Raw genomic sequence first — 144,179 nt, 5'->3', positions numbered from 1 at the left:
ATCTGGTTATGGCTTTTTGGGAATATGAGTTTGTTTTTTCAGTGTCCAATCCTTTTCTTTCCCAGGTTAGGTGGTATGATACATTGATGACCTGCTCATCATTTGGGGGTCCGATGTATCTGTCATACCTAGCTTCATTGATTATCTCAATTCTAATGACTATAATATTCGCTTTACTTTTAGGTATCACAAAAAGCAAATTAATTTTTTTGATCTTGACTTGAGTGGAATAGTGGATCAGGTCATTATCACAAAAAAAGCATCATAAATCATTGAGTGGGAATTCCATTTTGCATGCGAATAATGGTCATCCTAAGCCCTCTATTCAGTCTGTCCCCATGGGGGAATTTATCAGAGTGAAGTGTAATTGTAGCAGGGATTTGGACCTTGATCTAGAGATCAACAGAGTGTCTGACAAATTAAGACGCCGCAGCTATCCTTCCTGGACTCTTAATAGAGCGCAGAAAATTCTGACCCATAAGAAACGTGAGGATCTCATTTCGTGCAAGGAGGGAAATTTTTCTGTTGATTTCCGTAATAAATTAACCAAAAGACCTTTCGTCTGTTTTCAATTTAGTCTCCAGTTTAACCAAATAAAGGAAGTTATCAACAGATTTCTCCCAGTTTTGCATGAAGATGAGAGTTTATCCAAAATTCTGAACACAGGTGTCAACATAGTATCGAGAGGAGCTCCCACTATCGGGAACAGGATTTCTCCCAGTATGTATCACACAAAAACGAGGACAGATGAAACGTGGCTTCATTATAATGGTTTTTATAAATCTGGTTCAAATCATTGCAAAACTTGCGCTCATGCTTTCGTTACTAAAATTTTTAATAATTCAGATAATTCGCGGACATTTAATATAAAACAGTATATCAATTGCAACACTACATTTGTAGTGTATAAAATTGATTGTACTGCATGTCAGCTTTCTTATATCGGGTGTACTTTGCGGAAATTGAAGGTTCGCATTACTGAACATTTGTATGATATAGTACATACGGGTAACTCACCCCGCAGTGCATCGGCAGCATCTAAACACTTTATCACGCAGCATGATCGAAGTACCAAGTTTTTTCAGGTTTATGGTATTGTACATGTGAACAGACCCTTGCGGGGTGGTGACGTCAATCGGCGTCTCCACACACGTGGGGTTTTTGGATATATTATTTAAATACACGATCTCCAATGGGATTAAACAAACGTAATGAACTGATGTATTACTATTAATGTTTAATTGTGTGGTTTATCATGTTTTTAATGTTCTGAGTCCTTTTTTTGTTGTTATTCACATTTGTTTTTGATACAGATATTCAGAACCTTCAATATATCATCTGACATGTCATGTGATTGCTTGTAGAAATTTCAATCGTTGTTAGTTTCTATATATATTGTTAATGTGCATTCACATTTGTAGCTTGGATAAAGATCCGTTTGGATCGAAACGCGTCGCTCGTTGTCCTGTGTGCCCGTGGAGAGCTTTACAGCCATCGTTTTTAAACAGGATTTAAATAAAGATATAACGGCTGAATTTTACCATGGAGTTGGAACATGTTTTTTTTTTCCTTTGCATTTGACCTCGTTGATCAGCATGGAGTTCCGTGCACCTGCGGTGGTGGCTTGGTGAGCTGGCTTTTTTCCTCTATTTCTCCTCCCATGTTACACAAGCTGCTCCCTGTGCTCCTCCCATGTTACACAGATTGCTCCCTGTGCTCCTCTCATGTTACACAGACTGCTCCCTGTGCTCCTCCCATGTTACACAGACTGCTCCCTGTGCTCCTCCCATGTTACACAGACTGCTCCCTGTGCTCCTCCCATGTTACACAGACTGCTCCCTGTGGTCCTTCCATGTTACACAGACTGCTCCCTGTGCTCCCCCCATGTTACACACACTGCTCCCTGTGATCCTCCCATGTTACACAGGCTGCTCCCTGTGCTCCTCCCATGTTACACAGACTGCTTCCTGTGCTCCTCCCATGTTACACAGACTGCTCCCTGTGCTCCTCCCATGTTACACAGGCTGCTCCCTGTGCTCCTCCCATGTTACACAGACTGCTTCCTGTGCTCCTCCCATGTTACACAGACTGCTCCCTGTGCTCCTCCCATGTTACACAGACTGCTCCCTGTGCTCCTCCCATGTTACACAGACTGCTCCCTGTGCTCCCCCCATGTTACACACACTGCTCCCTGTGATCCTCCCATGTTACACAGACTGCTCCCTGTGCTCCCCCCATGTTACACAGACTGCTCCCTGTGCTCCTCCCATGTTACACAGACTGCTCCCTGTGCTCCTCCCATGTTACACAGACTGCTCCCTGTGCTCCTCCCATGTTACACAGACTTCTCCATGTGCTCCTCCCATGTTAAACAGACTGCTCCCTGTGCTCCTCCCATGTTACACAGACTGCTCCCTGCGCTCCTCCCATGTTACACACACTGCTCCCTGTGCTCCTCCCATGTTACACACACTGCTCCCTGTGATCCTCCTATATTACACAGACTGCTCCCTGTGCCCCTCCCATGTTACACAGACTGCTCCCTCTACTACAACACTTAATTTATATTGTAAGGATAGTGGAACACATTACATTGTTGCATTTTATTTTTAGTCCATGCTTGAAACACTCATATAGAGTCCTGGTGGCAACTTGTATGACATGTTAGCATGACATGCAAGAGTGAGAAGCTGACACCTGTCCATAGTAGGGTGACAACACATGAGCACTTCGTATTCTGGTTGGAATTGCTTCTCCAGCTATATCTTAGACAATGGTCCCAGCTAACTAGTCTGGATATTTGACATTCATAGAACTCAAACACAGCTTACATAATATATGGCATCAGTAAATTGAGAGGACATTAACCATTATTCCTAATCAACATGGAAGCTGAGTAGTCATTGGTGTAGTGTGCAATATTGTATACCTATATTCACCAGTGTGATCGGAAGTTTTTCCTTTGTTGCAGTTCCTGAGAACTCTAGACAAAGTCTGATTTTGACACTGACAAGTGCCATTTCCAGGAAAATAGTAGGGCATAGTGCCTGGGTTTTATAGGAAATTAGTATTACTCTCTGATGTGAAATTAACATAGTATTGAAGTGTGGTATATGGACAGTCAAGTGATTCATGTCCCCTAGGAGGACTAAATGAATGAAAAGAAAAGATATATTAAAAATAATTTCTGAAACACCTAAAATCTTTACATTTCGAATCAACCCCATTTTCCCATTCTAAATATTGGAATTTTTTTTTCTTATTGTTTTGTTTGTAAAATTCTAAAATATAAAATTATTTATTTGGTAATTAAATAAAATGCCAGAACTATGTTTTGTTGGTCACCTGTCACCACTAACATCCATGTGTTTGCTCAAACTGTCAGAAACAGACTCCATGAGGGTGGTATGAAGGCCTGATGACCACAAGTGGGTGTTGGGCTATAAGCAGAGTGAATTGCCGTAGAACATCAAGATTGGCAAATTCGACATTGGCGCCCTTTGTTCTTCACGGAAGACAGCAGGTTCACACTGAGCACATGTGACAGATGTGACAGAGTCTGGAGACGCCGTGGAGAGCGATCTGCTGCCTGCAACATCCTTCAGCATGACCGGTTTGGCAGTGGGTCAGTAATGGTGTCGGGAGACATTTCTTTGGAGGGCCACACAGCCCTCCATGTGCTCGCCAGAGGTAGCCTGACTGCCACTAGGTACCAGGATGAGATCCTCAGACCCAGTAGCGTAGCTACCAGGGGGCAGAGGGTGCGGTGGCCCCGGACCCAGTGCTCTGAGGGGGCTCACCCGGAGCTACGCTATTGTAACTGTATCGGCATGCGCAGCGCGCTGATACAGTTACTTTCTGCGGCAGAGCAGGGAGAATCGATCTCCCTGCTCTGACGCTATGGGGCCCCTGAGCAGGCAGAGGGGGGCTCGGTGCCAGCAGTGGGCCCCCGCCATCATCGGAAGATCAGCTGGACGGGCATTTAGCCGATACAGCTGATCGCAATGATGGGAGAATGAGCGTTGCACTCCTTCTCCCATCATCCCCCTGTCATCGCTGACATTGACAGCGGGCGCAATGACGTCACTGCCCGGCGCCCGCTGTCAGAAGATCAGCGGGAGCACCGCAGGAACCTGGAAAAAGAGATGTGAGTATTTATTTTTTAATGGGGGCTGCCTTATTACAGGGTCTGCCTATAGGGGTGCTGCCTTATTACAGGGTCTGCCTATAGGGGTGCTGCCTTAATACAGGGTCTGACTATGGGGGCTGCCTTATTACAGGGTCTGACTATAGGGGTGCTGCCTTATTACAGGGTCTGACTATGGGGGTGCTGCCTTATTACAGAGTCTTACTATAGGGGTGCTGCCTTATTACAGGGTCTGACTATGGGGGTGCTGCCTTATTACAGGGTCTGACTATGGGGGTGCTGCCTTATTACAGAGTCTTACTATAGGGGTGCTGCCTTATTACAGGTTCTGACTATGGGGGTGCTGCCTTATTACAGGGTCTGCCTATGGAGGTGCTGCCTTATTACAGGGTCTGCCTATGGGGGTGCTGCCTTATTACAGAGTCTGACTAAGGGGGCTGCCTTAGTACAGGGTCTGACTATGGGGGCTGCCTTATTACAGGGTCTGACTATGGGGGTGCTGCCTTATTACAGGGTCTGACTATGGGGGTGCTGCCTTATTACAGGGTCTGACTAAGGGGGTTGCCTTATTGCAGGGTCTGACTATGGGGGCTGCCTTATTGCAGGGTCTGACTATGGGGGTGCTGCCTTATTACAAGGTCTGACTATATGGGGGCTGCCTTATTACAGGGTCTGCCACCTTATTACAGGGTATGCCTATAGGGGTGCTGCCTTATTACAGGGTCTGACTATGGGAGCTGCCTTATTATAGAGTTTGACTATGGGGTGCTGCCTTATTGCTGGGTCTGCCGCCTTATTACAGGGTCTGCCTATGAGGGTGCTGCCTTAAACTACAGAGTCTGCCTATGAAGGTACTGCCTTATTACAGGGTCTGCCTATGGGGGCTGCCGTATGCTATAGAGTCTGACTATGGGGAGTGCATTATACTATATTGTGGACTATTTGGTGCATTATTCTACTGTATATGGAGGCTATCTAGGGGACCATCATACAGTATGGAGATTACAGTGTGGGGGTCATTATACATTGTTGGAGCCATCAAACAGTTTGGGGGCTACTAAGGAGTCAGTATACTGTGTGGGTGCATTATACTGTGTATAAGAGAGCATGATGCTGTGTATAGGGGAGCTGTACAGGGGGAGACTCGGGACATTATTAAATGTAAAGTGGGCACTTATTGTTATAGGGGAACTCAGGTTACTGTGGCTATCAAAGGGGCACACAGGACAATATTACTTTCTAGGGGCAAAATATGGGCACTGTTTTCTAGGGCACTTGCACCCGGCATTACTATATTATAGAGGCATGCTTTAGAATTTAGAGGGCACAGAGAACCACACAGCAGGTGCAGTAATAGGGTCACATACGGCAGCAGCGGCTCAGTATTGGGGTATCAGGGGCAGTAATAGGGACACATACGGCAGTAGCGGCTCAGTATTGGGGTATCAGGTGCAGTAATAGGGTCACATAGGGCAGCAGCGGCTCAGTATTAGGGTATCAGGGGCAGTAATAGGGACACATACGGCAGCAGCGCCTCAGTATTGGGGTATCAGGTGCAGTAATAGGGACACATACGGCAGCAGCGGCTCAGTATTAGGGTATCAGGTGCAGTAATAGGGTCACATACGGCAGCAGAGGCTCAGTATTGGGGTATCAGGTGCAGTAATAGGGTCACATACGGCAGCAGAGGCTCAGTATTAGGGTATCAGAGGCAGTAATAGGGACACATACGGCAGCAGCGCCTCAGTATTGGGGTATCAGGTACAGTAATGGGGACATATATGACAGCAGCGGCTCAGTATTGGGGTATCAGGGGCAGTAATAGGGACACATACGGCAGCAGCGGCTCAGTATTAGGGTATCAGAGTCAGTAATAGGGACACATACGGCAGCAGCGGCTCAGTATTGGGGTATCAGGGGCAGTAATAAGGACACATAAGGCAGCAGCGGCTCAGTATTGGGGTATCAGGTGCAGTAATAGGGACACATACGGCAGCAGCGGCTCAGTATTGGGGTATCAGGTGCAGTAATAGGGACACATACGGCAGCAGCGGCTCAGTATTGGGGTATCAGGGGCAGTAATAGGGACACATACGGCAGCAGCGGCTCAGTATTGGGGTATCAGGTGCAGTAATAGGGACACATACGGCAGCAGCGGCTCAGTATTGGGGTATCAGGTGCAGTAATAGGGACACATACGGCAGCAGCGGCTCAGTATTGGGGTATCAGGGGCAGTAATAGGGACACATACGGCAGCAGCGGCTCAGTATTGGGGTATCAGGAGCAGTAATAAGGACACATATTGCAGCAGTGGCTCAGCATTGGGGTATCAGGTGCAGTAATAGGGACACATACGGCAGCAGCGGCTCAGTATTGGGATATAAGGTGCAGTATTAGGAACACATACGGCAGCAGCGGCTCAGTATTGGGGTATCAGGTGCAGTATTAGGAACACATACGGCAGCAGCGGCTCGTTATTGGGGTATCAGGTGCAGTAATAGGGTCACATACGGCAGCTCAGTATTGGGGTATCAGCAGGATGAGGAGTTTGTGCAGGTTGGGAATAGATGGTGATGGGGCTGGAATATGAGAAGTGAAATGTGTCTTTGTTGTATTCTCTGCAGACGAGTCGTTACAGGAAGAAGTTGTCATGTCGGTCTGGGCCAGACGGGAAAAGTGAAAAATTCCATCAGAAAGGACGTCAGCGGTAAGACATTATCTGTAACTGTGCTGTGATCTCTTATATGATCTGCAGGGCTGGTATTTACCACTGACCATATGGCAGTAATATCCATATTGGTCTTTATATAGAGATTATCTTCAGTAACAGCGCGGTCATCTGCTGAGGTTCTCCTCCACTTATAGGGTGCCTCACCGAGTTGTAATCAAGGTTACCTGGTTAGGGGCCCACTCAGAAGCTTCGCCCCCTGGATAACCAAAACCCTAGCTACGCCTCTGCTCAGACCAATTGTGGGACCATATGCAGGTGCAGTGGGCCGTGGGTTCCTTCTGATGCATGACAATGCTAGTGTCTGAAGTTTGTCAGCAATTCATGCATGATGAAGGCATTGATGCTATGGACTAGCCTGCCTGTTCCCTAGACCTAAATCCAATTGAGCACATCTAGGACATCATGTCTCGTTCCATCAACCAATGCCACATTGCACCACTGTCCATAAATTGAATGATGCTTTAATCCAGGTCTGGGAGGAGATCCCTTAGGAGAACATCCAGCGCCTCATCAGGAGCATGCCCAGGCGTTGTAGGGAGGTCATACAGGCACATTGAGGCCACACACACACTACTGAGCATCATTTCCATGTCTTCCATGTCTTAAGGCATTTCTACTGAAGTTAGATCAGCCTGTAATCCTGTATTCTACAGGCATCTTGCCTTCGGGCAAGCTGCTGGGGAACTCCTCACTACACAGGAAGTCTTTCTCCTATATCCCCCTGCTGCTCTTCTCTGTGCCCTCCCATCTACTTAACCCCTGTGCTGCCTGTAACTAACACTGTTATCTATCCTATGCTCTATTTCTACTGTGTCCTCCCTATTCTAATTCCCTTATACTAATCTATCCCTAAACTAAAACACAATACAACACATTACAGTACATGACAAATACATTACAGTGCACATTAATAAACGGCAGGAAACCACACATTACATTAGCATTGCTAAAACATCAGAGTGCCACACTAGAAACATGTATAAGAGTCCAAAAGCGGGGAGGTACGTGACGTACCAAGTCACCCCTTTACACTTAGCTGTGATGACAAGTTTAAGGTGAGCGGCGCTGACTCCAGTCACCTCCATGCTCGACTCTTTTTTCGGGATGGGTCCTGTTTATATTGCGCATAACAACCTTTTTAGTGCATGCGCAGTGCAAACTTCAGGGGTGGGGGGAAGATTCACGTACGGTGCTTTTTTCTGCCAGATGCTACAAATGGCCTAGAAAAGCACTGGGTTTTTACATACTTTCCATAAATTTACAGACAGTTTGCAACCATGATTGGTGCCACCAGGAAGTAGTCAAGATGGGTACACCATTAGTCCAATTAGGCAGTGAAAGAGCTCATGAGGCCATTTGTATTCATCCACCACCCATCAATCTTGAATGATAGTTGCGTGAGATTTTAGCAGTAACAGGAAGAAGGGACATAGCGGGTCCACCAATCAGGCTAACTAGGTAGATATTCACCAGTAAGGAGGAGAGAGCTGTCATCTGACTAGGTGAGTAGAGATTCAGCACCATCAGCAGGTAGAAGTGACACTGACGAGCTGTCATCAGACTAGTTCGGAGGAGTTTCATCAGCATAGATAGAGGATCCTGAGGAGCTTTCAAACATAAAATGGTCAAAGGTTGAAATTCAATTAAAGGGTTATTACCATAATAGCAAGATTTACCCTATGCACTGGATACAGTATAACTGGCCGTTTGGTAAAGATTTGTCAACTGGGACCCCTAGAAATCTCGAGAAGAGGGCTCTAGAACCTGACAACAATGTTCTGCAGTCCCATATTGAGTAAAGTGGCAGTGTGCATGTGTAAGAGAAGCGAAGTGATATAATTTGAAAGTACTGTGAAGCATTTGTGTGCAGATGCTGCCATCTACTGATAAGTGGTGATCTGTTTAGGAACCTGGAAGAATAGTGGAACCAAGGGAAATGAGACAGGTTGAATGGAAGGCAGATAGAAGCTTGTTACACAAGAAATATGTGATCTGCTGTGATGAAGCATAAAAATAAAAAAAGGCCACAGTGGTCAGGGCAGGAGTAAGTAGTCGCAAAGGCTTGCAATAAGTCACCTGTAAGATTTAACCTTCTAGAATGTGATCGGAAACACAAGGCCATCATCAGATGTGGATGAAGCAAAGTTTGCAGTGCTTCTATAGTGGATTGAAAATTCTGTTCATCGAGGTTAAGTTAACAGACAGCAGAGACCCAGCTGGAGGATCAGAACCTCAATCAAGTGAGCAGAGACCCGGTTGGAGAATCAGAACTACGATAGTGTGAGTGGAGACCCGGTTGGGAAATGGGTACCTTGATCATGTTAGCGGAGACCCGGTTAGGGAATCAGAACATTCATTGTGTGAGCGTAGACCTGGGTAGAGAATCAGAACCTTCATAGGGTGAGCAGAGACTCGGTTGGGGAATAGGAACTTCGATAGTGTGAGCGGAGACTCAGTTGGGGAATGGGAACCTCGATAATGTGAGCGGACACCTGGTTAGGGAATCGGAACATTATTGTGTGAGCAAAGACCTGGGTAGAGAATCAGAATCGCGATCTTGTTAGCGGAAAGGAACATGAGTAATTTGCCCGGGGATTGAAGGTAGCAGGAGCGAGTGAACGGCAAAAAGGAACTGTCTGCGGCCTACAGCATGAGAATTATGGCCTAGCAGGAGTGTATGGTGTGGCTAATGTTAAGGTCTGAGGAGTGACCGCCATTAACCCCTTCAACCCACAGCCTGTTTTCACTTTCATAACCAGACCAAATTTTACAATTCCCTACCAGTGTCATTTCATATGGTAATAACTCTGGAACGCTTCAACAGATTCTATTGATTCTGAGAATGTTTTTTTTTTTTTCATGAAATATTTTACTTTATGACAGTGGTAAAATTTGTTCAATAAATTTGTGTTTATTTCTGAAAATATCGAAAAGTTTGAAATGTTCGCAATTTTCAAACTTTTGATTTGAATGCCCTTAAACATGTCACACAAAATAGTTAATAAATAACATTTACCACATAAATACTTTACATCTGCATCATTTTGTAAACATATTTTTCGTTAGGAAGTTAGAAGGGTTAAAACTTAAGTTTATTAGAATATCTAATTTTTCCAACAAAATTTACAAAACCATTTTTTTTAGGGTCCACATTACACTTGAAGTGACTTTGGGGGACTATATGACAAAAAATATTCAAAATTGACATAATTCTAAAAACTAAAAGTGCTCAAACCCACATTTAAAATGTTTATTAACCCTTCAGGTGCTTCACAGCAATTAATGGAACATGGAAGGAAAAAATTCTCTTTTACTTTTTTCACAAAAATGTTACTTTAGCCCCAATATTTTATTATTTTTAAAAGCGTAATAGTAGAAAATGGACCCTAAAATTTGTTGTGCGATTACTCCTGAGTACACCAGTACCCCATATGTGGGTGAAAGCTACTGTTTGGATGCACGGCAAGTCTCAGAAGGGAAGGAGCGCTGTATAACATTTTCAACGCAAAATTAACTGTAATCGGGACAAATACCATATACCGTTTGGAGAGCCCCTGATGTGCCTAAACAGTAGAAAAAACACAAGTGACCTCATATTTGAAACTAGACCCCTCACGGAATTTGTTTAGATGTGTAGTGAACACCTTGAACACCCATGTGCTTCACAGATGTTTATAACGTTGACTCATGAAAACAAAAAAAAATCAAATTTTTCCCACAAAAATGTTGTTTTAGCCAAAAAATGTTAAATTTTTTCACAAGGGTAACAGGAGAAAATAGACCCAAAAAACTGTTGTGTAATTTCTCATGAGTACACAGATAGCCCATTTTTGGGAAAACTACTGTTTGGGTGCATGGCAGGACTCGGAAGGGAATGAGTATCATTTGATTTTTCAAATGCAAAATTGGCTGGAATCAAGAGCAGATCCTATATCGCGTTTGGAGAGCCCCATTTCTGTTGGAAAACTACTGTTTGGGTGCACAGTGGGGCTCACAAAAGAAGGAGTGACATTTTGGAACACAAACTTAGATGGAATGGCCTGAGGGCGTCATGTTGTGTTTGAGGAGCACCTTATGTGCCTAAACAGTGGAAACCACCCATAATAGACCCAGTTTTGGAAACTAGACCCCTCAAGGAATTTATCTAGACATGTGGTGAACACCTAGAAGCCAGAGGTGCTTCACAGAATTTTACAACGTTGATTTGTGAAAATGAAAAACAAAATTTTTCCCACAAAAAGTTGTTTTAGTCCCAAACATTTTAACAAGAGAAAATGGACTCCCAAATATTTTGTGCAAGTACACTGATACCCCATATGTGAACAAAACTAGTTTTGAGGTACAACGCAAAGCTCAGTAGGGAAGAAGCACCACATTAGGGTTCAGAGTTTGTTGGAATGGTTTGAGGGTGCCATGTCACATTGGCAGAGCCCCTGAAGTGCCAGAACAAAAGAACGCCACCCTGCCAGACATGACCTCATTTTACAAACTACATGCCCCTGTGAATTAATCTAGGGGTGCACTGAGCATGTTGATACCACATATGCCACACACAATTTTATACAATTGAGCAGGGAAGATAGAATAATTACATTTTTAAAACTAAAATGTTGTTTTAGCCCCAAGGTTTTTATTTTTAAAAGAGCTAATAGGAAAAAAAATGGACATCTCAGTTTGTTTTGCAATTTTTCCTGAGTGCACCAATACCCTACATGTAGTGGGGAACTATTTTCAGCAACAGTGCAAAGCTCAAAAGGGAAAGAGCGCCATAATATAGTGCAGATTTTACTGTTATGGTTTGTGAATGCCATTAACCATTGGAAGAGCCCCTGAGGTGCAAAAATAGCAGAATACCACCATAAGTGACCCCATTTTACAAACTACACCTATCAATGAATTCAACTAGGGGTGCATTGATCATATTGACACCACGGATGTACCATCATTTTACACCATTGGCCAATGAAGGAAAATAATTAAATTGTTACCACAAAAATTTTGTTTTAGGCCCAGATGTTAAATTGTCAAATGGTCAAAAATGGCACCAAAATTTGATTTGCCACCAAATTTCTGCTGAACGTAGAAATACGCCTTACAGTGGCATATAAAAGTTTGGTCACCCCTGGTCAACATTGCTGCTATTGTGAACAGTTAAGCGAGTTGAAGATGAAATGTTCTCTAAAAGGCTTAAAGTTAAAGGGAACCTGTCACCCCCAAAATCGATGGTGAGGTAAGCTCACCGTCATCAGGGGCTTATCTACAGCATTCTGTAATGCTGTAGATAAGCCCCCGATGTTACCTGAAAGAGGAGAAGACCAGAAGAGGACGTCATGGAATGAAGATAGGAGGCGCCGAAGCGGACCTGAGACACCCATTTGACCGGACCGCAGCAGGACCGCCCCTGGGTGAGTATAATCTAATGTCTTTTTCTCGTCTTTCAGGTAACATCGGCGGCTTATCTACAGCATTACAGAATGCTGTAGATAAGCCCCTGATGATGGTGAGCTTACCTCACCATCGATTTTGGGGGTGACAGGTTCCCTTTAAAGATTACATATTTCATTTGTATTTTAGGCTATATATATATATATATATATATATATATATATATATATATATATATATATATATATATAGTAAATTACATAAAGAAAAATGGTCTGATGCAAAACTTTGGACACCCTGTATGGTTAGCACCTAGTAGCACCCGCTTTAGAAAGTATAAGTGCTTGTAAACACTTTAGTAGACAGCCAAGAGTCTTTCAATTCTTGTTTGAAAGATTTTCATCTATTCTTCCTTGAAAAATTATTCCAGTTTTGAGAGATTCCTGGGTCATCTTGCTTGCATTGCTATTTTGAGGTCTAGCCACAGATTTTTAATGATGTTCAGATCAGAGGACTAGGAGGGCCATTGTAAAACCTTCTGCTTGGGCCTTTTGTGAAAATCTATTGTGGATTTTGATGTGTGTTTAGGACCATTATCCATTTGTAGAAGCCATCCTCTTTTCAACTTCAGCTTTTTTACAGATGGTTATGTTATGTATGCATCAAGAATTTGTTGAAATTTCATAGAATTCATTGTTCTCTATGCCACAAAACCCAAAAATAGAATTCATCCACTCCCATGTTTGACAGTTGTCGAGCTGTTCTTCTCCAGAAATTATATGCCCTTTTTTCTCCACATATACCCATGATCATTGTCGTTAAAGAGTTTTATTCTAACTCAGTGATCCACTGGACTTGTTTCAGAAATGCATGATGCTTGTTTAGATGTTCTTTTGCATACTTCTGATGCTGAATTTTATGTTGAAGACGCATGAGAGGGTTTCTTCTGATGACTCTTCCATGAAGGTCATATTTTTGCAGGTGTCTCTGATCTCTTTGAGTTTCTTTTGCAGTCAGGCAGGAGTTCTGATTTGCCTCTCTAGCAATCCTACAAGCAGCTCTCACTGAAATTTTGCTTGGTCTTCCATACCTTATCTTGGTCTCCACTGTTCCTGTTAACTGCAATTTCTACGTTACATTTCAAACTGAGAAAAGGCCAACTTGAATATGCTTTGCTATCCTTTTATAGCCTTCTCCTGCATTGTGAGCCTCTACCATTTTTATTTTCAGAGTACTAGCCAGCTGCTGAGAAGAACCCATGGCTGCTGTTTTTTGGCACAAGGTTAGAGGAGGCTGGGTTTTTAAAAAGCTGGGAAATTTTCATCACCTGGCCTTTCCTAATGATAATAGTAAACAAGTCATAGCCCTAACAGGCTAATAAAGGTCTGAAATCCTGGTCAAAGTAATCTGAGCATTCAAATCTCCAAAGGTGCCCAAACTTTTGCAATGGTACATTTTCCTTTTTGTAATTTCTAAAATGTAAAAAAGGACAATATGTATTTTTTAATTAAAATACAAAGGAAATGTGTCATCTTTAACTCTAGGCCTTTTAGAGATCATTTAATTTTCAACTTGCTTAACTGTTTACAATAACAGTAATTTAAACCAGGGATGCCCAAACATTTACATGCCACTGTATGTGGCTGTACAGTACTGCTTAGCTATGCAGCGAAACTCGGGAGGGACGGAGGAAAATTTGACTCTTGGAGCACATATTTTCTAGAATAGTCTGTGGACTCCATGCACACAGTCCTTAAGTGCTAGAAGAGCAGAATTCCCCCCTCAAGTGACCACATTTTGGAAATTATACCCCTTTGGGAATTTATTTACAGGTGTAGCGATGATTTGACTCCATTAGTGTTTCCAGAAACAAGCAGCAGTGGATGTTGCAGAGTGAAAATTGCAAATCTGTTATTGTTCTGCCCGCACATTGTAGTTCTCGTACATTGTAATACCGTACATTCTAGTGCCCAGTACATTATGCCCAGCGTGTGCTTGCCTCTGGAGACGTGTAAATTAGGTGATATCTCATTGTTACAGAAATGCCAAACATGTGGATGCTAAATGTGGTTTAGGCACACTGTCAGGCTCAGAAGGGAGCCGGCATTTGGTCTTGGGAGCTCAAAATTTGCTGAATTTCTTTTGGGGAGTGAGGAGCCATTTTGCTTTTCCAGAGCCTTTGTACTACCAGTAACCTGGAAGCCCTCTATATTTCCGTTAACAGATGACAGACCTGAGTGAGGACTTATTGTTGTGGAATGATTTGAAGCTTTTATGGGGAACATTTTACATAACATTTTGGATCACATTTATCCTGCGCTCTACGCTGAGCACTTACATCAAGGTTTCAATCTAAATCTCCATGTGACTGGATTCAGATGAAACCTCCAAGGAATCCATTTATCATACTGAGGCAGCAGAGTTATTCGGGACTCCTTCAGATCTTTATTCAGCCTTGTCCTTCTTTTTAGATGTGCACAAAACTGTGGTCGACTGCACTTTTATGTATGTTTTAAATGATGGACACCACCAGATCATAGGTCAGATGGCATACACAGTTGTCTGCCTCATTGTAGGGAATCTTTCACTGGGGGTTCTGTCTGAATCACATATTTGAGATATTTACACAGAAACCCCTTTGTAAGTGCTTAGCACAGCACAAAATAAATATGAGACGAGCCTTACTGTGATCTTTGGAAAACAGAATGAACAAATCAACAGCAGGAGAATTGTTTTAATTTATTTTTTACATTGTTCCTCGTGCAGTATAAGTGATTAGACGACTTTATTGTTCGGGTCAGTGCGATTACAGCGATACCAGATTTATATAGTTTTTTCATGTTTGGCTGCTGTCACACTATAAAAATTTTTTATTTTTTTGCAAAAAAAAGTTTTGCATCACCACATTTGAGAGCTATAAATTTTCTATATTTCTGCCGACAGAGTCATGAGATGGCTTTTTTGTTGGCCTTTTTTATTGGTACAATGTTTGGTCACATGTTTTTTGATCACTTTCTATTGTGATTTTTGGGAGGCAGAATGAACAAAAACAAGCAATTCAAGAATTGTTTTTTTTCCAATCCTTTTCCGCGTGTGGTAAAAATGATAAGACAGCTTTATTGTTCGGGTCAGTATGATTATAGCGATGCCACATTTATAGCTTTTATGCTTTGTGAGCTTTTACACAATAAAAGCTGTTGTGAACTCTTTTTTCGGGCTCCCACTTGTGGTCACAGGTGGTATTGTGTGAGTTTTGTTTTTGGGCTCCCCCTGGTGGCTTTGTTTGTTATCCTGCGGGTCTGTGGCTGGATCAGCTGCCTCGTTATGCACTAGGGAGGTTCCTATTTAGCTCTGCTTCACCTCCACTTGTTGCCGGCTGTCGATGTATTCAGTGCTATTCTGATCTCCCCTGATTATCTTCGTTTTCAGTCTCTTCTGGAGAAGCTAAGTTTCAGTTTGATTATTTTTTGCTCATCAGTCTGCAATATGATTTCTGTGTATGATGAGTTTAGTCCAGCTTGCTAATATGTGAGTTCTGTCTGCTGGTAAGCTCTGGGGTACGGAGTTGCTTCCCCCGCACCGTTAGTTGGTGCGGGGGCTCGAGCAATCTCTGCGTGGATATTTTGCGTAGGGTTTTCTATTGACCGCACAGCTCCCTTCCTATTTTCTGCTATCTAGTGTTAGCGGGCCTCATTTGCTAAATCTATTTCATCTCTGCGTTTGTGCTTTCCCCTTAACTCACCGTTAATATTTGTGGGGGGCTTTTCTATATCTTTGGGGTCATTTCTCTGAGGCAAGTAAGGACTTTACTTTCCCTCTAGGAATAGGTAGTTTCTCAGGCCGTGAAGAGACGTCTAGGATTTCCAGGTAACGTTCCACGGCTACCTATAGTTGTGTGCGGATAGGATCAGCTTGCGGTCAATCCAGATACCACTTCCCCAGAGCTGGTCGTCGGTTTAGTTACTTAGCTAGTCTAACTTGCGATCCTTGCCACTAGGATCATAACAGTACAGCCGGCCTATAAAGTGTTAATTGCATGGCAGAAGCAGGAGAAGAGAAGCCTTGAGAATTTTTTTTTTTTTGCTGCCGTGTTTCTAGCTGCTGTGTGTCTAGCTTCTCTCCTCCTCTTAATCTTGGTGTGGCTCTGAGTTCAGCTGCTGACATGGATATCCAGAGTTTGGCCTCCAGTGTAGATCATCTTGCTGCAAGGGTACAAAGTATTCAGGATTTTGTTGTTCACAGTCCTATGTCAGAGCCTAGAATACCTATTCCGGAGTTGTTTTCTGGAGATAGATCTAGGTTCCTGAATTTTAAGAACAATTGCAAATTGTTTCTTTCTTTGAAACCTCGTTCCTCTGGTGATTCCGTTCAGCAAGTTAAGATTATTATTTCTTTCTTGCGCGGCGACCCTCAAGATTGGGCCTTCGCATTGGCGCCAGGGGATCCTGCATTGCTCAGTGTGGATGCGTTTTTTCTGGCCCTTGGATTGCTCTATGAGGAACCTAATCTTGAGAACCAGGCTGAAAAAGCCTTGCTGGCCCTCTCTCAGGGGCAAGATGAAGCAGAGGTGTATTGCCAGAAATTTCGGAAATGGTCGGTGCTTACTCAATGGAATGAGTGTGCCCTGGCTGCAAATTTCAGAAAAGGTCTTTCTGAAGCCATTAAGAATGTCATGGTGGGGTTCCCTACGCCTGCAGGTCTGAATGAGTCAATGACTCTGGCCATTCAGATCGGCGTTTGCGGGAGCGCAAACCTGCGCACCATTTGGCGGTGTCTTCTGAACAGACACCTGAGTCTATGCAATGTGATAGAATTCTGACCAGAAGTGAACGGCAAAATCATAGAAGGCAAAATGGGTTGTGCTTTTACTGTGGTGATTCAGCTCATGTTATCTCAGCATGCTCTAAGCGCACAAAAAAGATTGATAAATCTGTCACCATCGGTACTTTACAGCCTAAGTTCATTTTGTCTGTTACCCTGATTTGTTCCCTGTCATCTTACCCGGTTATGGCTTTTGTAGATTCAGGTGCTGCCCTGAGCCTGATGGATTTGTCATTTTCCCGGCGCTGTGGTTTTGTTTTGGAGCCTTTAAAATTCCCTATTCCACTAAGGGGAATTGATGCTACACCACTGGCTATGAATAAACCTCAGTACTGGACGCAAGTTACCATGTGCATGACTCCTGTTCATCAGGAGCTGATTGGCTTTCTTGTTCTGCATAATTTGCATGATGTTGTCGTGTTGGGTCTGCCATGGTTGCAGACTCATAATCCAGTCCTGGATTGGAAAGCAATGTCTGTGTCAAGTTGGGGTTGCCAGGGAATTCATGGCGACGCTCCTGTGGTGTGAATTGCTTCATCCACTCCTTCTGAAGTCCCTGCGTTTTTGTCGGACTACCAGGATGTATTTGATGAGCCCAAACTCAGTTCTCTACCTCCTCATAGGGATTGTGATTGTGCTATAAATTTGATTCCTGGTAGTAAGTTTCCTAAGGGACGACTTTTCAATTTGTCAGTGCCGGAGCATGCTGCTATGCGGAGTTATATAAAGGAGTCTTTGGAGAAAGGACTTATTCGCCCCTCCTCCTCCCCTCTTGGTGCGGGATTCTTTTTTGTGGCTAAGAAGGATGGTTCCCTGAGACCTTGTATTGATTATCGCCTTCTAAATAAAATCACGGTCAAATTTCAGTATCCTTTGCCATTGTTATCTGATCTGTTTGCTCGCATTAGGGGGTCTAGTTGGTTCACCAAGATAGATCTTCGTGGTGCGTATAACCTTGTGCGTATTAAGCAGGGTGATGAATGGAAAACTGCATTTAATACGCCCGAAGGCCATTTTGAGTATTTGGTGATGCCTTTTGGACTTTCTAACGCTCCTTCTGTCTTTCAGTCCTTCATGCACGACATCTTCCGCGAGTATCTGGATAAATTTATGATTGTGTATCTGGATGATATTCTGTTTTTTTCTGATGATTGGGAGTCCCATGTTAAGCAGGTCAGGATGGTGTTTCAGGTCCTGTGTGCCAATGCTTTATTTGTGAAGGGCTCAAAATGTCTTTTTGGAGTCCAGAAGGTTTCTTTTTTGGGTTTCATTTTTTCCCCTTCTACTATTGAGATGGACCCAGTCAAGGCTCAGGCTATTCATGACTGGACTCAGCCTACATCTGTTAAGAGTCTTCAGAAGTTCTTGGGTTTTGCTAATTTTTACCGTTGCTTCATCGCTAATTTTTCTGGTGTTGTTAAGCCTTTGACGGATTTGACCAAGAAGGGTTCTGATGTTACTAATTGGTCTCCTGCGGCTGTGGAGGCCTTTCGGGAGCTGAAGCGCCGGTTTTCTTCGGCTCCGGTCTTATGTCAGCCAGATGTCTCTCTTCCTTTCCAGGTCGAGGTTGATGCTTCTGAGATTGGAGCGGGGGCTGTTTTGTCGCAGAGAAGCTCTGATGGCTCTGTGATGAAGCCATGTGCTTTCTTTTCAAGAAAGTTTTTGCCTGCCGAGCGGAATTATGATGTCGGTAATCGGGAGTTGTTGGCTATGAAGTGGGCATTTGAGGAGTGGCGACATTGGCTCGAGGGAGCTAAGCATCGTGTGGTGGTCTTGACTGATCACAAAAATCTGATTTATCTCGAGTCGGCCAAGCGGCTGAATCCTAGACAGGCTCATTGGTCATTGTTTTTCTCTCGTTTTGATTTCGTGGTCTCGTACCTGCCTGGTTCGAAGAATGTGAAGGCTGATGCTCTTTCTAGGAGTTTTGTGCCTGACTCTCCTGGAGATTCTGAGCCGGCTGGTATCCTCAGAGAAGGGGTGATTTTGTCTGCCATCTCCCCAGATTTGCGATGAGTGCTGCAGGAGTTTCAGGCGGATAGACCTGACCGTTGTCCACCGGAGAGACTGTTTGTCCCAGATAGATGGACCAACAGAGTTATTTCCGAGGTTCATTCTTCGGTGTTGGCAGGCCATCCTGGAATATTTGGTACCAGAGATTTGGTGGCCAGGTCCTTTTGGTGGCCTTCCTTGTCGCGGGATGTGCGTTCCTTTGTGCAGTCTTGTGGAATTTGTGCTTGGGCTAAGCCTTGCTGTTCTCATGCCAGTGGTTTGCTGTTACCTTCGCCTGTCCCGAAGAGGCCTTGGACGCACATTTCCATGGATTTTATTTCAAATCTCCCTGTCTCTCAGAGAATGTCTGTCATCTGGGTGGTGTGTGATCGTTTTTCTAAGATGGTCCATTTGGTGCCCTTGCCTAAGTTGCCTTCCTCCTCCGAGTTGGTTCCGCAGTTTTTTCAAAATGTGGTTCGTTTGCACGGGATCCCTGAGAATATTGTTTCCGACAGAGGATCCCAGTTTGTGTCTAGATTTTGGCGGACCTTTTGTGCTAAGATGGGCATTGATTTGTCTTTTTAGTCGGCCTTCCATCCTCAGACGAATGGCCAAACCGAGCGAACTAATCAGACCTTGGAAACCTATTTAAGATGTTTTGTTTCTGCTGATCAGGACGACTGGGTGACTTTTTTGCCATTGGCCGAATTTGCCCTTAATAATCGGGCTAGTTCTGCTACTTTGGTTTTGCCTTTTTTTTGTAATTCGGGGTTTCATCCTCGTTTTTCCTCGGGTCAGATGGAGCCTTCTGACTGTCCTGGAGTGGATATTGTGGTGGATAGGTTGCATCAGATTTGGGATCATGTGGTGGACAATTTGAAGCTGTCACAAGAGAAGGCTCAGCGCTTTGCCAACCGCCGTCGCTGTGTGGGTCCCTGACTTCGCGTTGGGGACTTGGTGTGGTTGTCTTCTCGCTTTGTTCCTATGAAGGTCTCCTCTCCCAAGTTCAAGCCTCGGTTTATCGGTCCTTATAAGATTTTGGAAGTCCTTAACCCTGTGTCATTTCGTTTGGACCTCCCAGCATCGTTTGCTATTCATAATGTGTTCCATCGGTCGTTGTTGCGGAGGTATGTGGTGCCTGTGGTTCCTTCTGTTGAGCCTCCTGCCCCTGTGCTGGTTGAGGGAGAATTGGAATACGTGGTGGAGAAGATCTTGGATTCTCGTATTTCTAGACGGAGGCTTCAGTATTTGGTTAAGTGGAAGGGCTATGGTCAGGAGGATAATTACTGGGTTGTCGCCTCTGATGTTCATGCGGCTGATTTGGTTGGTGCCTTCCATGTGGCTCACCCTGATCGCCCTGGGGGTTTTTGATGAGGGTTCGGTGACCCCTCCTCAAGGGGGGGGTACTGTTGTGAACTCTGTTTTCGGGCTCCCTCTTGTGGTCACAGGTGGTATTGTGTGAGTTTTGTTTTTGGGCTCCCCCTGGTGGCTTTGTTTGTTATCCTGCGGGTCTGTGGCTGGATCAGCTGCCTCGTTATGCACTAGGGAGGTTCCTATTTAGCTCTGCTTCACCTCCACTTGTTGCCCGCTGTCGATGTATTCAGTGCTATTCTGATCTCCCCTGATTATCTTCGTTTTCAGTCTCTTCTGGAGAAGCTAAGTTTCAGTTTGATTATTTTTTGCTCATCAGTCTGCAATATGATTTCTGTGTATGATGAGTTTAGTCCAGCTTGCTAATATGTGAGTTCTTGCTGCTGGTAAGCTCTGGGGTACGGAGTTGCTTCCCCCGCACCGTTAGTTGGTGCGGGGGCTCGAGCAATCTCTGCGTGGATATTTTGCGTAGGATTTTCTATTGACCGCACAGCTCCCTTCCTATTTTCTGCTATCTAGTGTTAGCGGGCCTCATTTGCTAAATCTATTTCATCTCTGCGTTTGTGCTTTCCCCTTAACTCACCGTTAATATTTGTGGGGGGCTTTTCTATATCTTTGGGGTCATTTCTCTGAGGCAAGTGTAAGGTTTCTCTTACTGAGAGTGTTGGGGGACACTCACTTGGCCGCGATATTCAAGCACACGGGCACGGGTTTATAAAACAAAGCAGTCCATGCGGTTTATTAAGCCTCATAAACCGGGTTACGCACAGTTCAAAACATGAAACACAACAGGCACCAACTGGTGATATTAACTTGCATCTTCAAACACTTCAGTGTACGGCTTTGCCTCACGGACACTAACGTGCTGGGCCTCTCACTTCGCCCAGTTGCCAGGGTGTCCGTACGCCGTACACTTCACCAACGTCCCAAGTCACAGACAGCACATGTGACTCCGGGTTGTCGTCTCTAAACACGCTGGTACTCCCTTAACCAGTTCCCAAGGGAGACCACGCAGTTCATAGGGCTTCACAAGCACTACCGGCCTGTATCGTACCTGACGGGAGCTCCGGCTCCACCTGCTGACTCCTTGCCAGTCTGCACCTCCGGGTAAGCTGCCTCACAGGGATCACCAACTTGCCTGGCCGGCACACACCAGTCAGTCCAGAGCCACTGAAGGACTGTAGCTTCCCCAGTTCCACTGTGCACTGCTCCGGGATCCTAGTCATTCCTAGGACGATCCCAGGCCAGCAGGTGCTTTCCAGGAAGCCTCCTCCCAGGCTTCCAACACAGGAACACACCGAGCCCTCAGGAACTCCCTCAGGGATTTTGCCCTTGGACCCTTCAGGTCCAAACACTGGAACCACACAGGAACCTGTGACCCACACTCTGGTCACGTTATGTACCTGTAACCACACCCACAGTAATGGATCACATGGGCTGGTCACGTGATCCTGACATCACTGCAGGTCAATTCTCACGGCCTCAATACAACTCCGTGCACATCCCGGGGAGACCATGCAGCGCCCCCTACCTGTTACAGGGGTTACTGCATCACATATATCACATATCCCCCCCCTCTGTTCACACCTGTAGGGTTGAACACCTGTCATACACGTGGGATCACGGGATATGTCATGCACGTTGCCTTGCCCTACCTGTCGAGAGAACCGTCTCAGTCGGTTTTGAGCATCACACAGACCCATCCAGTTGTTGAGTTTACCCCGCCCCCAGCGGTCAACATGTAGGCCTTGAGCTTTGGCCCTTAAGTTACAGTCTGTCCGTGACACCAAACCTTTAGTCAAGTTTGTCTCTTTACTCGACCTTTCTCTCCAGGGTCGCCACCCACGGTTGGTACGGACATTACTCCCACTTACAGTCGAGACTAGCAACTGATCAGAGTCTGACCCTCCATCACTACGTCTACTACTGTACATGTCCTTTTTGTTTCCTTTTCCTTGGGAAGAAGGCGGCCGCCACCTTATGTTCTGCAGCTGTTTATTGACCTGCCGTCTGTACAGTCTTAGCTGCTCTATTTCTCTCAAGTAGGCCACGCGATACCTCAGGAGCATCCGGATATTCGCTAGACTCTCCTTGGACCCGACAACCAGGAATGACACCATTCCATCTTCACCCACCTGGGTCTCGTCTTCAGCCGGAATCCTCAGTCTCTTCACACCTGACACATCCACCATCTCCTGCATCGCTTTTCCAAATCGGCCAATGAGCTTCGCTACCAGAGCTCTGGGCACTTGGACTGTGTCCTCTACCAAGCCCAGACGACTTTGAGCTTTCCTGGCTTGCTCCAAACAACGAGTGGCCTCACCATTCTCCCACAGGACCCTCTGCTTCGTGCGGAGGCACCGTAGGTGCATGTCCCTCAGGACAGCCACCCTCTTCACTGTGACTTCCTTAGTAGACAGTACCACCAACTGTTTCGTCTCCAGTGCCCAGTGCACACTAGACGCTTCCACTGCCTTTTTAAAGGCCTCATGCACACCCTCGCGGGTACATGCATCTTGCGCCTCTACGGGTACATCTATCATGCACTTGAAGAGCGGAGTCTCACTTCCTTCAAGAACAGATGGCCCCTGCCTTGCCATGGACCTTTCCATCAAGACACCTGTCACAACCGGGTGACCACCTTGTTCTGCTTTTAGCGCCAACTCCTCTTCAGCTTTACTCTCATTACCACTCTGGTACTGGCACGAGAAGTCTGCGACCACCACCTCTTTTCCTTGTAGAGGGCCTTTTAGTGCTTCTCTAAGCACTACAATGTCTTCTTTTAGGGTCTGATACACACTTTGCCACCTGAACAGGTGGCCTCTGAGCTCCGAGACTTCCTTCTCCAGCTCATCCACTCTGCGCTCAGCCGCTTGTTTCAGGACCCTTTCTTGTTCGACATGGTCGTTCACCGTCTCTATAACCAATTCCATCTCGCTTCTCCCATCCTCCGGATTGGTGAAACATCCATCACTTGAGGAGGTATTCACTTCCGGCACCATCTCCTTGGTGGCCTCCTCCACTTCCGCACCCTCCAACTCTGCACTGTCAGGGTCGGCCCTCTCTTGGGTCTCAGCGGTGACGTCATTAGGTTCGTCCCTTTTCCCTGGGACTTCAGAGTTCTTCATACACCCCAGGTCCTCAGCATCTTCCGTCAATTCCCCACACGGAGCAACGGGTTCAGCCCCTTTGGCTCTTTTACGTCTCCGTCGACGGGAGGAAGAATTGCCTGAGTCAACCTTATTACACTCTTTTCCACTGGCGTCACCGTCTGAATGGGAGTCGCCACCAATCGTCACCACAGGTCCTGGACCCCGTCCTCCACCCGTCAGCACAGGTCCTGGACCCCGTCCTCCACCTGTCACCATAGGTCCTGGACCCCGTCCTCCACCCGTCACCACAGGTCCTGGACCCCGTCCTCCACCCGTCACCACAGGTCCTGGACCCCGTCCTCCACCCGTTACCACAGGTCCTGGACCCCGTCCTCCACCTGTCACCAGGGCATACGCGTTTGTTACTGGCCATGACTTGTCACAGTCACCCCCAGAATCTGTGTCACACCCCACAGTCTGATGACCCTGCAAGTCACTCTCTGTCTGGGTGTCAGCTCCACATGTTTTATCCAGCAGACCACTACCAGTCGTATTGTGGCACACTTCAAGTGACGTCAGGTCAGTTAGTTGGGCAGTCGAACCTTTCCCTCTGGTCAGGCCTGCCTTCTCAACATTACTAACTGACATCCACATTATATCCACAAACACTTCAGCCTTTTCCCACAGTGCTACCAAATCTTGTCCTATTACCATAGGATACGGCAAGATCGGGTCTACAACCACCTCATGGTATGTGGAAACCTCCGCTGCGACAATGTAGATAGTGGCTACCTGGAGATATTCAGAATCTCCTGGACGGGTTCTCAGCATAGACGCTTCTCTCCCCGGGTCTATCAACCCTTGCACACACTTTCCATCCAGCCAAAAAGGACACAGTCGTGACACCTCACTGATTGCCGCCCCTTTTTTGGCTCCGCCCCCTTTCTGGGCAAGTGCTCCGCTTTTTGATACCACCCCGGTTCGAGATTCAGCCCCCCTTTGGGATTCCACCCCTTTTTGGGCCATTACCCCTATTCGGGTTACCGCCCCTTTTTGGGTATCCGCCCCCTTTTGGGCAACCATCCCCGTTTGGGCCACCGCTCACTATTAGGGATACTCCCCTCCCTGGGATACACCCGGTGGACTCCCCCACGGCACTCAGGCCCCAGTTCGCACAGTACACCCCTTTGTCTCTGGGCTTGTACTGGCCCTTTAAGAGTCTGCACAAAAAGAGAAAAAAATAGATATATATTTTTTTCCTCTATGTCACTTCACCAGCTCCTGCTGGTACCGCCACAGCTCCCGCTGCAGTCACACACAACCGGCACCTCCAGGTGCTGCCAACCACAAGCCACTACAGCTCCGCCTGCTGTGGAACCTCTCGCTGCAACCACGGCTACTCTCCACACGGCTCTGCCCGGGTCCACCGCTGCCGCTTGTCACCTTCGTGACCCCGCCGAGTCACAGCAGACGCTTGTCACTTTCATAACCCCGCCGAGTTACCGCTAGACGCTTGTCACCTTCGTGGCTCTGCCACAGCAATTAACTCCACGTGTGCTAGCGGGATTGTTGCCAAAATTCTCCACCAATTGTAAGGTTTCTCTTACTGAGAGTGTTGGGGGACACTCACTTGGCCGCGATATTCAAGCACACGGGCACGGGTTTATAAAACAAAGCAGTCCATGCGGTTTATTAAGCCTCACAGACAGCACATGTGACTCCGGGTTGTCGTCTCTAAACACGCTGGTACTCCCTTAACCAGTTCCCAAGGGAGACCACGCAGTTCATAGGGCTTCACAAGCACTACCGGCCTGTATCGTACCTGACGGGAGCTCCGGCTCCACCTGCTGACTCCTTGCCAGTCCGCACCTCCGGGTAAGCTGCCTCACAGGGATCACCAACTTGCCTGGCCGGCACACACCAGTCAGTCCAGAGCCACTGAAGGACTGTAGCTTCCCCAGTTCCACTGTGCACTGCTCCGGGATCCTAGTCATTCCTAGGACGATCCCAGGCCAGCAGGTGCTTTCCAGGAAGCCTCCTCCCAGGCTTCCAACACAGGAACACACCGAGCCCTCAGGAACTCCCTCAGGGATTTTGCCCTTGGACCCTTCAGGTCCAAACACTGGAACCACACAGGAACCTGTGACCCACACTCTGGTCACGTTATGTACCTGTAACCACACCCACAGTAATGGATCACATGGGCTGGTCACGTGATCCTGACATCACTGCAGGTCAATTCTCACGGCCTCAATACAACTCCGTGCACATCCCGGGGAGACCATGCAGCGCCCCCTACCTGTTACAGGGGTTACTGCATCACATATATCACACAAGTAAGGACTTTACTTTCCCTCTAGGAATAGGTAGTTTCTCAGGCCGTGAAGAGACGTCTAGGATTTCCAGGTAACATTCCACGGCTACCTATACTTGTGTGCGGATAGGATCAGGTTGCAGTCAATCCAGATACCACTTCCCCAGAGCTGGTCGTCGGTTTAGTTACTTAGCTAGTCTAACTTGCGATCCTTGCCACTAGGATCATAACAAAAAGCTATGTAATATGAACAAGAATTGATTTTTGCATTGCTTTATTTTGAGAGATATATATCAGGATGAGGCCCAGGATATATTTACAATTATGGTCAATATTGTTCCAGAAAATTAAGTATATCTCCAAGAAAATTATTTCAATTACACATTTTTTGTTATACACATGTTTATTTCCTTTGAGTGTATTGGCCAAAAACTGAGAAAATAAGCACAATGGACATAATTTAAACACAAAACCCCACAAATGGCCTGGAAATAATTGTTGGCCCCATTCCAGAATTGTGAATAAACAACTTTATTTCAAACATGTGATGCTCGTTCAAACTCACCTGTGGCAAGTACAGTGCCTTGCGAAAGTATTCGGCTCCCTTGAATTTTTCAACCTTTTCCCACATATCATGCTTCAAACATACTATTGGACAAAAATGGAGACACAAAGCGCAAAATAGGGTCTTATCCTACAAATAACCATGAGAGCTTTCTTAGAATTGCTCACCTGATTCTATTGAATGGAAATCGCGTAGAGATTTCAGCTGCTGCAGATCCACAAGCCGATCAACGGCCGTATGACATGATAAACTGTGTAGGAAATCTCGCTGCCTTAATAATGAGGTTCCAAAGGATAATGAAATTAGACGGTGGTTTATTCAACGCGTTTCAAGGTCAGTGCCAACCTTTCTTCAGGAAATTCCACATACAACATACAGACACAGTGTACTCACATTGTTTAAATAAGTACAGAGTTCCAAAAACGGCACCAAATAGTCAGATGACGTGTGGTGTCAAAGTTCATGGTTAACAAAAGGTTAATGAATCTTTTTTTTTTTTCCAGTTTAATATTTATTGTATTTTCAAAAAGTGACACATAACAACTGTAGCAGGGCTAAGGGGTGTGTAGTCGACGGGAGGTATGTGCCACATAAATGCCTTGTTGCTGTAATGTAGCCCGGAGTATTTATTTGTTGTATATAACCATGTATATATGTGTGTTCAGTGTCATGAATCCCAATGGCTAGGGATAGCACAGGACAAGCAAAGTACAAATATATTACGGACGAGCTCTAGGGTGATGGAACCTGGGCTGACCGCTGCCCTACGCCTGACAAACGCAACTAGAGATAGCCAGGGAGCGTGCCTACGTTGGTTCTAGACGCCACGCACCAGCCTAAGAGCTAACTAGCACTGCAGAGAAAATAAAGACCACACTTGCCTCCAGCGGAATGAACCCCAAAAGATATAGTTGCCCCCCACATGTATTGACGGTGAAATGAGAGGAAGGCACACACATAGAGATGATATATATAGTTTTAGCAAATTGAGGCCCGCTGTAAACTAGAAAGCAGAACGATACAAAAGGGGACTGAGCGGTCAGCAAAAAACCCTAATCAAAAAAACCATCCTGAGATTACAAGAACCCATGTGCCAACTCATGGCACATGGGGAGAACCTCAGTCCACTAGAGCTACCAGCTAGCATAGAGACATAATAAGCAAGCTGGACAAAAAACCAAACAACTGAAAATCAGCACTTAGCTTATCCTGAAAGATCTGGGAGCAGGTAGGCAGGAACCAAACAGAGCACATCTGAATACATTGATAGCCGGCAAGGGAAATGACAGAAAGGCCAGGTAAAATAGGAAACACCCAGCCACTGATGGACAGGTGGAAACCAAAGGCCGCAACCCACCAAAGTCACCCAGTACCAACAGTAACCACCAGAGGGAGCCCACAAACAGAATCCACAACAGTACCCCCCCCTTGAGGAGGGGTCACCGAACCCTCACGAGAACCCCCAGGGCGATCAGGGTGAGCTCTATGGAAGGCGCGGACCAAATCAGTCGCATGAACATCGGAGGCGACCACCCAGGAATTATCCTCCTGACCATAACCCTTCCACTTAACCAAATACTGGAGTTTGCGTCTGGAAACACGAGAATCCAAGATCTTCTCAACAACATACTCCAATTCTCCCTCCACCAGCACCGGAGCAGGAGGCTCAACCGAAGGAACACCGGGCACCTCATACCTCCGCAACAACGACCGATGGAACACATTATGAATAGCAAACGATGCTGGGAGATCCAAACGAAAAGATACAGGGTTAAGAATCTCCGAGATCCTATAAGGACCGATGAACCGAGGCTTGAACTTAGGAGAAGAGACCTTCATAGGGACAAAACGAGAAGACAACCACACCAAATCCCCAACAAGAAGTCGGGGACCCACGCGGCGACGGCGATTAGCAAACTGCTGAGTCTTCTCCTGAGATAACTTCAAATTGTCCACCACCTGATTCCAAATCTGATGTAGCCTGTCCACCACCACGTCCACTCCAGGACAATCCGAAGGCTCCACCTGACCAGAGGAAAAACGAGGATGAAACCCCGAATTACAAAAAAAAGGAGAGACCAACGTGGCCGAACTAGCCCGATTATTAAGAGCAAATTCGGCCAGTGGCAAAAAAGCAACCCAGTCATCTTGATCAGCAGAAACAAAACACCTCAAATAAGTTTCCAAGGTCTGATTAGTTCGCTCCGTCTGGCCATTCGTCTGAGGATGGAATGCAGACGAGAAAGACAAATCAATGCCCATCTTGGCACAAAACGTCCGCCAAAATCTAGACACAAACTGGGATCCCCTGTCAGAAACGATATTCTCCGGAATCCCATGCAAACGAACCACGTTCTGAAAAAATAAAGGGACCAACTCAGAGGAGGAAGGCAACTTAGGCAAGGGCACCAAATGAACCATCTTAGAAAAGCGGTCACACACAACCCAGATAACGGACATTTTCTGTGAAACCGGGAGATCAGAAATAAAATCCATAGAAATGTGCGTCCAAGGCCTCTTCGGGATGGGCAAGGATAACAACAACCCACTGGCCCGAGAACAGCAAGGCTTAGCTCGAGCACACACTTCACAAGACTGCACAAAGGTACGCACATCCCTAGACAAGGAAGGCCACCAAAAAGACCTGGCCACCAAGTCTCTAGTACCAAATATTCCAGGATGACCAGCCAACACAGAAGAATGGACCTCGGAGATGACTCTACTGGTCCAATCATCCGGAACAAACAGTCTTTCTGGTGGACAACGATCCGGTTTATCCACCTGAAACTCCTGCAATGCATGTCGCAAGTCTGGGGATACGGCGGACAATATTACCCCATCCCTAAGGATACCAGTAGGCCCAGAGTCTCCAGGAGAGTCAGGCACAAAACTCCTGGAAAGAGCATCTGCCTTCACATTCTTTGAACCTGGCAGGTATGAAACCACGAAATTGAAACGAGAAAAAAACAACGACCAACGAGCCTGTCTAGGATTCAAACGCCTGGCAGACTCAAGGTAAATGAGATTCTTGTGATCAGTCAAGACCACCACACGATGTTTAGCACCCTCAAGCCAATGACGCCACTCCTCAAATGCCCACTTCATGGCCAAAAGCTCCCGATTACCCACATCATAACTGCGCTGGGCGGGCGAGAATTTTCTAGAGAAGAATGCACATGGCTTCATCACCGAGCCATTAGAACTTCTCTGTGACAAAACCGCCCCCGCTCCAATCTCGGAAGCATCAACCTCAACCTGAAAAGGAAGTGAAACATCTGGTTGACACAACACAGGAGCAGAAGAAAACCGGCGCTTAAGTTCCTGAAAGGCCTCCACGGCCGCAGGAGACCAATCAGCAACATCAGCACCCTTTTTAGTCAAATCAGTCAAAGGTTTAACAATACTGGAAAAATTAGCAATGAACCGACGATAAAAATTAGCAAACCCCAAGAACTTCTGAAGGCTCTTAACAGATGTAGGTTGTGTCCAGTCACAAATCGCCTGAACCTTGACGGGATCCATCTCAATAGTAGAAGGAGAAAAAATGTACCCCAAAAAAGAAATCTTCTGGACTCCGAAGAGACACTTTGAGCCCTTCACAAACAGAGAATTGGCCCGCAGAACCTGAAACACCTTCCTGACCTGTAGAACATGAGACTCCCAGTCATCAGAAAACACCAAAATATCATCCAAATACACAATCATAAACTTATCCAGATATTCACGGAAAATATTGTGCATAAAGGACTGAAAGACTGACGGAGCATTGGAGAGTCCAAAAGGCATTACCAAATACTCAAAATGGCCCTCAGGCGTATTAAATGCGGTTTTCCACTCATCACCCTGTTTTATCCGCACCAGATTATACGCACCGCGAAGATCTATCTTAGTGAACCACCTAGCCCCCTTAATGCGAGCAAACAAATCAGTCAATAATGGCAATGGATACTGATACTTGACTGTAATCTTATTCAGAAGGCCATAATCTATACAAGGCCTCAGGGAACCATCTTTTTTTGCCACAAAAAAAAAACCTGCTCCCAGAGGGGACGAAGATGGACGAATATGTCCCTTTTCCAAGGACTCCTTAATATAATTCCGCATAGCAGTATACTCTGGCAGTGACAGATTAAATAAACGACCCTTAGGGAACTTACTGCCAGGAATCAATTCTATAGCACAGTCACAATCTCTATGCGGAGGGAGCGAATTGAGCTTAGGCTCCTCAAAAACATCCCTATAGTCAGACAAAAAGGCAGGGATCTCAGAAGGAGTAGATGAAGCGATAGAAATCGGAGGTGCATCATCATGAACCCCCTGACATCCCCAGCTTAACACAGACATTGTTTTCCAGTCCAGGACAGGATTATGAGTTTGTAACCATGGCAGACCAAGCACTAGTACATCATGTAAATTATAAAGTACAAGGAAGCGAATCACCTCCTGATGAACGGGAGTCATGCGCATGGTCACTTGTGTCCAATACTGCGGTTTATTCATAGCCAATGGTGTAGAGTCAATTCCCTTCAGAGGAATAGGAACTTCCAGAGGTTCCAGACTAAAACCGCAGCGTTTAGCAAATGACCAATCCATAAGACTCAGGGCAGCGCCCGAATCCACATAGGCATCGACGGAAATGGAAGACAGTGAAAAAATCAGAGTCACAGACAAAATGAACTTAGGCTGTAGAGTACCAATGGCAAAAGATTTATCAACCCTTTTTGTGCGTTTAGAGCATGCTGATATAACATGAGCTGAATCACCACAATAGAAACACAATCCATTTTTCCGCCTATAATTTTGCCGTTCACTTCTGGACTGAATTCTATCACATTGCATAGTCTCAGGTGCCTGTTCAGAAGACACCGCCAACTGGTGCACGGGTTTGCGCTCCCGTAAACGCCGATCAATCTGAATGGCCATAGCCATAGACTCATTCAGACCTGTAGGCGTAGGGAACCCCACCATAATATCCTTAATGGCCTCAGAAAGACCATTTCTGAAGTTTGCAGCCGCCCTGGCTGAGTAAGCACCGACCATTTCCGAAACTTCTGACAATATATCTCCGCTTCATCATGCCCCTGAGAGAGGGCTAATAAAGCCTTTTCAGCCTGAATCTCCAGGTTAGGTTCCTCATAGAGCAATCCCAATGCCAGAAAAAACGCATCCACACTGAGCAATGCAGGATCCCCTGGTGCCAATGCAAATGCCCAATTCTGAGGGTCGCCCCGCAGGAAAGATATTACAATCTTGACCTGTTGAGCAGGGTCTCCAGAGGAGCGAGATTTTAAAGAAAGAAACAATTTACAATTGTTCCTGAAATTCAGGAAGGTAGATCTATCTCCAGAAAAGAACTCTGGAATAGGAATTCTAGGTTCAGACATGGGAGTGTGAACAACAAAATCCTGTATGTTTTGAACTTTTGCCGCGAGATTACTCAGGCTGGAAGCCAAACTCTGGACATCCATGTTAAACAGCTAAGATCAGAGCCATTCAAGGGTTAAGAGGAGGTAAGAAGCAGCTAGACAGCAATTAAGGGCTAGGCAGCAAAACTCTGAAGGGAAAAAAAAAAAAAAAATTTCCCTTAAACACTTCTCTTTCACCTGCTTCAGCCCAAACAATTAACACTTTGTGGGCCGGCTATACTGTCATGAATCCCAATGGCTAGGGATAGCACAGGACAAGCAAAGTACAAATATATTACGGACGAGCTCTAGGGTGATGGAACCTGGGCTGACCGCTGCCCTACGCCTGACAAACGCAACTAGAGATAGCCAGGGAGCGTGCCTACGTTGGTTCTAGACGCCACGCACCAGCCTAAGAGCTAACTAGCACTGCAGAGAAAATAAAGACCTCACTTGCCTCCAGCGGAATGAACCCCAAAAGATATAGTTGCCCCCCACATGTATTGACGGTGAAATGAGAGGAAGGCACACACATAGAGATGATATATATAGTTTTAGCAAATTGAGGCCCGCTGTAAACTAGAAAGCAGAACGATACAAAAGGGGACTGAGCGGTCAGCAAAAAACCCTAATCAAAAAAACCATCCTGAGATTACAAGAACCCATGTGCCAACTCATGGCACATGGGGAGAACCTCAGTCCACTAGAGCTACCAGCTAGCATAGAGACATAATAAGCAAGCTGGACAAAAAACCAAACAACTGAAAATCAGCACTTAGCTTATCCTGAAAGATCTGGGAGCAGGTAGGCAGGAACCAAACAGAGCACATCTGAATACATTGATAGCCGGCAAGGGAAATGACAGAAAGGCCAGGTAAAATAGGAAACACCCAGCCACTGATGGACAGGTGGAAACCAAAGGCCGCAACCCACCAAAGTCACCCAGTACCAACAGTAACCACCAGAGGGAGCCCACAAACAGAATCCACAACAGTTCAGGACCTGTGGTGATGTCAGACCACATGGCTAATCATGTGATGGGTTACTGGGTGTGGTTAGCCCTATATAAGACAGGCAAATGCTTAACACAGGGGGATATATGTGTGGAGCTGCTAGTCTCCAGTGTGTTAGGCTCCAGCACGGAGCCGGAAGGAACGGACAGTTGTTTTTCCCTTTTGCCTGAGTTAAAGGCTATTTGTTTTCCTGTTTATGCAAAACTGGTTTATGAAGCAATAAACCTTTGAACTTTTGTTGGAACCTGCCTCCTAAGTGTCAGCCATCGCACCTGAGTGAGTGACATCCCTACAATTGGTGGAGAATGCGGGCAGCGTTCCCAGCGGAGACGAAAAGTCTGTTATTGAATGTCCTGGGTCAAGTCTGTGGTAAGCCAGCCGGGGAAAATGGAGGAACTGCTGAAACACTTGGTCCAGTCGAAGAGCCAGCAGGAGCAACGGCAGCAAGAGACCAACAGGCTGTTGATGCAGCAGATACAACAGAGCCAGCAGCAGATACAACAGAGCCAGCAGGAGCAATGGAAGCAGATGCAGCTTCTGGCAACCGCCATCCAGGGCAAGTCGAGTGCCCCAACCCCAGGTTTGGCTGATGACACCCACGTCCGGAAGACGGTAAGACGCGCATTGCAGAAAATGACTCCTGGGGATGATGTTGAGGCCTTCCTGACGGTGTTTGAGAGGGTCGCTGAGAGGGAAAAACTCCCGCCAGAGCAGTGGGCAGAGGTACTGGCGCCATACCTGACGGGAGAACCCCAGAAGGCGTACTATCATTTGACCTTGCAGGATGCCAAGGAGTATGACAAATTGAAAGTCGAGATTCTCGCACGTTTGGGGGTGACACTGACTGTCAGGGTACAGCGAGTTCACAGCTGGGCCTATCACCGGGACAAACCGCCTCGCTCTCAAATGTTTGATCTGTTGCACCTGGTCCAGAAATGGCTGCAGCCAGAGTCGTGTACACCTGCACAGATGGTGGAACGAGTGATGATGGATCGGTTTGTGCATTCCCTCCCGAGGTCCATACAGACTTGGGTTGCCCAGGGTGATCCCCAGAATGCCGACGAACTGATCGGACTGGTCGAGAGATACCAAGGGATGGAAGGCTCCTTTGGGAGGCAGCCCATGCCGTACTGGGGGTCCCAGAAAGCTGCTGAGTCCCAAAAAGGGGTGGCGCATCCAAGGTCACAAAGGGCGGGGGAGGTGGTGCCCAAGGTCCCTACGGGTGATATTATTTGCTGGAAGTGCCACGGGCCAGGACATATAGCTGCCCGTTGTTCCCAGACCACTGAGCAGATGGACTGCAGCATGGGATGCCGTTGTTCATACTATGCGTATCCAGCCTGCAGTGTGAACTCCCCGCCCAACGAGGGACCTCAAGCGTGTCCCGTAAGGGTGAACGGTCGAGCAGCAATGGCGCTGTTAGACTCAGGGAGCTTAGTGACCCTGGTGAGGGCCACTTTCCCTCTCCATCTGCTCCCGGGAAAGAAGGTCGGCGTGCGGTGCATACATGGTGATGCCAAGGACTACCCTTTGGCCAGGGTGGACATTGAAACGGCATGTGGCACTGAGTCCCACATAGTCGACGTCGTGCAGGACTTGTTGCACCCTATAATTATTGGCCGGGATTTCTGTCTGTTTTGGGATTTGTGGGGAAAAGGTTCTGAGCTCCCTAGCAAGAGTAGGGAACCAGTGAACCCTGGAAGGGTGTCACCACACCCAGAGACAGACAGGTTTCCTTTTTGTGTGCTGGTTGGGGATGAGGAGGAAGTATCCCCTGCATCTGACACTATAGAGTTAGAGGTAACCGGTGAAAATTTTGGGACTGCCCAACATAGGGACCCCACTCTGCGGGAAGCCTTTAATAATGTCACAGTTATTGACGGGGTGGTACAGGAGCCGGGGGCAGACACAAGATTTCCCCATTTTCTGATGAGAGGGGAGTTGTTGTACCGGGTCACGAAAATAAGGGAGGAGTTGGTAGAGCAGTTGCTAGTGCCGGGCCCATATAGACGGAAGGTGTTGGACATGGCCCATTCACACATCTTGGGTGGACACCTAGGGGTGGATAAAACGCAGGAACGGGTTGTGCAGAGGTTCTATTGGCCTGGGTGTCACCGGGAAATAGTGAACTACTGCAGGTCCTGCCCTACTTGTCAGCTAACTGCTCCCACTCCTCATTTCCGGAACCCCCTTGTGCCCCTGCCCATTATTGAGGTCCCGTTCGAGAGAATTGCCATGGACTTGGTCGGTCCCTTAGTTAAATCAGCCCGGGGCCATCAGTATATATTAGTCATCCTGGACTATGCCACACGCTATCCTGAGGCAATTCCTCTGAGAAATTCTTCCTCGAAGAGTATAGACCGCGAGTTGGTCCATGTCTTTTCCCGGACAGGTCTGCCGAAGGAGATCCTGACTGACCAGGGGACACCTTTCATGAGCAAAGTGATGAAGGAGTTGTGAAAAGCCCTGAAAATCTCCCAGTTGAGGACCTCGGTGTACCATTCCCAGTCAGATGGCCTTGTTGAGAGATTTAACAAGACACTGAAGAGCATGCTGAGAAAAGCTATAGAGAAAGATGGTAGAGACTGGGATTGTCTCTTACCCTACCTGATGTTTTCCATTCGTGAAGTTCCACAGGCCTCCACAGGATTCTCACCGTTTGAGCTTCTACATGGCCGACATCCGCGAGGACTCCTGGATATAGCCAAGGAAACCTGGGAAGCCGAAGTCACACCCCACAGAAGTGTCATTGAGCATGTGGCGCTGATGCAGCAGAGGATTGTAAAGGTGATGCCTATTGTGAAAGAACACCTACTCCAGGCACAAGAAGCTCAGGCCAGAGTCTACAACCGGTCTGCAAGAGTGAGGCAGTTCAATGCGGGAGACCGAGTTCTTGTGTTAGTTCCAACGGTGGAGAGCAAGTTCTTGGCCAAATGGCAAGGGCCATATGAGGTTGTCGAGAAACTTGGTGAAGTAAACTATAAAATTCACCAACCAGGAAGACGGAAACCATTCCAAGTATACCATGTCAACCTTATCAAGCCGTGGCAAGATAGAGAGCTGACAGTAACTCCATCGTTGTTAAGCAACCCAGAAGGTGAGGTTGGAGCGGTTACTATAGCGGAGACGCTATCAAAGACCCAGAAACAACAGTGCCGGGAGTTACTCCAGAAAAACAGGGACCTGTTTTCAGAATTGCCAGGACAGACGAAGGTCATAGTGCACGAGGTCCTAACAGAGCCACATGTGCGGGTGAACGTGAAGCCCTATCGTATTCCTGAGGCTCGTCGAGAAGTTATCTCCAAGGAAGTGGAGCGTATGTTGAAACTTGGTGTCATTGAAGAATCCAAGAGCGGTTGGTCGAGCCCAATTGTCCTGGTCCCAAAACCTGATGGAGAGTGGAGGTTTTGCAACGACTATCGGAAGTTGAATGAGGTCTCCAAGTTTGACGCTTATCCCATGCCCCGCGTTGATGAGCTCATCGAAAGGCTTGGGCCCGCCAGGTACATAACCACCTTGGATTTGACGAAGGGGTATTGGCAGATCCCCATGGCACAGGAAGCCAAGGAGAAGATGGCGTTTTCTACACCAGATGGATGTTTTCAGTATGTCCGGATGCCGTTTGGCCTACAGGGAGCTCCGGCGACCTTCCAGAGGGCTATGGATAGAGTCCTTGCACCCCATAAGGCATACGCTGCTGCGTACCTGGATGATATCGTCATCTTTAGCCCGGACTGGGAGAGTCATCTGGAAAAGGTCCAAGCGGTGTTTGATGCTATAAGAGAGGCCGGATTTACAATAAACCCGAGGAAGTGTGCCTTGGGTAAAGAAGAAGCTAAGTACCTTGGATACATAGTGGGTCGTGGAGAAATAAAACCCCAAATCAGTAAAGTGGAGGCAATTCAAACATGGCCAAAACCAGTTTCCAAGAAGCAAGTTAAAGCCTTCCTGGGAATCGTGGGATATTACAGGAGGTTCATCCCAAACTTCGCCACGGTGGCTGCGCCTCTGACTGACCTGCTAAAAGGGACAAAATCAGTAATGGTTAAGTGGTCCGAAGAAACAGAGTCAGCCTTCCAAGAAATGAAAGAGGCTTTGTGTAAGCAACCCGTTCTGATGGCCCCAAACTTCAAAAAAGAGTTTATTCTTCAGACAGATGCCTCAGATGTCGGGGTGGGAGCAGTCCTTTCCCAAGAGCTACATGGGGAGGAGCATCCTGTCCTCTATCTGAGTAGGAAGTTGTCCTCATCTGAAAAGAACTATTCAGTCGTTGAGAAAGAGTGTTTGGCCATAAAGTGGGCGGTGCACACGTTACGGTACTATCTGCTGGGTCGTAAATTCAGACTGATATCTGACCATGCCCCACTAAGATGGATGAGGGAAACAAAGGGTAGAAATGCTAGGGTCACCCGTTGGTTCTTAGCCCTGCAGGACTTCAGTTTCCATGTGGAACATAGGGCCGGAAAGCTGCATGGTAATGCGGATGCCCTATCAAGAATCCCTTGTTTAGTGGGGAAAAGTGCCAAGCCCCACAGCTTTAGGCAGAAGGGGGAGGTATGTAGCAGGGCTAAGGGGTGTGTAGTCGACGGGAGGTATGTGCCACATAAATGCCTTGTTGCTGTAATGTAGCCCGGAGTATTTATTTGTTGTATATAACCATGTATATATGTGTGTTCAGGACCTGTGGTGATGTCAGACCACATGGCTAATCATGTGATGGGTTACTGGGTGTGGTTAGCCCTATATAAGACAGGCAAATGCTTAACACAGGGGATATACACTCACCGGCCACTTTATTAGGTACACCATGCTAGTAACGGGTTGGACCCCTTTTGCCTTCAGAACTGCCTCAATTCTTCGTGGCATAGATTCAACAAGGTGCTGGAAGCATTCCTCAGAGATTTTGGTCCATATTGACATGATGGCATCACACAGTTGCCGCAGATTTGTCGGCTGCACATCCCAAAGATGCTCCATACAAGGCAGGATGGATCCATGCTTTCATGTTGTTTACGCCAAATTCTGACCCTACCATCCGAATGTCGCAGCAGAAATCGAGACTCATCAGACCAAGCAACGTTTTTCCAATCTTCTACTGTCCAATTTCGAAGAGCTTGTGCAAATTGTAGCCTCAGTTTCCTGTTCTTAGCTGAAAGGAGTGGTACCCGGTGTGGTCTTCTGCTGCTGTAGCCCATCTGCCTCAAAGTTCGACGCACTGTGCGTTCAGAGATGCTCTTAGGCCTACCTTGGTTGTAACGGGTGGCGATTTGAGTCACTGTTGCCTTTCTATCAGCTCGAACCAGTCTGCCCATTCTCCTCTGACCTCTGGCATCAACAAGGCATTTCCGCCCACAGAACTGCCGCTCACTGGATTTTTTTTCTTTTTCGGACCATTCTCTGTAAACCCTAGAGATGGTTGTGCGTGAAAATCCCAGTAGATCAGCAGTTTCTGAAATACTCAGACCAGCCCTTCTGGCACCAACAACCATGCCACGTTCAAAGGCACTCAAATCACCTTTCTTCCCCATACTGATGCTCGGTTTGAACTGCAGGAGATTGTCTTGACCATGTCTACATGCCTAAATGCACTGAGTTGCCGCCATGTGATTGGCTGATTAGAAATTAAGTGTTAACAAGAAGTTGGACAGGTGTACCTAATAAAGTGGCCAGTGAGTGTATGTGTGGAGCAGCTAGTCTCCAGTGTGTTAGGCTCCAGCACGGAGCCGGAAGGAACGGACAGTTGTTTTTCCCTTTTGCCTGAGTTAAAGGCTATTTGTTTTCCTGTTTATGCAAAACTGGTTTATGAAGCAATAAACCTTTGAACTTTTGTTGGAACCTGCCTCCTAAGTGTCAGCCGTCGCACCTGAGTGAGTGACATCCCTACACAACAAAAACATAAATTATTTCCATTACAAATTATAATTACATAAAAAAAATAAAAAAAAAACAATTTAACAGCTATGTTAAGACAAATAATATTTACTCACAAATGGGACGCGACAGGGCTGCCCCCTGTCCCCCAATAATTTTTGTCCTATGTATGGAACCACTGGCGGAAAGGATTAGGATTTCGCCTTTAATTTCAGGGGTAATGGTAGGAAAGGAAGCTCATAAAATAAGTCTTTATGCGGATGATATTATTATTTCTTGTGTGAACATCAAACAGTCCTTATCGACAGTCTTAGATGAGCTGAAGGAATTCAGTGAGATATCGTTCTATAAATTAAACCTGAATAAATCATCAATTCTCCCGGTGGCAATATCAATAGAGTCCATACAAGATATGAAGAAATTATTTTCATTTCAGTGGTTAAAATAAGGAATTCCGTACCTAGGGATAATGTTGACAACTACAGATCAGATAATAAAAGTAAATTTTACAAATCTACATACACAAATTAAAATTTTACTAGAAGATATGCATAAAATCACCACTTCTTGGATAGCCCGTATTAATGCTTTCAAAATGATAGCCTTACCAAAGATCTTGTATTATTTCAGAACCCTCCCCCTAAATATACCAAAAAAATATATTTATGATCTACAATTATTAGTTAGTAAATACATATGGGCATATAAGAAACCACGCGTAGCAAGGGCGTTACTATATCTACCTATGGAAGAAGGGGGGATGGGAGTTCCGGATCTAATGGCATATCATAGAGCCTCAATATTAGTGGGTTTAAAAGAATGGTGGCAGATGACTGGAAACCACAGATGAATGCAGATAGAAAAATGTTATTCTAGACGGGGTTCCACGCGTCTGGCGCTAGAGACAGAGTTAATTCAAACCGGACCCACCTCCCCCTTATTGCCAACAATGCAGGCGGCAATCCTGTTATGGAGACTGTTATTGCCCTCGCTGCTAGGGATTCCATGTGAAACATTATCAATATATGCCATTGAGCCCCATATTCCTTATCTAAACCTCCAACAATGGCGAGGGGCAGGTATACAAACTTTAGCAGATATAATGGAAATCACTGGAGTTATCCCTTTTGATCAATTGGCTATTAAATATATTGGAATACGAAAATATTTTTATCAGTATTTACAAATTAGGAATTTTCTAAATAAAATTGTAATAGCGAGACACTCTGGTACTACGGGAGAGGGAAAGATGGGAAAACTTATAGTAACAGCAGGTCCAATTATAAAAGGAATATCAGTGTTTTATAGAGCTTTAATTAATCCAGTGGAAGAGATTAAACTGCCCTATATGAAAAAATGGGAACTAGAGTTAGGGGAGGTATTAGAATTAAAACTATGGGGAAATAGCATAAAGGAGGTTAAGAGAGTGTCATCCTGTATAAATCACGTGGAACAATTAAAGAAAACTCAAATGAGATGGTATCTATGCCCAGAGAGAATTGCAAAATTTAATCCGCAATCCTCCCATTTATGTTGGCGAGGATGTGGATTAGTAGGAAACCAGAGACATATCTGGTACTTGTGCCCGAAGCTTTTATCCTTCTGGGGCGGTGTGCTGAAGCTGATTATGGAGATTACGGGGGTAATGGTACAAATTACTCCCTCAATGGCGATTTTACACATCGGTTTGGAAATATTTCCTAAACAAATTAGAGGGTTGATATCACATATATTGATAGCGGCTCGGATACTGTTGGCTAGAAAATGGAAGGAGACCTGTCCTCCAACCTTAAAAGAGCTGACCGAAAAGCTGAATGTGAACTGTAAATATGAATTAATGTTGTCTCAGTCTTGCACTAGGAGAAAAAAGGTAGCAAAGATTTGGCAAAGGTTAATGAATCTTTGTCGGCACAGGGTTTGTATCATTCATTGAAGGATAGTCTTGCATTAATTTACATTTACAGGATATCAAATTAAAAGAAACGGTTATCAATAGGTTTAATTAATAGGTTATATGTCTCTTCAATGAAAAAAAAGAAGAAAAGAAAAAAAAAATCCGACAAGAGCCTATGAGACGAGGTTCTCTAATTACCGAGGTCTGCTGCTTAGTGCACAGGCTACTGAGCCACACAGTTCGTTTCTTAAAAAATGCGTATCAAAGCTATCGGTTATTATGTTGAATTCCACCTTAAACAAAATAGATTATTAATTGAATAAAATAGAAATCTTTTTATTATTTAAAAAACTGCTAAACAATAAAAATATATATATTTCCAAACAGGTTGTCTTTATTTCTTTCTTGGAGTTGTTCGATTTTATAAAGCCGGGATTAAGATAAAGCACTAAGTCTGTTTGCTGCTGTAGACGAGGGAAAAGAGAACCACAGCAAAAATCAGCCGTGTCACAGGATCGCCTCCCAATATAGGTAGATCACCAGCCCGATTGGCGAACATACACTTTTTATATATCAAAGAAATAATTTCATTACAGGGGATTCATTAAGTTATAGAAGTTACAATTCGAACGAATGTTAGTTCAATGAACGTATGGTGCCAATAATCAACATGGGAGAGATTTACTTCAAATCCATATATTTGGAAATCACGCAAGACATGAGACATAAAGTGCATCGTGCTATAAAAAACTTTGACAGATATGTAGTCCTAGATATTTAGAGGAGTTGCTTTCTTAAAAATAGGTGGCAAATGCACAACCCAATCATCTAATTCAGTCTGCGTTACAGGCAAATAAGGTTCTTTTGGGGAGGAATTGTTCAATATTATAAAGATAAGATTATACTGAATGTGAGACAGGGGAATGTATGAGGGCTTCTTAAAAGTAGACTTGTTCTGAAATACAAGCGAACTCTTCTGGGGGGAGGATAAAAGTATTCGCTCGCTGCACAGATGATAAGACAGAAATCTGTTGACTGTGAGAACCACGGCTACGGCACATCAGTGAAACCGAGGAGCCCAAGGAAAACAATTTTACACCTCTGTCAGGCGTGGCAGCACCAGTCTATGGCCGGGATCAAACATGCAAGAAATATGGCCGAGTCTCGCATGTTAATACCCGGCACTGCAGCCTGCATCCTGGAGCAATACATGGAGCTCCCCGCTCCGCTCCGGAGTCGAGGTAATCCATGGGTGAGGAGGCCCTTTTTTATATTATGTCTGTGTGAATTTAACCGTAGATGCAGTGGTTGAATAGTTCTGCCGACATACTGTTTGCCACAAGGGCACTCAATCACGTAAATTACATATTCTGCATTGCAATTCAAAAAAACTAGAGATCATAAATTTGTCTTTGGTGGTGAAAGAAATAATGCTGTCCGTTTTATGTTTAATATTTTGGCAGCATAGACAGTTTTCTGATCCAGATTTATAAATCCCTCTGATTGTGTTGGTAATATAATTATCCCTTGGATTATTCAAGGGTTTCAGGCGACTGGGCGCTTTAAGATTCCTAAAGAAGGGGTCGCACTGACCTTGAAACGCGTTGAATAAACCACATTTTCCTACCAGGGCCGGACTGGCCATCGGGCACTTCCAACAAATGCCAGGAGTGGGCCGCTGCCAGTATCAGCGGCGCCAAGGCCAATTCCTCCCACCAGCGCCGACTCAACCCCCCCGATCGCCCTCCCCGCCCCACATTGAACTATACCAGCATCTATGATGCTGGTACAGTTGAATGCAATGATGGAGGACAGAGCGTCCGCTGTCGCTCCCTCTCCCATCATTCCCCGCTCTGACAGTGCGAGTGCGCAATGATATCATATCATCGCGTACCTGCTGTGTGGCCGGGCAGGATTGGGGTGGCCTGTATTACATTCTATGGGGGCTGGCTGCATTACATTCTATGGAGGCTGGCTGCATTACATTCTAATGTGGCTGGCTGCATTAAATTCTATGGGGCTGGCTGCATTACATTCTATGGGGGCTGGCTGCATTACATTGCTATGGGGGGCTGTATTACATTCTATGGGGGCTGTGCTGTATTATGCTCTATGGGGAAGGGCTGTATTACATTCTATGGGGAAGGGCTGTATTACATTCTATGGGGGCTGTGCTGTGTTACATTCTATTGGTGCTGTGCTGTATTACATTCTATGGTGGCTGGCTGCATTACATTCTATGGGGGCTGTGCTGTATTACATTCTATGGGGGCTGTGCTGTATTACATTCTATTGGGGGGGCTTTATTACATTCTATGGGGGCTGGCTGCATTACATTCTATCATTCTATTGGGGGGCTTTATTACATTCTATGGGGGCTGTGTTGTATTACATTCTATTGGGGGCTGGCTGCATTAGATTCTATGGGGCTGTGCTGTATTACATTCTATGGGGGTTGTACTGTATTACATCCTATGGGGCTACAATATATTCTGTGGGGTGGCTGCATTATACTCTGGAGTGGCATCATTATACTATATGTGGGCTGCATAATACTGTATCGAGGACTATGGGGAATACATTATACTATATGAAGAACTATGGGGTGCATTATACTATGAGAAGTGAATTGTACTACATGGATGACAATGGCGGTGCATTATACTATATGGAGCACTATGAGAAGTGTATTATACTATTTGGAGGACTGTGGCAGTAAATTATACTATATTGAGGACTGAGGAGTGTATTATACTATATGGAGGACTGAGCAGTGTATTTTAATATATGGAGGACTATGAGGAGTATATTATACTATATGGAGGACTGAGGACGGAGTGTATTATAGTATATGGAGGACTGAGGAGTGTATTATACTATATGGAGGACTGAGGAGTGTATTATACTATATGGAAAACTGAGGAGTGTATTATACTATATGGAGGACTGAGGAATGTATTATACTATATGGAGGACTGAGGGCACATTACAATATATGGAGGACTATGGGGTATATTATATTAAACAAGCAAAATGCTGCCTATTCATCGAGTGATTGGATTGTTTATGTGGGAACAGAACTTCTTGTTCTCAGCAGCACATCGCCGATGTAAACTGTAGATGTGCTGCTGATAACATGATACCGTATGGGGACAGACTGATCTAATTGTGATTGTTCTGTTCCCTTCATTCTTTCTCAGTTGGTGTAAAGAGGCCGGGAAACAAGCGAACGACTTCAGTATTGTTGATTACACTCGTTTAGTGGCCTGAGATTAGCGCATGTAAATACAGCAGAAATGCTTCGGAGGGAGATGAAGCAAGGATGATGACAGTTGTAGTTAGCACCCGGCGCCTGGGAATAGCGCTAACTCTACTGCTTTTCTCCACTGCAAGAGCATTTAATTCTGGTATGTGTAATCATTTTTAGGGTTGATGTCAGCTGCATAATGTCAGCTGCTATCAATCCCTGGTGTAAGTAATGGAGAGGTGTCTATCAGACATCCCCACTACTAGCCCAGACCTGGAGAGACCCAGCGACTCTGAAGAGCGGTGACGGTAGTAACATTACCGCTCTTCACAGTTGCCGAGCTCAGCGCAAGACCCGGAATATCTGAAGAGCGGTGATGTTACTGATGTCACCGCTCTTCAGAGTCACCGGGTCTCGTGCTGCGCAGCGGAACCAAAAGTGGCTGTGGGCAAAGTTTATGGAGCATCAGAATGAGGTTCCACAGCCTTTGGGTGTCTCAATCTCTTCATTATCTACGAGATCCAGTTATGTAGGTAAGGTAGCGGTTTTTCTTGGTAGTGCAACTAAAAGCAATAAATAGGACTGAGCTGTAATGCTGGATACAGCTGTGATTATATGTTATATAGTCGTGTTACACTCCCCTCACTTCTTGTAACCTACAAGTATACAAAGATATTATACAAAAAAAAAAAAAAAAAAGTCCACTAAATATCGAAAAGGCCCATAAAGTCTGGGCAACAATTCTTTGAATATTAACTGACAAAATCTTATTCCTTGAGCACCATAATCATTAGATGCCACTGCCAGTGTCACGGACCTCCTGCCCCGACGCGCACGTTTCACCGCCCTGCTTCTTCGGACAAATAAGATATTCAAGTAACAAGCTGACTATAAATCCAATTTTTCCCCCTTTACTTCAGGATGCATAAGTTAGGACTGTTTTATATGGAGGCAGTTGTATACCCTTTAGGGAGCTAGATACCATAAACTATACACAGTTTCTATTTTTTTGAGAACGGAAATAATCTAAAATAGCAACTTTTTGATAGCTGGTAATGATCCTGTCCTTTTCATGTGCCTCCTTATGGCAGTAAATAAATAATGAAAATTTAGATTTTCTGTGACTTAAAATTGATGTGGCAGATGCTATAGCACCATCTAGTGGTAAATTTTGATATTTCATGAAATGTACTGATATGCACTGAGCACTTTATTTCCAACCAAATCTTTGCTGCATTATCTATCTGCCATATTTAACAAATCTGAGTGTATTAATCTGCCAAATTTCATGCCATTTGTGGACCTCTGTTTTTCCAGTGACCTTTTTCTGAAAATTTTTTGTAATATTTTATGTAATAAATTAATAAAATTAATATAATTTTAAAATAAATATTGGTTTGTGATCACGTCTTAAGATTTCTTGAGCCCTATCTAATTATTATGGTGCTCAAGAAATAAGGTTTTGAAGGATATTATACAGTCACCATGTGACAAGTGGGCCAGTGTAACTTCAATTGCGAGGGCTGAATTTTAGTCCCAGTCCGGCAATGTTTCCTACACAGTTTATCACGCTTCAAACATAAAGATACCAAATGTAAATTTTTGGTGAAGAATCAACAACAAGTGGCACACAATTGTGAAGTTGAAAGAAATGTATTGGTTATTTTAAATTTTTGTGGAAATTAAAAAACTGAAAAGTGGGGCGTGCAATAGTATTAGGCCCCTTAACTTTCAGTGCCATAAATGAACCTGCTCTATGATAGTCTCAGGGTTCTGTTTGAAGCACAGAGAACATCATGAAGTCCAAGGAACACAACAGGCAGGTCCGTGATACTGTGGTGGAGAAGCTTAAAGACGGATTTGGATACATAATGATTTCCAAAACTTTAAACATCCCAAGGAGCACTGTGCAAGCGATCGTATTGAAATGGAAGGAGTATCATACCACTGCAAATCTACCAAGACCCGGCCGTGCCTCTAAACTTTCATCTCAAACAAGGAGAAGACTGATCAGAGATGCAGCCAAGAGACCCATGATCACTCTGGATGAACTGCAGAGATCTACAGCTGACGTGGGACAGTCTGTCCATAGGACAACAATCAGTCGTACACTGCACAAATCTGGCCTTTATGGAAGAGTGGCAAGAAGAAAGCCATTTCTCAAAGATATCCATAAAAAGTGTAGTTTAAAGTTTGCACAAGCCACCTGGGAGACACACCAAACGTGTGGATGAAGGTGCTCTGGTCAGATGAAACCAAAATTGAACTTTTTGGCAAAAATGCCAAATGATATGTTTGGCGTAAAGGCAACACAGCTCATCACCCTGAACATACCATCCCCACTGTCAAACATGGTGGTGGCAGCATCATGGTTTGGGCCTGCTTTTCTTCAGAAGGGACAGGGAAGATGGTTAAAATTGATGGGAAGATGGATGGAGCCAAATACAGGACCATTCTTGAAGAAAACCTGTTGGAGTCTGCAAAAGACCTGAGACTGAGACGGAGATTTGTCTTCCAACAAGACAATGATCCCAAACATAAAGCAAAATCTCTAAAGGAATGGTCACAAATAAACGTATCCAGGTGTTAGAATGGCCAAGTCAGAGTCCAGACCTTAATCCAATCGAGAATCTGTGGAAAGAGCTGAAAACTGCTGTTCACAAACGATCTCCATCAAACCTCACTGAGCTCCAGCTGTTTGCCAAGGAAGAATGGGCAAGAATTTCAGTCTCTCGATGTACAAAACTGATAGAGACATACCCCAAGCAACTTGCAGCTGTAATCACAAAAAAAGGTGGCGCAACAAAGTATTAAGTTAAAGGGGCCGAATAATATTGCACGCCCCACTTTTCAGTTTTTGAATTTCAACAAACATTTAAAATAACCAATAAATTTTGTTCAACTTCACATTTGTGTTCCACTTGTTGTTGATTCTTCACCAAAAATTTATATTTGTTATCTTTATTAGTGATGAACGAATGTGCTCGCCACTGCTCGTTACTCGCCCGAGTACCACTATGCTCTGTGTACTCGGTGAGCACCGAGCATTTCCGGGATTATTCGGCGGCAACTGGTGTCTCCACCCAGCGTTTTTGGAGGACTTTAGAGACTCAATCATGGTGCAGGGTTTGTCTGCCAGGCCATGAAACGCCGCAGCCATCTTTGTTGTGGTCGTGCAGTGATTGACTTGGCCGCACAGCATCATAAAAAGACAACATGAAGAGCAAACTCACCAAAACCTTGTCAGATGACAAATGCACTCGCAGGGTGCAGCAGGTCCCTGATAATAAATGCTAAAGCAGCACAGGTGCAAGCTACTGATGAGAGCAACCACCCACTCACCCAAACATTAGAGGGGTTGGCTGCCTAATAGCATCATCCCGAGTATAAGAGACCTGGCGCCGCCCTGCTCGCCGCATTCATCTCCGGATTCAGCGAGAGTAGGGAGAGCTGGTGCCGAGATAGGGTCAGAATCGTGGTTTTAGAGATAGTGTAGGTCTGCAACTCTTAAACCCACAACTCATCAGAAACCAAAAGTCCTTTTTAGGGCTAATTCGTGGGTCCCGATATTGCAACGCTAGGTAGGCAGGGCACAGCATATCCACATCAGTGCAAGGAATGCAGGCACTGTATGTGCGCCCATTGCTCCCACTGCATCCCTCCCAAAGCTCCATAACTGTCTGCTGCTGCAGCTTCTTTACTATATACTTAGTTGCATTTTTTTTCCAAAAATTCACTCCAAAAAAAACAAAAATGTACAGTCTGTTCTATCAGACTGAGGCCTGTTGAAAAATCATAGTTTGTCAGGCATACGTAGCATAGTTGTGTGTGCTAGCCTTGTGCCACTTTTTTTGTGTGTTTTAAATTCACCGAAATAGGCCTCGTATATCTGCGTGCTTCAAATTTTTGCATTTAAGGCTGTTTTTGCTGTCTGTTACTCTAATTATATAAAGCACTATTTGGCATTTAAAAAAAATACAGGCCACATATTTGCCAGTGTGGTATTTCCGTGAGAGCCCTCATATCTATGCGTGCTCCAACTTTGGGCATTGTAGGCTAGAGTACCCCTTTTTTTGCTGTCTGATACTTTAATTCTATACAGCACTATTTAGCTTAAAAAAATATATAAAGGCCACATATTTACCAGTGTGGTATTTCCATGACAGCCCTCATATATCTGCGTGCGTGCTTCAAGTTTGGTCATTGTAGGTCGGGACCCCTTTTTGTGCTGCCTGATACTCTAATTCTATACAGCACTATTTTGCATAAATTTCTTCACAAAAAAGCCCCAAAAAATTGAATACAGTCTGTTATGTCAGGCTGAGGCCTGCCTGGTGTTTGGGTTTTAAAAATCGTAGATTTGCAGGCATAATGACCAGATATTATTTCACTACAAGTAAATATATTTGTGTTGAGCATTAGAAATAGTGCTGTAGTCCATTTAAAGGGAACCTGTCACCTGAATTTGGCGGGACCGGTTTTGGGTCATATGGGCGGGGTTTTCGGGTGTTACGCAGGCGTGTACTATGGAGGACAGAGAATGAACTTGAATCCAATATTGCGGCCAGCATGCAGCCAGCGGGTAAGGAAAGGGTGAATCAAACACCCGAAAACCCCGCCCATATGACCCAAAACTGGTCCCGCCAAATTCAGGTGACAGGTTCCCTTTAAAATGGGCAAGGAAAGGGGCAAGGGACAGGGAAGTGGACGTGATGATGATGGTGCATGCAGAGGATGAGGCTGTGGCCAAGGTGAAAGTGGGCCACAACAAAGACCCACATCTTATCGCTCCACCTTCCTGTCCCAGTTTCTAGGTGACCGCAGCACACCACTATTGAAGCCAGAGCAGTGTGAAATGGTTGTTGGTTGGATAGTGGATAATGCTTCCAGTCACTTAGCCACCACCATCACCACCACCATGTCTTCCACACAGTCAAGTCTGAGTAGCCATGAGTGTGGCCCGGATACTCCTCACCCTGATCCTCCTTCCTCCCACCATGCCGAGTGCCCTGAGACAACTGATCCCACACTTGGACACTCTGAAGAGCTGTTCAGTTTTCCATTTCAACTCTTGGCCAGTCAACTTGAAGTGGGGACAGATGAGATCGCATGTACAGATGCCCAAAGCTTTGACCAGCTACGTTCACGTGAAGGCAATGGTGGGAAAGTGTCAGAAAAGGTGGACGATGATGAGACACAATTGCCAGAAAGTCAGGAGGAGGAACAGGGTGTGGATGTGGAAGACGAGGTGGTGGATGACATAGTGACTGACCCAACCTGGCAGGAGGACATAGAGAGCAAAGGCAGCAGCACACATGGGGAAGGAGGCATATCACCACAACATGCAGGAAGAAGCAGTGTGGTGGCCACAGACAGAAGGCGTGCATCCGTTCTTCGTAACACCAACATGAGAGAAGTTGCCATTACAACTGTTAGATCTTCCCGAGTCTGGTTATTTTTTAAAGTCTCTGCCGATAACCCCAAACAGGGCATTTGCAGCACCTGTCATTCGCGCATCAGCAGGGGTAGCAAAACAACCAGCCTGACCACCACCAGCATGATCAGGCACATGGCAGCAAAGCACCCGACTTTTTGGGCCAAACCCCAGTCTCCAGGACCTCTGCCTGCAGGTCACACCACTGCTTCTTCCACTGTTTTGCAGAGAAGCCAATCCCTAGTGCACCGTGCATGTATATTTTTGCCGCAGTCCCCCCCCCGGGATCCTTTTAAGGTCTAAAAATGTCTGAAAATGATGGAAAAACTGCTCAAACGACACAGGAACATCATGGGGATCGCTCCTGGAAGCATTCCTGACTCCTGGTTCACAGCTTTAATCAATTATTTCTGAGATTCATGCCATTTTTCCTGGTGCCACAAAAAAAACATTAAAACGAAACCAAAATGGGTTTTGCTGGGAAATATGTCAAGGTCCATCCTTTGCAGGTTAATGACTTGCCTGTAAGCCAAATATTTAACCCCAGACTGAAAATTTCCTCTCCCACTTAGGCTTAGTTCAGACGCAGTGTTTTTGAAGCGTTTTTCAACTTTAACATTGCTTTCAACCACTACAAATGCATTCACTGGGAAATGTCATTGTAACATTTAACAACCTTAGCTGGCCATGTGGTGTGTGACACATAAGCAGACCCATCTTGTTTCATTTAGGAAGGAGGGACTCTTATAGTCACAAAGCCTATTTTTAGAGTATGTGGTGCAGTGACCCACGTTACATCCAGGGGGCGCTGTGTGCGTGCTTCAAGATGCGCTTGGAGGCATAAATGTGATAAGACAAAGTCCGGCAGGAGTGTAAATGGCCGGTGTGTGTGTTGCAGAGGAAGACACTCTGCGCTGTCAGTCTGAAGTTAGGTTGGTGTGCTGGGACCTGTAGTCCCACAAGTCATTGTGTAATGCTAATGGGAGACTGGCAGGGCTAGTTATGAGAGATGGGAGGATCAAACTAGCCACACACACCCACACTCCCACCCAGGGGAGTGGTTACACTTAGATAATGTGACCAGGGTGTGGGTCACAGGGTCAGACTGCATGGATCTGTTGGATCCATGTGCAAGGTCCTGGACGGTCGGTGTTGGAGTCTCCTGGTATGGAGAAGTCCTGGAAGCACCTGAGACCGTGGACCTAGTGGACGGTCAGTGTTGGAGTCTCCTGGCATTGGAGATGTCCTGGAAGCACTGAAGAGAGTGAGTCCTGCAATAGCCTGTGTGTTGGATTGTCCTGAAGTGGGCTGGAGTCCTGGAAGCACTGCTGAGGCTATGGACTGAATGCTCGAGGTGTTGGATTGTCCTGCTATGGACTGGAGTCCTGCAAGCGCCTGGTAAGAGTGAGTCCTGCAATAGCCCGTGTGTTGGATTCTTCTGGGATGGACTGGAGTCCTGGAAGCACTGCTGAGGCTATGGACTGAATGCTCAAGGGTGTTGGATTGTCCTGGTATGGACTGGAGTCCTGCAAGCACCTGGTAAGAGTGTGAGTCCTGGAATGGTCAGGGTGTTGGATTATCCTGGGATGGACTGGAGTCCTGCAAGCACCTGGTAAGATCATGGACTGATGGCCTGTGTGTTGGAAGTGCCTGTAATTAGACTTCCTGGAAACGCATGGAAAGGCTGCATGTACAGAGCCTGAGATGGTTTATATGTTGGGGAAGCTACAGTTCCTACTGTGGGTCTGGACTATCCGAGGGCCCTGGGCACAAGGACGGTGATCCCAGTGAGGCAGTTTCCCTGTGAACCAGCACTGGCAGGAGTCAGTGTGTGGAGCCGAAGCTTCTGAGAGGCAACCCCTGGTATGAGAAAAAAAACGGTAATATACGGCAGAGACGTATCTGCCATTGGAACAGACTGCTTGTGGTTAATATGTTCCGTTGATGCATACAATGAACTGTAATGAACTGTGCAGTCACCTGGTGACTGAAGAGATAAGGCGTGACTATTGAATGCTTTGTAAAGCCACACGTGTTAAAGTAACAGACTATGTGTAAGCTGGTGATGTACAACCTGACTTACGGTGCGGTTTATGACGCTTTAATAAACCGGAATGGACTTTATTTGTGTGAGATATCGTGCCTGTATACGTTATTCCCGTGCAAAGCGAGTGTCCCTCAAGACCCGAAGTAAGGGAAATGCTACAAGGGGCATCAGACATCATTATGAAACAGTGGGTCTATGCAGTGAGTGGCTTGGCTGCCAAGAATTACGACGCACCGCAATACCCCTTTCACGAGACGTACAGGAAGTCTTCCTAAAAAAATATTGCATTGAATGCAAGGCCTGCCCTGCTATCAAGTCATATGCACCCCAATAGGCCTTTGAACCCAGGTACTGGATAGCCACAGGAACATCCACTTCACATTATTCATTTTGTACTCCCGTACTCCTTTGTTTTACACATTGGCAGGAAGGCCAGCCCTGCTGCATAGTCATATGCACCCCATTACGCCTTGGAACCCACATACTCGATGGGCCCATGAAAATCCACTAGTATTTTTTAATGGTATGATGGTTCCCTCTTTGCAGAATTATTTACTCCATAATTTGGCAATTTTATTTGCCATGTTTTAAACACTAAGGTTCAGATACGGCCTTAAATAAGGCTAATACTTGCAATCCAACGCAATTTTATTGCAAACTACAAAAGTCAAGGAATAGTATGATTGAGTAGTGTGAGTGCGTACACTTTTGTATATGTTAACATACACAGGTTAATAAGTACATATACAGTAAGGATTAAATACATATAGTGATTACGTGTATATGAAGATTAACTACATACAGTAGTTCACCCTGGTGATCTAGTGGCAATTTAAAGAAGAGACATTGCAGGAGACAGAGTTAAGAAGTAGGCCCAATGTAGTGGTGTGGGTCTCTGAGACTTGTAATGGAGTGCCTAAGCTGCCAAACAATTCCCCAATGGGGGTACCTTTTTTAAAATAGACTAGTGCCATCGCAGCCTCCTTGCCCAAACTTCACCGGCCTATAACAGTACAGAGCACGTTCACCCTGGTGATATAGTTGCAGGTAAAAAACACATTGCAAAAGACAGAATTAAGAAGTAGGCCCAATGTAATGTAATGTCCGATTCCCCAATATGGGGTCCTGTTTTTACTAAATAAAATAGTGCCATCACAGCCCCGGTGCCCAAAATTCACCATACAGACCACGTTCACCCTGGTGATCTAGTGGCAGTTAAAGAAGAGAAAATTGCAGGAGACAGAGGTAAGAAGTAGACCCAATGTAGTGGTGTGGGTTACTGAGAATTGTAATGGAGTGAATGAGCTGCCAAACAATTCTCCAATGGGGTACCTTTTTTAAAAATATACTAGTGCCATCGTAGTCCCCTTGCCTGTACTGCCTGGGTTATGGCATCTTCCAAAGCGTCAGGTGGAGGATGAAGGGCCAGAGCGTCCTGGAGGCTTTCAGACAGGCCTCTGCGGAATACCCTTCGAAGGTCGGCATTATCCCAGTACACCTCTGCAGCCCAACGTCGGAACTCCAAACAGAACCACTCAGCTGAATGTTTGCCCTGCCGAACACTCACTACCACGTCCTCAGCCATACTGACTCTGTCAGGCTCATCATAGATGCGGCCCAGGGCACCAAAAAAAGGCATCAACAGTCATCCTCTCAGGAGAAGAAGGAGAGAGAGAAAAGGCCCAGGCTTGTGGAGCCCCCCGAAGTGGGAAAATAATGACCCCACCCTCTGGAACTCGTCCCCAGAAGAACGAGGCCTCAGGGAGAAAAAAAGTTTACACCCCTCCCTGAAGGCTTTGAACTCATTTTTATCCCCTGAGAAGGGGTCGGGCAGTTTTACTGGAGATTCAGGAGATACCAACGACACATCTCTACCACCAGTAACCAGAGACCCCACAGCGACAGACCCCTGTACGGTATTTACCAACTGCTGCTGGGTCTGAGCCATTGTGCGCTGCTCCACATTTAATTTCTGGAACATTTGCGTCAGGTGTTTCACCTGATCCGCTAATGCCTGCATAGGATCCATGCAGAAAACACTTCTAAATCTCCTTCCTTAAAAAAAAAAACTGTAACGGTCGTTTATAATGTCAGGACCAGCTACCTGACGGGCACTCACCGGTGGCTGCGCAGGGGGTTAGCCTGGACGACTGGTGCTGGGGACAGCCTTGTGACACCAAGGAGCTGTGAGCGAGAGGGGTAGCAGCGGCGCTGCAGGGGCTAGCCGCTCTCCAGAGAAGGCAGACAGGACCTGCAGTCAGGTGACCATGTGTCAGAGGGGGTGGGCGGAGCTTAGCACCGTTGTTTGAGCCTGCAGCGCGGGGCTGCATCGGCTCTGGGAGAAAGTGTAAGAAAGATAGGAACCCCCAAGGATGTTAAAAGGGGTGACAGGAAAAAACATAGTCACACAAGCCAAGGTCATACACAGAGAGGTCGGCGCAGAACACAGGGGCAGTCACAAGAATAGTCAGGACGTAGGAAGAGATCAGTAAACCAGAACGGGCAATAGAAAAACAGAAACGGCAGGCAGGAATCACAACAGGGACGGAACCAGATCAGAAACCAAATAGACAAACAATAGTACATGCACAAAGCCGAGGCACACCAGGGTCAGACACACTCAGCCAAGGGTCAGAGTATAAAGGACAAGAATTGACCTCACAGAGAGGCTATAAAAAGCCTCCGAGGACCCAGAAAGAGGCCATCCCAGTTAACCCTGCATCTACCTGACCCGAGAACCCAGTAAACAATGACACATATGTGCTGGACCAGATCAGGTGACCCTCTGTACGGACTTCCCTGTGCGCCCAACCACGGGGAGATTTGGTGCCACGTAAGAGAGCGGGGCAGACGTGGCCCAGAGACACCACTGAGACCAACGTGACAGGCCTCAGCGGGGAGTCTGTGCTACCCAGGTGTCGGTCACCACCTGGAAAAACGTAATCTGCACTAGTCAAACCTCCATGATCCGACTACGCCTGTCAAGAGCTGAGGCCCAGTTCTCTCTGCCCCGAGCCTGAGAGACTTCCGCCGACGGTCAAGCCGAAAAGAGCCGTGCAACACCTACGACAGGAGAGGCACGCCTGCGAGAGAGGAGGAACTGTGCGAGTGAGCAGGGCCATCACTTCCAGCTATCACCTGCGGTAGCGGGGTCGGCTGGGTCTAGGATTACAGGTTGGAAGGGGGTCGATTGTTGACTCACGTGGAGACTCCCAAGACTGGGCGCACCGCTAACGTTAAGTACTGAGAGACATTCTAGCTTGTTCACAACCTGTTCTGATTCCCTATATTGTTAAATTGCATATTTACTAACCCTAATTGTTTAGAAGTTATTGTTGTATAAAAATACCAATATATCAACCCCTGGCTGTTTCTGCCTCATGATCTCTGTTCATTGTATTCAGACACCTGCATTACACATCTCTGAAGACGAGCATGAGCACTCTGAGGACAAGCATGAGCACCTCTGAAGACTAGCATGTGCGCCTCCAAGAACGAGCATGTGCACCCCCGATAATGACAATGGACACATCTGAGGATGAGCATGTGCACCTCTGATGATGAGCATGTGCGCCTCTGAGGACGAGCATGTGCGCTTCCGAGAACAAGCATGTGCACCTCCGATGAGAGCATGAGCACCTCTGAGGACTATCATTACATTCATTACAATGAAACCCTGCAAAGTGCCCTGGATGAAGCTGCTCCTCCTATACATAGAGCAACTCGACACAGACGGCGACAACCGTGGCACACACTGCAAACACGTTTCCTGCAGCGGTGCTCCAGGTGCGCCAAACATCTGTGGAGAAAATCTAATCTACCCGAAGATTTCATCCATTATAAGTTCATGCTAAAAACATACAACTCTGCCCTTCACCTCTCCAAACAAACCTATTTCAACACCCTCATCACCTCACTGTCCAATAACCCTAAACGTCTCTTCGACACTTTCCAGTCCCTACTCAACCCAAGAGAGCAGGCCCCAACCACAGATCTCCGCGCTGACGATCTTGCCAATTACTTCAAAGAAAAAATTGACCACATTCGACAGGAAATCATCTCCCAATCTCTTCATACCAGGCACTGTCCTCCCTCCCCCACTGCATCTAGTTCACTCTCTGACTTTGAACCAGTTACAGAAGAAGAAGTAAGCAGGCTCCTTGCATCTTCTCGCCCGACCACTTGCACCAGTGACCCCATTCCGTCACATCTCCTCCAGTCCCTTTCCCCGGTTGTCACCTCTCACATAACAAAAATATTCAACCTTTCCCTCACTTCCGGTATTTTTCCCTCCTCATTTAAGCATGCCATCATACATCCATTACTTAAAAAACCCTCCCTCGACCAAAACTGTGCCGCTAATTATAGACCTGTCTCTAATCTTCCCTTCATCTCTAAACTCCTGGAGCGCCTGGTCCACTCCCGTCTTACCCGCTATCTCTCAGATAACTCTCTTCTCGACCCTCTTCAATCTGGCTTTTGCTCTTTACACTCTACTGAAACTGCCCTCACTAAAGTCTCTAATGACCTACTAACAGCTAAATCTAATGGTCACTATTCCATGCTAATTCTCTTGGATCTTTCCGCATTTGACACTGTGGATCATCAGCTCCTCCTCACTATGCTCCGCTCCATCGGCATCAAGGACACCGTTCTCTCTTGGTTCTCCTCCTACCTCTCTGACCGATCCTTCACTGTATGTTTTGCTGGTTCCTCCGCCTCTCCCCTTCCCCTTACTGTTGGGGTTCCTCAAGGATCAGTCCTAGGCCCCCTCCTCTTCTCTTTGTATACTGCCCCTATTGGACAAACAATCAGTAGATTTGGTTTCCAGTACCATCTCTATGCTGACGACACCCAATTATACACCTCTTCTCCGGCTTTCACTCCGACCTTCTTAGAAAACACCAGTGATTGTCTTACCGCTGTCTCTAACATCATGTCCTCCCTCTATCTGAAACTGAACCTGTCAAAAACTGAACTCCTCGTGTTCTCTCCCTCTACTAACCTACCTTTGCCTGACATTGCCATCTCCGTGTGCGGTTCCACCATTACTCCCAAGCAACATGCCCGCTGCCTTGGGGTCATCCTTGATTCCGAGCTTTCATTCACCCCCCACATCTGATCACTGGCTCGCTCTTCTTATCTGCATCTCAAAAATATTTCTAGAATTGGCCCTTTTCTTACTTTCGACTCTGCAAAAACTCTTACTGTTTCTCTTATTCATTCCCGTCTGGACTATTGTAACTCTCTACTAATCGGCCTCCCTCTTACCAAACTCTCCCCGCTCCAATCTGTCCTGAATGCTGCTGCCAGGATCATATTCCTCACCAACTGTTACACCGATTCCTCTACCTTGTGTCAGTCATTACACTGGCTACCCATCCACTCCAGAATCCAGTACAAACTACCCTCATCCACAAAGCACTCCATGGCTCAGCACCACCCTACATCTCCCTGGTCTCAGTCTACCACCCTACCCGTGCCCTCCGCTCCGCTAATGACCTCAGGTTAGCATCCTCAATAATCAGAACCTCCCATTCCCGTCTCCAAGACTTTATACGTGCTGCGCCGATTCTTTGGAATGCACTACCCAGGTTAATACGATTAATCCCCAATCCCCCCAGTTTTAAGCGTGCCCTAAAAACGCATTTGTTCAGACTGGCCTACCGCCTCAACGCATTAACCTAACTATCCCTGTGTGGCCTAATAAAAAAAATAAATAAATAAATTAAAAAAAAAAAACATAATCATGTTCTCATACACTTTATGCAGTCAATAGCCTCTGTGTCTGTGATGCTACATACTTAGGCTGTTAACTGGTTCATGCAGCTTTATGTGAACACCCGAGCCTAACACTATGGCTGGTCCAAATAACTAAAGCACTTGTCACCATTCACCTCTCGTGTCTCCCCTTTTCCTCATAGTTTGTAAGCTTGCGAGCAGGGCCCTCATTCCTCCTGGTATCCATTTTGAACTGTGATTTCTGTTATGCTGTAATGTCTATTGTCTGTACAGTACAAGTCCCCTCTATAAGTTGTAAAGCGCTGCGGAATATGTTGGCGCTATATAAATAAAATTATTATTATTATCATGTGCACCTCCAAGAACGAGCATGGGCACTTCCGATGATGAGCATGTGCACCTCCGAGGCTGAACATGTGCACCTCTGTCCCCTTCTAGACTAAGCTCTGCAGAGCCCTTGTTTGTAGAGCCCCCTTCTCTGAATCATTGAGGGTCACAGCTGTCGGACAGTAAATTATTCCCTCTCCTATAATAAATTAGAATCACCATTTAATAAATAGGGGTTTTAGTAGGAATTCGGACGTCCATATATTACGGTATCGTACACAGCGGCGTAGATATGAGGCAGATATGAGGCTGTTGAATTTGTGTCAGGAGACCCTCGTCCCCATGGACCGGATGTCTGAACTCGTCCTAAATGTCAGGAGGGGATTTCACGTCGCCATCTGGGATTAATCAGCAATCGATTTTTTTAATGAATTTTGTGCAGTAAAAGTCACCATTTGCCTCATGTGCCGGATTATCGGAATGTCAGGATAATCAAATGCCAGGATCAAGGAAATTTACTGACATTACGGCTGACATTTACACGTTTTATATTATAGGAAACATAAAAAAACGGAAATGATAAGTGGCGTGAAAGTTATAATTAAATTGTAACATAATGCTGCAAAGTGCAATAAAAATGATGCTAAAAATGCTGTTTCTTCACTAGTATACATTGCAGCACACTACACACTGGGATACACTGTGCCAATCCCCATGACGGCCATTAGTATATTGTGCACAGTATTTTGCAGGCATTCACTGAGAGGAGCCGAGTCTGAACCCATTTTCCTTACAAGACGTCTATTAATTTACATAATTTGCATTTGTATTAATGACTGAGGCACAATCAGCCATCTGGCTGCCATGGTAACAACAGTCAGACAAGTCACGTGACATGTCTACCCAGGAGTGGGTGTGTTTAGACGGAACCCAATCAGCGGGCTTCGTTCTCAGGGAGGTGACGCAAGTAACTGGACACCGGAAGTGACGTTTTAGTGGACTGGAGCATTCCGGGATTTGTAGTTCTATCCAGTTTCCTGACGTTGTGCAGCTCTCAGGACATAAGGTGAGAATGGCAGAGTGGTGTCCTCTGTGCTTTGTTACAGGGGCCGGACAGTGTGAGCGCCAGACCCCATTATATCTAAGTGTCCAGACATATGGGGGGCGACACAGGGGTCATGCATTGCACAAGTGTGTATCTTTGCAGACTAGTACATGTCACAGGTGTATATGGGTCACTGACCGCAGTATTTAGTGACCAGACCGAGGTGATTGCAAGCTCTTGCGTCAACTCTTTCTTTCCGATGATACGTCCGTTTTTCACTTTTTTTAAAGGGATTTTCCATTTTTCCAAGACCGATCAAAGTTCTGCAGCTTTCTAATACACGTCCATGAGATGTTTAGTTAGAAAGTAAAGAAGAAACTGCTACAAAAAAATCTATTATTATACAGCGATGAAATCCTCGTTGTTTGTAGTCTGTAACTGTGGAGACACATTGGTCTGCATAGGAGCTGTGTACACCAAGCGGCAGATTTTTTATTATTATTTTTTTTTTTGTAATGAAGATTAATTGCAGAGTTTCTTTTATTTTTCATTTTGGATGTGGCGGAGCGATAACATAAAGGACAAAGGTGGATGTAGCCTAGATACAGTTTTATGGTACAAGTAAAACGTGTCATAAAATGGCGGTAGAGTGCGTTTGTGTGGTGCCTCCACCTTGTTAGTACTCCGAAATGGAGCTAATAAAAACATGATTCCGCCACGCAAAAAACAAGTCCTCACACCGCGGCATCAAACGACTGATAGTCACAGATCAGGGCGAAACGAGCAAATTATCATTACTATTATATATCATTATTGATATTTATTACTATTATTTATTATTAATATTTTTTACTATTTAATATTTTATGTAAATTTTTTTTTGCAATTTTTCCCATTTTTTTCAGATCCTGTCTTAGGCTGCTAGTCTGCAGTTACCCTATGTGACTGCAGACTTGTGAATCTTCGTTCTCTGGGGCTGGTAGCGGCCGGTCATGTGACCCTAATTCTGTGATCTGCACACTTGCGGCCACATGCTGACTAGACGCCTCCAGCATCGTTCTTTACACTTGCATTCAGCGAGGCTGCGCATGTCTAGTCGGCATGTGACCGCATGCACGCTGTACTAGGAGGGTCACATCACCGCCAGCACTGGAGAATCCTCACAGGATGTCTGCGGTCACATAGAGTGACAGATGCAGTGACTGCAGACTTGTAGCTTAGGGCCGGCAGCCCCGTTCATCACTGTGTAGTGATACCGTCTGTTTCCTTTGTCAGCTGCACCTGCTGTGACTTTTGGTTCTCGGATCATGCTGCGGGTGAGAGTGCAGCCTCTGCTGTGGGCAAAGATCTGCGGAAACCGTTGTCCTGGTCCTATCATTGTGAGCAGCGGTCGCCCCACTTCTGCCCGGAGCCATCAAACCTTACATCCAGAATGGGCAGCCCTGGCCAAGAAGCAGCTGAAAGGCAAAGATCCGGAGAGCCTAAGATGGCACACACCGGAGGGGATAGTGATAAAGCCTCTGTACACCAAGAGGGACACCACGGACCTCCCCGAGGAGCTTCCAGGGGTCAGCCCGTTCACCCGAGGCCCGTACCCCACCATGTACACACACAGGCCCTGGACCATCCGGCAGTACGCCGGCTTCAGCACCGTGGAGGAGAGCAACAAGTTCTATAGGGACAACATAAAGGGTAAGGAGACATTTACAATGGAGTTCGCTCATAGAAACAAATGCTGGACTATCAGACGTTCTGTATTATTGGATGGCAGATTAACCTCTTAGCAACCAACATTTTCTGCTTTTACATTGGCCAGTTAAGATATTTCATCATTTTGCCACGGCGCTTCATGATGCTTTAATTTGGCAGGCAGGGACCCCATAAAGACCCCCTAGGTCAATCATAAGCATTTGCCAAAGGCAATAAAGTGGCCCTCCTTATATCCCAACAATCATAAGACCAATACATGATGGGCTCCTGAGGAATAAAGTAAAATTACCAATGTTATCGCATAGTAAATGATGGCGGGATAAAGAATAGTGTACTGGATGCGTCTCTGAGCTTCCAGCCCCCAAAATAGAAAATTATATCGCCTGGATCGCAGAATGGTAGCAATGAAAAATTGACTGCATCCTGTAGAAAAACACAAGCCTTGATCAGGCAGTGCTGACGGATAAAGTAAACAAGTTATGGCTCTCGAGATGTTGCCACCTAAGACTCCTTTCACACATCGGTGTCTCCAGTACGTGTGGTGACAATTTTCACATGTACTGGAGACACACGTAGACCCATTTTAATCTATTGGGCTGCGCACATGTCTGTGTTACCCACACCTGGACATGTCCTTTTTTTCCCGACAGCACGGACATCAATAGGTGCACTGCATGTGTAGTGGATTGTACATATATTAGCTAATAAATGAAAAAAATGTGGGCGTCCCCCTTATTTTTAATAACCAGTCAAGAGAAAGCAGACAGCTGTAAGCTGGGCCTATTAGTCTGGGAAGGGACCAATATCCGTGGTCCTTACCAGCCTATTAATATTGGCCCCCAGATATCTGCTTTGCCTTTACTGCCTATTAAAAATAGTGGACCCTAAAAAAGAAAGTGATGTGGGTCCCTCCTGTATTTAATAATCAGGAAATGCTAAGTAGACAGCTGCGGGCTGATATTAATAGGCTGGGAAGATTCATGGATATTGGCCCCTTCCCAGGCTAATACCAGCTCGCAGCTGCTCCAGAGATGGTGCATCCATTAGATGTGCCAATTTTGGCGCTTAGCCTCGGCTTTTCTAGTTTCCCTGGTACCTTGTCAATCGGGGTAATGGTTTTGGGGTTGATGTCAGCTGTGCAATGTCCACTGACACCAAGCCCAGGTGTTAAGGTACCTTCACACGAAACGACGCTGCAGCGATAGCGACAACGATGCCGATCGCTGCAGCGTCGCTGTTTGATCGCTGGAGAGCTGTCACACAGACCGCTCTCCAGCGACCAACGATGCCGAGGTCCCCGGGTAACCAGGGTAAACATCGGGTTACTAAGCGCAGGGCCGCGCTTAGTAACCCGATGTTTACCCTGGTTACCAGCGTAAAATGTAAAAAAACCAAACAGCACATACTTACATGTGCGTCCCCCGGCGTCCGCTTCCTACACTGACTGACTGACTGAGCGCCGGCAGTAGCAGGGCACAGCGGTGACGTCACCGCTGTGCTGTGCTTTCACTTTCACTTTGCGGCGCTCAGTCAGTGTGGGAAGCAGACGGCGGGGGATGCGAATGTAAGTATGTACTGTTTGTTTTTTTTACATTTTACACTGGTAACCAGGGTAAACATCGGGTTACTAAGCGCGGCCCTGCGCTTAGTAACCCGATGTTTACCCTGGTTACCAGTGTAAAATATCGCTGGTATCGTTGCTTTTGCTGTCAAACACGACGATACACGGCGATCGGACGACCAAATAAAGTTCTGAACTTTATTCAGTGACATCACAGCAGGATCCTGATCGCTGCTGCGTGTCAAACTAAACGATATCGCTAGCCAGGACGCTGCAACGTCACGGATCGCTAGCGATATCGTTACAAAGTCGTTTCGTGTGAAGGTACCTTTAGTAATGGAGAGGCGTCTATAAGACACCTCCATTACTAAACCCATAGTGAAAAGAAATATACACACACATACAAAAGTCCTTTGATACAGGGTTAGTCATGGGGATGTCTGATAGACACCTCTCCATTATTAACCCCTGGGCTTGGTATCAGAGGACATTTTACAGCTGACATCAACCCCAAAACCACAACCCTGATTGCCTGTGCACCATACAATCGAGAAGAGCCGAGGCTAAGCGCCAGAATTGGCGCATCTAAAGGATGGGCCATTTCTGGGGCGACTGACGGCTGATTTTATTAGGCTGGGAAGGGGCCAATATCCATGGACCTTCCCAAATTATTAATATCAAACCGCAGCTATCTGATTAGCCTTTGCTGGTTATTAAAAAATAGGGGAGACCCCACATCATTATTTTTATTTAGGGGTCCCCATTTTTAATAACCAGTAAAGGCAAAGCAGACAGCTGTGAGCTGTTATTAATAAGCTGGGAACTGCCATGGATATTGACCCCTAACCAGACTTCTTATCTGTCTGCTTTCCCTTAGCTCTTTATTCTAATGGGAGATCCCACACCATTTTTTTTCATTTATATTTTTAGCGGAATACATGTATATTGCATATCTCTCTGACATTTATTTATTTATCTATCAATCAATCTATCTTTGCACATCAAACACCTAAACATCTGTCATTTCTATTCTGCATTCTATTCCAGTGTAAAAGCAAAAGAGGGGAGAAGCCAGCACGGCTAGTGGTCAGAACGCAATACATAAAGTGCACATACTAATTTCTACCTGTATTTCAAAATGAGACATTTAGTAAACAATTGATCAATTCTTTGAGCTACCCCGCCACGTCACGACATTCTCATAATGGGGCAGTCCTACTCTACGTTTGTTATATTCGCTGTGCCATAAAGGCCTCCTAAAAGCAAGACCACATTAAATGCAAGCTGTACCTGAAGCATTTCTGAATCACTCCCATGGCGCCAGAAAGGGCAAGCGCAGATAAAGGTTGACCAGGTCTGGACATAGATATTTCAGGTTTAACCCCCACACTGCCCAACCAGCACCACGGATAAAGGGTGAGACAGGCTGAGACACAGGTGCACAAATAAACAGAGCCTAAGGCAGGGCTGCTGTGTGTGTGTACAGCAGCCTATCAATCACAGTGAACACAGAAAGAATGGCGTACGTAACCCAGCGTGCGCGGCCACAGTGGTGGTCAGCCACATACCAATGTAAAAGCAAAGGAGGGGTGCCATGGGAGTGATTCAGAAATGCTTCAGGTACAGCTTGCATTTAATGTGGTCTTGCTTTTTAGAGGCAGTAATGGCACAGCGAATATAAAAAACGTAGGACTGACCCATTATGAGAATGCCGTGAAGTGGCCGGGTGGCTCAAAGAATTGATCAATTGTTTGCTAAATGTCTCATTTTTGAAAAGCAGTTAAAAATCAATATGTGCATGTACACTTTGTGTTTTGCGTTCTGACCACAAGCAGTGCTGGCTTCTCCCCCTTTTTTTACTATTCTATTCCAGGACATGTCATACTGATGGTGCATACAGATGACACACGTACATGGATAGCCCTAGTACTGTTTTTCTCCAGTACCAGAAATATCAGGAAGTACAAAGGAGGCCTAAAGATGTTTTTTTTTTTTTTTTTCCTATAAAACCTCTTTTAGGCTAGGTTCACATGTTGCTTTTTTAATGGAAATTAAAAGCTGCTTTTTACAGTACCAGCAAAAGCTATAAAATTTCAGAAGTCTCATGCACACACTTGGTTTATTTTTCCTGACTGAATTGGAAAACTGCTGTGTTTTTTGAAACTCAATTCTTTCAGTGTCTTGAACACAATGAGCAAGTGGGAAAAATGCTGCTATCAGTTTTTGATGAAAAAAAAAATACAGGATATGAAACCCATTTATTTTTGCTTTTTTTTCCCAAGTTTAATCCAAAATGTCTTGATATCTTCATATGTCCATGGGTGTAAGTATTAGTATAGTTTGATTAAATTAGTGATATGTGTAAAAGTGAACAGTGCTCACAACAACTCAATGCCCTGCCAATTGTGTAAAAATGAGCACTACCTGACCTACTCAATGCCCTACCAATGTGTTAAGTAAACAATGCCCTACCAACTAAATGCCCTTCCAATGTGTAAAAGTAAACAATGCCCTACCAATGTGTAAAAGTAAACAATGCCCTACCAACTAAATGCCCTACCAATGTGTAAAAGTAAACAATGCCCTACCAATGTGTAAAGGTGAACAATGCCCGGCCATCTCAATGCCCTACAAATGTGTTAAAGGGAACCTGTCACACCCCTCAGGCATTTGTAACTAAAAGAGCCGCCTTGTGCAGCACTAATGCTGCATTCTGACAAGGTGGCTCTTTTAGTTCGGGTCCCTGGCACTGCTGAAAGAATCGTTTATGAAATTTGTCCCTCATACTGTGAAATCGCCTCGGGGGCAGATCTTTCCCCCGTAATCCAGACGCCTCACAGCCATCAGTCATGGCCTCTGGGCGCCGCCTCCTCTTTCTTCATTAGTACCCCTGGCGCCTGCGCTGTAAGTTCGAAGGGCAGCGCAACTGTGCATGCCCGAAAAAAAATACAACTGTGCAGGCGCCAGGGACGCTAATGAAGGAAAAGGAGGCGGCGCCCGGTGCGTAGAGGCCATGACTGATGGCTGTGAGGCATCTGGATTACGGGGGAAAGACCTGCCCTGTGGCGATTTCACAGTATGAGGGACAAATTTCAAAAACGATTCTTTCAGCAGTGCCAGGGACCCAAATGAAAAGAGCCACCTTGTCAGAATGCAGCATTAGTGCTGCACAAGGTGGCTCTTTTAGTTACAAACACCTGTGGGGGTGACAGTTTCCCTTTAAGTAAACAATGCCCTACCAACTAAATGCCCTACCAGTGTGTAAAGTTGAACAATGCCCGGCCATCTCAATGCCCTACCAATGTGTTAAGTAAACAATGCCCTACCAATGTGTTAAGTAAACAATGCCCTACCAATGTGTTAAGTAAACAATGCCCTACCAATGTGTTAAGTAAACAATGCCCTACCAATGTGTTAAGTAAACAATGCACGACCATCTCAATACCCTACCAATTTGTGAAAGTAAACAATGTCCAACCAATGTGTAAAGCTGAACAATGCCCTACCAATGTGCAAATGTAAATAAAGCCAGCCCAGCTCAGTGCCCTACTATTGTGTTAAGGTACCTTCACACGAAACGACATTATAACGATATCGCTAGCAATCCGTGACGTTGCAGCGTCCTCGCTAGCGATATCGTTTCGTTTGACACGCAGCAGCGATCAGGATCCTGCTGTGATGTCGCTGGTCGCTGACTAAAGTCCAGAACTTTATTTGGTCGTCCGATCGCTGTGTATCGTTGTGTTTGAAAGCAAAAGCAACGATACCAGCGATATTTTACACTGGTAACCAGGGTAAACATCGGGTTACTAAGCGCAGGGCCGCGCTTAGTAACCCGATGTTTACCCTGGTTACCAGCGTAAAAGTAAAAAAAACAAACAGCACATACTCACATTGCGTCCCCTGCAGTCTGCTTTCTCCTCTGACTCAGCGCCGCAAAGTGAAAGTGAAAGCAGCACAGCGGTGACGTCACCGCTCTGCTCTCACTGTACGGCGCTCAGTCAGTCAGGAAGTGGACGCAGGGGGACGTGAATGTAAGTATGTGCTGTTTGTTTTTTTTAGATTTTACGCTGGTAACCAGGGTAAACATCGGGTTACTAAGCGCGGCCCTGCGCTTAGTTACCCGATGTTTACCCTGGTTACCAGGGGACCTCGGCATAGTTGATCGCTGGAGAGCGGTCTGTGTGACAGCTCTCCAGCGACCAAACAGCGACGCTGCAGCGATCGACATCGTTGTCGCTATCGCTGCAGCGTCGCTTCGTGTGAAGGTACCTTTAGGTAGACAATGCCTGGCCAGTTCAGCTCCCCTCCTCCCTTCCTTTTACACTTGCAATTCTGTGTTGTTGTTTTATGAACTTTTTTCATTCAGAATAGTCACTTTTTTTTCAGACTTTAGAAATCTTTTCCACCTAAATAATTTGAACACATTTTTCCCAAAAAATGTTCTGGTGTAACTTACGTCTTATACTAGTGGCCTAACACTTTGTATTGCTCATTGTTGTGTGGTGGAAGCAAAGCTAAACTTTGAGATCCTGAAAAACGCACCAAAAACTGCAGCAAAACCTGCTTTTTGTCTTCTGCTTTTTTACTGCCAAGAGTTCGGGTTTGGGCAGCAGCGTAAAAAGCGATGTGTGAACACAGCCAAGGGATTGTGTAGCTGTGAGGGTCTGAGGCTCTGTTCCAAGTTTCGCTCACGAATCTCTTGGTTCCTGGTTTTTCTCCCCTTGCTTTTCTCGCAGCCGGTCAGCAGGGGTTGTCCGTGGCTTTTGACCTGGCCACCCACCGAGGATACGACTCTGACAACCCTAGAGTTCACGGAGATGTGGGCATGGCCGGGGTGGCCATCGACACAGTAGAAGACACCAAGATGCTTTTTGATGGCATTCCCCTGGAGAAGATGTCCGTGTCCATGACCATGAATGGCGCCGTCATCCCCATCCTGGCTATGTTCATAGTCACAGGGCAGGAGCAGGGCTGTCCTCAGGAGAAGCTGACCGGGACCATCCAGAATGACATCTTGAAGGAGTTTATGGTCAGGAACACATATATATTCCCTCCAGGGCCGTCCATGAAAATCATCGCCGATATCTTCCAGTACACATCTCAGGTGAGGAATCCATAGCCTGGAGTCCCGGTGATTATTTCGGCTGCAGTCAAGACCCCGATCTTCTGCTCCGCTTACGTGCCTGTAAGGCTGCATACACATGGTTGTGTTTCACTGACTTCATAGGGAATGGCCCGAACACATGTTTCCTGAGCATCAGAAAAAAATGTCTACATCTTTTCCATTGTGTAAGTCTGTGGAAATCGTACTGCACTCATATGTCACCCAAGTGCAGTCAGATGGTTTCCACGCTCTCATTGACTTGCATAGCCGAATCAGATCCAACTCTGGCATGCATCAATTTCTTTTTTTACTCTGGTGCGGTCTAAAGAAAAAATTAGACATATGCGCGGCCCATAGAGTAACATCTGTCCGAGAGTGATGTGATGTTTTGTCAGATTGCACTAGGATCGATAATTCGGTCGTCGGCACCTGCCCTTAGACCCCGATTCATCAAGAAGCATTCTCCAGTTTTCTGACATAAAAATGCAACATTTAATCACAGCCAGCAGTGAAAAAATTTTGCGAATTTTGTCGTTTTTAAGCCAGATTTACCAGTTTTTTTTAAAAATGTGGTGAGGGGCGCATAGTGGAGAGGGGCACGTAGTAGCGCGTAGTGGTGAGGGGCGCATAGTGGAGAGGGGCACGTAGTAGCGCGTAGTGGTGAGGGGCGCATAGTGGAGAGGGGCACGTAGTAGCGCGTAGTGGAGAGGGGTGCATAGTGGAGAGGGGCACGTAGTAGCGCGTAGTGGAGAGGGGCGCGTAATGGAGAGGGGCGCGTAGTGGAGCGTAGTGGAGAGGGGTGCATAGTGGAGAGGGGCGCGTAGTAGCGCGTAGTGGAGAGGGGCGCGTAGTAGAGCGTAGTGGAGAGGGCGCGTAGTGGAGAGGGGCACGTAGTAGCGCGTAGTGGTGAGGGGCGCATAGTGGAGAGGGGCACGTAGTAGCGCGTAGTGGTGAGGGGTGCGTAGTGGAGAGGGGCGCGTAGTGGAGAGGGGCGCGTAGTGGAGAGGGGTGCATAGTGGAGAGGGGCGCGTAGTGGAGCGTAGTGGAGAGGGGCGCGTAGTGGAGAGGGGCGCGTAGTAGCGCGTAGTGGAGAGGGGCGCGTAGTAGAGCGTAGTGGAGAGGGCGCGTAGTGGAGAGGGGCACGTAGTAGCGCGTAGTGGAGAGGGGCGCGTAGTGGAGAGGGGTGCATAGTGGAGAGGGGCGCGTAGTGGAGCGTAGTGGAGAGGGGCGCGTAGTGGAGAGGGGTGCATAGTGGAGAGGGGCGCGTAGTAGAGCGTAGTGGAGAGGGCGCGTAGTGGAGAGGGGCACGTAGTAGCACGTAGTGGAGAGGGCGCGTAGTGGAGAGGGGCGCGTAGTAGAGCGTAGTGGAGAGGGGCGCATAGTGGAGTGTAGTGTTGAGGATCGCATACTGGATAGGGGTGTATAGTGCAGCGTAGTGGTGAAGGGCACGTAGTGGACAGGGGCGCGCACTGGAGAAGGGCGCATAGTGGAGCTCTGTTGAGTTCTGTGATTGGCTGCAGCGTTGATGTGAGCTGCTAACGTGATGTCACCACTGCAGTCAAAACACGGAAATCGGAGCAGCGGTGGGGGTTGGGGGAGTATTGCTTGTGATATCACTTTTGGGGTGCACTTTTCTAAAGATGGAAAACCCCTTTAAATTCCAGCACACCAAGCATGCGGGTGTGATGGCCGCAATGTCCATAAGTCGCACAGGGGACCTCCATGATACGGGGGCGATGTTTGTACTGTGATAAGGGGGTCTTCTACTACCTGACCCTATAATGCGGTGCAGAGGCTGAAGCACACATCCCCCAGCAGCACTGGCGCGGCCCCTTTTCCCTCCAGGCATAGCGCTCGCCCGGTGACCACCATGTCACTGTCCCTAGCAAGCTGCATGTCTCCTCAGTATCTGCAGACATAAGAGCGGCTCCTCTCCTGGCTCAGATTAGGCCACATCTCATCACTGCTCCTCACATTCTCACCCCCGGTCTATCTCCCCAGCACATGCCCAAATTCAACTCCATCTCCATCAGCGGCTATCACATGCAGGAAGCCGGAGCCGACGCTGTTCTGGAGCTGGCCTACACCGTAGCAGATGGGCTGGAGTACTGCCGGACAGGACTGACAGCCGGGCTCACCATCGACGAGTTTGCACCCAGGTGAGAACTGTGACTTCATGTAATTCTGCTAGTGCAGAATAGTGAGTGCAGCTCTGGGGTATAATACAGGATGTAACTCAGGACCAGTACAGGATCAGTAATGTAATGTATGTGCACAGTGACTGCACCAGCAGAATAGTGAGTGCAGCTCTGGGGTATAATACAGGAGGTAACTCAGGAACAGTAATGTAATGTATGTACACAGTGACTGCACCAGAAGAATAGTGAGTGCAGCTCTGGAGTATAATACAGGAGGTAACTCAGGATCAGTAATGTAATATGTGTACACAGTGACTGCACCAGCAGAATAGTGAGTGCAGCTCTGGAGTATAATACAGGATGTAACTCAGGAACAGTAATGTAATGTATGTACACAGTGACTGCACCAGCAGAATAGTGAGTGCAGCTCTGGGGTATAATACAGGATGTAACTCAGGATCAGTAATGTAATGTATGTACACAGTGACTGCACCAGCAGAATAGTGAGTGCAGCTCTGGAGTATAATACAGGAGGTAACTCAGGATCAATAATGTAATGTATGTACACAGTGACTGCACCAGCAGAATAGTGAGTGCAGCTCTGGGGTATAATACAGGATGTAACTCAGGATCAGTAATGTAATGTGTGTACACAGTGACTGCACCAGCAGAATAGTGAGTGCAGCTCTGGAGTATAATACAGGAGGTAACTCAGGATCAATAATGTAATGTGTGTACACAGTGACTGCACCAGCAGAATAGTGAATGCAGCTCTGGGGTATAATACCGGATTCTTAGTGTTCTTTTTGCATCTTTGAGTTTGTGCTTTGCACCCGCTCAGGTTGTCCTTCTTTTGGGGCATTGGGATGAATTTCTATATGGAAATTGCAAAAATGCGAGCAGGTCGTAGGCTGTGGGCACATCTTATTGAGAAGAACTTCCAGCCCAAGGACAAGAAGTCTCTGTTGCTGCGCGCACACTGCCAGACGTCTGGGTGGTCACTTACAGAACAGGTGAGGACCCTGGAATACTCAGAGCGTCACATGTAGACACTGATGGAGACAGAGCTGTTCTGCATAATGATTGCATGAACATAGATGTAAATAGTCTGACATGCAGAGCTCTTGTTCGGGGTCCACAGCTCCACTGCAGACCTATATGTCTGCTTAGTAACAGTCTGTTGCCATGCCTACACATAGCTTTGCACGGGGCCTGCAGACACCAGACAATAAAATATTCTTACTAGGATGCCTTTGTGTGTCTGGTGACATGATTGTCATACATCGGTAGGACCCGTACAACAACGTCATCCGCACCGTGATTGAAGCCATGGCCGCAGTGTTCGGGGGCACGCAGTCGCTCCACACTAACTCGTTTGATGAGGCCTTAGGTCTGCCCACCGTGAAGAGCGCGCGGATCGCCCGTAACACCCAGATCATCATTCAGGAGGAGTCCGGGATCCCTAAGGTGGCAGACCCCTGGGGGGGGTCCCACATGATGGAGTGCCTCACCGAGGACGTGTACCAGGCGGCTCTGAAGGTGAGGACGCGTGCGTGTGTACACATGTAGCAGAGCCGGGCCTTCCCTCAGCCTCCTCCGCTGCGTTGTCCATGGTTACGACCACTGATATAGTGACAGCTAGGTGCTAGTGGTCGTAACCATGGATACCTAAGGTCCTGCAATGCCTGCACATGAGGAAAGAAGCACAGCTAATCAGAAAAACTATCCTAAACTTCTAATTGGAGGTATTTGCTAATGTTATTATTACACCTTTTACAGATTGGGATAGAATCTTGGGAATACCCCTTTAAGTCTTTACGTCTGCAGCCATTTTTGCATTCTCAAATTATTTTTTTTTCTCTCCTTTTTCCAAGATTCAACTTTTTGATATTTTTCCATTCGCCAGCACATAAGGGTTTTTTTTTTTTGTTTGTTTGTTTGTTTTTAAAGCTTTGACCTAGGGATAAGAATACTTTCTTTTTGACTTTTTTCTTTACCACGTGGGTTAATCAATGTATACTTTTTCATAGTTCGAACTGTTACAGATGTGGCAATAACAAATATACTTTTTTTTCTTTTTTTTTATTTCATTTTGAGAAAAGAATGTGATTTTAAACTTCTTTTTGCATTTTTTTTAAAGGTTTCCTAGTGGACTTGGTCATGCTCTCATTTATTAGCTTGTACCATATGCTTCTATATTAGAGTATTGCATCCTACAGGACATCTAATGATCCCCTATCCGGCTGGGCCTCGGGGGAGTACAGAGATAGCAGTGAAGGTGGCTTCAGGCTGCCATGGAAGCCATTAGCACACAGACCTCCATTTAAATTCTATCATCAAATATCAATAGCGGCCTCCGGTGACGTTACCTTTACACATTTTTACTACTCTAAATTCCCCCCCACAAGTGCTGTATAGCGGTATTATTTGGGGACTGTTCTATGGAGGTGCACTGTAGTCACTGTACATCATTTGGGCGCTATATCATGGTATTATATCAGACCAGCTCTATCATAGTTGGTCGGTCAGTGGCTTTAACCCTTTGTCTTCTCTTCTCCACACATTGGTGTCCTACCTCAGCTCATTAATGAGATAGAAGAGATGGGTGGAATGGCCCGAGCCGTGGCCGAGGGAATCCCAAAACTGCGGATAGAGGAGTGTGCGGCCCGGAGACAAGCCAGGATTGATTCAGGTGAGAGAGAACATGGCGGCGTGTTCCTGATATCTGTCAGGGTCTATGGGTATTGTACCGTAACAGCACAAAGTGGCGATGTCTTTATCATTGCGTCTCCGTAGAAAGGAGCATAAACAAGTCTCTGCACTTTTATACGGCTTTCTTTTATTTATTTTAGTTATATATCACCATCATATTCCGCAGCGTTTTAGATTCATCATCATCACGGTTCCCATTGGGGCCGAATATTTTTCTTTAAAAAGTTCAGGTTCGGGTACCAGGACAGTACCCATACCCGAACCCCATTCTCTTGAATGGGGGCCCAAACATCCAGTGTCTGCCCCGCTGTCATGTGCGTCACAGCGCGGCAAACACCGCTACTGATCGGTGGTAAAATCATTACTGCTGGCCAGACAGCCGCGGTTCCCACTCTGACAAATAACAGCGTGAGGTAATGAGTTTACCTCCGGTCACTGGCTACAGCTGATGGGAGTATACGTCAGCCATCATCTGCACTATAAACAGTGAAAACAAAGAAAAAACTGCTGGAATCCCCTGTATTTTTGATAACCAGCCAGGCAAAACTGACAGCTGGGGGCTTCAACAAGGTTGGGAGTCAAGAATAGACGGGTCCTCACGCTGTTTTTTCTTACATTTTTTAAATAAATAATTTTAAAAAAAAAGTGTCGAGTCTTCCTCATTTTTGACAACCAGCCTTGCTAAAGAAGACAGCTGGGGTCTGGTATTCTCAGTCTGTTAAGGGACCATAGAAATTGCCCCCACCCCACCAGACTAAAAACAGCAACCTGCAGCCTCCCAGAAAAGGCACATCTATTAGATGCGCCAATTCTGGCACTTTTACTCTTTTTTTTTTTTTTTTTTAAATAACAAACACAGTTATACTCTCCTAACACCCATTTCATGGAAGCCCTCGTCTCCTGTAATAAAGCAAAAATAAAAAAACAACAAATATCCCTCACCTAATAATCCACAAGGTGTCCAGATAGTGAAAAGTGGCTGGCACTTCATATTAGATGATCACAGTTTCGAACGAAGAGATCCAGAAAAATGAATTAAAATAGTAATAGTTTGTTAATACATATTAAAAAATCAAGGTGAACAATTAGAGATAATGTGACAAAAACGAGAGCACCCTAACCATGGGGAACACAGGGCTGTGCTACAGTTTCCTATAATAATGAAATCAATTGCACAAAAATGATGGAATAGCAGAATACCTAAGCTCCAGGTCAAGTGACCTAAACGGAATAGAAGTGCTCACAATGTACTTACTACTTAACAAAGTAAAGCTCGTAATAGCATGCAGGTATGCGTAGATGTAAACGAGACCTATTACCAGGGTAATGATTTAGAGCACAGCCGTAGGAAGACCTCACCCCGACGCGCGTTTCGCGTCCAGCTTCTTCTGGGGGTGTGTTTAGAAGAATTGACCCAAGGGTTTTAAGTAAGCTGGCATCAATGGGAGGAAAGAGAAAGGTGTGGCTAAATTGGAGAATCCGATTGGACCATCAATTAATAATGGCGCATGAAACTCCCTCTGCTCCCTCGTAGTAACGTCTCTTCCGGTAATGCGCTCTCTGGAACACACGCCGGAACACAAGCAGTCGGGAAGTGTGTGAGGGAGGAGGTGAGTGCATGCACACCATTCGGGACCAAGGATAAAGCCGCGGTGAAGAAAGGGGAGGCAACGATGGTGTGGATGCCTGGATGAAGACAGAACACTGGGCGGCCAGAGACGGGAAATAAGGACTATTACTCTGTCGCCTCATTGGGGGACACAGGACCATGGGTGTTATGCTGCTGTTCACTAGGAGGCGACACTATGCATAATCAAAGTGACCTGTATAGGGATTGTCATAGCTCAACCAAAATAAATGTGACCAATATAATCCTTCAAATAACAAGAACATAAAAATAAGTATACCGTAATAGTATATTCAAGGAAAAACTATATGTGAGAAATTATTATTAATGATTATTAATCATTATTATTATTATGTGTAAAAACAAACAAACAAAAAACTTAGTATAAGGTATACTGTAAGGGCAAAAAGTGGGTTAAAAAAGAAGAGTAGTCGTAAAGCAAAAGGTGCAGGACACCAAACTCAAGTGTAGGGTCCAAATCTTCTAACATAGTCCAAGAATGGAGATATGGGGTATATGAAGGGGATATGACGTCCTGGGCGTTCTTCCTTGATAGAGCATCATGTATGTAAGGCTCGTCATCCCAACCTAGGCATGGAAAACCGTACAATCCTCCACATAGGTCTAAATAAAGACAAGATAAATTGCAACCAAAACATTAGTAAAAGAACTTCCAAACGGAGACCCTACCCAACCCCTAAAAAGATAAAGGAAAAGGGAGAAAACGAAAGATCCGTTTAGAGGAAAGAGGCGAACCCAAGTTCTCCTTCAAGCCCTGTGGGGTCATGGCGCCCAATCTGTGAATCCATCTGCTTTCAACTTGGGCTAATATCTTACCCAAATCTCAGCCACGTAGTCCCAGAGTCACCTGGTCTATGTCTTTATCAGGCCCAGTGTTGGTCACATCATCTCTTATTGCTCACCTTGATTGGCCACCCACGTTTGCAATGTAGCACTTGGCTATAAAGGACCTTGTGCATTTGCTAACTCTGACCAGCTGTATTGTAAGTCTAATAATACCAGCTCTCCTACATGGGTGTGATCTGGATGAATAATCACAGGCATTGAGGCGTGGTCCTAGGAAGGATAACGTTTTTCTTTAAAGCTCCTGGATCTCAGAGTGAAAGTACACCTTAGACACCCAAGATTTGCACAACATGGATCAGTATGGGGTGTTCTAGCACATATAGTGCTGCCAGTGTCGGTCTGACATTATACTTGTGAACCAGGAAGCTTAGGAAGAATATTATGACTAAAGCATCTGTGAATCAATCAATGATTTAGTTACACGATTGCATCTGCAGGTTCAGAGGTGATCGTTGGCGTGAATAAGTACCAGCTGGAGAAGGAGGAGACAGTGGAAGTCCTCGCCATCGATAACACCGCTGTTCGCAGCCGACAAATTGAGAAGCTGAAGAGGGTAAGAAGCAGCGTGAGGGGTGTAATGGAGTCCTAGGAGGGCGGATGTAGCTGTGACCGGAGGATACTTCACATGTATCATATGTGGAAATGGGTGTCACTGCTCATAATCATATTAACCCCATAAGGATCAGGACATTTGTTTTTTTGCTTTAGATTTTTCATCTGGGCTGGGTAGTTATATTCTTGTATATAGGAGCAGTATTATAGTAGTTATATTCTTGTACATAGGGGCAGTATTATAGTAGTTATATTCTTGTACATAGGGGCAGTATTATAGTAGTTATATTCTTGTATATAGGAGCAGTATTATAGTAGTTATATTCTTGTACATAGGAGCAGTATTATAGCAGTTATATTTTTGTACATAGGGGCAGTATTATAGTAGTTATATTCTTGTACATAGGGGCAGTATTATAGTAGTTATATTCTTGTACATGGGAGCAGTATTATAGTAGTTATATTCTTGTATATAGGAGCAGTATTATAGTAGTTATATTCTTGTACATAGGGGCAGTATTATAGTAGTTATATTCTTGTACATAGGGGCAGTATTATAGTAGTTATATTCTTGTACATAGGGGCAGTATTATAGTAGTTATATTCTTGTACATGGGAGCAGTATTATAGTAGTTATATTCTTGTATATAGGAGCAGTATTATAGTAGTTATATTCTTGTACATAGGGGCAGTATTATAGTAGTTATATTCTTGTACATAGGGGCAGTATTATAGTAGTTATATTCTTGTACATAGGGGCAGTATTATAGTAGTTATATTCTTGTACATAGGGGCAGTATTATAGTAGTTATATTCTTGTACATAGGGGCAGTAATATAGTAGTTATATTCTTGTACATAGGAGCAGTATTATAGTAGTTATATTCTTGTACATAGGGAGCAGTATTATAGTAGTTATATTCTTCTACATAGGGGCAGTATTATAGTACTTATATTTTTCTACATAGGGGCAGTATTATAGTAGTTATATTCTTCTACATAGGGGCAGTATTATAGTAGTTATATTCTTGTACATAGGTGCAGTATTATAGAAGTTATATTCTTGTACACAGGGGGCAGTATTATATTAGTTATATTCTTGTACATAGGGGCAGTATTATAGTAGTTATATTATTGTACATAGGAGCAGTATTATAGTAGTTATATTCTTGTACATGGGGCAGTATTATAGTAGTTATATTCTTGTACATAGGAGCAGTATTATAGTAGTTATATTCTTCTACATAGGAGCAGTATTATAGTAGTTATATTCTTGTACATAGGAGCAGTATTATAGTAGTTATATTCTTGTACATAGGAGCAGTATTATAGTAGTTATACTCTTGTACATAGGAGCAGTATTATAGTAGTTATATTCTTGTACATAGGGAGCAGTATTATAGTACTTATATTCTTCTACATAGGGGCAGTATTATAGTAGTTATATTCTTGTACATAGTGGCAGTATTATAGTAGTTATATTCTTGTACATAGTGGCAGTATTACAGTAGTTATATTCTTGTACATAGGAGCAGTATTATAGTAGTTATATTCTTGTACATAGGAGCAGTGTTGTGATTTTGCTTTTTGCTCCCTCTAGTGGTCATTAGTGTTTTGACTCTGGAGCGTCTGTCTTTTCCTATATCCTCACCTGGGCCGTTAGTTCAGGGGCGTTGCTATATAAGCTCCCTGGACCTTCAGTTCAATGCCTGGCATCGTTGAAATCAGAGCTAATCTGTTGTGCTCTTGTCCTCTGATCCTGGTTCCTGTTTTTCAAGCTAAGTCTGCTTCTTTGCTTTTTGCTTTTGTTTTGTTTGGTATTTTTGTCCAGCTTGTTCCTATCTGTATCCTGACCTTTGCTGGAAGCTCTAGGGGGCTGGTGTTCTCCCCCCGGACCGTTAGACGGTTCGGGGGTTCTTGAATCTCCAGCGTGGATTTTTATAGGGTTTTTGTTGACCAGATAAGTTATCTTGCTATATTCTGCTATTAGTAAGCTGGCCTCTCTTTGCTGAACCTGGTTCATTTCTGTGTTTGTCATTTCCTCTTACCTCACCGTTATTATTTGTGGGGGGCTTGTATCTTGCTTTGGGGTCCCTTTCTCTGGAGGCAAGAGAGGTCTTGTTTTCTTCTCCTAGGGGTAGTTAGATTCTCCGGCTGGTGCGAGTCATCTAGCGATCACCGTAGGCATGATCCCCGGCTACTTCTAGTGTTGGCGTTAGGAGTAGCTATTTGGTCAACCCAGTTACCACAGCCCTATGAGCTGGATTTTTGTATCTTGCAGACTTACACGTTCCTCTGAGACCCTGTCCACTGGGGTCATAACAGAGCAGTATTATAGTAGTTATATTCTTGTACATAGGAGCAGTATTATAGTAGTTATATTCTTGTACATAGGAGCAGTATTATAGTAGTTATATTCTTGTACATAGGAGCAGTATTATAGTAGTTGTATTCTTGTACATAGGAGCAGTATTATAGTAGTTATATTCTTGTACATAGGGGCAGTATTATAGTAGTTATATTCTTGTACATAGGAGCAGTATTATAGTAGTTATATTCTTGTACATAGGGGCAGTATTATAGTAGTTATATTCTTGTACATAAGAGCAGTATTATAGTAGTTATATTCTTGTACATAGGGGCAGTATTATAGTAGTTATATTCTTGTACATAGGGGCAGTATTATAGTAGTTATATTCTTGTACATAGGAGCAGTATTATAGTAGTTATATTCTTGTACATAGGGGCAGTATTATAGTAGTTATATTCTTGTACATAGGGAGCAGTATTATAGTAGTTATACTCTTGTACATAGGGGCAGTATTATAGTAGTTATATTCTTGTACATAGGAGCAGTATTATAGTAGTTATATTCTTGTACATAGGAGCAGTATTATAGTAGTTATATTCTTGTACATAGGAGCAGTATTATAGTAGTTATATTCTTGTATATAGGAGCAGTATTATAGTAGTTATATTCTTGTACATGGTGGGCAGTATTATAGTAATTATGTTCTACAGTTGTAGCTGTGGAGACTATAGTCTGTGCCCCTCTATCAGCCTTACACACCACTGCCCACTTTACCTTTGCGGTGTGTGAGGGTCCGTCCTGGGCTTTGGCAGTCATGATGACCTCAGCGTATCTAGGTGTCGGAAGAGGCTGCTCTTCTTTTATACACAGGGATAAGTACTGTTTCTTACAGGGGCACTTTGGGGAACAAATAATTGTACTTTTAATTTTGGGTTCCCTTTTTGGGATGCCGCACTATCATCTCCGCATATGAACTTGCTCTATAGAAAGATTTTCTTGCGATGGTAGGGAATGAATGACGCATTTCTTACATATTCTCCTCTCTAGACCCAATCATTATTATTAATTATGGTAACCTGCAGCTTTACAACAGCAGCAGCAGCGTCAGCCGTCAGATAATTAGGAAATAATTGCCGTTATTACTTTCGCACTTCGATTGTCGCTTTTTAGTGGGATGTTCGTCAGCCATTCACACGCCCGCCATCTGTAATCAATGGGACTTATTAATACCTGTATTTAGCATGTAATGGAAAAAGCCGCATCCACTGGTCAAGACTTAATAAGATTGTAATTTTTTTTATTGTTTATTTTTCCTGTAAAATGTTTTCTTAACCCCTTAGTGACGGAGCCAAATTGTTGAAATCTGACCAGTTTCAATTTATGTGGTAATAACTCTGGAAAGCTTCAGCAAATCCCAGTGATTTTGAGACTGTTTTTTCATGACACATTGTACGTTATTGTAATGGTAAATTTAGGTTGATATGTTTTATGTTTATTTATAAAAAATAAAAAAATATCAGAAATTTGAGAACATTTTACAAAATGAGCAATTTTCAAACTTTGAATGATTATCCCTTTAATCCAGATGGTCATACCACAGCAAACCATTAAAAAAATAACATTTCCCACATGTCTTCTTTACATCAGCACCATTTGTAAAATGTTCTTTTATTTTGTTAGCATTTTAGGAGGTTTAAAAATGTAGCAGTCATTTTTCATTTTTTCAAGGAAGTTTACAAAATTTATTTTTTACAGACTTATCCATGTTTGAAGTGATTTTAGGGGTCCCATATATTGGAAAACCCCCAAAAGTTATACCATTTTAGAAACAGCACCCCTAGACATATTGAAAACTGCAGTCAGGTAGTTTATTAACTCTTCAGGTGCTTTTCAGGAATTAATGCAAAGTGGCATGACAGAAATGAAAAAGTGTGTTTTTACCACCTAAATGTCGCTAACTTCTGAACAGATTACTAGAGCTGTCAGACTCTAAGGCCGCTATTTGGTCATGAATTGCCATCGCCAACATCAGGACCACACAATCATGATCTGAGGGCACCAATTGGGATAAAGAGGAAGCCCCCACACCCTGTTAACCATTTATAATGAAGTAGTCACTATTGACAGCAGCATGTGAGGGGTTAAACAGATATGTACGATGCAAGCACTGATCGTGGCTGATACAGCAAGTTGTCAGCTATAGTGTACAGCCGACAGCTGCTGGATTGTCACCTGTATGGGGATGATATTCTCTAATATCTCAGGTCAGTTAAAAGACGTATTGGCGGTCATTAAGAGGTTAAATTAAGAAAAACACTTCTGTACACACTTTGTGCTATGGTAAAGAGGCAAAACTTTATTTTCTAGTCTACTCATTGAAAGTTTTTTGTAGTCTGTTACCATGGAAACACATTTCTGCAGCTAAACGGCAGTGGATTTTTAATCCAGACTATTTGCAAGAGTTGATTTTTTTATTTATTTTTTCTTCTTTTTTTTTTTTTTTTTTCCCATTTTAGTACAGTGAAGGTAGTAAGTATTTGATCCCTTGCTGATTTTGTAAGTTTGCCCACTGACAAAGACATGAACAGTCTATAATTTTAAGGGTAGGATAATTTTAACATTGAAAGATAGAATATCAAAAGTAAAATCCAGAAAATCACATTGTATAAATCATATACATTTATTTGCATTTTGCAGTGAGAAATAAGTATTTGATCCCCTACCAACCATTAAGAGTTCTGGCTCCTACAGACCAGTTAGATTCTCCTATTCAACTCATTATCTACAATATAGACAGCTGTCTTACATAGTCACCTTTATAAAAGACTCCTGTCCACAGACTCAATTAATCAGTCAGACTCTAACCTCTACAACATGGGCAAGACCAAAGAGCTTTATAAGGATGTCAGGGACAAGATCATAGACCTGCACAAAGCTGGAATGGGCTACAAAACCATAAGTAAGATGCTGGGTGAGAAGGAGACAACTGTTGGTGCAAGAGTAAGAAAATGGAAGAAATATAAAATGACTCAATAGACATCGATCTGGGGCACCATGCAAAATCTCACCTCGTCGGGTATCCTTGATTGAGAAAGCCATTGGTAACACATTACGCCGTAAAGGTTTAAAATCCTGCAGTGTCCACAAGATCCCCCTGCTCAAGAAGGCACATGTGCAGCCCATCTGGAGTTTGCCAATGAACACCTGAATGATTCTGTGAGTGATTGGGAGAAGGTGCTTTGGCAGATGAGACAATAATTGAGGTCTTTGGCATTAACTCAACTCGCAGTGTTTTCAAGGAAGAGAAATGCTGCCTATGACCGAAAGAACGCTATACCCACTGTCAAGCATGGAGGTGGAAACATTATGTTTTGGGAGTGTTTCTCTGCTAAGGGCACAAGACTTCTTCACCGCATCAGTGGGACAATGGATGGAACCATTTACCGTAAAATCCTGAGTGACAACTTCCTTCCCTCCGTCAGGACATTAATAATGGGTCGCGGCTGAGTCTTCCAGCAAGACAATGACCCAAAACATACTGCCAAGGCAACAAAGGAGTGGCTCAAACAGAAGCACATTAAGGTCATGGAGTGGCCTAGCCAGTCTCCAGACCTTAATCCCATAGAAAACTTATGGATGGAGTTGAAGTTCCGAGTTGCCAAGCGACAGCCTCAAAATCTTAATGATGTAGAGATGATCTTCAAAGAGGAGTGGACCAAAATTCCTCCTGACATGTGCGCAAATCTCATCATCAACTACAAAAACGTCTGACCGCTGTGCTTGCCAACAAGGGTTTTGCCACCAAGTATTAAGTCTTGTTTGCCAGTGGGGTCAAATAATTATTTCTCACTGCAAAATGCAAATAAATTTATATAATTTATACAATATAATTTTCTGGATTTTATATTGATATTCTATCTCTCAATGTTAAAATTAACCTACCATTAAAATTATAGACTGTTCATGTCTTTGTCAGTGGGTAAACTTACAAAATCAGCAAGGGATGAAATACTTATTTCCTTCACTGTACTTCTACCAGGCTTCATCACTCCTCTCAAAAGCATCCATAGACGGTTCCTCCTGGGCAGAGCATAGTAATGTAATCTGCTGATTTTACGTCTGTCTCTTAGGTGAAGGCGAGCAGAGACGGGGCAGCTGCGGAACGCTGTTTGGCTGCAATCACCGAATGTGCGGCTACCGGACAGGGAAACCTCCTGGGACTCGCTGTGGAAGCCGCCCGTGCCAGGTGACCCTTTCATTTATTTTAATCTAATAACAATGAGACAAATATTTAATTTTGCAGTCCTACAAACAGCTCAGCCCATCCTTCAAGGGGTTGTCCACTACTCAGACAATCCATTCCCAATTGCTGTATTCGCTTGTGTAAAATAAAAATGGGGTATATTCACTTCCGGCAACACTGTCTCTGGGCCTCCTGGGGCTTGCCCTCCATTATTATGTCATGCAATCCCTGCAGCCAGTTAGCAACTGCTTCATTTTCCCTTTCTTTGGATGAAACTGCAACCTAGAAGAAGGTACAAAGGCTGCTGCTCAAGCGGGGGCGTAGCCTAGCGGAGCATGTGAGCGGACGGCGGCAAGATCTCTTCCGCTGCACATACTGTGCACAGGGCAATTCAGGGGCGCTGCCGAACGCCTGCTACAGCTGCCGGAGTGCCCGTGAGTGTGGTGAGCAAGGGGAGCCCGGAGGTGCCGGTACCTGGAGACCAGATGACATGCATTAAGGGTGGTAGCCCTGGGAGGGGTACACTTGTTTTTCAGACCCCTGAGGAGGCGACAAATAGACTGGATCAAAACGCTAAACGTATTGGAGCAGAGAAGGGCCGTTGAAGAAGTTTCTATATAAATGTGGGACAATTGTTTATTGCTAAATGTTATTGAGACTGTTAAAATTGGTTTAGCTGTCTTGTGATATTGCGGGACGGATTGGATCAAGATGATTGCTTTCGGCGGCGCACCAGGCATTTTATTTGGTTAATGGTGGGCAGGAGAGATGAAGTTTTGAAGAGTTGATTAGGAGAGTAGTTAAGTGTCCGGAGTCTCGGACTTTCGTAACTGCTAGGTGGTAGAAAAGTGTTCTCCTTTCTCGTACTGAGAGGGCTATTTAGGTATTTACATAAAGGGTTGATACAGTTTCTGGGGGAAGTTGGAGGAGTAGGTTAAGTTGAGTTGTAATAATGAATTTGGGGGTGGTGGGGGGAGGGTTTTGAGGGGAAATGGAGGCCAAAGAGGGGGGAAGCGAAATTCTGATGTCATTGACTATGATGGGAGGAAGGGTTAAAATTTTGAGCTGGAACATCAGAGGTCTACCTAATATCACGAGGCATACAGCAATATTGCAATATATTTTGAAACAGAGACCCTTCCTCACCCATCTCCTTTGCAGCACAGCTACTTTTTCCTTAACCAAATGAGTTTCCGGAAGGCATATCACCGAGGGTCTCTGTTTTACATTTTTGTGGAAATTCCAAAACTGTAAAGCGGGACGTACAATATTATTTGGCGCCTTTAACTTAATACTTTGTTGCCCCACCTTTTGCTGCGAATACAAGTTGCTTGGGGTATGTCTCTATCAGTTTTGTACATCGAGAGACTGAAATTCTTGCCCATTCATCCTTGGCAAACAGCTCGAGCTCAGTGAGGTTGGATGGAGATCGTTTGTGAACAGCAGTTTTCAGCTCTTTCCACAGGTTCTCGATTGGATTGAGGTCTGGACTCTGACTTGGCCATTCTAACACCTGGATACATTTATTTGTGAACCATTCCATTGTAGATTTTGCTTTATGTTTGGGATCATTGTCTTGTTGGAAGACAAATCTCTGTCCCAGTCTCAGGTCTCTTGCAGACTCCAACAGGTTTTCTTCAAGAATGGTCCTGTATTTGGCTCCATCCATCTTCCCATCAATTTTAACCATCTTCCCTGTCCCTGCTGAAGAAAAGCAGGCCCAAACCATGATGCTGCCACCACCATGTTTGACAGTGGGGATGGTGTGTTCAGGGTGATGAGCTGTGTTTTACGCCAAATATATCATTTGGCATTGTTGCCAGCTGCAGCTTGGATATACCTAACTGTTGCACAACTCTCAGGGTAAACAATAAATATCAGCTGGAAGAGTATAACCCATAAATATAAAACGTAACTTTTACTAATAATGTTAAAATGGACAAACAGTACATAACAAAAGAAGGTGCTCACGCCGAAAACTGTGCATAATAAAAAACTGGTTGAGTCTCACCGATTGTAGACAGAGGGTACCCACATAGATGAAAGAGGGTCCCAGGGAGGGTCCAATATCAGTAGAACCGTGAAAATGAGGGACGGGGACCTCTTTGCTACTCCCCTGTCGTGCCCCAGCAATGACTCCTGTCCTTACAAGGACAGGCCGAAATGAGCCCTACTATGGACACCCCCCACCAAATGTCATGTAATAAACGCCTCCCAACGCGTTTCTTCTCCGATCACGGAGATTCATCAGGGGAGTTCCAAGAAATCCATAAGCATGGTATGCTCAAAAGTTCATAAGGTTCCAGGTATAGGCAGTGGCTGTATGCCATCCAACAAAATGAGTGTTCCAATGTGGCAGTCCGCCACAATCAGTGAGTAAACCAGCTATGGCACCTGCTGCCTGCTTATAAGATGGGCCATCCCACCCCCAGAGGGGGGTCAGGTAATTAGTAGCCACCCCCACCATTGTTGTTAGAAACTCACCGGACCACGCTGCAGCCCTGGAACGCACGCCGGCTCCCTTCCATGACACACGTGCGGCAGCCGTCCAGTCTCAGCGCGTCGCGCATACCGGAAGTCCCGGCGCCATCATGAATGACTAACTTCCGGTGCGTCGCTACAGTTACACGCTCCAAGGGTGGAACGCAAGCCTAATCCGGGCACAGGCTGGGAATGTGAGCGACATACTAGTTGACTAGTTGACGGTGCAGCGCTGTAATTCTGCGCTCCAGAAGTGGAACGCATGCGGCCGCCCACACCAAGGTACTCACTAAGGACATACCCGCATGCACACTACTATGTATGCTCGCCGCTAAGTACAGAAGTACAGAGGCGCCCTAAAGAATATTAAAGAGCATTCTATGTCTGAAATTGGAAGCCCTCGACGATTCAAGATACCGTATGAACAACATTGATCCTATTCTCAATCACACAAAGGTTATTTGGCAACAGTATGACCATTTATATATAAAAGAATATATGGCTGGAAGTGTCCAGACCAGGGTATATCCTGTTATATAACAGGGGATATTAAAACATACATAGCTGGAAGTGTCCAGACCGCATAGTATACAAGGGTATATATTGTTATATAACGGCGGGAATACATGTAAATATGGCTGGAAGTGTCCAGACGAGAGTATATCATGTTATGTGACAGAAAATAAAGTTTCTAGATCAATACCTGTATCAGTAGTATAAAGGTGGGGATATAAAGAAAAATACCCAGGGAAATAAACGGCCCAGGATGACCATTAGGTGTAAGCAGAAAACTGTTATCACTTGACAGCAAAAATAGTACCATACTTCTCACAAGTTATAAACTTTGTCCACAAATGGCATACATATCCCTCCTTGCTGGAAAGTAACCCAATGTCACAGTGAAACTTTAAACCATTGGTACCAGATTTATTCTATAGAGGAACGCCATGGAACAGGATAATAATCCTGCACCAACATGTTGCAAAAGTTTTGTTTATTATGACTGATTTAGAGGACCAGCAGGTCAAGACACCGCCACATGTATTAACACATCATAAAGCTAGTAATATAACCCTTACCATAGAGGATTAAAAACACTGTACTTAGCGGCGAGCATATATAGTAGTGCGCATGCGGGTATGTCCTTAGTGAGTACCTTGGTGTGGGCGGCCGCATGCGTTCCACTTCTGGAGCGCAGAATTACAGCGCTGCACCGTCAACTAGTATGTCGCTCACATTCCCAGCCTGTGCCCGGATTAGGCTTGCGTTCCACCCTTGGAGCGTGTAACTGTAGCGACGCACCGGAAGTTAGTCATTCATGATGGCGCCGGGACTTCCGGTATGCGCGACGCGCTGAGACTGGACGGCTGCCGCACGTGTGTCATGGAAGGGAGCCGGCGTGCGTTCCAGGGCTGCAGCGTGGTCCGGTGAGTTTCTAACAACAATGGTGGGGGTGGCTACTAATTACCTGACCCCCCTCTGGGGGTGGGATGGCCCATCTTATAAGCAGGCAGCAGGTGCCATAGCTGGTTTACTCACTGATTGTGGCGGACTGCCACATTGGAACACCCATTTTGTTGGATGGTATACAGCCACTGCCTATACCTGGAACCTTATGAACTTTTGAGCATACCATGCTTATAGATTTCTTGGAACTCCCCTGATGAATCTCCGTGATCGGAGAAGAAACGCGTTGGGAGGCGTTTATTACATGACATTTGGTGGGGGGTGTCCATAGTAGGGCTCATTTGGGCCTGTCCTTGTAAGGACAGGAGTCATTGCTGGGGCACGACAGGGGAGTAGCAAAGAGGTCCCCGTCCCTCATTTTCACGGTTCTACTGATATTGGACCCTCTCTGGGACCCTCTTTCATCTATGTGGGTACCCTCTGTCTACAATCGGTGAGACTCAACCAGTTTTTTATTATGCACAGTTTTCGGCGCGAGCACCTTCTTTTGTTATGTACTGTTTGTCCATTTTAACATTATTAGTAAAAGTTACGTTTTATATTTATGGGTTATACTCTTCCAGCTGATATTTATTGGCATTGTTGCCAAAAAGTTCGATTTTGGTTTCATCTGACCAGAGCACCTTCTTCCACATGTTTGGTGTGTCTCCCAGGTGGCTTGTTGCAAACTTTAAACAACACTTTTTATGGATATCTTTGAGAAATGTTTTTTTTTTACTTAGCTGTGGTGTAATCCTCAAACTTCAATAGATATAAATAATAGGATTAAAATATAACTTTTACTGGATATATATATAAAAATTCTGTTTTTAAAAGTGCAAAACAAAGATCAGACAAACGGACAAATACAGCGTGGGTGGTGCTTATCAACAAAGGCTATAATATTGCCCCATAAAGTCACAGCATTCCATCCATCAAAGTACTACTACTGTAGCCAGGTATATGTATATTTATCATTCAAGAAAACAGCCTGCCACAAAGTAGTATATGGTACTCAAAATACGCTATCATGCGCTACCAGGTTCATTAACACCTCTATAGGGGTATCAGTCCTAAATCCTTTATAGGACCCCTTATTGTGAAACAGAACTCTGGAATATTATACCGTACTTTCCTGCTTTATCACATGGCATTTAGCCCACAGGATTTAATACGATGTAGCGTCATCATAAACCCAGAACAGGCTTGGACGTATATTAAGGAACGGTCTCACCCGGAGCTGTATCAGTTACTTTCTTTTCCGCTCCCTCGTAACGGTGGGCCTCCTCCCCTCCCTTCCCGACGCGTTTCGATACTTCTCATCAGGGGATAGTGTTGGGGTTAACTCATATCTCGCATCCAATTGACGCTGTCATACCTGTGCGCGGTGAGTTTGCTCTTCTTTATATATCGCGCTTTCTATGCTTACATCCGGTCCGGATGACGTGCTCCCTCCTCCACGTGACCGGAAGTGAGCTAATGATACCATAACAGCTGACCGAAGCCTCGGCTCGCTGTATATTACACCTCCACTGGAGCGTCATGGTTTTTGTGCGCCTGCGCTCTACAGTGGACTAAAGGTACCGGGATTCAGAGGCACATTATCAGTTATCCAGATTACTGACCTATAATTTAGTGCATCTCTCCCCACATTGGGTGCATGGCTTTATTGCTATTAAATCAAAAAGCAAATATATCCATATCTCCCCACTCTTTTTACCACTATTACTATGTACAGGTTCCCAATCTTTTGGTAAGACATCTTAATCAACTCCAAAACGGGGACCAGAGTAGACAGTGTTGAGAAATACAGAAAAGATATATAACAAAAAAAATTCTTTATAAAAAACTTTAAGTAACTATCCAGATTGAATTTTTTACGTATTATGGACTACGATGTGGACAACCTCAGGAGATCTACGGCTAGAATTTTAAAGAAAAAGGGGGAAGAAAAGAGGTCTTAAAGGAAAGCCTATTAATGGTCTAGGGTGCCCTATTCTCACTATTCCCTACCTAACGCGGAGGTTGGCACCCTAGGAGCTACGCAGCGGCGCCCCCACTCGTCGGCGGCTGCCCCTGACTAGTTTCCCTGGCTCACCCTACATCAGAGGAAGGAAGCAAAGGAGAGCTGGTCATTAAGACCAAATGGATGAACCGTATTCAACCAGAAAATCCATTTACATTCTCTCTGCAAGATGATTTGGTCCCAATTTCCTCCTCTCGTAGGGGGTTTTACTCTGTCGATGCCAATAAATTTTATCTTCTTTTCATTACCCTCATGTTGTCTATTAATGTGGTTAGATATAGCTGTATCCCTCTTGTTCTTAATATCTCGTATATGTTCTCCTATTCTTTTACAGAAACTTCTCTTTGTCTTTCCCACATATTCAACGCCGCATTCACATGTAGCTTTGTATACTATGCCCTTTGTTTGGCAGTTGATAAAATGCCTTATCTGATATATCCTGCCTGTATTATTACTGACGAATGTCTTACTTGTCTCAAGATGGGCACATGCTTTACATTTTCCGCATTTGTAGCACCCTACTGGTTGCGTACCAAGCCACATGTGACTTTTCGGACCTTGGTAGTGGCTATGGACCAATCTGTCTTTTATGGATTTTCCTCTTCGAAATGTAATTTGGGGTGTTGAGCTGACACTATCTTTTATGTCTGGGTCCATACACAAAATTTGCCAATGCTTTTGAAGCACTTTTCTAACCTCTTTTGCTCCATTTGAAAAGCCTGTTATAAATCGCGTAGTACCTTCCTCCAATTTAGGGGGTTGTTGTATCAGGAGATCAGTACGTTCTTTGCCTAGTGACGATTTATAGGCCTCATTCAATATTTGATCTGGATACCCTCTTTCACGAAATCTCTCTCTTAGGTCATCCGCTTGCTCCTTAAAGTTGTTAAGATCGGAGCAATTACGGCGCAATCTTAGATATTGACCTTTTGGTATACCCCGTTTAAGAGGTCTGGGATGATTACTCTCCCATCTTAGGAGAGAATTCGTTGCAGTGGGTTTCCGGTAATTTTTTGTTACAATCTCTCCATTCGTGTTTTTTTGTACCAGTACATCAAGGAAAGGCAAGCTATTCCTATCCATCTCATATGTAAAGTGTAGGCCCAGACAATTTATGTTCAATTTCTCAATGAATCCCTGAAATTCGGATTCGTCACCCCTCCATAATACAAAGATGTCATCCAAATATCTTAGCCATAGCGCCACCTTGTCCTCCAAGTCACTCGGCATATCATTAAAGACGACTTTTTCCTCCCACCAGCCCAGGAGCAAATTTGCATAAGTTGGTGCACAGGGGCTCCCCATTGCAGTGCCCCTGAGCTGGTGGAAGTACTTCCCGTCAAACAGGAAAACATTATTTGTCAAACAGAACTGTAAAGCTCTGAGTATAAATTCGCTGTGTCTCCTATATTGCACACCCCTTGTCTGTAGATAATAATCTACAGCTCTAAGACCAATATCGTGGGGGATAGAAGAATACAGTAACTCCCTCCGTTACGAGGGAGCGGAAAAGAAAGTAACTGATACAGCTCCGGGTGAGACCGTTCCTTAATATACGTCCAAGCCTGTTCTGGGTTTATGATGACGCTACATCGTATTAAATCCTGTGGGCTAAATGCCATGTGATAAAGCAGGAAAGTACGGTATAATATTCCAGAGTTCTGTTTCACAATAAGGGGTCCTATAAAGGATTTAGGACTGATACCCCTATAGAGGTGTTAATGAACCTGGTAGCGCATGATAGCGTATTTTGAGTACCATATACTACTTTGTGGCAGGCTGTTTTCTTGAATGATAAATATACATATACCTGGCTACAGTAGTAGTACTTTGATGGATGGAATGCTGTGACTTTATGGGGCAATATTATAGCCTTTGTTGATAAGCACCACCCACGCTGTATTTGTCCGTTTGTCTGATCTTTGTTTTGCACTTTTAAAAACAGAATTTTTATATATATATCCAGTAAAAGTTATATTTTAATCCTATTATTTATATCTATTGAAGTTTGAGGATTACACCACAGCTAAGTAAATTGTCTATAGAGTATGGCAGGTTTCCTCTCAACAGGAATAGACACCAACAATTGGTTATCAGAAGCTAGGGACGTATTTTCAGACAGAACATTTGTACAGAAAAGATATACTCCATCATATAACGCAGCATTTAGAGAACTGGAGAAAACCTATAAAAATCAGATAACATCGTGGTGGGAAGTCCAAAGTTTGGACAGTTATATTAAAGCAGGAATAGTCCCTCGACACCTGAGAATATCCCTTACCCCGGGATTTAGGTATAAGAGTCCCGGCTTGATAGCCAAATGGGAAAAAGAGGCAACTGATAGTTCCATCAGATTGATGAAATTATTACTGGAGGAAGAAAGGGATACCCTGAATAAGTTGAACGATACACTAAAAGAGCAGATCGATATTACAAAGAAATTTTCAGGTGAACAGGATTTCTCTGTTAAAGAAACAAGTCTGCAAAATAGTCTGGAGAGATTCCAGTTTCATTTAAAAGAACGTAAACATAGATTGTTCAACAGAGATCTCTTAGAGTTCAAAGAAAATAAAGCCTACTCAGTAGCCATTAATCGAAACCCCAAGGGTCAAGAAACAGATATCTCCTCTTCAGAAGCAGAGTTTTCTGACTCTGACACAATATCTAGGCGTCAAAGAGGGAGGGGAAGGGGTAGAGGAGGACGAGGAGGCGGGAGGGGGGGTGGAAAAAAGTCACCACAAAGGGATTTTTTAGAGTCAAGTTACCCGTTAAGAAACAGACAAAACCAACACAACGCCCCATAAAGCCTCAGGTCTTGAATTTATCCTCACGAACCCTAACAAACTCTGAGATGTGTGTCCTGAGTAAGGGACTTTCGTTTGTGCCATCTACGGACTATGACTGTTTTGAAACGATTAAGGACATCCACCTCTTTGCACGCAAGTTGAAATGGAGAAAACATTTCTCTAGGGAGGATAAAAGGGTCTCTAATGAATTAGGGATCACTGATGACATGCTTGCGGACGTACGCTTATTGTTCCACCTAGATGATGTTGATCCCAACTTAAGAGGGGATGGTCCATTCACAGATTGTAAAAATAAGAGTAGAAAAATGCCTCCACCAACTTCTGATGTTAACTCTATTGATGTATTTGTCAACCTAGTATCAGAGGAACTATTGAGGATACCAAAATCAATTAATAAATGGGATTGTAATTTATCCAGAGAAGAAATGATAAGTCTTAAAAACCTCGAGAGTGATCAGAATATAACAATTAAGCCCTCTGATAAGGGGGGCAATATAGTTGTGCTAGATACATCTGAGTATAGATCACTATGTATAAACTTACTCGGGGATTCTGAGGGATATGAGATTTTATCTCATGACCCGAGTAGAACCATTATGAGTAATCTCACCAGTCTGGTGAATGAAGGATTTGAGTTAGGGGTGATAGATAGAAATGAGAAAGATTTTTTGACCCCACTTCATCCGGTAATGGCTACTTTTTACTGCTTACCAAAAGTCCACAAAGGGGTGAATCCCCTTAAAGGGAGACCCATCGTGGCAGGTATTGGTAGTATTACACAAAATCTGGGTCTATATATTGATAAAGTACTCAGACCATTTGTTTTATCACTTAATTCATACGTACGTGACACGACGGACTTCCTCAGGAGATTGGACGGCATTTGCATGGAAACGGATATGATTCTCTGTAGTATTGACGTTGAATCACTGTATTCTTCTATCCCCCACGATATTGGTCTTAGAGCTGTAGATTATTATCTACAGACAAGGGGTGTGCAATATAGGAGACACAGCGAATTTATACTCAGAGCTTTACAGTTCTGTTTGACAAATAATGTTTTCCTGTTTGACGGGAAGTACTTCCACCAGCTCAGGGGCACTGCAATGGGGAGCCCCTGTGCACCAACTTATGCAAATTTGCTCCTGGGCTGGTGGGAGGAAAAAGTCGTCTTTAATGATATGCCGAGTGACTTGGAGGACAAGGTGGCGCTATGGCTAAGATATTTGGATGACATCTTTGTATTATGGAGGGGTGACGAATCCGAATTTCAGGGATTCATTGAGAAATTGAACATAAATTGTCTGGGCCTACACTTTACATATGAGATGGATAGGAATAGCTTGCCTTTCCTTGATGTACTGGTACAAAAAAACACGAATGGAGAGATTGTAACAAAAAATTACCGGAAACCCACTGCAACGAATTCTCTCCTAAGATGGGAGAGTAATCATCCCAGACCTCTTAAACGGGGTATACCAAAAGGTCAATATCTAAGATTGCGCCGTAATTGCTCCGATCTTAACAACTTTAAGGAGCAAGCGGATGACCTAAGAGAGAGATTTCGTGAAAGAGGGTATCCAGATCAAATATTGAATGAGGCCTATAAATCGTCACTAGGCAAAGAACGTACTGATCTCCTGATACAACAACCCCCTAAATTGGAGGAAGGTACTACGCGATTTATAACAGGCTTTTCAAATGGAGCAAAAGAGGTTAGAAAAGTGCTTCAAAAGCATTGGCAAATTTTGTGTATGGACCCAGACATAAAAGATAGTGTCAGCTCAACACCCCAAATTACATTTCGAAGAGGAAAATCCATAAAAGACAGATTGGTCCATAGCCACTACCAAGGTCCGAAAAGTCACATGTGGCTTGGTACGCAACCAGTAGGGTGCTACAAATGCGGAAAATGTAAAGCATGTGCCCATCTTGAGACAAGTAAGACATTCGTCAGTAATAATACAGGCAGGATATATCAGATAAGGCATTTTATCAACTGCCAAACAAAGGGCATAGTATACAAAGCTACATGTGAATGCGGCGTTGAATATGTGGGAAAGACAAAGAGAAGTTTCTGTAAAAGAATAGGAGAACATATACGAGATATTAAGAACAAGAGGGATACAGCTATATCTAACCACATTAATAGACAACATGAGGGTAATGAAAAGAAGATAAAATTTATTGGCATCGACAGAGTAAAACCCCCTACGAGAGGAGGAAATTGGGACCAAATCATCTTGCAGAGAGAATGTAAATGGATTTTCTGGTTGAATACGGTTCATCCATTTGGTCTTAATGACCAGCTCTCCTTTGCTTCCTTCCTCTGATGTAGGGTGAGCCAGGGAAACTAGTCAGGGGCAGCCGCCGACGAGTGGGGGCGCCGCTGCGTAGCTCCTAGGGTGCCAACCTCCGCGTTAGGTAGGGAATAGTGAGAATAGGGCACCCTAGACCATTAATAGGCTTTCCTTTAAGACCTCTTTTCTTCCCCCTTTTTCTTTAAAATTCTAGCCGTAGATCTCCTGAGGTTGTCCACATCGTAGTCCATAATACGTAAAAAATTCAATCTGGATAGTTACTTAAAGTTTTTTATAAAGAATTTTTTTTGTTATATATCTTTTCTGTATTTCTCAACACTGTCTACTCTGGTCCCCGTTTTGGAGTTGATTAAGATGTCTTACCAAAAGATTGGGAACCTGTACATAGTAATAGTGGTAAAAAGAGTGGGGAGATATGGATATATTTGCTTTTTGATTTAATAGCAATAAAGCCATGCACCCAATGTGGGGAGAGATGCACTAAATTATAGGTCAGTAATCTGGATAACTGATAATGTGCCTCTGAATCCCGGTACCTTTAGTCCACTGTAGAGCGCAGGCGCACAAAAACCATGACGCTCCAGTGGAGGTGTAATATACAGCGAGCCGAGGCTTCGGTCAGCTGTTATGGTATCATTAGCTCACTTCCGGTCACGTGGAGGAGGGAGCACGTCATCCGGACCGGATGTAAGCATAGAAAGCGCGATATATAAAGAAGAGCAAACTCACCGCGCACAGGTATGACAGCGTCAATTGGATGCGAGATATGAGTTAACCCCAACACTATCCCCTGATGAGAAGTATCGAAACGCGTCGGGAAGGGAGGGGAGGAGGCCCACCGTTACGAGGGAGCGGAAAAGAAAGTAACTGATACAGCTCCGGGTGAGACCGTTCCTTAATATACGTCCAAGCCTGTTCTGGGTTTATGATGACACTACATCGTATTAAATCCTGTGGGCTAAATGCCATGTGATAAAGCAGGAAAGTACGGTATAATATTCCAGAGTTCTGTTTCACAATAAGGGGTCCTATAAAGGATTTAGGACTGATACCCCTATAGAGGTGTTAATGAACCTGGTAGCGCATGATAGCGTATTTTGAGTACCATATACTACTTTGTGGCAGGCTGTTTTCTTGAATGATAAATATACATATACCTGGCTACAGTAGTAGTACTTTGATGGATGGAATGCTGTGACTTTATGGGGCAATATTATAGCCTTTGTTGATAAGCACCACCCACGCTGTATTTGTCCGTTTGTCTGATCTTTGTTTTGCACTTTTAAAAACAGAATTTTTATATATATATCCAGTAAAAGTTATATTTTAATCCTATTATTTATATCTATCTTTGAGAAATGGCTTTCTTCTTGCCACTCCTCCATAAAGGCCAGATTTGTGCAGTGTACGTGTATTGTTGTCCTATGGACAGACTGTCCCACCTCAGCTGTAGATCTCTGCAGTTCATCCAGAGTGATCATGGGCCTCTTGGCTACATCTCTGATCAGTCTTCTCCTTGTTTGAGATGAAAGTTTAGAGGGACGGCCGGGTCTTGGTAGATTTGCAGTGGTATGATACTCCTTCCATTTCAATGTGATCGCTTGCACAGTGCTCCTTGGGATGTTTAAAGTTTTGGAAATCATTTTGTATCCAAACCCGGCTTTAAACTTCACCACAACAGTATCACGGACCTGCCTGTTGTGTTCCTTGGTCTTCATGATTCTCTCTGTGCTTCAAACAGAACCCTGACACTATCACAGAGCAGGTGCATTTATACGGAGACTTGATCACACACAGGTGGATTATATTTATCATCATTAGGCATTTAGGACAACATTGGATCATTCAGAGATCCACAATGAACTTCTGCACTGAAAGTAAAGGGGCTGAATAATATTGCACGCCCCACTTTTCAGTTTTTGAATTTCCACAAATATTTAAAATAACCAATAAATTTCATTCAACTTTACAATTGTTTTCCACTTGTTGTTGATTCTTCACCAAAAATTTACATTTGGTATCTTTGTGTTTGAAGCATGATATGGGGGAAAAGGTTGAAAAGTTCCAGGGGGCCGAATACTTTCGCAAGGCACTGTAGTAGTTATATTCTTGTACATAGGGAGCAGTATTATATTAGTTATAGTGTTTCAGTATTGCAATAGATACAATATTATGCATTTCAGCAGTATTGATATAATAATAATGTTTATTTTTATATAACGCTAACATATTCCGCAGCGCTTTACAGTTTGGACACATTATCGTCGCTGTCCCCGATGGGGCTCACAATCTAAATTCCCTATCAGTATGTGTTTGGATATTGATATTGTGCTTCCTACTGGTTCACTCTTCCCTTTACTATGTCCTGTACTATGTTCCTCCCAGGTGCACTGTGGGAGAAATCACGGATGCTATGAAGAAGGTGTTCGGTGAGCACAAAGCCAGCGATAGAATGGTGAGCGGAGCGTATCGCCAGGAGTACGGGGAGAGTGAAGAGATTGCCTTTGCTCTCAAAAGGTAAATGCAAAGAAAAAAGCACATAGTCCTGATATTAAAGACGGAGTGTGAACCTTCTTCAGGGTCAGACACATTGTTATTGGGGTAGATACATTTCTGCTACCTGTAGTGCCTTGCCCCTTTTTTTTTTTTTTTAAAGACTACTCTCCTCATGTTGTAGGCCACTTCCATTTTTTAGCATTTTGCTAAAGGTTACACGAAGTATATGCACATTGTCAAAGTTATCGGGATGCAGCTCTGGAGAGTTAAAGTGCAGCTCTGCTACTTCTCTAAACAGTTGTAGGTGTTTTTCTAGCTGCACAATTGCACGCTTCCACACGGTGTTACATGGCTTCATTAAATAACCAGTTCAGCTCTGCTACATGTACCAGAATTGCAGTGCTGAGTTTGTCAGGCAACACTTTGGGGCTGTGTTATTCCTGGGCTGTGATAACCCTGGCGTGTTATTACTTAATGTTGGTAAATCTAGTGCAGGAGCTGCAAATTGTAACCAAGTGCACGGAAGATTTGGGTACAAATCCGTCTCTTGTACACTGTTTTGCAGATGTAGCAGAGCTGAGTGTCGTGTTTGCAGTGTTAATCACTGAGCACAGCTCTGCTGCAGCCGCGCGGTGTCAAACCTGCTGTACTGAGGCCGCACTGATCTGACGGATACAGAAGAGCGCACACAGCATCAGGGATGTTCTTCCACTTTTCACAAATTCCCTCTTTTTCTCTCCCTGACTGTCTCTTTTCTATGTCTATCTGTCTCTCTTGTACTCACTTTTGGTCTCTTTGTCTTTCTCTTTCAGTCTGATTCATCTTTCCGTCTCTCATTTGTATCTGTCTCTTTCACAGTCTCCCATTTCTGTCTCTCTCATGTTTCTCTCTGTGTATTCTCATGTTTCTCTGTCTGTTACCCTCTCTCTTTCTTTGTCCCAGGCCATTCTCGCTTACTGTCTCTCTCCCGCACACTCTCACACTCCGTTACACAATCTTATACTAATAGTCTGTGTCCTTCCCTCACTCTCTTTCTTACCCTCTCTCTCATTAGCTCTCTCTTTGCCTCTCATGGTCTTGCAGGCACTTTATCTTTCTCTTTCATGTGGGTGCCCTGCCTCTCTCTCTCTCTTTGGGCAAAGAGCTGTGTCTCTTTAGTGCAGGCACTCTGCAATTTTATCTCGTTGGCATGTCTATTCTCCCTCTCTCTTTCTCTTGTTGGCAAGGACGTGCGTTCTCCCTCTCTCATCTCTATCGCACAAGTGTTCTGCCTCCCTCTCTCTTTGGCACAGGCGTTCTGCCTTCCTTTGTCTTTGGCACAAGCGTTCTGCCTCCCTCTCTCTTTGGCACAAGCGTTCTGCCTCCCTCTCTCTTTGGCGCAAGCATTCTGCCCCCCTCTCTCTTTGGCACAAGCGTTCTGCCTCCTTCTCTCTTTGGCACAGGCGTTCTGTTCCCTCACTCTTTGGCACAAGCGTTCTGCCTCCCTCTCTCTTTGGCACAAGCGTTCTGCCTCCCTCTCTCTTTGTGACAAGCGTTCTGTTCCCTCTCTTTGGCACAGGCATTCTGCCTCTGTCTCTCTTTGGTACAAGCGTTCTGCCTCCCTCTCTCTCTTTGGCACAAGTGTTTTGCCTTGTTCTTTCTTTGGCACAGGCATTCTGCCTTCGTCTCTCTTTGGCACAAACGTTCTGCTCTCCTCTCTCTTTGGCACAAGCGTTCTGCCTCGTTCTTTCTTTGGCACAGGAGTTCTGCCTCCCTCTCTCTTTGGCACAAGAGTTCTGCTGCCTCCTTCTCTCTTTGGCACAAGCATTCTGCCTCCCTCTCTCTTTGGCACAAGTGTTCTGCTTCCCTCTTTCTTTGGCACGCGCATTCTGCCTCTGTCTCTCTTTGGCACAAGCGTTTTGCCTCCCTCTCTCTCTTTGGCACAAGCATTCTGTCTCCCTCTCTTTGGCACAGGCATTCTGCTCTCTTCTCTCTTTGGCACAAGCGTTCTGCTCTCTTCTCTTTGGCACAAGCGTTCTGCTTTTCTCTCTCTTTGGCACAAGTGTTCTGCCTCCCTCTCTCTTTCGCACAAGTGTTCTGCCTCCCTCTCTCTTTGGCACAGGCGTTCTGCCTCCCTCTCTCTTTGGCACAGGCGTTCTACCTCCCTCTCTCTTTGGCACAAGTTTTCTGTCTCCTTCTCTCTCTTTCGCACAAGTGTTCTGCCTCCCTCTCTCTTTGGCACAGGCGTTCTGCCTACCTCTTTCTTTGGCACAAGCGTTCTGCTTAACTCTTTCTTTGGCACAAGCGTTCTGCCTCCCTCTCTCTTTGGCGCAAGCGTTCTGCCTCCCTCTCTCTTTGGCGCAAGCGTTCTGCCTCCCTCTCTCTTTGGCACAAGCGTTCTGTTCCCTCTCTCTTTGACACAAGCGTTCTCCTTCCCTCTCTCTTTGATACAAGCGTTCTGCCTCCCTCTTTGACACAAGCATTCTGCCCCCCTCTCTCTTTGGCACAAGCGTTCTGCCTCCTTCTCTCTTTGGCACAGGCGTTCTGTTCCCTCACTCTTTGGCACAAGCGTTCTGCCTCCCTCTCTCTTTGGCACAAGCGTTCTGCCTCCCTCTCTCTTTGTGACAAGCGTTCTGTTCCCTCTCTTTGGCACAGGCATTCTGCCTCTGTCTCTCTTTGGTACAAGCGTTCTGCCTCCCTCTCTCTCTTTGGCACAAGTGTTTTGCCTTGTTCTTTCTTTGGCACAGGCATTCTGCCTTCGTCTCTCTTTGGCACAAACGTTCTGCTCTCCTCTCTCTTTGGCACAAGCGTTCTGCCTCGTTCTTTCTTTGGCACAGGAGTTCTGCCTCCCTCTCTCTTTGGCACAGGCGTTCTACCTCCCTCTCTCTTTGGCACAAGTTTTCTGTCTCCTTCTCTCTCTTTCGCACAAGTGTTCTGCCTCCCTCTCTCTTTGGCACAGGCGTTCTGCCTACCTCTTTCTTTGGCACAAGCGTTCTGCTTAACTCTTTCTTTGGCACAAGCGTTCTGCCTCCCTCTCTCTTTGGCACAGGCGTTCTGCCTTCCTGTCTTTGGGACAGGCGTTCTGCCTCCTTCTCTCTTTGGCACAGGCGTTCTGCCTCCCTCTTTCTTTGGCATAAGCGTTCTGCTTCGCTCTTTCTTTGGCACAAGCGTTCTGCCTCCCTCTCTCTTTGGCACAAGTTTTCTGTCTCCCTCTCTCTCTTTCGCACAAGTGTTCTGCCTCCCTCTCTCTTTGGCACAGGCGTTCTGCTTCACTCTTTCTTTGGCACAAGCGTTCTGCCTCCCTCTCTCTTTGGCACAGGCGTTCTGCTTCACTCTTTCTTTGGCACAAGCGTTCTGCCTCCCTCTCTCTTTGGCACAGGCGTTCTGCCTCCCTCTCTCTTTGGCACAGGCGTTCTGCCTCCCTCTCTCTTTGGCACAAGCTTTTTTGCCTCCCTCTCTCTTTGGCACAAGTTTTCTGTCTCCCTCTTTCGCACAAGCTTTCTGCCTCCCTCTCTCTTTGGCACAGGCGTTCTGCCTCCCTCTCTCTTTGGCACAGGCGTTCTGCCTCCCTCTCTCTTTGGCACAGGTGTTCTGCCTTCCTGTCTTTGGGACAGGCGTTCTGCCTCCCTCTCTCTTTGGCACAGGCGTTCTGCCTCCCTCTTTCTTTGGCATAAGCGTTCTGCTTCGCTCTTTCTTTGGCACAAGTGTTCTGCCTCCCTCTCTCTTTGGCACAGGCGTTCTGCCTCCCTCTCTCTTTGGCATAAGTTTTCTGTCTCCCTCTCTGTTTCGCACAAGTGTTCTGCCTCCCTCTCTCTTTGGCACAGGCGTTCTGCCTCCCTATCTCTTTGGCACAGGCGTTCTGCCTCCCTATCTCTTTGGCACAAGCGTTCTGCCTCCCTCTCTCTTTGGCAGATGCGTTCTGCCTCCTTCTCTTTGGCACAAGCATTCTGCCTCCCTCTCTCTTTGGCACAAGCGTTCTGCCTCCCTCTCTCTTTGGCAGAAGCGTTCTGCCTCCCTCTCTCTTTGGCAGAAGCGTTCTCAGCATCGTCCAGCAAGATCTTGTTTCCAGCTGCTCACCTGCCTCTTTTCTTCGTGCTCAATGTCTTCCGCATACTCCGTTCTCAGAAAGCCCGACACAATGCACACTTTAGTTCCCTATAAGCGGTCGTCCTCTTTTCGTTATGTGTGCAGTGTGACGCTTCTGCTGATGGTAAGTTGTGTGGGATCATTTATTGCAGAGTTCAGAGCTTTATGGAAAGAGAAGGCCGAAGACCTCGTTTGCTTGTCGCCAAAATGGGTCAAGACGGCCATGATAGGGGAGCGAAGGTGATAGCCACAGGGTTCGCTGACCTCGGCTTTGATGTGGATATCGGACCCCTTTTCCAGGTGACGTTATAGTTAATACTAAATACCATTGCTACTTGCTTCATCCTCCTGACTTGTCCGCTATATTACCTCTTCCCATGTTGTGTCGCACAGTCTCCACTATTCGGGAGCAGTGAATATTCACAGTTTTATCTGCTGCCGCCAGCTCGTGACTCCTGTGACCCACCGCTGCATCTCCCATCCACAACCAGACTATAAGATTACGTACATCTGGACTATAAGGCGCACCCCCCCCCCATTTTGGAGGATGAAAGTGCGTCTTATAGTCTGAAAAATACGGTGTGTGTGAAAAAATAAGAGACAAGCCCCCCAGGTATTCACCATACCTTCAATATAAATCCAGAGATAGGAGGCAGCACACCTTCAAGTGAAAAAGCTTCTTATTTAATGGCCCAACATGGTGATATTTCGGTTCCTTAATGAGAACCTTTCTCAAGCCTGAACCGAAACGTCGCCATGATCGGCCATTAAATAAGCTTTTTCACTTGAAGGCGTGCTGCCTCCAATCTCTGGGTATATATATTTAATTTATTTTTTTACTTTTTTTTTCCCCTTTTTTGTTACTTTTCACCTTAGTTTTTTTTATTTTCACCATATACTGCCATATATTACAAATAACAATCTCCTCAAACTCTGGCGCAGGCTGACACAATCGCTACTTAGGGCACGTCTTTTCTTTAAATTATCTTCCCATTAGCAGGACCATTATATTCGAGGGGGTCACATAGAGGGCATCCTTCCATTCTGCCCCTCGAGGTGCAGACGCACATTAGTGTTGTGATGACGGACTGATTTCCAGGTCATTAACACAAACCCATGAATGTGGAGCCTCTTCGCCTCGACATTCACTTGTTTTATTATTTTTTTCTGGAAGGAAATCATACAAATGACAGGAGACAAGTTTCTTCTCGCCACTTGTCTCTCACTTCCATATTAAGATGTTAGTGACGACTTACTTTGCTTTGAGCCAGTTGTGTTGCCTTGATCTAATATTTTTGTGATCCATATGATAATGAACTGTATCCTGTAGATGGGAAAGTGCACATTCCCTTTAAAAGTACACTTTCACGATCATCAGACAATAACCTTGTTGGCGGTCCAAGATGCAGAGCCCCCCCAAACTCACTGTGCGTTCTCAGCAATGCGTGAATAATTTCTTAAAATTTCCAGGTGGAGTTATCTGTCAGATTCTTTGGTCAGTCTGTTGCTTTTATCCTCAGACTTATGTCACCAGACTTCATAATATAAACTACAGATATGAATAGATTTGTTGGACCCAATGGGGCTGTTGTACTTACTTTGAATGATTGCACGATCCTGGTACTAAAATGGGCATTTTATGAGTCCAGCTTATTGAGAGAGAGAGCTCATGAGTCCAATTATATTCAGTCTCTGCTCACCTAGCCTAACTGACAGGTGCAGCTTGTACTAAGCAGTGTGAGATCTCAGCAGGAAGGAGGGACTGAGGAGCTGTCAGTCTAGTTAGGTGACAGAGATTCAGCAGGGAGGAGGGCACTGAGGAGCTTTCAATCTAGTTAGGTGACAGATTCAGCAGCAGGGAGTAGGGAGCACTGGGGGGCAGTCAGTCTAGTTAGGTGAACAGATTTAGCAGCAGGGAGGAGGGCACTGAGGAGCTGTCGGTCTAGTTAAATGACAGATTCAGCAGCAGGGAGGAGGGAGCACTGAGGAGCTGTCAGTCTAGTTAGGTGACAGATTCAGCAGCAGGGAGGAGGGACACTGAGGAGTTGTCAGTCTAGTTAGGTGACAGATTCAGCAGCAGGGAGTAGGGAGCACTGAGAAGCTGTCAGTCTAGTTAGGTGACAGATTTAGTAGCAGGGAGGAGCGACACTGAGGAGCTGTCCGTCTAGTTAGGTGACAGATTCAGCAGCAGGGAGAAGGGGCACTGAGGAGCTGTCAGTCTAATTAGGTGACAGAATCAGCAGCAGGGAGAGGGGGCAGGGAGGAGCTGTCAGTCGAGTTAGGTGACAGATGCAGCAGCAGGGAGGAGGGAGCACTGAGGAACTGTCAGTCTAGTTAGGTGGACAGATTCAGCAGCAGGGAGGAGGGCACTGAGGAGCTGTCAGTCTAGTTAAGTGGACAGATTCAGCAGCAGGGAGGAGGACACTGAGGAGCCGTCAGTCTAGTTAGGTGAACAGATTCAGCAGCAGGGAGGAGGGCACTGAGGAGCTATCAGACTAGTTAGGTGACAGATGCAGCAGCAGGGAGTAGGGAGCACTGAGGCGCTGTCAGTCTAGTTAGGTGGACAGGTTCAGCAGCAGGGAGGAGGGCACTGAGGAGCTATCAGACTAGTTAGGTGACAGATGCAGGAGTAGGGAGCACTGAGGAGCTGTCAGTCTAGTTAGGTGGACAGATTCAGCAGCAGGGAGGAGGACACTGAGGAGCTGTCACACTAGTTAGGTGACAGAGATTCAGCAGCAGGGAGGAGGGCAGTCAAAACTGAAAAAGGAGCAAAGTACTACTGTAAAGCCAAATACTAGGGGTCCCAAAGTAAGGCCCTGCCTGTCCCAGTAGTTTTTTTGTTTTGTTTTTTCTTTCCTTCAAGAGGAGGAATCCAGTTTGTTGCAAACACACTGCGCATGCGCTGGTTCTGTCTTGTACTGTGTAAGTGCCATCAACAGAATAAATTAGAGACCCGGCTCATTCGCACTATGTACGTAGTGGAATCGGTTTTGATCTGCGCATGCGGCGCTAGTCCTGATGCAAACACACTGCGCATGCGCTGGACCTCTCCTGTACAATGCAAGCGCTATCGACAGCAGAATATAGTAGATATTAGGCGCATGCGCTGCGCTTTGCCCTTTTCTTGGTAAAGGCATCAGTTTTGTTCTGCGCAATAACCGGTCACGATCCAAAAACATGGCTCATGCGCTGGTACTCTCCTGTGCTGTGTAAGCGCCATCAACATTGTAGAATAAATCTTCGGCGCATGCGCAGTGTGCTAGTGGAATCTGTCGATCCTGATAAAAACACGTTGCGCATAGACTTGCTGTCTCCGGTACTACATAAGAGAGTAGAATACAGTAGATATCTGGCACACCACTTCTAACTAATAGAATCAGTCAGGCTCCGCGCATGCACCAGTCCTGATGCAAACACATCGCGCATGCGCTGGTACCATACAAGCACAATTTCCAGCATCAGTTGAACGAAAAATGACTAATTGGTGCAGACTCGTGTATTTAAATGCGACATGATGATAACAGAGGAAGCCTGAACTTATCTGTCCATAAAAATAGAACGATACTTGCTGCTTACATACTAGCCGGCAGATATCTGTAGACGTGGCATCACCCGCCTCGCTCACCCTCAGTGCAGAGGTGGATGGAGCCGGACTAACCCCCTTTTGACTTGTCTGTCCCCAGACGATTATAAATATTCAGCCTTCTATTCTTTTATACTTCATTTTAATTTGCTAATTTATCAAAGTAAAATTTTTCTCTCCGGAAACCATCAACAAGAAGGATAGTTTGGAATTGATAGTAAAAATGTTAAAGTTGATCAGGAATATGGAAACGGCCAGTTCTCTCTTAATGCTCTATTTCTCTAAATCGGGAGCTGTAATATTGCGGCTGATCAGTGGCTGCTATTATAATGCACTTAGATTATTTAATTCTCACTGTGATTAAGCTGCCGAATAAATATGTCGTGGATGGTGGGTGTAGTCTGAGGCTCTTTTGGACCGGCCGAACTCTGCTCACTAACGAGCATTGGTTGATTACAGTGACGAGCTAAAGGGTAACAGCAATGTTTTGAGTCTTTGACTTTCAGGCTCCATATCTCACCATCCACGGCTGCTTCTGACGGGAGATTACCATCATGTTATAGACAATCATCTTGGATATCTCATACATAAATTTGGCTTGCAACTATTCAGCATATGATTAGTTATGCAGGTTCTGGTCATGCCGCTGCATCGTTACTGTTTTACTCCTAAAAATCTAAATTGTAATTTGTATTATTTTGTTAGTATTTGTAAATCCGCCCTTTGGTTTCACCACTGCCCGACTCCTTCTGGGCAGGGTCTCGATCAGATTCAAGCATGTCTCCACCGAAATCTGACCCCAAGTCTCTTTACACGTTCCTTTAATGATGAACGATCCAATCGAGCAATGATTGAGCGTTCGTTTGTGTTTTAGCCAATCAGTTACACGTTCTTATGAAACCCCATTTGACGGTGTAAGTGGCCCTTAGCTCGAGTTGGCGCCTATTTGTAGGAATCAGCGGAGTCTTTTACCTGTAAAGCCGCGGGCACAGAGTGGCGGCAACATGCACCATCATCTGCCACCCAAGACACTCAACAGGGGTACATATTTAGGTATTCTTGTAATGGGTGCACAACAGTGTAACTTTACTGTAAGGACCCGTAGAAAACATCCATGTTACAACATAATTGGGTTCCCATACACGTGCCTAAATACCCGCCCCCGAGGAGCACGGTGGGGTAATACAGAATCATCCACATCCCGCTAATCCAGCCTCCGAGCATTTATTGTACCTTGCGGTGGCTCCTTACTTTGTACTTGGGGTAACTTTTTTGCTGTAAGACTTTTACATGTGTTTTTCACGGAGGTTTGTAGCAGAAAAGTAAATAATTTACGCACATTATGAAGATACATAAAGTAATGGATCGTTGCCTAAAAGCGCCACGCATCCCCGAGCGCCATCGATTTCATACATAATGTATTGCACAATACTAAATAAACAGATGCAATATTGTAAGTGTTAAAGTCATTCATTTGTGAAGGTGCAAATTAAAAGAAAAGAACAAAATAACTTATAATTTTGGAATAAATATTTTATGGTTTCCAGCTCGGGGGGATTCTAGGGGGCTGACCTGACGGTTTTATAGTGTATTATTTAATATAGGCCGATTAATGGCTGGACGTAAGTGCTAATGGCAATTTCCTCTCTGTTCTGCATGACTTAGTCCGGTAACATCAAATTTTATTAGTTATACAAGTCAAAGAAAGACGGATGTGACTTATTATATAGTGATAGAAAAGCTCCTCTGGACTGTAGGAAAGAAGGGTGGATATGGCTATAGGATATGTAATGGCGCCTGCACAAGTGTCCTCCCGTACCTTTCTCTTTGGCTTGATATTTCCTAAGAGTATCACCAAATTCTCAACTTTAGGAAAAAAAAAATATGATACTCCGTCAGGAGAGGTTTATGCTTTATGTTTTTGAATATGGCCACCCAGTGGTTGCGGTGGGAAATGCAGCCTGTAGAGGAATTATCTAGCAGGCTAAATTGTCCATAACGAAATCGGCAGAATGTTACATTTGTACATTAGTTGTCATTTAACTTTCTCTTTTTTGTTGTTGATTTTTCTAGGAAAGATTTATTTTTACTGGTTATGTTTTGTTTTTTGTAAAGGGAATCTGTCACAAGGTTTTTGCTATGTAATCTAAGAGCAGCAGGATGTAGGGTGATGTATCACGTACTGGGCTATTTGCTGTAGTTTTGATATAATCCCTGTTTTCTCTGCTGCAGATCTATCGGTTCTCTGAATGCTGGGCTCTTATTAACCGCGCCCCCACCAATGATTGGCTGTTTTCTGTGTATACTTTGCATATGCAGAAAGCAGCCAATCAGTGGTGGGGGGCGGGGTTGGACTACCTGGCAGTAGGTTTGCTAGTCCTGTAGTGATAATCTCCTGCTGATTTAAAACACTAATTTTATTAAGACTACAGCAAGCGGTAAGTGACACATCACTGGAATCAGGGTCTCTGTCTCTAAAATATGCTTCGAAACCCAAGGAAAGGGCCTGTTCGAGAAAAGGAGCTCATCCATAAATGATCAAATATATAACCAAAGGAAAAATGCATAGTGGAGCAAATAATGTAAAAAAAAATATGTAAATTTATAATAACATTTTTAAATAAGTTTTTTTTATTAAGCAATAAATATTAAAATTGAAAGGGCAGCGATACCTTTAGTGCCACGTTTGAGCAGGATTATAGTACACAGGTCTGTATAAATGCCTAATAGTAGGCCAAATAAATATACAGGATGTAACATTATAAAACTACATGTATAGAGTCATTACATAGAATACCCATGAGGATAATGAGTAGTCATAGATATTCAAGTCAGGTAGTATAAAGTGCTTAGTGCCAAAAAAATGATAAAGTGGACCAACCAGACCTACTATAGTAACGAGGTAAAAGACAGGCTGATAAGTGTTGGATACAAATCCAGTTAAAGGAAGACATCCAAAAGGGATGGAGGCAGCCACGCTAATGGGGGATACAAATGCTAACACAGGTATATTCACTGACAAAATGAAAGGGCATAGGGCGACTGAAGAGACCAGCCTGCTGCCTGCAATCGTAGGAGAGGCCAACCCCAACGCTCGTTTCGCCATATGCTTCTTCAAGGGGGGCGTGACCAATCCCCCCTGAATATGCCATGTCAGCCTTTGTAAACCTAGTAACAGATTCCCTTTATAAGAATATTTTTAAAATAAAATCCATTGTGTTTTACCTACTGCAGGGCGGATCATGGGACAGGGAGTGGCCCCCTCAGGCCCACCCTAGTATTAACGCCCCATATCAGTTTTGGTTGGAGTGCTGCTTTTAAGTTCTGAAATTTCTTCACTTTTCCGGAAATTGGTTCTTAAGCAAAATAGACCTTGATCCCCATTTCTCAGCTCTTGGATCCTGCCAGGCGTTGGGGATACATATTAATAGCGTTTCTTTCTTCCTCCTCCACTAGACTCCTCGGGAGGTGGCACAGCAGGCCGTGGATGCAGACGTGCACAGCGTAGGTGTGAGCACGCTCGCCGCAGGCCACAAAACGCTCGTTCCGGAGCTCATCAAGGAACTGGGTGCCCTAGGACGACCCGACATACTGGTGATCTGTGGAGGAGTCATCCCACCCCAGGTAACCTGACACTGCCGGCTTACGGCTTTTATATTTCGCACCTAGTGAGTTTATGGTGGGCTTGTGCGTATGCGCAGCAGATAGTCGGAACAGGCAGAGCTGCAGTGTAAAGCATAGCAAAGGCATACAATTCTATTAGATCGGGAGGGGGCAATTAATTTTCACAAGGGGCCACATGAGAGACCGTGACTGTTGTCAAGGGCTGAACTAATAGGCTGAAATTAATTCTGCAGAAACGTTAAGATATACGGTTAATATTAATAATTACAATTAATCACTTAATATTGAGCAGAACATCCAACAACATACAACAACATCCCCTATATACTATATGAGCCCTCACATAGCCTCCTATATACAGCATGAGCCTCCACATATCCTCCTATGTACCATAACAGTCCACATATATCCCCCTATATATACTATGAGCCCCCGATAGCCTCCTATATACCGTAAGAGTCCACATATATCCCCCTTTCTATGCTATGCGCATCAACATAGCCTGCTATATACAGTATGAACCCCCACATAGCCTGCTATATACAGTATGAACCCCCACATAGCCTGCTATATACAGTATGAACCCCCACATAGCCTCCTATATACAGTATGAGCCCCCACATTGGCTCCTGTATACAGCGTGAGCTCCCACATTGGCTCCTGTATACAGCATGAGCCCCCACATTGGCTCCTATATACAGCGTAAGCCCCCACACAGCCTCCTATATACAGTATGAGCCCCCACATTGGCTCCTATATACAGTATGAGCCCCCACATTGGCTCCTGTATACAGTATGAGCCCCCACATTGGCTCCTATATACAGTATGAGCCCCCACATTGGCTCCTGTATACAGTATGAGCCCCCACATTGGCTCCTGTATACAGTGTGAGCCCACACATTGGCTCCTGCATACAGTGTGAGCCCCCACATTGGCTCCTATATACAGCGTAAGCCCCCACACAGCCTCCTATATACAGTATGAGCCCCCACATTGGCTCCTATATACTGCGTGAGCCCCGCCATATAGTCACCAATATACAGATATACATAGCCGCCATATATACATTTATTCAGGATGGGACTGCAGAGGCCTGCTCCTGAGGTTCCACTGCTCTAATCTTGAGATTGCTGGGGGTCTCAGCGGTCACATCCTAATCCCCCCCAGTGATCAGTAAGTTATCCCCTATTCCAGGGTTAAGGAATAACTCAATTTTTTTTAGGAATAACCCTTTAGGGTATGTGCACACGTCAGGATTTCTTGCAGAAATTTCCTGAAGAAAACCGTAAATTTTCTGCAAGAAATCCTTTTTTGTTTTTTTGGCGTTTTTTTCCCCATTTTTTTTCGCTTTTTTTTTTTTAGCATTTTGCAAGCGAAATTAGCTTGCAGAATGCTAAAGTTTTCCAAGCGATCTGTAGCATCGCTTGGAAAACTGACTGACAGGTTGGTCACACTTGTCAAACAGTGTTTGACAAGTGTGACCAACTTTTTACTATAGATGCTGCCTATGCAGCATCTACAGTAAAAGATAGAATGTTTAAAAATAATAAAAAAAATGGTTCTACTCACCTGCAGACAGCTGATCTCCTCAGCGGCGTCCGTTCCTATAGATGGTGTGTGTGCAGGACCTTTGATGACGTCGACCAATCACAAGACCGCGACGTCATCGCAGGTCCTTCACACACACCATCTATAGGAACGGAAGCGGCAGCGTGCACCTGAGAGGCGGGAACACTCCGGGGGCCATCGAAGGTGAGTATATGACTATTTTTTATTTTAATTCTTTTTTTTACCAATTATATGGTGCCCAGTCCGTGGAGGAGAGTCTCCTCTCCTCCACCCTGGGTACCAACCGCACATGATCCGCTTACTTCCCGCATGGTGGGCACAGCCCCGTGCGGAAAGTAAGCAGATCAATGCACTCCTAGGTGTGCGGAATCCCCGCAATTCCGCAAATTTAATGAACATGTTGCTTTTTTTTCCGCGATGCGATTTGTTTCGCGGAAAAAAATGCAACATTTGCACAAGAAATGCGGAATACACTGTAAATAATAGGAGGCATATGTGAGCGTTTGTTTCGCGTTTTTATAGCGAAAAAACGCAAAAAATACTGAACCTGTGCACATGGCCTTAAGATCGGATCTCTCCTGCCTGCTCTTATCAGCCTGATACGTATACGAGACCAGACTAGCGCACTTTGAATTTTTTTTTGTATGCGGACCGGTGGTTCCTGTGAGAAATCGCCCTTGTGGACTTGCACATAGGGGGACATTGTTTCCGTGCGTGTTCCCCACAGACAGCACAAGGACCAAAAATACGTTTGTCTGAATGTTCCCGAATACAGATAATTTTTCACAATGTCTCCTGTGAACGGTAATGACGCCAAAAACCCCGCTGATCACCTAATTCTCAAATTCCCGCCAGTGACAAAAGTAGCCAGCAGGTAGGCAATCGCTTCCAATGCAACTCCCGGACATATCGAAGTGATCAGAGCTTCACTTTACACAGCTTGTGATATTGACTTGTTCCCCAAATCCATCCATATGTCTGATTATCGAGTGCCGGGCAATCAGGGGTCGTATTAACTCTACTTTTAATATGGAGCCTTGTTTGGACTCTGGTGTCATGTGAGGATAGAGGAGAGGCCAGGGTGGCAGGGGTTAATACTTTTTTTTTTTTTTTTTTTTTTCTGTGAAATGGCCGGAGACTACGGCTGTAATATGTGGGATGTAGCTCTGCGTTTATGTATGAGGAGCAGAGCCGACGGCAGGAAAAGGCATGACACTTATCCCAGCGCCCAGGGAAGCTGTCATACACCGCAGGAGGTGCGAGGAGAAGCTGAGACCTTCACGCCGCAAGGAATCACACCCGCAATCCTCTTTCTAATTTGTATACGTAATAAATATAAATATATACAGTACAGACCAAAAGTTTGGACACACCTTCTCATTTAAAGATTTTTCTGTATTTTCCTGACTATGAAAATTGTACATTCACACTGAAGGCATCAAAACTATGAATTAACACGTGGAATTTTCTCCTACGCCTCATTGGGGGACACAGGACCATGGGTGTATGCTTGCTGCCACTAGGAGGACACTAAGTAGACAAAGATTAACTCCTCCTCTGCAGTATACACCCCTTCACTGGATACAATTTCAACCAGTTCTTGCTTAGTGTCTTAGGAGGCACTTGGGTCTTTTTTCCCAGACCCCAACTTTATTTTAATTTTTGATTTTTTAATTTTATGTAAATTTTTAATTTTTAATTTAACGGAGTGAAGGGGGTGACGGGTCCTTTTTTTCATAGGGTCCGCTCTCCCCCGAACCAACAACAGGCGAGCACGGCGAGTATACCTCCCCGTCCCTCTCCTGCGACGTATGGCGCACGAAACGTTTGCGCCAGGGCAACGGTTCCTCTTGGTCCCGATTTCCCCCAACCCCCTCCAGGACCCTGCATTACAGCAATGTAATCTGGAGAAGAATGCAGTCCGGAGGGGATGTTGTGCCGCAGCCCCCTCTGCTACAGCAGCGTGATGCATCAGGGGCCTCTCCATCCCCATCCAGGGTGCATGGATTGAGTTCACATCCTCACAGAAGCGCCCGCAGACCTGTGAGAACCGGGACAATGGCGGCTGTAAGTACCTTCAGGGGACTCCCCCCTGCTCCCCCTTAGCGTTAGCGATGCGGTCCGGGTCCCCAGGGAGAGGCACCGCCGACCGGGGGTCGGTGGTGCTCGGCGGCGCTCCGTCGCGGCCGCCGCCGCACATCGTCGGCAGGCCCCAAAAATTTAGTCCCCGGCTTCTTCAGCCGGAGTAGGCCGCAGTGGGAAAAATCTCTCCCACGGCCGTAGCTCCGCCCCCTACATCGGCGCTTCTCGTCTGGGACGAGAGGCGCCCTCCAAATCTCGGGGGCCATATTTTCTCTTTCCCTGCACGGAGCCCTCGCTTCTACTGCGCTCCAAGGAGAAAAGAACCGCCATATCTCTCTCTGGGGACACAGACAGGACCGTGGGTAAGCTGTTTCAAGAAAGCTTAACCCCTTCTCTGCGTATACTGCCCGCTCTGTCCCCAAGGCACTATGTCTCAATCCAAGGAGACAAAAAAGGGTAACAAGAAGCACACAGTGTTTTTCACTGTATGTGCCACTTGCAATGCGGCCCTGCCTCGAGCCCACACTAGCCCTTTGTGTGCAGATTGCGTTTCGCCCTCTGTGCAGCCGCCCCTTGCCGACGCCGGTACCGTCGCCGATGCCGCAGCCGTCGACCCGGTAGAGCCTAGTCCCCCTGAGTGGGCAACCTCTCTGTCACGATCTGTGGCTTCCCTAGCCAGGGCAATTGACTCCCTCCGGGGCCCCCCTCCAGGTCGGACCGTGGAGGATTCAGACGACGGTATGGATTCGTCTACCGGCAGGGGGCGTACCCGGTCACTTTCTACCCGGGGCTCGAGAAAACGTGTTCACGTTTCATCCCCTGACCATGAGCTAGCAGGCCCTTCAGTACCTGCAAGCTCCGCTTCCAGGTCCCCTTCCCCAAACTCGGATGACTCTGAATATGAGTCCAACATTTCCTGCGTTCAGGACCCCCCCTCCTTCCAAGAGTCTCTCGACTCTCTCATTGAGGCGGTAAACCAGACCCTGAAGGTGACTGAGGACTCCTCATCGGAACCCGAACATGTGGTGTCTTTCAAAAAAACTAAACGTGTTAAAAAGGTTTTTGTCACTCACCCTCACTTTAAAGAGATTGTACAAAAACATAGGGATCGCCCAGATAAACGCTTCATAGGACAAAAGTCCATCGAGGCCAAATACCCTTTTTCTCGGGAATTAGTCAAAGACTGGCTGCAGTCTCCTTCGGTGGACCCTGCTGTGTCACACCTCGCGTCCAAGACCATCCTGTCTCTTTCGGACGGTTCCTCCGTTAAGAATCCCTCCGATCGCCAGATTGATTATCTGGCTCGCTCCGCCTTCGAGGCCACAGGAGCGTCTCTCTTCCCATTCTTCGCCGCCTCTTGGGTGGCTAAGGCTATGGTCTCTTGGACCGAGACTCTTTCCTCTAACATCCAAGCCAGTGATTTACCTCCAGAAGCCAGCATCCTGGTTAACCAGATAGCGCAGGCCGGAGACTTCATAGTCAACGCCTCTATGGACGCAGCCAATTGCGCTGCACAGGCAGCCGCCAATGCAATCTCCATCAGGAGAGCCCTGTGGCTCAGGGATTGGCGAGCAGATTCGGCTTCTAAACGTTCTCTAACAGCCCTGCCTTACCAGGCTGGTCGGTTATTTGGAGAAAAATTGGACCAAATGATCTCGGATGCTACCGGAGGGAAAAGTAAATTTCTCCCCCAGCAAAAGCCTACCCGGCCCTTTCGGTACCAGCAGCAACCTCCATTTCGGCCTTTTCGGCCCAATACCAACTGGTCCTCCACATCCTCTACCCCCGCATCAGGACGAGGTTCGCGCGGTGGCCGAGGCACCCAGGTCTCTTACAGACCTAATCGTAACTGGAGACCCAGGCCTAAACCTCCTGGATCTAAGGGATCCGCATCCCATGGATCCTCCGCCCAATGACTCCTTGCATCATCCGGTGGACTCCAACAAAGTAGGTGGACGTCTACTCTTGTTCCGTCAAGCCTGGCTCTCAGTCGTTTCCGACGAGTGGGTCAGAGAACTGGTGTCCACCGGATACAAAATAGAATTTTCCTCCCTCCCCCCTACACGCTTCTTCCAGTCTTGCCCTCAAAGGTCAAAGGCCACAGTGTTTCTCCAGGCAATTCGGGCACTACAAAGGGACGGAGTCATTATTCCGGTCCCCCTAGAACAAAAATTCAAGGGTTTCTATTCGAATCTGTTCGTGGTCCCAAAGAAGGACGGATCACTACGTCCGATCCTAGACCTGAAGCTACTAAACAAATTCATAAAAATCCGACACTTCAGGATGGAATCCCTCCGTTCTGTGGTCGCGTCTATGGAAAAGGGAGAATTCCTGGCATCCATAGACATCAAGGATGCCTACCTGCACATACCGATCTTCCCTCCGCATCAGCAGTTCCTTCGCTTCGCCTTTTGCGGGGAACACTTCCAATTTGTGGCCTTGCCCTTCGGTCTCGCCACCGCTCCCAGAGTTTTCACGAAGGTCATGGCGGCTGCCATGGCCATTCTTCATTCCAGGGGAGTGGTGGTAATTCCGTACTTGGACGACCTACTGATAAAGGGTCCTTCCTACCCAGCGTGCGAAGAGTCCGTCGTTCTCACGGTGGATACTCTTTATCGCCTGGGATGGAAGATAAACTTCGAAAAATCTTTTCCAATTCCGGCTCAACAAATCTCCTTCCTGGGGATGATACTGGACACTTCCCGCGGTCTGGTCATACTCCCTCAAGACAAGGCTTTAGCCTTGCAGCAGGGAGCCCAGCGTCTTTCTCGTCCAGTATCCCACTCCATTCGCGCCAGCATGCGAGTTCTCGGGCAGATGGTAGCGACCATAGAAGCGGTCCCATTTGCGCAGTTTCACCTCCGTCCCCTGCAGCATGCGCTACTGTCGGCTTGGGACGGCAAACCTTCCTCCCTCGACCGCCGTTTCATCCTGTCCCCTCGGGTCAGGAAGACCCTCAGGTGGTGGACGCTGAAGTCCTCCCTATCCCAGGGAAGGTCCTTTCTCCCAGTACGGTGGCTGGTGGTGACCACCGATGCCAGTCTCATAGACTGGGGAGCGGTCTTCAACCATCACACAGCCCAGGGGCGGTGGTCCATTCAAGAGTCTCGCCTTGCCATCAATATCCTCGAGATTCGAGCTATCAGGCTAGCTTTGGTCCAGTTTCACCGACCTCTGGCAGGTCATCCAGTCAGAATCCAGTCCGACAACGCCACGGCAGTGGCGTACATCAACCGTCAGGGCGGAACTCGCAGGAGGACGGCCATGCGCGAGGTGTCTCACATCCTCCATTGGGCGGAGTCGAACCATTCGCCCATCTCGGCGATCCACATTCCAGGTGTGGAAAATTGGGCGGCGGACTTCCTCAGCCGCCAGGGCATCGCCTCCGGAGAGTGGTCCCTCCACCCGGAGGTCTTCCAGCAGATTTGCCATCGCTGGGGGACCCCGGATGTGGATCTCATGGCTTCCAGGATGAACAACAAGGTTCCTCAGTTCCTTGCTCGGTCCCTCGACCCACGGGCCCTCGGAGTAGACGCCCTGGTCCTGCCTTGGCACCAATTCCGCCTCCCGTACATTTTTCCTCCTCTTCCCCTACTACCGAGGGTCATCAAAAAGATCAGGGCAGAGGGGGTACCAGTGATTCTCGTCGCGCCAGACTGGCCGCGTCGGGCATGGTACGCCGAGCTGGTTCAGCTGGTAGCCGACGTCCCCTGGCGGCTTCCAGATCGCGCGGATCTTCTTTCACAGGGCCCGATTTACCACCAGAACTCAAGGGGCCTGTCTTTGACGGCCTGGCCGTTGAGTCCTGGATTCTAGGCCAAGCGGGTTTCTCTCCCAGAGTGTCCTCCACCATGATCAGAGCTAGGAAACCTGTTTCCATGCGTAGTTACCACCGTACCTGGCGAATTTTTTTCTCATGGTGCGAGGCACAGGGACGATCTCCTCTAGTATTTTCTATTCCTTACATACTGGAGTTTCTTCAGTCCGGATTAGAGTCGGGACTTGCCCTTAGCTCCCTAAAGGGTCAGGTTTCGGCATTGTCAGTCCTTTTCCAGCGGAAGATTGCCAATAGGTTGCCGGTGAAAACTTTCTTCCAGGGAGTTTCCCGTGTGGCGCCTCCCTACAAGTCACCCTTGGATCCGTGGGATCTCAACTTAGTTCTCGGAGCTCTTCAGGAGACTCCCTTCGAACCGTTACAGGACGTTTCCTTGACCTTCCTTTCTTGGAAGGTAGTCTTCCTAGTAGCCGTCACGTCCATCAGAAGGGTCTCGGAGTTGGCTGCGCTCTCCTGCCGTCCTCCCTTTCTAATTTTTCATCCAGACAAGGCGGTATTGAGGACCTCTCCCACCTTTTTACCCAAGGTCGTCTCCTCTTTCCACCTCAATGAGGAGATTGTTCTGCCTTCGTTTTGCCCGGCACCTGTCCATCGCATCGAAATGGCTCTACACACTCTTGATGTGGTGAGGGCTCTTCGTCGGTACGTCTCAAGGACGGCTCCCTTCCGCACGTCAGACGTCCTGTTCGTACTTCCAGAGGGGCCCAGGAAGGGTTCTCCTGCTTCAAAAGCCACTCTGGCAAAATGGATTCGGTCAGCCATTCAAGAATCCTATCGTGTCAAAGGTGTTCCTATCCCAGCTGGGATCAAGGCTCATTCTACTCGGTCGGTGGGCGCCTCGTGGGCCATTCGACACCAGGCGTCAGCACAGCAGGTCTGCAAGGCTGCGACGTAGTCCAGTTTGCACACTTTTACCAAGCATTACCACATTCATTCTATCTCTTCTGCAGACGCCGCCCTTGGTAGGCGCATTCTGCAAGCGGCAGTTCCTTGAGCCGTAAGCCAGTGGTACATGGGGTATTAGCATATTGCTCCCCACCCAGGGACTGCTTTTGTACGTCCCATGGTCCTGTGTCCCCCAATGAGGCGTAGGAGAAAAGGAGATTTTTGTTTACTTACCGTAAAATCTTTTTCTCCGAGCCACTCATTGGGGGACACAGCACCCACCCTGTTAGCCTGTTTTGGCTTGTTGTTACTTCTTTGGTTTTGACATAGTTGTCTTTGTTCATGCTCCTACTGCTTTACTACCGAACTGGTTGAAATTGTATCCAGTGAAGGGGTGTATACTGCAGAGGAGGAGTTAATCTTTCTGTCTACTTAGTGTCCTCCTAGTGGCAGCAAGCATACACCCATGGTCCTGTGTCCCCCAATGAGTGGCTCGGAAAAAAAGATTTTACGGTAAGTAAACAAAAATCTCCTTATATACTTAACAAAAAAGTGTGAAACTACTGAAAATATGTCTTATATTCTAGGTTCTTCAAAGTAGCCACCTTTTGCTTTGATGACTGCTTTGCACACTCTTGGCATTCTCTTGATGAGCTTCAAGAGGTAGTCATCGGGAATGGTCTTCCAACAATCTTGAAGGAGTTCCCAGAGATGCTTAGCACTTGTTGGCCCTTTTGCCTTCTCTCTGCGGTCCAGCTCACCCCAAACCATCTCAATTGGGTTCAGGTCTGGTGACTGTGGAGGCCAGGTCATCTGGCGTAGCACCCCATCACTCTCCTTCTTGGTCAAATAGCCCTTACACAGCCTGGAGGTGTGTTTGGGGTCATTGTCCTGTTGACAAATAAATGATGGTCCAACTAATCGCAAACCGGATGGAATAGCATGCCGCTGCAAGATGTTGTGGTAGCCATGCTGGTTCAGTATGCCTTCAATTTTTAATAAATCCGCAACAGTGTCACCAGCAAAGCACCTCCACACCATCACACCTCCTCCTCCATGCTTCATGGTGGGAACCAGGCATGTAGAGTCCATCCGTTCACCTTTTCTGCGTCACACAAAGACACGGTGGTTGGAACCAAAGATCTCAAAGTTGGACTCATCAGACCAAAGCACAGATTTCCACTGGTCTAATGTCCATTCCTTGTGTTCTTTAGCCCAAACAAGTCTCTTCTGCTTGTTGCCTGTCCTTAGCAGTGGTTTCCTAGCAGCTATTTTACCATGAAGGCCTGCTGCACAATGTCTCCTCTTAACAGTTGTTGTAGAGATGTGTCTGCTGCTAGAACTCTGTGTGGCATTGACCTGGTCTCTAATCTGAGCTGCTGTTAACCTGCGATTTCTGAGGCTGGTGACTCGGATAAACTTATCCTCAGAAGCAGAGGTGACTCTTGGTCTTCCTTTCCTGGGGCGGTCCTCATGTGAGCCAGTTTCTTTGTAGCACTTGATGGTTTTTGCCACTGCACTTGGGGACACTTTCAAAGTTTTCCCAATTTTTCGGACTGACTGACCTTCATTTCTTAAAGTAATGATGGCCACTCGTTTTTCTTTACTTTGCTGCTTTTTTCTTGCCATAATACAAATTCCAACAGTCTATTCAGTAGGACTATCAGCTGTGTATCCACCAGACTTCTGCACAACACAACTGATGGTCCCAACCCCATTTATAAGGCAAGAAATCCCACTTATTAAACCTGACAGGGCACACCTGTGAAGTGAAAACCATTCCCGGTGACTACCTCTCGAAGCTCATCAAGAGAATGCCAAGATTGTGCAAAGCAGTCATCAAAGCAAAAGGTGGCTACTTTGAAGAGCCTAGAATAGAAGACGTAATTTCAGTTGTTTCACACTTTTTTGTTAAGTACAGTATATATAATTCCACATGTGTTAATTCATAGTTTTGATGCCTTCAGTGTGAATGTACAATTTTCATAGTCATGAAAATACAGAAATATATATATATAATATAGTCCTTGTCTAGATACTGCATCTCCAGTGGTGGCAGACTGTGTATATTGATCGTATCTTGACGAGGGCACCATTAGATTTTTGTCTCAGCAGTGCCGTACTGCTTTCCCCCTCGCTTTTTAAAAGTAACAGAAGTTACAGGCCCCAAGTCCTGAGGCTGCACCAGTGAGAGACGCTGAAGACAATCTGTCAGGTGCATCGTTGTCCTGCAGACCAGGCAGTCACTTCACTAGGATCTTCATCATCTACAATCTACTGATGTGATGGTGCCAAATACCTGTGGACATTAAAGGGGTTTTCTTGTATTTAACATTGTTGGCCTGTCCTTAGGATAGGTCATCAGCATCTGATTGTTGGGGATGCGACACCCGGCACCCCGCTGATCAGCTGGTCCCGATGCCGGAGTGAAGTGCTCAGTTGCAGAGCACAGTTATTGATCAGATATTGATGACCTATCCTTAGGATAGGCCATCAGTGTAAAAGTCCCAGACAACCCCTTTATTGAAAACGGCCACTTAGATCCACAGACCGGACTTGTATACATCAGAACCTCTCAGTAGTGCAGTCTCAGGCTTTCACCCTTTAAAGGGCCATATTTAACACTATCCCGTAAGTGGACGTAATGTATGACTAGCGGATGCCACGGGCAGAGACGCTGCGCCTATGGTGTATTCTGCAGCTGATCTGCCTCTGATAGCCTCCTGGATGCTAACCCCTTAGATTCTACGGTCAATAGAGACCATGACACCTAAGGGATTGTAAAAAGAGGCGGCCAGTGTACAATCGGTTTAGTGGCACTTGGGGACCTGACAAAGGCCTACAAGTTCTGCCCTAAAAGTGAGAATGTCCCCTGAGGCCCAGACTAGGCTGCATCCATATGGGACCATGTATCTTCCCATCAAATAGGGAAATTGTTCTGCCATACCGGGGTCCTCAGTAAGGCAAATTTCAGAGCAGGAGACCCAGAGACAACTCTTCCTCCCTCTTTTTGAACTTTTGCATCCTCTACTCCTTTCATTACAATTTTGCAGGATTATGAGTTCTTGTACAACGTTGGAGTATCCAGTGTGTTTGGACCTGGAACCCGAATCCCCAAAGCTGCAGTACAGGTCATCGATGACATAGAAAGAAGCCTGGAAAAGCGTCAGCAGTCGTTGTAACTCAGCAGATGGACTCCATATTATCCGTTATTGAAGTGACGACTCTTCAGAGAAGTCGGTGGACTCTTGAAGAACTTCATGATTGGAGGACAATTTTCAGTATCAAAAGACTTTGCGCCTCGTGGCATCAAATGTGATCGAATGATCGGTGTTTGTGAGAACCTCATTACATGTACAATCTTAATTTAAAAATAAAATGCACTTTTTTTTCGTAAATTTTTGTTAATTTATTTTTATTTATATTCCAAAATATTCTGGTTTTAAGGAGGAAACATGGCCAGTTTGGGCTCTTAATTTTATTCCTGCTGCTCCCCTAACTATAAAATCTAATTCACACAATGCGGACACAATGTGCCTGAGTAATCGGAAAACTCAAAACCGTGAAAACCAGAGTGATGGTCCTCCATGTAAACCCACCACCAGGACTGCAAATTATTACAAATAATGAACTTGAGACTGTCAGTATAATTATTGTGCTAGTGGTTTAGTCTAGTGATCAAGCCTTTATGGACTGGACTCGGAGACACAAACAGGACAGGATTTGGAGACTGGACCAGGGTCTGACAGTACGGACTCTGGAACCCTAACAAGGACAGACACCGATGCTGGTTCCAGTCCCACCAGAACAGTTTAATATTTTGGCTTTAGACGCCGGTACTGCCAGTGTGGGCTCAGGTTTCAGGGAAATCGCCAATGCTGTTTAAAGTTCAGGGACAGCTGGATGCGGTTTCGGGTTCAGGTGCAACATGGGTCTCAGGTAACGGGTAAAGTTCAAACACCAATGAACTGAAGGGCAGGGACCTGGCAACATGCTAGCTGCACACAAACACACAAGAAAGGGAAAGGCTGCTCAGGTATCTCCCTACTGGGGACCGTGCCTTACATACTTGATGCCATCCAGCTATTGGAGGGGGGCATTTTCAAAGAAAGAATTGAAAACACATGTGCACACTATACACAATGCCGGGAGACCTGTGCAGTATGCGCAGCACCAGATAAGCAGAGAACGGGGACACCGCCGCTCGGCCTGGGCAGTGTGTCAGCGTCCTTGCCGGTAGGAGGGAGATGGAGCACGCAGAGATTCTGACAGTAGCGTTACAGTGGGTCTTCATTTGAAATGTTAACATAATACTGTACTTACCGTGATGTAACCATTGCATATGAATTACTGATAATAAATCCTATTGGAAGCGTATGCAAGTTCCTTTAGGTGTGCAGTTCCTTCACTCTGTCTACAATTTTGCACGCATGGCACGGTTATTTATGTTCCATGGAAGAAATTGGTCATTTGGAAACTATATACTTTGCCGAGGTCATTTTCACACCTTCAGGAACTGTAAAGAAGCCTACCAGCTCTCCCCATGCTTCAGGCCCAAAGCATGCCTCTGCCACCTCCTTGCAGCCTTGTTGGAACATAGCAGCCATCCACCAACCATCCACTACTCCATCCGTCTGAACCATCCAAGGTTGCACGGCCCTCATCAGTAAACAAGACTTTTTTTAAAATTAGTCTTCATGTATGTCAGAGCCACTGCAACCATTTCTGCTTATAAGCACTGTTTGGGGGGTGGCCGATTAGTAGGCTTATGCACAACTGGAGCGTCTGGAGAATCCTACACCTTGAGGTTTGCAGGACTCCAGAGGCAACAGAAGCTTCAAATGCCTGTTGGCTCCTTCGTAATGGTATTTTAACAGCTGTTCTCTTAATCCGATCAATTTGTGTGGCAGAAGCCTTCCTTATTATGCCTTTATCTGCACTAACCTATCTGTGCTCTGTATCAGCCACAAATCTCTTCACAGTACAATGATCACGCATAAGTTTTTGTGAAATATCCAATGTTTTCATACCTTATCGGAGGCATTTCACTATTTGACGCTTTTTTGGCAGCAGAAATCCTTTATTTTCCCCATATTGCTTGAAACCTGTGGGTGCTTAATAATGTGGAATATCCTTCTTAAGTAGTTTTCCTTTTATTGGACCTCACATGGCAAATTATTTCATTGGTTTCAGCGATCCAAAGACCCTGAGACGCAAACTGTTCGCGAGGTTATGTGAAAAACAAAAAATTACATCTTTACGACCTTTAAATCCAATTTGCATAATAATTTGGAATGCAGTGTGTAATTGAGTTCAATGTATAAATAGTATGCAGGAAACTTATGAGATCCCCCTAGTGGTGACTACCAGTAGCAAAAATGTTATCATTTTAACACTGTTTTCTGGGAATTAGATGTCTGTGTTAAAAAAAAGACAGGGCCTCAACTTTTATAAAAAAAAAAAAAAAAAAGTTTTAAGTTCTACAGCGCAAAATATTTGACCTAAAAAAAACTGATGATAAAAGGTAGTACAACTATAAAGTTAGAAAAAGTAAAGCAGAAAATGTGAGCTATTATCGACCGGTGAGTAGAAGTGATGATACAGAACCGCGCAACAAGCCCATTATCACAATAATCACTTCTGTTTTCTTGACATTTTAAAAAAAAAAAACAAAGGAAATTTTTTTTTTTTGTACCAATCTTTACTGTAGATCGGCTTACAGCTTTCTCGCAGTTTGTCCTTGGGTGAACGTGTTAATCTAATGTTTTCTGTTGGTACTTGTGTCTTTTGTGCTTCCATTCTGCGTGCCGTGGGGAGCGGGGAGCCGCTACTGCAATCCATACTCTGCACTTAATGACACTGCTGCTGCGCGCTCTGATAGAGATGTTGCTATTTCATCCATAAATGCTGTTATTAAATGCTGTTATTAAAATCTGATATGAGTACAGAGAAAAGGCTTAAAGGATTCTCTGTTGAATCACTGTCTTAAAGGGAACCTGGAAGAAACTTTAACCCCCCACCCTCAGATCGCTGTATATACCCCAAGCGATCACATTTTCAAGTCCCCTAGGGGAATTAACAATAACCGCAAAAAGTAAATAAAGGTTGTAAAAAATAAAAAGAAAGAAAGAAATGTTTAAATCACCTTTCTTTTCCCCCATTGAAAATAAAGATATAAAAAAATACACAAATGTGGTATCACCGCGTTCGTAAAAGTCCAATCTATCAAAATATAAAACCAATTAACCCAATCGGTAAACAGCATAAACAAAAAATAAAATCAAGAAAGGCAAAATTGTTGTTTTTTTTTTTTGTCTCCGCAATTCCACAAAAAAAGCAATCAAAGTCACATCTATCTCGAAATGGTAATAGTAAAAGCGTTGTCTTGCAAAAAATAAGCCATCACACAACTCCAGCGGCCGAAAAATAAAAAAATGTTACAGGTCTCAGAAAATGGTGACACAGCCCAAAAAATGTTTTTAGACAAACTTATGATTTTTTTTTACCACCAAAGTAATAAAAAAAACTGGATATGTTGGGTATCACCATAATCATATTGATGAAGAGAATCATACTGCCTGTTTATTTTTAGCAAAAAAAAAAAAGGACACCGTCAAAACAATTCCTAAAAAACAATGTCAGATTTGCTTTTTTTTCACAATTTCACCGCATTTGGAATTTGTTTTGGGCAATTTTCCTGTACAGTATGTGTTAGGGGTCGAGTTCCCACCTCTGCACAGGGGGAATCTCGAACCATCTCCGCTGTGGTCTCCCATTCTTCTCCAGCCGCAGTGGAGCCTGCTCAGCGGAGACATTAGTCCCAGCGTCTGGCTCAGCCTGATACTGTGCGGATGGTTACTGTTGCCTTTCCAGGCTCAGCCATTGTAGCCAGTACTGGTTAGCGGCGAGCAGACGTCTCTTGGACTAAGACCTGCTTTTCCCCTTCTGAGCATGCCCAAGGTAAGACCTCTCATTGGAGGTCAGAGGTCACATGCTCAGGTACTGCAGCAGCTCCCATTGGTCCTCTAGGAAGGTCCTGAAGTTGCTCAGGTACGGTGGCAGCTCCCATTGGTCCTCTAGGAAGGTCCTGAAGTTGCTGCAGCTATAAAAGGTTTGCATGGCTGCACGGCCATGCGCTAGGATCAGCTTATGTTATGAGATTTTGCTATTCAGTGGTCTTGTCTGCTTGTGGTCAGGGTCCGGCTGAAATAAGCCACTAGAATACCGGCACCTCCGGTGAGGAGTTTGTATGGTGAATTCAGGGCTGGCGTAAAGCCATTAGAATTCCGGCTCCACTGGAGAGGAGGTATTTGTGTGCTTGCTACTCCCTGACCACTTATTGCTTTTGTTAGGCAGCTGTGTACCCCTGTGACGCTAACAGGGCACAGCGTTTTCCCTTCTGTTCGACTCTCTGAAGTAACAGAGTTCGCTTCTACCGCCATATTGTGCCACCATTTGCAGGTTGGTCTCCTGCACGGTGGACCCCGGGCTGCGAACGCACCAATAATAATATTTAAATATACTCGGTGCGTTCCGCCAGCCCTAACACTATGTGGAAAAATGAATGGTAATTCAAAAGTGCAACTCATTACTCAAAAAAATAACCCCTCATATGTCATTGTGGACAGAAAAATAAGAGTTATAGCTCTGAGAAGATGAGGAGGAAAAAATGGAAACAAAAAAACGGGAATTAAAGGAGTTAAACATTTCCCTGTTTTGGATGAGCAGTTCTTCATCAGCACGGAGAGGTAGCACTGGTACAGCAGGATGATTGAGTCGGAGAGCAGAGGTGTCGTAGACATAACGGGCTATAGAGGAGACATTGAACTGGTGTAGTAGCGGAGTTTACTAATGTAGCTGAGACTGATGTTACAGTACTGGAATAGCTGGCACTGACTGATGGAACAGAGTTTTCGCAGCAGAATCTGATTTTAGGTGCTTAAAACAATTTTGTAGTAGTGGATGCTGAGTGACCATGCTGAAACAACGATGTAGCTGAGTTGTAGAACCATAATCTCCGTAGCAGAGGAATTCCAGCACAAGGCACTAACTACCTTGAAACTCTGGCGGTATCCCTCCACCTGAGCCCAGCTAAATGGTCCGAAGGAGTGACGGTACAGGAGGTTCCTGCAGTTGTCACAGCGCAGAAGAACAGAACCGATGAAGGAAGGGGACAGAGTGCTCAGAGCTGAAGATAGGAGAGGTGGGTAACATACTTTAATGGTAAGGTAAGATTTATTTTTTTTTTGGCTTTATGTCTTCAAACAGTGTTCACTGTAAAACCTCCTCAGTAATTACATCAGTGCTCCATCCCATAGTGGTTTCTCCAGGGCTTCAAATTTCAACCAGTACACCACAATTCCCTGTCTCAAGTAGACGCAACAGGACCATCTCCCAGTATTCCCCTTTCTTCAAATACTTGTATTAGGACCCTACTTCTTCTAGTGGTCACAGTACTGTCTTTTTCTTTCCCTTCTATATCATAGCAGTACTTCTTGCATCGGTAGTCACAATAAGCCATACCCACGTACCATCCTTTTAAAATTAACCTTAAAAGACTTCCCATATTTCTCGGAATTTTTGCTTGTGTCCTCACCTTAACAAACACCCACAATGCACTATATTGCGGATCGGAGAGACAGATGGCTGGGTGGGGCTAGGGAAAACCCAGCGGTCATGGTACACATTGGTACCAGTGACCAGGTTAAAAATGGTTACAGGGAACTAGGAAAGAAGTTGAAGGCCAGGACCTCCAAGGTGGTGGTTTCAGAAACACAGCCAGTGCCATGAGCATCATCATAAAGACAGCGGGAGCTTAGGGAGATAAATAAGTGGCTTAGAAATTGGGGCAGGAAGGAAGGGTTTGCGTTCATGGAGAACTGGGCCGACTTATCTGTTGGCTACAGGCTCTAAAGTAGGGAAGGGCTGCACCTCAATGTGGAGGGTGCAGCTGTGCTTGAGGAACAATTGGTCAGATGGAGGAGCTTTTAAACTAGGATTTGGGGGGAGGGTAGATGTTCCAATAAGAGGATAGAGTAGACAGGTGAGACACAGTAGAGGTTAATGAGGATTTGGTGAGGCTGGGATATGTGTTGTGAATTTGTTCTTGGGCTCCCTCTGGTGGCCTTTAGCGATATGGCTGGGTTCAGCTGTTTCACTTTCCTGCTAGGCGGGGCCTATTTAATTCAGCTGGACCTTCACTTGTTGCCTGCTGTCGGTGTATTCAGTCCTGATTCAGTGCTCTCCTGAATATTCCTTGTGACCAGTCTCCTGCTAGGAGAAGCTAAGTTTGCTTGTTCATTTTGCTCATGATTTCCTTGAAAACGTTTCTCAGTATATTATTAGTTCAGTCCAGCTTGCTTTTATGTGATTTTTTGCTTGCTGGTTAGTTCTGGGGTGCAGAGTGCGCCCCTCACATCGTGAGTCGGTGTGGGGGTTCTTATATTCTCTGCGTGGTTTATTTTTGATAGTTTTTGTACTGACCGCACAGACTCCTATCTATTTCCTGTCTATCTAGTATTAGCGGGCCTCATTTGCTAAACCTGTTTTCATTTCTATGTTTGTATTTTCCCCTTAACTCACCGTTATTATTTGTGGGGGGGCTATCTAAAACTTTGGGGTTATTTCTCTGAGGCAAGTGAGGTCTTTGCTTTCTCTCTAGGGGTAGTCAGTTTCTCAGGCTGTGAAGAGGCGTCTAGGTTTTCAGGTAACGCTCCACGGCTACCTTTAGTGTGTGTGGATAGGATCAGGATTGCGGTCAGTATAGCTTCCACATTCCCAGAACTCGTCCTACTATTCTGGTTATATGTGTCAGGTCAGTCTTGAGATCCTACCACCGGATCATAACAGATATGCAAGGAAAGTAGGGAGCTAACAAATGTGCGAATATTAAATGTCTGATGGCAAATGCAAGAAGTTTTGCAAACAAAATGAATGAACTGGAGGTTATGTCAGTCACCGAATACGATGTGGTGGGCATTACAGAAATCTGGCTGGCCGAAAGCCATGACCAGGTGACAAACGTAGACGGCTATACTACATCATTTAGAAAAGACAGGAAAGACAAAAAAAATTGTAGAGGTGTGTATTTTCATTAAATCCAACTTAAAACCTGTGCTCAATGGCGACATGAGCAGCAACAATGTAGAGTCAGAGTGTGTAAATGGTGATGGCAATAATGGAAAGCTGTTAATTGTAGTTTGTTACAATCCGCCTAAGTCCGAGTTCACATTAGCGTTTCAGTCTGCAGCGTGGTGCTGCGGACTTCTTTCCTTAAGCTCCGCCTACTCCGCATGCATCCTGCATACATATCTTTAACATTGTGTACGCAGAGATATGCGTTGTATGCTGATGTGTCCACGTGCGTCATTTTGAAGTGCCCTCCGAACTCAACATCTTGCATTATCTTGCGTTCGGCGGGCACGTCAAAACGACACACACGGACGCATCCGCATATAACGCATGTCCCTGCGTACACAATATTAAAGATAGGTACTCATGACGCATACAGAAGTAGGCGCAGCTTAAGGAAAGAAGTCCACAGCACCACGCTGTGTATTGAAACGCTAATGTCAACCTAGCCTAATATAGCTTTAAAGTTGGAGGATGAAATTCTGCAACAAATAATAATAGGGTTCTTATTATCGGGGAATTTAACTAGACATTCAATAGGACATAGCATCTTCTGGTTGTACTAAAAACTTCAAGTTCTTATCCACAGTGCAGGACAACTACCTCTCTCAGCTGGTAGATGAACCAACCAGGGGAGGTAATCTGCTGGATTTCGTTCTGTCAAATAGACCACATACAATTTCAGATCAACAAGTCAGGGAGCTTTTGGGAAGCAGTGACCATAATATGGTAAGTTTCAATGTAATTTTCAATCTAACATTCAAAAGAGGAAATGCAAAATCCTGGAACTTTTGGAAAGACGATTTCAACAAATTAAGGGAAGCGCTTAATCGAGTAGACTGGTACCATGTCATGGTAACTGGGGATACTGACCATAAATGGGGCATGTTTAAGGAAACACTACTAGAATCCTGTAGAAAACTTGTACCCTCTGGTAATAAAATGTCCAGGAATAAAAAGAAGCCATTATGGATAAATAAGACAGCACAAAGTTTAATACAGCCAAAAACAAAGGGCATTCAAAATCCTGAAGGCTGAGAATACAGAAATAGCATTTCTGGAGTAGAAATGTAAAACTTAAATCAATTTAGCAAAGTTATCTACAGAGAAACAAATCGCCTACTAAATTAAAATAAATCCCCAAAAATTTTATAAATACATCAAGTCCACAAGAAAAAGCAAAAGACAGATGGTATCGGCCCCTTAAAAGATAATAACAAGATTATAGAGTACAAAGAAAAGGCTGAGATGTGAAACGGGCAATTTTCATTCATGTTCACCAATGAACCGTCTGTTCCAGGGATTTTTCAGCAAGGCAAAACTGAAAGTTCTCCACCTGATGTAAGTAGTTTAAAACCAGAAGAAGTACGCCTGTGACTAAGCAAATTAAACACTGACAAATCCCCTAGCCCAGATGGCATTCATCCACAGATACTGACGGAATTAAGCTCAGTAATTGACAGACCCCTGTATCTCATATTATTAGACTCTCTTGTATCAGCGTTGGTGCCACAGGATTGGAGGATGACTCATGTGGTTTCGATATTTTAAGAAATTGTGAGGCAGTGACTTGTGTTACCTGTTGGAGTCGCTGTGTGTTCCCCCCAGGATGCGCACGGAGGCGAGAGAAAATTCAGTCAGTCATTGCTGATGACACCAATTTATGTAGGATATTAAAATCTGACCTTGTTATTAAAATATTATAAAACGATCTGGGTGAGACGACTGAATGGGCAAACTCTTGGCATATGAGAATTAATGTAGATAAATGTAGAGTAATGCACCTAGGATGGAGTAATCCTATAGCAGCATATACATTAGACTGGAGTATACTCTGGACTACAGAACGGGAGGAGGACTTGGGTATTCTGGTTACAAGTAAGGTGAGCAGCAGCACTCAATGTCAAGCAGCAGCCGCAAAAGTAAACAAGATTTTAGGGTGTATAAAAAGAGAGAGAAAATCCTGCCGTCCCAACGAATTGTTGCCTCTTTATAAATCACTGGTGAGGCCACATCTAGAATATGGGATCCAGTTTTGGGCTTCACATTTTAAAAAGGATATGCAGAATGTAGCATCAGTTCAAAGGCGGGCAACTAGATTATTACAAGGGATTGAAGTCATATAATGAGAGCTTGGAAAAGCTGGGCTTGTTTAGCTTAGAAAAAAAGATACCTCAGAGGGGATCTCATTTACATGTATAAATATATGTGTGGTTAGTACAAAGTACTGACTCGTGAGTTATTTCTTCCAAAGACCATACTGAGGACCAGGGGGCCCTCATTACGTGTGGAAAAAAGTTGATTCCAGAAGCTAAATAGGAAAGGGTTCTTTACAGTTAGAGCAGTGGATTGCCTACCACAAGAGGTAGTAATGGCAGACAGTGTAACAGCTTTTAAAAAAGGGCTGGATGATTTCCTCCATACACATAACATTGTCCTTAAAGGGAACCTGTCAACTTCGCCAGGCGTTTTAAACTAAAAGAGCCACCTTGTGCAGCACTAATGCTCATTCTGTCAAGGTGGCTCTTTTAGTTGTGGTGTCAGGACTCTGAACATTTTTTACCTTTTGTGCATTACTGCCCTTTTCCAAGATGGTGTCTTTGGTCTCATGTGCACTGTGTCTTCCTGCTATAAAACTCCACCCCAGCCTTCAGTCTGTGCTAGAGTATTCTGCCTTGCATCCAGCTCCTGACCTCTGATTACTCCCTGGCTATATACCTGCTCATGTGAACCTGTGTGGTGATCCTGCTACTCTGCTCTGAGTTCCTGCTGCATACACCAGTTTCCAGTAATCCTCCTTCATCTGCTGCTCGTGTTTTCTTCCATTTGCATTTGCTGGACATGTAAGCTTTGCTACTCTGCACAAACCTGAGACTATTAACCAGGCCTCCCTGATTGAGCTAAGATATGATTTGAACTGCCTTATAAGCTTATCTATCTGTGTTTGGACTAAGACAAGGATTTATTCGTGTCAAGTATCCTCAAGAATAACTGTGCTTCATAGACTTTCTGCTTGATTGCATTTTCCTCTGAAGTTTCCTATAGACTACTAAGCTGCATTTAATATTTACACCAAGTGTTGTGGACTTGAGTTTCTCTCTGCACCTGTTTGAATCACCGTGTGATAATATAGACTTTACCACTTATAAAACTGTGTCCTGTAGTTGTCTTGTTCCACGCAAAGAGTCTCCTGAGTTATCCCCTATAATTATTACATGTGGTCCCTTTCAGCGCTAAAATAATCGTTTTTATAATATGTCCCTGATACCTTGAATTCGTCCTGGGGGCATGTCTTTTCCCCCGGACAAAAACGCCTCCAGCCATGACTCATTACTCTGTGCGCAGGGCTCCGCCTCCTCTGCCTTTATTAACGTCCCACTGGGGCTCCCGGATTTACCGCCTTGTCAGTGACCACCGCGGTTTGTCCCTCGCTTCCCAGATGACCTTCTGCAGTCAGAGCAGCAGCCGCAACAGCGACCACTTTGAAGAAGTCAACACGCAGCAGTCGCCCGTGTGTTCTGCGTGCGAAAAAAAAATAGGGTTCTGCCGCCTAGTCAGCACCTCAGACTGCATGCATTGATGTCTGACGCCTACTCAACACCAGAAGACGTGACATTGAATGAAGATCACGGAGGAGCCAAAGAGGGCCCGCAAAGAGAACTGAATAGGGGAGCTATGGCAATGGACAAGTGAGCAGAGAAGTGGGTTTTTTTTCCAACCCTCCATAATTCAGCAAAATTGTCACCGTTTGAGGGATTTCACATGAGGCAAATAAAATTTGGAGAGAATTCAAATCGCTTTGAACTGATTTACTCAACTCTGTTACGAAGTCTTCTAGGAAATCAGACCATGTACAGTACAGACCAAACGTTTGGACACACCTCATTTAAAGATTTTCCTGTATTTTCATGACTATGAAAATTGTACATTCACACTGAAGGCATCAAAACTATGAATTAACACATGTGAAAGTGTGAAACAACTGAAATTTTCTTCTATTCTAGGTTCTTCAAAGTAGCCACCTTTTGCTTTGATGACTGCTTTGCACACTCTTGGCATTCTCTTGATAAGCCTGATCAGGTTTAATAAGTGGGATTTCTTGCCTTATAAATGGGGTTGGGACCATCAGTTGTGTTGTGCAGAAGTCTGGTGGATGCACAACTGATAGTCCTACTGAATAGACTGTTAGCTACTTTTTTTCTTGCCATAATACAAACTCTAAGTAAAGAAAAACGAGTGGCCATCATTACTTTAAGAAATGAAGGTCAGTCAGTCTGAAAAATTGGGAAAATTTGAAAATGTCCCCAAGTGCAGTGGCAAAAACCATCAGGCGCTACAAAGAAACTGGCTCACATGAGGACCGCCCCAGGAAAGGAAGACCAAGAGTCACCTTTGCTTCTGAGGATAAGTTTATCTGAGTCACCAGCCTCAGAAATCACAGGTTAACAGCAGCTCAGATTAGAGACCAGGTCAATGCCACACAGAGTTCTAGCAGCAGACACATCTCTACAACAACTGTTAAGAGGAGACTTTGTGCAGCAGGCCTTCATGGTAAAATAGCTGCTAGGAAGCCACTGCTAAGGACAGGCAACAAGCAGAAGAGACTTGTTTGGGCTAAACACAAGGAATGGACATTAGACCAGTGGAAATCTGTGCTTTGGTCTGAGGAGTCCAAATTTGAGATCTTTGGTTCCAACCACCGTGTCTTTGTGCAACGCAGAAAAGGTGAACGGATGGACTCTACATGCCTGGTTCCCACCATGAAGCATGGAGGAGGAGGTGTGATGGTGTGGGGGTGCTTTGCTGGTGACACTGTTGGGGATTTATTCAAAATTGAAGGCATACTGAACCAGCATGGCTACCACAGCATTTTGCAGCGGCATGCTATTCCTTCCGGCTTGTGTTTAGTTGGACCATCATTTATTTTTCAACAGGAAAAGATTGTTGGAAGACCATTTCCAGTGACTACCTCTTGAAGCTCATCAAGAGAATGCCAAGAGTGTGCAAAGCAGTCATCAAAGCAAAAGGTAGCTACTTTGAAGAACCTAGAATATAAGACATATTTTCAGATGTTTCACACTATTTTGTTAAGTATATAATTCCACATGTGTTAATTCATAGTTTTGATGCCTTCAGTGTGAATTTACAATTTTCATAGTCATGAAAATACAGAAAAATCTTTAAATGAGAAGGTGTGTCCAAACTTTTGGTCTGTACTGTACGTATTTTTTCTTTTAGTGGCCCTTGACTCGATATTGAGCCATGGCGACTTGATGGATGAACGATCTGTAGCAAGATCTTGTGCAAGCTTAAACAGGTCCATCAAAGTCTTCTCCTGATAGTATCGAGCTATCGGTTTGCTGGTCTTCCTATTCACCTTGTTCCTTCTATTTTTCTGGCCATGATGTCGTTCTCCAGTGATTTGTCTCTTCGGATGATGTGTCAGTTGTTATGTCATGGCTTGGTTAGCCCATCACAGCCTTGTGCAGATCTACAATTTTGTCCCTGGTGTCCTTAGACCTCTCTTTGTTCTTGGCCATGGTGGCGAGGTTGGAGTGTGATTGAGTGTGTGGACATGTCTTTTATATAGGTAACGAGTTCAAACAGGTGCAATTAATACAGGTAATGAGTGCAGAGTAAGAGGGCTTTTTAAAGAAAAACTAACAGGTCTGTGAGAACCAGAATTCTTGCTGGTTGGTAGGTGATAAAATACTTATTTCATGCAATAAAATGCAGTTTAATTATTTAAAGTCATACAATGTGATTTTTTGGTATTTATTTTTAGATTCTGCCTCTGACAGTTGAAGTATACCTTCGATACAAATTACAGACCTCTCTATTCTTTGCAGGTGGGAAAACTTAGAAAATCGGCAGTGTATCAAAAACTTGTTTTCCCCACAGTATAAGGTAGCTATCTCGAATTGGTGGCATTAGAGAGCCGGCTGATGATGCAGCTCTTCTGTCATTGAGACACAGGCCTCGGGAGTTGTGTTTCTTCAGACTGCAGCCCATCCTGACAAATGAGTACGACAGACTAATATTTGAATTACTGAAGTTGAAGAACTTGTATATTAAATTTCCTGATGAGCTCTAGTACATTTTGACTATGACGGTCCATTATACCTAATGTGTGCTTCAGATATGCTTATTTATATTACTATTTGAATTACGTGACGGTGTCATTTTATTTGTCTTGGAAAACCCCTTTAAATAATCAGACCTTTACGGTAGCTGCCCATAGGTGGTACCAAAGAGACAGCTATTTATTTCCTCTTAGGTGAGCTAATTTGCATATTTTTTCCTAAGGAGTATTGCCTGACCTATACAGTGGGTGCAGGATGTATTCAGACCCCTTTCAATTTTTCACTCTTTGTTTCTTTGCAACCATTTGGTAAATTCAAAAAAGTTCATTTTTTTTCTCATTAGGCTACTTTCACACTAGCGTCGTGCACTGCACGTCGCTATGCGTCGTTTTGTAGAAAAAACGCATCCTGCAAAAGTGCTTGCAGGATGCGTGTTTTCTCCATTGACTTGCATTAGCGACGCAGTGCGACGCATTGCCACACGTCGCAACCGTCGTTGCGTCGGACCGTCGCCACCAAAAAACGTTGCATGTAATGTTTTTTGGTGCGTCGTCTGCAGCATTTCCGACCGCGCATGCGTGACCGGAACTCCGCCCCCGCCTCCCCGCACCTCACAATGGGGCAGCGGATGCGTTGAAAAACAGCATTCGCTGCCCCCGTTGTGCGGCGTTTTCACTGCTAGCGTCGGTGCGCCGCAACGTCGCATGGCGACGTGCAGTGCACGATACTAGTGTGAAAGTAGCCTTAATGTACACTCTGCACACCATCTTTTTTTTTTTAAATTCGTTTATTTAAACGCTTAATTCACATGTACATACAGTTTACATATTTCCAGGTCAGTGCAGGTACATCATAACGATAGATACATTAACATAATGTTATATACACCGATCGGATTATGCATATTTAAGATATAATAGTATGTCACATATACTGAAAATCCTAAAACTCAACCTGTCTTACTGCCTAAACAAAACAAACTCCATCACCTTAGTATAACGGTTTCAGTGCTCAGCGTGAATCGTATAGTCTCCCAACTCATTAATGAACTGAATCTAGGCCCTTAATTACGTGGTGACATGGTGAGATACGACGAGTTCCATAAGTCCCAGATTTTATTAAATTTCTCTAAACAACCTCTATTCTGGTATAAGGTGCGTTCATACGGCACAATCAGATTCACCAACTCTATCCAGGCCCTAAGGGACGGATGCGAAGTACCCATCCAGCGCAAGGCAATCAATTTTCTTGCCAGAAAAAGTGTCTCCCTCAAAAAAATTTGAACGTGGTGGCCCCAGATTTCCTCCTCCAAAATCCCAAACAAACACACTGATGGGGTCAAGGGAACAGGAATATGTACAAGGGAAGTCAACAACGAGGCTACCTACCTCTCTCCAATAAGACATAATAACCGGGCATTCCCATATCATGTGTATGAAATCCGCCTCCTCCATATGACATCTAGTACATTCAGAAGATCGGGACCACCCAATTTTAAATAGTCTCAATGGGGTTAGATATGATTGATGCAGAATATATAACTGTATCATTTTATTGTTAGCCGAGGGGGACACCCTGGTTGGGGACTCAAGGGCCATCTCCCAGTCCTCACCCTGTAAGTCAGGTATCAGGACCCTCCACTTCTCCCTTATCGGCAACAAAGTAGCATCCGCACCCACGGACAACATGTAAGTATACAGTGCAGAAATAAGACCACGGGGTCCCTGTGACTTAAAAATCCCTATCAGTGGGAAGGAGGAAATAACCTGTGTCACCTCCACACTTCGAAGATGTGACTGAATCGCCGATCTAAGTTGAAGGTATCTGAAGAATTGAGGCCTCGGTATATCATACTTATGTTGGATTTGTTCAAAGGACATTAGGGTTCCCTGTTCATAAAGATCACCAAGCGACAAAACACCGCGTGACGTCCAAAATTGAGCGGAAGGGTGATTCAGTAAGCTCGGGAAGTATTCACTATCCCATAATGGCATTTCAGCTACAATACCGTCAAAACGGATCACCTTTTTCACTTGACGCCAAATCAACCTTGCCAACCGAAGCAACGGCAACAACTTAGGGGCAGAGGGTTTGTTTATTTCCAGGAAACCCAACGGGCAGCTGATCTTGGCAGCATAAGCCAGGTGGTTTTCCGAGTTTGGTAAATCGCTCCCAGGCATCCATTTCCCCAGAGCCCTAAGCTGTCCGGCCAAGTAGTATAAAAAAAAAATCTGGCAACGCCGCCCCTCCCATTTGCTTAGATCTGTGTAAGGTGGATAATTTGAGTTTGGGTCTAGCCCTCCCCCAAATAAAGGATGTAGTTAAAGAATTTAAGTTAGCAAAAAAGGATTTAGGAACCAGTACTGCACTATGTTGGAGGGAATAATTAAGCTTCGGGAGGAGTATCATTTTTATCAAATTTATACGACCCGAGACAGATAGAGGCAGCTTACTCCATATAGCAAATTTATGTTTAACAAACTCCAGCAACGGGAGAATATTAAATTGTAAATCCAGTCTACTATCTTTTGATATAATTATTCCTAGGTATTTAAAACTAGTTACAACTGGCAATAGGGACAGCGTATTAAGGTGTGCTGCCGAGCCATGAAAGAGAGGCATCAAGGCAGATTTATCCCAGTTAATATATAGTCCAGAACGTCTACTGAATCCCTCTATAGTAGTGATCACGTGAGGCAGGGTCTCCTCCACCTCATCAAGAAATACAACCATATCATCCGCATATAGACCCACAGTATCCACGCGGTCTGCTATCTTAATGCCCCTAACCAACGGGGAGGATCTCATACGAATCGCCAATGCCTCCATTGCAAGGGCAAACAAGGCCGGAGATAGAGGACATCCCTGGCGAGTCCCTCTCTTTAGGGAGAAAGATTCAGAAATAGAATTATTGATAATTATCCGGGCTCTTGGTTTCAAATATAATGCTGCAATCCATTTTTGAAATTTAGGACCAAATTGGAAGCGCTGTAAACATGCGGACAGAAAAGGCCATTCAAGGGAGTCAAATGCCTTAGCCGCGTCCAGCGAGGCCATGGCCCATTTATTCTCAGGGACCAACGTACTATATTGAGCTATTGATTGAACCCTCCTGATATTAATAGAGGTACTCTTACCCGGCATAAAACCTGTCTGATCTGGATGAATTATATCTAATATTACCGTATTCAATCTAGTAGCTAGAATTTTAGTGAAAATCTTGTAGTCCACATTAACTAATGAAATAGGACGATAAGATCCACAGTCTAGGGGGTCCTTCCCTTCCTTTTTTAAGACTATGATATTTGCTTCATAATAAGAATCCGGCAAGGAGCCTCCCTCCCAAATCCCCTGAAATACTTTCAGCAGAGTTGGAACCAAAGCATCTCTATATTTTCTATATATTTCAATAGGGAAGCCATCCGGTCCAGGTGCCCTGCCAGAGGCCATGTCAGTTATAGCCTTGTTCACCTCATCAAGAGTAAAGTCAGCGTCTAAAAAGGCTTGTTGTGCAGCATTCAACGCAGGGAACACTAAATCTGATAAATAACTTAGACACTCCGAGGTATCAGAGTCTCCCTTGGAACTATACAGTTCTTTATAAAAATCACAAAAGCATTGGAGTATGTCATCTGTCGAGGTTACTACAGAGTCGTCTGATTTCCGGATTTTAAGTATAGTATTGGACGCATTGTGCTGGCGTACCATGTATGCTAGGAGTTTACTGGACTGATTTCCCATTTCAAAGTATGTCTGTCTAGTAAAAAATAGTTTGCGCTTAGATTTAGTATCAGTATATTGACTATGGAGTCTGTGCAAGTGTAGCCACTCCAATCTGTTCTCATTCGTCTGGTTAGCTATATAAGCCGCCTCCGAAACTCTCAGTCGCTCGTCCATGTCATCGTCTTCCTTTGAGGTCTGTCGCTTAATATACGAGATGGTAGAAGACAAACAACCCCTCAGGTATGCCTTAAGGGCGTCCCAGAGAATATTAAGGTTTTGCGGCATAGGGTGGGATGCAATAAAACAGTCCAGTTGGTCAACAGTCCGGTCCTCCGGGCCTATTAACTTCAGCCAGAATGGATTTACTTTCCACGTTAACATATTCCTCACCCGACCCAATTTAAGTTTAAGGATCACTGGACTGTGGTCTGAAATTCCTCTATTCCCATGACACACCTCCCCCACCCGTACCGCCAAGTTACTGGAACCGAATACATAGTCCAAGCGAGATAAAGTACGTCTGACAGACGAATGACAAGTATATTCCCTTACGTCGGGGTGGTGCATTCTCCAAAGATCTAACCAGCCAGTACCTTCCATGAATATTGACAATCGAGATGGTGAAGAACCCACATCCGTGGTCCCCCCATCAAGCCGAAGTCTATCCATACCCTCATTCATTAACATATTGAAATCTCCCATACAGAGAACATGCGCATCTGGATAGTTTAAGGCAAAGTCGACCGCCTTCTTGACAACCGACATATTAGCAGGAGGAGGGTTATATATACACATCAGAACATACTCCTCTGAATTCATATTCGCATACACAAACACAAAGCGACCTTCCGGATCCCTCCGAACTTCTCTGACCTCCCATCTAATATCCTTATGGATTAACAAAGATACCCCTCTAGAATAACTAGTGTGGAATGCGTGCACAGACCATTGTACCCAAGGTTTCTGCACATAACGGGACGAGTCTCTAGTTAGGTGTGTTTCAACTAAAGCTACTACATGAGGGCGATAACGTCTTATCTGAGAAAATACTTTGACTCTCTTACGAGGCGACCCCAGACCTCTCACATTCCAGGTCATGCATGTTACCTCAGACGCCATATCTCATCAGTTTAGAAAATATAGTATCACGTCGAGTGTCCGTCACGCCGGTGATGAAGAAAAACATGGCAGTAATGGCTATATAACTAACAATGAACAAAACCAAAACATTGAAGATCAAATAATGCTTCTTAAGGGAGCAAAAACCCGTGCTCCGCATAACCCAGTCCAAAAAAGGGGATACCATCTCTGGACACAGAGTTCGGTAAAGTTGTTTCCTAGGGCGCTGGCAAAGGAGCTCCACTCATCAACAAGGAAAAACCGGTGAGAGAGTTCCAGATTCCTGATGAAAAGAAACTAGAAAATCTGTCCGACAAGAGGGCTCCTTTTTTGTAGATCCATGTAAATATAAACAGCAGCCAACTTAGGATTTCTCTCCTCCCCTGTCCACTCCCACACATGACCGTAGCCACTCTTTAGCGTCCGCCGGGGTGGTAAAAAAGGAAGAAGAACCTTTATACACGACCCTGAGTCTAGCAGGATAAAGCATTGAATACACGACATTTTTCTCTCTTAGTCGTTTCTTTATCTCCATGAACTGAGACCGTTGTTTTTGTAACTCCATAGAAAAGTCTGGGAATATCGAGATAGTAGCGTTGTTAAATTTAATAGGACTTTTTTGCCTCGCCATACGAAGAGCCATATCTCTGTCTCTGGAGTTAAGGAGGCGGGCCAAGAAGGGTCTTGGTGGAGCGCCAGGAGGAGGAGCTTTTGTTGGGACCCTGTGGGCCCTTTCCACAGCAAATGTAGGGGAGAATTCATCTCCCAGAATATCTCTGAGCCAGCCCTCCAAGAATTTTTCAGGTTGTTGGCCTTCTGAGCGTTCCGGTAGGCCTATAATACGGATGTTATTTCGGCGTAGTCTGTTTTCCAGATCATCCGCCTTCTGTTTCCAAGCATTTATGGAGCCTGCCACTTTTGTCAATTTAGCTTCCATAGGTGCGGAGTTGTCCTCCAGGCGAGACACCCGTGTTTCAACCTCTGTAATACGGCCCTTCATAGATTGCATATCTTGGCGAAGGCGCCCCACCTCAGAGTGCACCTCCTCTATCTTCCCAGTTAGAGAGGTTCTAGTCAGTGATATAGCTTGCATCAATTGTTCAGATGCCTGTCTCAGAGTCAAGTCCTCCTGATCTCCATCCCCCTCATCCTCGGAGGCACGATTTTGTACCTGGGTCTCGGATTTCCCCATAGGAGAAGTATTATTCTTTTTAGAGCGTAGATTATCAGGAGGATCAGAACGTGTAAATTTTTTGAGTTTTTCAGCAGCACTTAGATTTTTGGTGCGATGTGCGGATGACATAATGAGGATCACTTAGTATTTTAATAGGGTACAGGTTCTGCCCGAGCAATGCAATACTGTGGTACAATACACAAACAACCTATGGGGTCCTATCAGCCGTGCACCACAGGGTTAATGGTAGATTATAATCCAACCCAATGTTCTCTCAGGAGGGAGAGGGATCCAGGGAGTAGAACCAGCAGCGAACGATAAGAACGTAGTATCTGTATTAATTCTCAGGGTTACACCCAGGTAGCTGTAGTATATACCGTAGTTAGAATATGGCAGATCCACATCCACCGTGCAGGTAATGGAGTGGGGGAGAAGTTCCAGTATAGTATGCGCCAGGAACAGTCAGCGCTATAAAGCGTTGTGCGGCACTGATGAGAGGGAGCCCGGGGCCCGTTTCTTAGGGCACACACCATGAGACTCCCCCCCCCCCCCCGTACCTTGAAGAGCTGCACCGGAGATCAGCCAGCTCTCTCCCGTGCAGCAGGATCAGCTTCGCGCCTTCCGCCGTCAGCGCGCGTGGTAGTGAAAATGGCCGCCGCCTCTAGCAGCGCCGTCCTCCTTCCAGGCTCTCCCGGAGTTCACCCAACCGAAGCCGCCCGCGCAGCCTCTCTGAAGCCGGGCACCTCCAGGCACCCAGGGGAATACAGCGGTGGATCGGAAAACCCCCGCAGGCAAATATTAGCAGAGGATTCAGGTCAGGATTATCGGAGCTCCAGCCAGACGCGTCCTCACAGCTCCGCTACATAGCCACGCCCCCTCTGCACACCATCTTGACTGAAAAAAACAGAAATGTAGTATTTTTTGCAAATTTATTAAAAAAGAAAAACTGAAATATCACATGGTCATAGGTCTTCAGACCCTTTGCTCAGTATTGAGTAGAAGCACCTTTTGAGCTGATGAAGGAGCTGCCTGCTCCAAAATGCGCGTCGGGGTCGGGTCCTGGTCGCCTATTCATCCTGTCTGTCCTGCGTGTGCTGGTATGTACTCATGCTGAGTTGTTATTTAGTTTCTCCCATGCTGTGGCACTGTCCCATCATTATTCCTTCTAGCAGCGATGGGTTTTTCATTATAGAGGCATACTGCTACATCTAGGCAGGCTATGTGTTGGTGCCCTGGCCCGTCTATCATGGCCAATAGGAATGCACATTTGTTCCCCCGTGTTGCATCACTGTACCTCATCTAGCAGTTTTAATGTTGTTTAATAACATTTATGGCTTTATATGGGACTTTATGGCTGCTTGGTTTTTCTTCTTTTTTCTGAGTTATATTTGGCAGCTGGCCCCCATTTGTCCTTTATGCATATTTATCACTCATTATGGTAGATTTGTAATTTGTATATATTGATGTACTATGCTTGCTTCAATAGTATTATTATACCTTTTGAGCTAGTACAGCCATGAGTGTTCTTGAGGATGATGCAACAAGTTTTTCACACCTGGATTTGGAAATCTGTCGTTCTTCCTTGCAGATCCTCTCCAGTTCCATCAGGTTGGATGGTGAACGTTGGTGGATGCCATTTTCAGGTCTCTCCAGAGATGCTCCATAGGGTTTAGGTCAGGGCTCTGGCTGGGCCCGTCAAGAATGGTCACAGAGTTGTTCTGAAGCCCCTCCTTTGTTATTTTAGCTGTGTGCTTAGGGTCATTGTCTTGTTGGAAGGTGAACCTTCGGCCAAGTCTGAGGTCCAGAGCACTCTGGAAGAGGTTTTCATCCAGGATATCTCTGTACTTGGCCGCATTCATGTTTCCTTCAATGGCATCCAGTCGTCCTGTCCCTGCGGCTGAAAAATACATCCATAGTAAGATGCTGCCACAACCATGTTTTACTGTTAGGATTGTATTCGGCAAGTGATGAGCAGTGCCTGGTTTTCTCCACACATACCACTTAGAATTATCACCAAAAGGTCTATCTTCCTCTGTTCAGACCAGAGAATTTTATTTGTCATAGTCTGGGAGTCCTTCATGTGTTTTTTAGCAAACTCTATGCAGGCTTTCATATGTCTTGCACTGAGGAGAGGCTTCCGTTGGGCCACTCTGCCATAAAGGCCCAACTGGTGGAGGGCTGCAGTGATAGTTGACTTTGTGAAACTTTCTCCCATCTCCCTACATGCAGCTCTGGAGCTCAGCCAAAGTGATCTTGGGGTTCTTCTTTACCTCTTCTCCCACGATTGCTCAATTTGGCAGGATGACCAGGTCTAGGAAGACTTCTGGTGGTCCCAAACTTCTTCCATTTAAGGATTATGGAGGCCACTGTGCTCTATGGACCCTTGAGCACTGCAGAAATTCTGTTGTAACCTTGGCCAGATCTGTTCCTTGCCACAATTCCATCTCTGAGCTCCTTGGCCAGTTCCTTTGACCTCATGATTCTCATTTGGTCTGACATGCACTGTGAGCTGTGAGGTCTCATATAGACAGGTGTGCGCCTTTCCAAATCAAGTCCTATCAGTTTAATTAAACACAGCTGGACTCCAATGAAGGAGTAGAACCATCTCAAGGAGGATCACAAGGAAATGGACAGCATGTAACTTAAATGTGAGTGTCTGAGCAAAGGGTCTGAAAACTTATGACCATGTGATATTTCAGTTTTTCTTTTTTATTAAATTTGCACAAATATATACGTTTCTGGGTTTTTTTTCAGTCAAGATGAGGTGCAGAGTGTACAATAATGAGGTAAAAATTAACTTTTTTGAATTTAGCAAATGGCTGCAATGAAACAAAGAGTGAATAATGTAAAGGGGTCTGAATACTTTCCGTACCCACTGTAAGTCTCCAGGCAACAGCTTCTAGTCTGTATTCACAATGCATCGCTTCAGCCAATTGCTGTGAACTATAAAATATAGAATGTTATTAATTTCCATTATTGCCCTTCGGTCTAAGCCACTTGGACTAAGGAAGAAAGAAATGAAAAAGCTGAAATTGTTTTCAAATTGTAGTTCAGTGTCTTATTTTTAGCAACAGACAATAACACAATATCTTTGTGGATAATGAATGCCTCGGCCATCCACCTAAATGTCCCTGATGAAGGATGCAAGAAATATAGGGGCCAACAGATGTTAATGCTCTTCAGTAGGGAAGTAAACAGCTCCGCTTTTAGTATTTATTGCCTATATGTAGGAGCATCAGGCACTAATATCTATAAATCTAGTTTACAGCACAAACAGATGGATATCTCCAAATAGTGCCGGAACTTTCCACAATCTAGAATGTTTATTGGAAATCTGTGCAGACGGTAGCAGAGCTTGCCTATGATGCTGTGCACTTTCTGAATGACATCGAATGATCCACCAGATATCACAAAGTAAAATTGGGTGCTCCTTTAAGTGTCTTCCTGTTGGTAAGAGACTAGGTGGCCGGACTCTCATCACGGGAAGAGCCATAGGGGATGCGGAAGTAGCAGTCATCCCTAGGCCATGGTGCAGAGGTTACACACACTTACCAACTTTCCTGAAACAACTGGAAAAAGCCGGTCCTCCTGGAAGACTTGGGGAATCTTCTGTCAGCAATGTTGCAGATTTCAGCAGAATTACTGAGCACTCAGGCATTGTGGGGCAATAAACTGTTTTCCTTGGGACATACAGCTGTAGTGTGGCACGGGATGGTAGCAGTGGACGAGGTATTCGTCTCCTTCGCCCTGGCATGTAACATGAAAGTTGGGGTCCTGGCTGGGTGTGTGTAGTAGGGACGGTCCGCCCGTGCAGGCCGCGAGTAACCAATGACGCTGGTTTGCCAGGACAAGATGTTAACCAGTTCATGAAAGGAGACCACCATTTAAAATAAAACTTTTTTTACTGAAAAATAACTTCAAGAACGATTCTTTATCCACAAGCGACATGAACACACTTCTTCTTCCCTGAAAATATCTTCTTCACTTTCTTCCTCTACTCTTTGCATCGTCCAGTACACTATCTTAAGAGAGTCCATTTTCCTTTGTGGGAACCTCACGAATCGAGGTGTAACGCTATGGCCCCTTTTCCTCTGTGGGGACTGCACAGGTTGAGGGGTTACTCTACGGCCCCTCTCGGCTACTCTCAGTTTCCAGTCCACAAGAGCCATAGACTCCATCCTGTAGCAACACATCCTGTGATTTCTCCATAGAAAAGGATGTGTCACAATATGGCGACACTTGACTTTCTTTACTGTAGACGCTTAGTAGCTACAATGATGTATACGTATTCTCTTCCTTTTGCTTCCCTTCACTTTTGCTTCCTGTGCTACCTCTGTGATGAAGACTCCATACCATCCTGCCAGGCTTCCTGCCCGAGGCCCCGATATTATTTCTCACTGTCTCTGCCTCGATTCCGGACTGCTACTTGCTACCCTTCTCTATCTCTTCTCTTGCAGGCTCTTACTATCTGCTGCGGTAGTTCCTCCCTTGCCACAGGGACCCCCACTGCACGCACCACTGCTCACACTGGACCTGAGGTCTTTACCATCCACCTCTTGTGTCTCCCCTTTTCCTCATAGATTGTAAGCTTGCGAGCAGCAGGGCCCTCATTCCTCCTGGTATCTGTTTTGAACTGTGATTTCTGTTATGCTGTAATGTCTGTTGTCTGTACAAGTCCCCTCTATAAGTTGTAAAGCGCTGCGGAATATGTTGGCGCTATATAAATAAAATTATTATTATTATTATTATTATTATTATTACTCTGCACAATCTGGGCTAGTGATGTGTCGTTCGCAAACGATCCGAGTCAAAGAGCCTTCTCCCTGCTGTGAATGATGGGAGCCGGCACCCCAGTGAGAGCCACTAAAATCCCTGAATGGCTCTCACTGGTCGTAAAATCCCTCTATTCGGCAGACGTAACTCCGCCCACCCGGACAACACTCCACCCACTCGTCAATTTAATTAGCTGTTAGCAAGTGGGCGAAGTTTCTTACGTAGGTGGGTGGGGTTTTGGACGCCTAACATCAGCATAACTATGTGTTGACATATTGTGAACACATATTTACTAGGGACCCATTTAGGATCCAAAAAGAGCCGGCTCTTCTAGGTGAGCGGAGCCATGAGAGCCAGATCACCAAAAAAAGCCAGACTGCCCATCACCACTCTGGGCCCTTTCTGACTAATTACCAGGAAGTCCTTTCTGATCCTGCTGCGTAGTCCCTCCCTCTCTGGCCTAACTCTGGACTTAAATGTCACCTCGCTTTAGCTATTAAACTGGAACCCGTGTGTTGTTAGTGATGCAGTGTGCTTCACTAACGTGATTTCTCAAAGAAAAGTCACCAGTATTACTTTCTATCACTAGGAGTATTGCCCCACATACCTTTAGTTTCAGTCATAGGGGTAGTGCTTTCTATCATTTCAGTTACTGATCAGTCAGTGTCCTGTTCAGATTATGCACACCCACAGCATTGTGATTGATTGCCATAACTACCGGACGTCACAGCAACACAGAAGGAAAGCCCGCATGTGCGCTCTGCCCATCCGCTCCCCGGGCACAGAGTGGAGTGCACACAGTGGTGCGCATAGCGTGCATGCTCACACGTCATGTAGCCACTGACTCACCGCGGACACTGATTGATCCGTGACTGAGACAATAAAATGTCCCACCACTATGACGAAAACTAAAAGTATGTGAGGCAACCCCCTAATGACATAAAGTTTTTTTTAAAACATAATACTGGGAGCTTTTCTTTGAGAAAACCATGTTAGTGATGCACATTGCGTCACTATCAACACACTGGGGCCAGTTTAATAGCTAAAAATTGGTGTGACATATTCTTTTTAACTCTATTTTACCCTATTCACTGTCTGCTGCTGGGCTGACTATAACAATGTTATTGCCATCTTGTCATCATTACACTCAACATCACATAACATTACGTATCACACAGTACACACTACACATTACACTGTACAATATTACGGGAAGACTTCTCAAGGGGCGAGAGCAAAGTGCCCATCCAATTACGAGCAACCTTTAGATGCAACATCACAACATGGAGGATACAGGGAAGAACTGAAGGCACAAAAAAGCTGAGAGGTCACACAGTCCAGTCTACTACATATATCAATAAACTGCAACAGCTGGAAGCTGAAAATAGCCCTTCAGCATAAGCCTGCAGCTGTTGCATACTTCATCGCGGTACATGGATGCCTCCTGGAAAGCAGCTCCCCAAAGCCTAATTCATAACTGTGAAACAGAACCTCAACATCCAGGGCCAAAGTCAACCGTAGCAGAGCAGACAAGTCTCTCCCATAACTGGGGGTCTCCTGTCAAACTCAGTTACTCTGCTTTCTTACCTCTCCACTAGACACAGTCTATCCATGTATTATACAGTATGTAGTCCCACATTGCTTGTCAGTCTATCTCAGTATAGCAGTTGATCAGGTGGGTTGATCGCTGTCTCAACTTTAACTTTGAAAGGAATTTTAGATGAAATAACTGGTTTAATTTTGTATTATCCATGGGGGGCTCAGCCTGACAGTATTCTGGGAGGCACTGCTATGGGGGAAATCTATTGATGGTGTTAAGGAGTTGTGTTTAGTGTCTGATGGTGGAGCTATGCACAAAGCTAGAGGTTCCCTGAAATCTTCTTCAAAGGGAACCTGTCAAAAACTTTATTACCACCTGTGATGCAGTGATCTTCGGCGGGGTTATGAAGATTTGCTGTAGATCGGTGGGTCCGCGAAGTCTGCTGTGTGGAGCCGTGTAGAGCCTTGTGGAGCGAGCTGCAGTTGCAGCAAGAGGTTCTGCAGCAGCAGGAGCTTCAGTTGCAGCAGCGGCTTGTGATTGGCAGCCAGAGGTGCCGGTGACTTGTGACTGCAGCAGGAGCTGTGGTAGCACCAGCAGGAGCTGGTGAGGTGTCGAATAGACATTGTTGGTCTAGGTCGTACAAACTCTTAAAGGGCCAGTGTCAACCTAAAGAGACGGTTTTTCTTTTGTACTGTGCGAACTGGTGCCTGAGAGTACCGTTGGTGAGTCCACGGGGTGTACCCCAGAGTAGGGTGGTGTCCCTAAAAGGGGTGGTGTCCCAAACAGATGGTTGCCAAAAAAAGGACGGAGTCCCAAAAGGGGGCGGTATCCCAAAAAGTAGTAGTTGCCCAAAAGGGGTGGAGTCCCAAAAGGGGGTGGTGATCCTAAAGGGGTCGGAGTCCCAAAAGGGGGCGATAACCCACATAGGGGTGGTGGCAAAAAAGGAGGCGGCGACGGATGCACCATTGGACTGTAGCCGGGAACAATGTAGTTCATGCTATGTAGGTCCATGCTGTGCTGTGGATTGCTTGACCAATAAGGAGTCCCGAGAAGTGGTAGTTACCAAAACGGGGCGGAGCCTCAAAGTTAAAGGAGTGGTACAAACGGACAGTTGCCAGGGACAATGGTATTATGTATGTCCAATT

The 144,179-nt window shown here is 45.2% G+C and overlaps 1 protein-coding gene across 2 annotated transcripts; it reads left to right on the top strand.

Annotated features, from left to right (window-relative positions):
- Positions 1-58,399: 58,399 nt before the first annotated feature.
- Positions 58,400-117,889, top strand: MMUT (methylmalonyl-CoA mutase). Of its 2 annotated transcripts, XM_077291578.1 has the most exons (13): positions 58,400-58,464; positions 59,719-60,135; positions 66,454-66,821; positions 68,823-68,980; positions 69,801-69,972; positions 70,250-70,498; positions 71,540-71,651; positions 74,603-74,718; positions 81,158-81,273; positions 94,737-94,868; positions 99,065-99,212; positions 105,952-106,119; positions 117,545-117,889. In XM_077291578.1, the coding sequence occupies exons 2-13, from the start codon at positions 59,751-59,753 to the stop codon at positions 117,671-117,673; spliced, it is 2,253 nt and encodes a 750-aa protein (XP_077147693.1). In that variant the 5' UTR covers positions 58,400-58,464; positions 59,719-59,750; the 3' UTR covers positions 117,674-117,889. The 2 variants fall into 2 exon arrangements, with proteins under 2 accessions (XP_077147693.1, XP_077147694.1); XM_077291579.1 differs by lacking the exons at positions 99,065-99,212; positions 105,952-106,119; positions 117,545-117,889 and adding an exon at positions 95,413-95,572.
- The last annotated feature ends 26,290 nt before the right edge of the window (positions 117,890-144,179 follow it).

This window comes from Ranitomeya variabilis, chromosome 2, assembly GCF_051348905.1.
Source record: "Ranitomeya variabilis isolate aRanVar5 chromosome 2, aRanVar5.hap1, whole genome shotgun sequence".
Classification (NCBI taxonomy): Eukaryota; Metazoa; Chordata; class Amphibia; order Anura; family Dendrobatidae; genus Ranitomeya; species Ranitomeya variabilis.
The sequence above is the reverse complement of the archived record's forward strand: the minus strand, read 5'-3'. Positions and strand labels throughout refer to the sequence as shown.

What these genes read in the sequence shown, in the direction of transcription:
- MMUT (XM_077291578.1), top strand. Translation starts at nt 59,751, where the DNA reads ATGCTGCGGGTGAGAGTGCAGCCTCTGCTGTGGGCAAAGATCTGCGGA. An exon ending in TGTACCAGGCGGCTCTGAAG is followed by an intron (nt 70,499 to 71,539) that starts GTGAGGACGCGT and finishes GTCCTACCTCAG; the next exon opens with CTCATTAATGAGATAGAAGA. An exon ending in AAATTGAGAAGCTGAAGAGG is followed by an intron (nt 74,719 to 81,157) that starts GTAAGAAGCAGC and finishes TCTGTCTCTTAG; the next exon opens with GTGAAGGCGAGCAGAGACGG.